Below are 140813 nucleotides of genomic sequence, written 5' to 3'. Positions count from 1 at the left end.
TTGAGATTTTCTCTTGTCGTAACTTCTTTACATACATAAAACATGATAATTTATTCTTCCATGCTTTTATTTTTTGACGCAGCTGCAAAGTTAAGTGGAGATGTTTCAGTGAATGATGGGCAGAAAATTGAACAGAAGAAGAAATCTTTCTTCACCGATTTGGGTCCATTAAAAGAAACAGAACGTCATGATCTTAACTGTGCTGTAAAGGAGTATTTGCTTTTAGCTGGTTACCGTCTTACTGCAATGACGTTTTATGAAGAGGTTGGTACTTCTGTATTAGCTTTTTTTTGTGTTCCTTCAAGATTTGTCCAACAATCATCCAACAGTTAATATTTCCTTCAAGGACTTAATGGCAAAGGAGAGGAGAGATTCTAATAATATAGGATAGATATTGTGTGTGTGTGTGGTATATCTACGAAGATCCTGTTGAATTTAGAGAGGGGAGAAGGTGAAAGAAAGAAGAGAATGTTTTAGAGTACTCAGAATGAGAATTTCTAATTATATGTTGTGGACATTATGTAAAGTGAGTATGCCACATTTTGTTTGCCTGTTAATTTCTTATGATTAACTTTAGCACTATTTTGATTTTCTATAACTGTTGCTGTAGGTTACAGACCAGGATTTGGATAATTGGCGCAACACACCAGCATCTGTACCTGATGCCTTACGTCATTATTATTATAACTATCTTTCATCAACATCAGAGGCTGCTGAGGTAATTTTTTTTATCTTGATTGTATCAGAATGTTTCTCATGGCATACTACCTAAACTAGTGCTGATATTTTAGTCAAGAAAGAACAGTGCTGAGAAATTGTCTGACATATTTATGGATTTGCTCTGCTTGACTTCTTAATCTTAGGTTTTGTGAGTTTTATATCATAAACCATGAATTTGTAGGTTTTATACGTGCCTTTTCCTTCTTCTATCATTATGTTAGTTTGTGCTGGTAATTGGTGTTTGAGTGATAGGGTTGGTATTATTAGTTTATGGTTAAAATTAGTATATGAGTTGGGGTTGTGTTTACAACTCATGTACTTATCTTGATGATCTGTCTGAGTTTTGAAACTATAATCCATCCTTCCAAACCTGTGGTTTCAAACATCACAGGGTTTTCTTTAATACATGAATTCTATATGTTATCTGTTATAAACCGACTATCCCAACCCAAATGCTGTTAGGTTTTCAAAGGTACATCAATGGTTGGAGTCACTTCTTAGCTAACTAGATGATTGATTTTCAAGTTGAATTGATCAGTCTATTTGGATTTTAAAATTATGGCCGAACATATTTGAAAATGTTGTATGCCATTATCTACAGATCTTTCTGTGATGTTGATAGGAACTGAGTTTACTGTGGATTAATAGAGAAATCCTCGGAACAGCACTCTGATTAAGAGGTCAATATGAAGAAGTGTAGCAATTGACGATGAAAACAAAAATCAGCAGGAAAACTTTTCTGTCCTGCTGCAAAAATAGCCAAGAAACATTTCCCCCTCTCCCATTTCTTCCTTCTTCCCTTATCACCCACAGCCATTAACTTTACCAAGGTGCTTTTTGTACCTGTTGCCACATCTGCAAGTTTGTTTTAGCTAAAGTAAATCAATTTTTGGCCCTTAACCATATAGGAATGTCTAACAGATTTGTTTTGATACTTATGACTTCTGAGGCTTGATAATCTGCTCTCCTTTTTTGTAGTCTCTTTTCTCGAAAAACTATTTCTGTAAAGACAAAAGTTTTTTATAGGAGGTATTTCCTTTGCAGTAGAATTTAATTTAAGAATTCCTTGTCTTAGTAAGTGAAATTTATTTTCTTTATATTTTGGAGGCATTGGTTGTTTTGAATTGATTTTTAGTTTCTCTTTTGAAGATTTAGGTAAATATTTTTACCAAATTAATCCTATAATGTTCATTGCAAGTCACTGTTTCTGCTGAATCAAACATGGATGCTAATGCAGGAAAAAATTTCCCTACTTAGAGAAAATGAAACATTGCTGAATGCAAATACGAGGCTAAATCAAGAAAAGGAGAACTTGTCGAAGAACAAAGATTTGGCAGATGCTCAAATAGTAACATTAACTAATTCCTTGGATACAATGCAGAAGGATCTTAAAGACAAAGAGAACCAGGTAAAACCTTCTTATATTTAAAAGCTTACAAACAATATCTATATTTTCAAATATAGATATTGATATACTAATTTAACTTTCAGGTGCAAGTTTTGAAGCAATCCTTGGAGCACCAAAGAAAGAAACTCAATGATTGCAGAGTTGAGATCACTTCCCTGAAAATGCATATTGAAGGGTCTCACTTGGGAAATAATCTAGTTGTCAATGACACTAATAATGTTCAATCTGAATCTCTGGAGAAGTATAAGGAAGAAATTAAGAAACTGCAGATGGAAAATGAATGGTTGAAGGAAAAAAATATAAAAGCTTCTGAATCTGGAAATTTTGTTGGTTCTGAAAATAGAAATTTGCAGACTGATGATAAAGTAATTGAGATTCATGAAGACCGAGGTGAAATCTCTAACACTTTTGACGTGGATTTGGGTGTTGAACACAATGGAGATGCTCAATCATCAGTTGTTGAGACTCTTAATCAGTATGCCGATAAACATGAGGATTCATTGCCTGAGCTATTTCATCCTGCAGATACAAATAGTGTTGTTGAAAATATAAAAAACGCCTCTGAACAAAATGTTGGGCTACAAGCAGAGGATAGCAGCTTACTTGTAAAATCAGACAGTGTGAATGATGAAGCAATATCTGAAAGGACAGTAAGTTCATTGTACTCTTGACTTGGGGAATTCCTTAAACATACTTAATTGGTTTCATATTGCTTACCTTTTTGAATTAGGGAGCCTGAAAAAAAGATTTCGAGTTTAAGTCAGGACATAGGATGTGTTCTTGTTAAAAAGGGTGAACTGGAAGTACTGTTGCTGGTTTCCATTCCAGTTTTATAGTGCCTCTGAATCTCTCTGAAATTATTATATAACACATCTCTCCCTATATACAAAAAAAAGGCGAGGAAGAGTCAGGATGACTAAATTTTTATTGTAAGAGGACCTTTTCTATGTTATTATGTAATTTCATTATTTTATTCTTATATATGTTTGTATTTTAACAGGGGTTAGGAACCGTTCAGATACTTGCAGATGCTTTGCCTAAAATTGTTCCTTATGTCTTGATCAACCATCGAGAGGTTTGCTTCTCCACACCTTTATTTCATTTGTTCACTGTCCTATATTGGCTGCATCAGTTTTCTTTGGTTGTAGGAGCTCCTTCCCCTGATAATGTGTGCAATCGAGCGTCACCCAGATAGCAGCACTCGAGATTCTTTGACCCACACATTGTTTAATTTAATAAAGCGTCCTGATGAACAACAGAGACGAATAATAATGGATGTATGTTGTGATTTTTGCTTAACTTGTTCCAATGAATGATTTCGATTGCAACTTTGAATTTCCATGTTGTTGTTTCAGGCATGTGTCAGCCTTGCAAAGAATGTTGGAGAGATGAGAACAGAAACAGAATTGCTTCCGCAGTGTTGGGAACAAGTATATTGTAGCCTCAATTTTCAACCTCCTCTTTACCATTCTAATTTTGGAGCAAGGTTTTCAATTTGTTAAATGTTATTATGACTTTTAGATCAGTCACACGTACGAGGAGCGTAGACTGCTTGTTGCTCAATCATGTGGAGAGCTTGCAGATTTTGTACGGCCAGAGATCCGAGATTCTCTTATTTTATCCATTGTACAGCAACTAATAGAAGATTCTGCCAGTGTAGTTCGCGAGGCTGCTGCTCATAATCTGGCCATGCTTCTTCCACTATTCCCAAACATGGATAAATTTTTCAAGGTCAGCCTCACTATATTTGCTTCGAGGCAATCATGGAGAAGGTTTCTGACTTGAGACTTGGCTACAATGTAAGCTCTAGAACAAGTTGAGAAGACATGGTCTAGGGAATGGAGCCTTTTACTATTACCATAATATGACAGTATTTTTTTTTTAAAAAAGAATAATAATTGTAATAAAGATTAAAAAGTTGCTCCAAGTCTTTATTTTTTCTGTTGACAGGTGGAGGATATGATGTTTCAATTGGTGTGCGACCCATCAGGAGTGGTGGTGGAAGTGGCTCTCAAGGAATTGGTTCCTGCAGTTTTGAAGTGGGGAAACAAATTAGATCATGTTTTGAGAGTTTTGCTTTCTCATATTATAAACTCTGCCCTGGTATTTGTTTGACTTTAGTATTGCTCCTTTGTTACTTAGAATTTCATTCTTGATGAATACTATTTTTCTTAAGTAGAAATCATTGCCCCAATCTGCAGCGTTGCCCACCTCTTTCTGGGGTTGAAGGATCTGTTGAGTCAAATCTTCTTGTCTTGGGTGAAAGAGAACGTTGGAATATAGATGTTCTATTGAGAATGTTGACAGAATTACTTGCTTTGGTGCACAAGAAAGTAATTGAGACATGCCCCTTTTCATCCTCTCCAGAAACGACCCAACCTGTGCTATCTACTGCTTTGCTTGAATTGTATGCTAGGTAAGCTTAGCAAGAATGGTTTATGCCAATGACCTATAGTCTTTATGTCACATCCTACCATCTGAGTGATTCATGTTGAAACCTATATGCTTCTATGCATTCTGCAGGACATGGCTAGCCCATTTCCATACACTACTCAGAATAAACTTTGTATGACTGCACTAAACTGTTACTGATCCTGAATGATTTCCATTTTTGTAGGGGGCAAGTTGAATGGGATGCCTTTGAATGGATTCATGTTGAGTGCTTTCCTAATTTGATACAGCTGGCTTGCCTGTTACCTCAGAAAGAAGATAATTTAAGAAGTCGAATTTCAAAGGTCACTTGCCTAACTTTTGAAGTTTTATAATTAATTATTTTATTAGACATCTGATAAAAGTTTATTATAGTTATTTCTGATATTTTACTTACATAACTCATTTGAATGCAGTTTCTGTTACTTGTTTCTGAAAGTTTTGGAGAGTCCTATGTGACATGCATAATGCTGCCAGTATTTTTAATAGCAGTTGGAAATGATGCCGATTTGACATTTTTACCTACTTCCATCCATTCAAAAATTAAAGGTAATCGATAATTCAATATTTCTATAATTTTTTGACATAATTACTTTGTATTTGACTTTTCACTTGTAGGTTTGAGACCAAGATCTGCTGTTGCCGCTAGGCTCTCTACAATGTGTGTCCTTCCGCTTCTACTGGCTGGGGTTTTGGGTGCTCCTGGAAAACATGAACAATTAGCTGAATATTTGAGGAAGCTGCTACTTGAAGATAATTCCGTACAGAATCCATCCAGCAAGCACATTCCTGAGATTATTAATGCTATCCGCTTCATTTGGTATGATTTTAGCACCGTAAACATTCTTAAAATTTATTTTATTGTTCACCAATACTCATAATGAGCATTCTCTGTAATGCAGCATATATGAAGAAAACCATGGTATGATAGTTAATATACTATGGGAGATGGTTGTCAGCACAAATGCGAGCATGAAAATAAATGCTGCTAAGCTACTGAAAGTTATTGTAAGCTTATTGCTTCCCTAATTCCTGGTTGCATCTCATACAAATGCCAAAACTAACACAGTGGTATTCATTCGTAGGTGCCATACATTGATGCAAAGGTTGCTTCAACACATGTTTTGCCCGCCCTAGTTACTCTTGGATCTGACCAAAACCTGAATGTTAAGTATGCTAGCATAGATGCATTTGGTGCTGTGGCTCAACACTTCAAAAATGAGATGGTAACCGTTACTAACATTTCTCCCTGGTTTCCGATTAAATTATGATCTATGCTCATCATTTCAAATTGCTGATCAAATAAAATATCTTCCAGATTGTTGACAAGATACGCGTTCAAATGGATGCTTTTCTTGAAGATGGTTCCCATGAAGCTACTATTGCTGTTATTCGCGCGTTGGTGGTTGCAGTGCCACATACAACTGAAAGACTTAGAGATTATATCCTTACCTTGTTTCTAAATAAATTATGTTTGGAAAAAGTGCTTGATGTCAACCATTGTTTCTAAATAAATTATTTTTGTTGGCTTTCAAGATCTCTGAATTTTTGCTGTTTCTCTTTAACTTGACATACATCTTTTGTCCAAGATTTTCCAACTTACAGCTATGCCAAATTCAGCCAGTGATTTGATGCGTCGACGGGACCGAGCCAATGCATTTTGTGAGGCAATCCGAGCTCTGGATGCTACAGGTTCCATTTAAAAATTATTCTAATCTTGCGTCCACAAACACTATTTAGCTATTTTTTATTGTTGAAATAATAGTGTTTTAGGTATAAAGATGATCTTAAGAGATAATCTCCAGCATTCTCTAAATTATTTCAAGATTACAAGATATTTTTCATATATTCCCTTTGTCTTGTTTTGTTTGACAACTTGTAAAAAGAAAAATTATCCTATTTTGATTGTCATTTTACAAAATCAATGAATTATTAATTATTTCTTCTTTTATGTCTAAGAAGTGAATTTTAAGTTTAGGATCGAAACTTGATTTGAACTTTAAGTCGAACTCAATCTTATAAAAGTATGAGATTTACACTCACTTATATACTAATCAATGAACTCCAACAATATCCTTACACATTGACTTGTTTAAGTAAATTAATCGAGTTTAAGCAACTTTGTTTTCTACAAGTCAAACCTAAACTCCTTAGTAGCACTCATTTAATTTTCCATGGAGAAATTGTTTTGCTGATTCTTTACATTTCATTGCTTCTCTTCTCTTGTAGATCTTCCTGCAAACGGTGTTCGAGATTACTTCCTGCCTGCTATACAGAATCTCTTGAAAGACCCAGATGCACTGGATCCAGCACACAAAGAAGCCCTTGAAATTATTATGAAGGAAAGATCAGGAGGAACTTTTGAGACTATAAGTAAGGTGATGGGGGCTCATATTGGTCTTCCATCATCAGTCACCAGCTTCTTTGGTGAGGGTGGGTTGTTAGGGAGGAAAGAAACCGCAGAGCAATCATCAGAAGCTACCGTGTCTCCCAAAGCAGCTTCACCATCGCCAATAGAAGACACTAGATTCAAGCGGATCATGATGGGAAATTTCAGCGAGATGCTTCGTGGCAAGGCAAAAGTCCCAGAGGAAGGTCACAATCAATAAGATGTATTTCTTCTGCATGGTCTTTCAGATACATCCGGTGAAGGTCACTGTTGTTTCCCATATTTACAAACAACAACAAAGATTTGCCCCAATAGGTAAGATTGACCACTGTTGTTTCCTAAAGATTATAGTCATTTTTATATAAAAAGCTAAATCTTTTCAAATCTTTACAGTGATTTTTCTTTAGATAGAAGAGGAAAATATAAACAAATATTTTACTGCAGGTTTGCCTTGTTTTTGCTGTGTAATGATATATTATGAATTTATTAGGCCATGTGTCGCTGACAGGAGAGGAGAGATTTGAATGAGGAGAACTGTAGATTTGTGAATTATATAATGAATTATTATGTTTGATTTTGTGCTGATGTTTTATAGATTGGGAGACAACTCTTAAATTTAAATGGTATAAAAATGTAACTAAAATGTTAATTAAGCCTGTAAATTAAGATAATTATTTTTTTAGATTGAAAATATTTGCAAGGATTTATAGTATATTTAAGTCAAACATTTCATATTAGTTTTAAACTGTGTAAGGATAAAAAGAAAAAGTAGTATTTTTTATATTATATTAATTCATAAAGTTAAGTCATGTTTTATTTTGTTATCTTTAGAGATAAAATCTTTGTTTATGATATATTAAAGATTAAATTTATAATTATTGAATATTATAATATCAAATTAAGATATAACAAAATAAAGTGAAATAGAGTTTAGTTAATAAAACTATAATATTAAAAGCAAATGATTGAATGAAAGATTAAAAATATATATAATCACCTTATTTATATTAAATAAAATATATATCAATTAAATTATGTGTTTAAAAAATATAATCACTTTTACTTTAATTATATTAATTAGTATTTGTCCTTTTTAGCTTTAATCTAACCATAGTTAGTAATAAAAATTAAAAAAAAAACTGTTTGAAAATAATAGAAATAAAATTAAAAAAAAAAACACTTTTATCATATCTGTATTTTTAATGATTAAAGCATATTTAAATATAGAAGTTATTTAAAATTGAGTTAAGTAAAATTCATATTAAATTTAATTTTAAAAAACAGGTGGTTTTTACAGTAAAGTGTGAGGTATACTAAACAACTTATATTTTTTCTTCTCTAGATCATACTCACACTTCACCGACAACCACAACATATTGTTATTTTCCTATTTTTTTTCTTATTTCCTTTATTGTGTTTTGGAAACCATTAAAAGTTAAGGAGGAAAGTAAGAAACTAAGAGGTAAGAGAAGATGAAAAAATTGAATGAACAATAAAAAAATATTACTCACTTATTTATCTATACCAACTTGAAAAATAATTATCTAATATATAACCTATGTTATAAAAAATTTATTATTATGTTAGAAAATTTCAGGTTGACCATGGCATGGCACACATATTCATGCATACATTATTATGATTTATTAAAAATAAAATTGAATACCTTTGTAGGAAGCACAGTGTATCTTGTCACTAATCCTCACAGCAAGGACTAACTGCTAACAACTCCCCTGTCTTCTTCATAAATACACTTATATTTATTAAACTATAATATCTTCTTTTAAATTTAAACTTTTGAGAAAGGAAATATTTTAATTTTGTTAAATCTAAGTATAAAAAGTATTAATATCACGATATTTTAAAAAATTGAAGGACTGAATAGATCAATTTAAAAGTGTTTTATTGTATTTAAAATATTATCTCTACTCATAAATATACACAAATATAAAATTTTATATATATGTCAATAGTAGTTTAATTTTTTATATACCGAAGTTGAAGTTTTGTTAGCTTCACTAATTGGATAAGTGAAGAATTGAAATTGTTGTTAAAAGAATTAAAACATTTGTTTCTCTTTTCTCATACATCACTTTATCTTTTTCAACAAATTTTAACTAGTGACTATAAATTAAAAAAAAAAACACTAAATGACTAAATGAAAAAGTATATATAACAAAGGAAAAACTAAAAAAGTTTTTATCAGTTTTATTAGTTCACTGTGGATATTTAAGTTGAGGTAACAATTATAGATCGTTATAGTGTTGAAGTAAGCTTTCTTTTTACTTACCCATAAATACTCTTCTATAGTTTTTTCATATAGTTTTTAATAAGTGAATTAAAACCTTCTTCAACACTTTATTTACTACAAGAAAAATATTAAAGAAAAATATTAAATAGTAACCAAATTTAGAGATAAAAAAAAATTAATCACTATATTGACTAAATTAAATACTAATTTAAACACTAAAAAATTATTAGTATCTAATGTAATTTTTATTATTAATAAAATATTATAAAATGGTTTCTAAATTGACATCTAAATTATTTATTAATATTTTACATTCTAAATTAGTCTCTTAAAAACTAGTAAAAACTAATCTAGAACATAAGTAGTTAGTGGCTAAAACCTTAGTAATTAATAGTTAATACAAATTTAGGAATTACTTTATAAATTTTTATTAATAACAGATTCTACTTCAGGTACCAATAAATTTTTAGTTTATAAAATAGTCTCTAATTTAGTCAATATAGTAACTAACTATTTTGGTATCTAAAATTAGTTTCTATTTAATGATTTTCTTATAATGATTATATAGTTTTCCTAAATAATAAGTATTCCTTAACTCCCACAAGGTTTTGTTTTGTAGAATCTGACCCATTTCATCATCGAGCCAAAAGTACAAAAAAAAAAAATTAGATCGATTTTTTGATCAAAAGTACTATGTGAAATCCTCGATCTTTTCATCTTTCTCTATCCATATCTTGTAGTAGAGCGTTTGAATTAATAGAAAAATCTTTCTTTTATATCCGAATGAACCGATATGATTACATTCTAATTTCTTTTCGATACCTTAGAACCGAATTGAATTCTAAATTAACAGGTTAATTTGAGCTTATCCATGCAATTATGCACCCTTCGAATATGAATCTATTTTCTGAAAGATCTCAACTTTAGTGTGTTGGTGGATTTTCGAGTGTGATTTTCTTATAGAATTAGAATATAAGGTTTAGGGTTTAATAGATGATAAAATGACCCTTACCAAACATGTAGGGTCCATTGGATTGAAATTAAGGTGATATTAGTCCTATCATTACACAGATACCACTATTTAAATGCCACGAAATTTTGGGTGGCGGTGGTGTTAATGCAAAATAATTGTGAGTATAGTATCACCCCAACAAACCTCCCATTAATATTGTGGGGACATTTTCCATTACTTCCCACCCATAGACCCCATTATCATTAATTCAAACCAAACCACTAACCACACTCACTCACTCTTCTCTTCTTATATAAACCTTCCACTCCCACATTCTTTTCACTGTCTCTTCCACTCAGTTAACCTTAACAAATTAACCTTGTTTCTTGTCTTCTTTCTTGTGTTTGTTGTGTTGGTAACTTATGATGATGATGAAGATGAAGAACTGTGTTGTGTGTGCAGTGGTTCTCATGGCCCTAGTTCTGAGCGATGTGGGACCTGTGGCTGAGGCAGCAACTTGTTCCCCAACACAGTTGACCCCATGTCTTTCAGCAATCACTGGCGGCAGTGCACCTTCACAAGCTTGCTGTCAGAAGCTGAAGGAGCAAAAGCCATGCCTATGTAGTTACATCAACAACCCTGCCCTTAAGCAGTATGTCAACTCTCCCCGTGCCAAAGCCGTTCTTAAAACTTGTGGGGTACCCTACCCTACTTGCTGAGTACACAAACCAACAACACACCTTAATTTATACACACTTTCAGTCCTATAAACCATCTTCACACGGACACTGTTCACCACTTTTTTCTCACATCATTTTAATATGATGTGTCAATTCGTGATGAACTTTTGTCTGAGTGAACATGTTTTATATATACTCATGCTTTGTGTGTATGAATTAAGCTTATATATATATATACTGTGTCACTCTACCTTTGTGTCTTATCATATTATACCGGTTCAGTATACTTTGGTGCCTTTTAAGAGTTCTGCAGTTGAATATGATATACATGTTGTATTCACCAGGAATCATCTATGTCTATCTTCAGAGTTATATATAAAGAAATAATGATGTTCAGAGTGGCATATATACTCTCTTCTCTTCTTCCCTTCTTCACCAATTTCCTTGTTAAAGATTTTTCTGATATTGTGGAAATGAAGAAAAAATATATATAACAGAAAATTATATTGATACCTCCTAATGTTTTCACAAATTACACTTACACTATAAACAGGTTCCTTATTAATTGAAAATGTTTAAATAACTTGTTTTAATTGGATATTTGATCTTATCAGTTTTTTTAATCAAGTCTCTAGATATAAAACTGTTATAAAGAATTACTTTTGAGTAATTTTAAGCCTTCAAAAACTAATACTTGAAATATAATTTTTTTGGTTTAAAATATCTAAAAAATTAAAAAATGTTATAGAAAACAATTTATATAATTATGTTAGTCTTTAGGACACAAATATGAAATGGTCTGGGTGGTGTAGTTGGTTATCACGCTAGTCTCACACACTAGAGGTCCCCGGTTCGAACCCGGGCTCAGACATTTAATTGTTTTTTTTATCATTATATCAAAATATGATATGATAATATATAATAAAACTTTGAAATATTAATAAATAATGTAAAATGTGATGATTGTTATAGAAAGCAGCATGATGGTGAGGCCTTCGATCGTGAGAGAGACTATCCCACTTAATTTTATTTTTAATTTTTTTATCCTAAATAATAAAATACAGTCTATGAAAAAATAAAATAAACATTCTCGTGATTCATTATAATAAGATATTCATGTATGGTGAAAAATTAATAGAGATAAACCTTGAGTTTTCATTTATTAATATGCCTAAATGTGCAGGAAAAATTACAAAGTGAAATTGTTATGAGAAAAATATGTTTTTATTCTTATATTTTTCGTTAAACTTTGTTTTGATTTCTACAAAATTGTCAGTTTTATTAACTTGTGTTTAAGGTTCAGATTATGAGATAATGGACTGAACCAATTATGTGCCAAAATGATCTTAATCTCGATGTCTAAAATTAATGAAAAATATTGATTTTATTTACTTTTTCATAAGATGGAGAGAGTGTTAATTATAAAGATTGACTGAATATATATAATTGTAATTAATTTTAAAATATATATAATTGTAATTAATTTTAAAATATAGCTTTAAGACTATAAACAAATAGAATGGAAAGAAAACATTAGTGTATATAAGAAAAAAAAATGATATGATCAACACAGATAAGAAAATAAATGTTGCAAAATATTTTCTTTACTATAACAGTTATATAAATATTTTGAGTATCTAAAATTATTATTTATGATTGTCGACAGATACAAATAAGTGTTTATATAGGAATTTTTTGATGTGAAATGACTTAGTAATTGGTGAAGTTATTACGTAGGCAGTGACGAAGCAATTCGTAGTTGCACTTTGCTTATCTTTTTCTCTCTTAATTACGTCACGCTCAATATTGTTACACTCAAACCATTACTCAAAATGCATATAATAAAGCAAAGACTACAAAAGAGCATTTTATTCCAACGTGGCAAAACTGGATAAGCTCTGCAAATTCTCAATATTTAATATTAATATAAATAATCACCTCGTGTTATTGTAATTACTTAATTATTTCCAATTATCCAAATCCTACTTTGACACACCTAAGTGCCACCTTCTTCTCTGTTAGTCAAATACTAATTCTATCTAACCAGAAATATTTTAAGTCGGCTAAACTCTTTTCCACTTGTTTTAAATAAATATAATATTATAAATTATTAACGTGGACTAATATTTTATATTTTATATAATACATTCACAATATAAGGGTTTTGCAAATAATAACATAAGGAGAATCATTCAGAAGAATATCAATCCATACACCACACCAATGTAACCATTTATAGTTAATAAAAATATCATTCAAAATATTGAGTATAAACCCTAACATACAGACATACATTTTAATTTTTTTTTTAATTTTTGAATTAACTTAAAACGCATTCTTATATATTAATCATTAAAAAAAACTATGTCTAAATCGGACGGCTTGTTTGTCTGTGTCGAACACATATATCGGATATCGACACTCGTACCACACTTGTAAAACACGTATCGATGTTCAATTCAAAAAATATTTATTAAATTTTTGACAATTTTAACACAGTTCTACACAAAAAATTTAAATTTATTGTATAAATTTTTATTATAATTATAAAAATAAAAAATATTTTTTTTAATTAACTATGAGAAATATCCTTTTATTATAAAAAAAACTAAAATATATTTATTAGAGATCCCATAACAACTAGAGATTAGAGTCTTCACTATATATAAATGAGTGCAAACTTCAATCTCATGAGTGGTTTTATGAGGTTTAGTTAGGTTTAAACTCCACTTTATAATAATATTTATAAACTTAAATCTTTATTATCAATTTATAATTATATAATATATATATATATATATTATCATATTATATTATGTATGATCATCCTATTAGTTATATATGCTAAGTCTAAAATGTAACAGTTGTGAATATAATAAAAAATTGGGGTTTATATAGGCGCCGCCTCCAAAATTGAAGCAAGGAGAATAAAAGTTTTATTTAAAAGAAAAACGTGGGCAAAAACTAACCTATTAAAAAACATTATAAGAACAAAACGAAATTGAAAGCTCTGAAATCGTTGATCATACGCGGAAGCACGAAAAAGTTTCCTTATTTTTCTGTGCCTCCAACGTTGTTTCTCCCTGTATATATCCCTTCCAACCCGTCACCCATAACTCACAAAATCCACTTTTTCATTAATAATCAATTTCAATCCCTAATCCTAATCCTCATCCTTATCCACATCATATACCATCTCTATATAGTGTCTCATCTTATCGTACACATTATACGCATCATAGCCGTTACCAAATCTCCATCGCCACAACAATGTCCACCGATCTCTCCGTTATTCTCCCTCGTGTTCTCATTGTCTCTAGACGAACCGTTCGCAAGAACAAGTTCGTTGATTTCGTCGGTATGTTATGTTTTCTCCTTTTTCTTTCGTGTTTCATCCAACATGGTCAGAAAAATATTATCGTATGAATAACGTTTCTGAAAATTTAGTATGCAAGCCTTAATCATTTTTCAATCATGTGAGAGAAGTTATGACATGACCCTTTTTGATGAAAACGTGTTATTATATGATTTAGTATGCAATTGCAAATACATGCAATTTTTCAATCATGTGGGAGAAATTATGGCATGACCCTTTTGATAAAAACGTGATTTTTTATGATTTTTGTTCAGGGGAATATCACCTGGATCTTATAGTAGGGTATGGTGCTGTGCCGGTGATAGTTCCTCGTGTTTCTGGGTTGCACACGTTGTTGGAGAGCTTCGAGCCAATCCATGGCGTGCTTCTGTGTGAAGGGGAGGACATTGATCCCTCTTGGTATGAAGAAGATACCTCGGGTCTTTCACAGGAGGAGTTGGAAGAGATTAGAAGGCTCCATGCGAGTGACACGGCCATTGATAAAGAGAAAGACTCGATTGAGTTGAGCCTCGCGAAGCTATGCCTGGAGAGGAACATTCCCTATTTGGGAATCTGCAGGGGGTCACAGATTCTTAATGTGGCATGTGGGGGTACCCTTTATCAGGACATTGGGAAGGAGATTTCGGTGAAGTGCCCTGAGAGTAAAAGGGTGATGCACATAAACTATGACGATTATGATGGGCACAGGCATGATGTGGAAGTGGTTGAGGACACCCCTTTGCATCATTGGTTTAAGGATTCTTTAGAAGATGGAAAAATGGATATTTGGGTTAATAGCTATCATCATCAAGGGGTCAAGAGATTGGCACAACGTTTTGTTCCAATGGCCTTTGCACCTGATGGTTTGATTGAAGGGTTTTATGACCCTGATGCTTATAATCCAGAAGAGGGTAAGTTCATTATGGGATTGCAATTTCACCCTGAGCGTATGAGGAAGCCTGATTCGGATGAGTTTGATTACCCAGGATGCCCCTTTGCTTACAAGGTTTGAAAATATATATGAATTTTTTTCATGATCCATTTTAATGTTGTTCATGTATTGGCATTGGCTATAGTTGAGTTCACATTTGCAATTTCATGGAAACTGCAGGAATTTGTAAAAGCAGTTGTTGCTTATCAGAAGAAGTTGAACACACCAGTACAAAAGCCTATTAAGCTTAATAAAGAAATGGAAAACAAAAGGAAGATTATAGTGCGTAGTTTCTCACTTGCCAAAAACCTCTACAACGCTGGTCGTGGAACCAATTCCACCAAAGACTCTGAACTTGAAGTTGGTGCAGAGTTTCTTGAGGTACTAACTTGCACAGCAGTTTATGACAGAAACCTTTATTATTAGAGTAAAATTCTAATGACATTGAAAACACTCAAATAACTATATCAAAGGACAAGCCACAACAGAATAACATGTTACTATGATTATTATAGGATATAAAACCTCAAGAACAAACATTTGTTTATATCTTTCTCACAGTCACATTATGCAGTACCTATGTTTTGTTTTGTGTTGTGTGTATTGATTTGATGATAAATTTGCAGTCGAACACAGCCTTGAGTGTGCAGCAAGAGAACAGGTTAAAGCAAATGGGTGCAACAGTTAGGAATGCAGGATCATACATAGAGAGACTGAAGCTGAATGAGGAAAGAGAAAAGATGGCAAGAGGTGTGATGGGGAAAATGACAGTGGAACAGTTGTCAGAGCTCTTGTCTTTCTATCACACTATGGGACAAATTTGTTCAGAAGTATTGGACATAAAGATTAATGGCTTTGTGAGTCAATGAGTTCTTCACTTCACAATTTTGTTCCTTTCTTAACTCAACCAACTTTTGTCTCTTTCCTTCTTGCTTCTCAATTCACCCAATGATTCTTTGGGGAAATCAAAGCTTCTCTTTTCATTCTTTTCATTCAATCTCATATCAATTTCCTTACCCACTCTTTAGAATTGTATTTGTATTTTAATTTTTGGTGTGATAGAGTTTATGAATTAATATATATAATAAAAGATAAATTTAGAATTAAATAATATAAAAATATATATATATATATTAAAATAATAATATTAAAAATTATAATATGATTGTATAAAAAATTGGATTCTCAATCTAATCATTTTCATCTGTAAAGAAGAGATAGTCACTAACTTACGAAAAAAAGGTTTCTAAGAGCAAGATTAAGGAAATAAAAGATTAATTTTTATTTAAAAAACTACTACTATTGTATCTTATTTTAATTTCAACTTATTTTACTGTAATTTCTGATTAAGAAAATATATCCTAAGAATATTGGTCAGTATAACTTAATGTATCTTTTATTTTTTGCATTTGCAACCTTATTCAAATTAATTTGAATTTCTAATTATTAGGCTAAAATTATTATAGTCATAATTTCAAGCAACATAACCATATTCAAAATAATATAATTACTATTACTTTATTAATTTTCTTTTGTTTTTAGGAGTGAATTCGGAAGTGTTAAATATACTTATACATCTTTTGTGTTTAAATAAGTTAATCAAACTAACCCTATTCAAACTCGTTTAATTAATAATCTAAACTTTAGTACAATATTATAAAGTTTTTGAAATTTTTTATTCGAATAAAACTCTTAATGAAACTTGAACAACTCTATCAAGTGATCACCAAACCTAATCCTTTTCATGCTTTTAACTCACATTCAGCAACTTACAATATATCAGTAACTAACTAATCATGCTTTGAAATGTTAATTTAATTTTTGTGAATTAATTACACTATGTTATATTATTTTTAAGATTTTATAATAATTTTAACTTTTATTTAAAAGTTTATAAAATCCTTAATAATATTTGTCTCAAAGATTTATTAAACGAATAGTTAATTTTATATTATGTCATCACATTTTATATAATCTAAGTATTAAACTAATCAAGTATAGCTTAAAAAATGGCTAAACAATATTTATGGAATTAGGTGCAGAACAAGTGTCTTGTTTTTTAGAAAAGACACCTTGCGTGTACTTGAATGAGTCGCAAAATTAATTTGGACTATAGTGGATACTAAATAAATTATTTATGCTTATTATAAAAATAATAATAATAATATTAAGTATATCATTTTTATTTTAACTTTAATCTATAATAAATTTTAATTAGTCAGTCTTTTGATAAACATAATGAAATTAAGTAACTATAAAGGATTTATTGTTTATTGCATGGAAATGATTTTCGAGATAACGAAGAAAAGAATTATTTTTCTTTACATTGTTTTGATTTTTGATTTTTTTTTGTTTTATTTGGATGTAAAGAATTTATAAGTTGGCAATTGATTCCCGCACCCAATCAATTTTGACTCGCATCCAACGAAAATTTTAAAACTCCACTCTGCCATTTTCACACATTTGCTTACGGATTTCAATATTTGGAAGTCATTTTTATACATTATGAATTTTGAAATTCAGAAGGTCATTTTCATATTTCATTTAAATTTTTGGATTTTCATATCTGGAATGGTGTGTGGTAAATGGTGTTGGGGATTGAGATCCGGAACTCATTTATGTTTGCTTACGGATCTTGATATCTGGAATGTCATTTATGCTGTCCAAATAAGCTTCCAAATGATAAAATCCGAAAGTGACATATTAGTTTCGAATTTATATATCCAGAACTTTATAATTTGACTTACGGATATAAATATCCAAAAAGCAAAAATTTAAAATCATTAAAAATAAAATAGACATTTCACGTGAGTGTGTGGTGCTAGGTTTATGTTTTTTTTCGGATTTGTAGTTTCTCTACTTTCCATAAAATTATCGCATTATTAGGTTTGGAACTTAAAAGATATTGAATTGCACTAGTTGTTAGTTATTCTTATGTTACTAATGTAAGTGGACCTTAAATATATTATAAAAGAGTTAGAACACTCCTATCAAATGTTATATTTTATTTTATTTATTTATTAATAAAAAAAAAACAAGGCAATTTTTCTTTGATTGTAGAATAAGGGCATAAAAAAAATAGATCAATGAAAGGTTGTTGAAATTATTTTAATTTTCATACTAAAAATTTGCAAAGTCAACTCAACAATCCAAACTTTTTCCTTAAGTCACAGTCACTGCAGTTCAGAATTCAGATTCCTCTGCAGACTATGTCTTAGAAAGCAATGTCGTGATTTTTATTTAGGATCTGAAATTATCATTTTCCATCTTAAATTATCTCCTTCAACATTGTTGCTGACTTTTTCTTTCAACTCTCCAATGGCTTCTCACAGTGTTCACCTCCCTCTCATCACTACACTTCATCACTCAGTTATCTTCCTCATACTCATCAACATACACTCATGTTTATGCTCCAACGATGGTTACAGAAACTGTGGTAATCTCATAAGCTGTGGAAAAACAACAAACATCGGTTTTCCATTCTGGGGTAAGAACCGACCAAAAGAGTGTGGCCACCCTCTGATGCAACTCACATGTGAAAAAGAGACCAGCTACATAACCATTAAGGATGTTCAGTACCAGGTTTTGGAAGCCAACCCAGAAAGCCATACTTTGAAAATCACTAGAAAAGATTACTTAGAAGACTTGTGCAAACCAAATCATGTCAGCACCACCCTTGATACTCAGCTCTACGTTTATGAGACACCCTATAAAAATCTCACCCTTTCTTATGGTTGTAGTCCTTTATCAAAGTCTTTGCCTCCCACCTTTGTTCCTTGTAATGAAGCTTTGGGGGAAAACGTTTATGCTCAGATTGGGTCAGTTCCACTTATGTCTTGCAAAACTAGTGTGGTTGTTCCGGTTCCTCTGTCATTGGTGGAGATTGATGATTTCATCAAAGTGCATGAGGCAATCGCAGAAGGGTTTGTGGTGAGATGGGTGGTGGGTGTTGGAGAATGTGAGAAGTGTGAAAGATCTGGTGGAGTATGCGGTGTTGAAGGGTCTTCACAGCAAACAGCATGTTTCTGCAGAGATGGACCTTGTCCTGGTTTCTCACCAGATATCAAAACATCTTCAGGTACGTACGTCTAAGTTCTTTCACACTTTCTGATTTGTGTTTGACGAGGAGTTAAAATGGTCATTTAATGTGAACATGTCACGTAATTTGTCTTGATCCATCATTTGAAGTTTGAAGTGTGATTTAGTTCCAGTAGAATCCTCAGCCTGATATGAAGGTTGTTTATGATGTGGGTCAAAGTATATGTTTGGTCTAATTCCTTGTCCCTTAGTCGTAGGTAGATCTGAAATCTTCAGCCAATGACAGTTTCATGTATTGTTTCACACGATACCTTGGGGACTTTAGGGAATAGAGTTCCATATTAAGATTGTTTGGAAAGCAAAGAGAGATTGAAACTAAACAAGAAGAAGAAGGAAACTTTAATTATAACTCAATTTTATAAAACTGATTTATAAGATGAAGTGGAATGAAAGAGTTTTTAATAATCTTATGCTAATTTGGCGTGATGAGAATTTAGAAATTCTAATTGGTAAAATCTCTGTCTGGCCCGAGGAAAGCCTCCGTTACCTTTGGAGAGGCCTACGTCCCATAGAAACTGTTTACCTGAGACTATCCTCCGGCCCGTAAGTTCTGGCAAAAGGTTAGAATTACCTAATTCAATCTTATAAAACTGATTTACAAGATTAGGTTTGCACATACTTATATATTATAAAATATTATAATATTAAATAACTGATTAGGTTTGCACCTAGTTATATATTATAAAATATCATAATATCTAATAACTGGGTTTGCACCTATTTAGAAATTGTGATTGGTGAAGCTATTAGATATTCAATTCTAACTTGGAGCCTCAATTTTTCTCTATCAAACATGAAAAATGAATTATATGACACTAATTCTAGGGTTGATTTTTACTATTCTATTTCTAATAGTAATAGTATAATACATTTCCTCAAAATCTGATAAGTTATGAAGATAACTTTCATAATTCATGTCATTTTTTTAAAGTATGCATCTTGACTAATTATGCTACCAGGAAGTCTGAAATTGAATGATTGAAAAAAAACTAAATCATAGTTAGGCTTACTTTTTAAAAAAAAAATAATAATTAAAATTTCTATAAAATTATTATTTTTAAATTCCAGTACCACATTAATTACTATTTCTTATTTATATCCTTATTAATTCTTAATTAATATGTAGTATTTTATTAAATTTATATATATAAATGAAAATAATAAAATAAATTTTTGATTAAAATCAAGAAAATTTGTTACATTTCTTAATTTATTTGTGGATATTAGAAGTTTTTTTCATCCTTGTTTTGTACTTATGGGTTGTATTCAGAGGAATGTTCTTTGTTAAAGATAAGAAGATCATAAATATTAGAAAGATATTTATCAATGAGTTAAAAGTCAATCATGTATCAACTACTCAAAATTGAACATTTTACTTAAAATCTTAAAACATTAAGTTTTTATAATATGTTCTAAGTATGTTTATGCACCATTGTTAGACTTTTAGAGTTTATCCATATTTTCTAATATGATTGTTATTAATGAGTCACACCATTCAACCTTTACATATTTTGAAATACTTTCAATTTAAGGAGTTTTTATATTTGAATTCAAAGAATTATAATAATATAAATGATCTATTATACTAAAATATTAAGATATATCAAATTATTTAGTTGTTCGAGATTTTCTATTCATATTTGCACTGTCAACATTCTTCTCTCTATAATATATAATATAAAGAGTAAATAACATATATTTTATATGTTCCTTTCTAAAGTCACATTTTGAGATATTTTTATTTCTATTTGACTCATATTTTCAAAGTTTAAGACAACATTAATTATTTTTTTTATCATTCATATCTTTATCATTCACGTAACATGTAATTAATTTACATATATGTATTTACTGTGACGTAGAAATAAAAATAATAAAATACAAAATTTTATAGATATTTTATTAAATTCAAGAAAAGTTAATCTATTTTTTGGCTATTCCAAAACAACCTTAAAAGACACTTATAAAAAGATGAAGAGAGCATTTTTGCTGTTGTTTACCATGCAGACTTTTATTCTTATAATAGTGATTATTACAATGAAAATATATTACATAATTTTTTAATTAAAGGTTATATTTTCAATCTTGCATAATTATGACTCATGTATGGAAGATTTAAGATATATTGGGTAAATTAAGAAAATTAATTCATTTCATTTATGAAAAAAATAAAATTAATGACTTTTATTAATTAATAAACTATATATTAAAGTAAAATGTGCATAAGGAATACAAATATATATATTAGTCATGCAATGGGAAACGAAATTAAAATTAAAATTAAAAAGTTGTTATCCATATAAATATATTTTTCTTCAAAGACGGATATGAGAACAAGTACTATAATATTAATATCTATTCAAATTCTACACATTCTTATCCCTAATTATACCTATTTTTTTTTCTCTTAACAACTCCTTCATATGTATGAATTAAAACATTCTTTATGATTTATTTTCAGCGTCAAAGCAGCGTCGAAGGCTGAGTTTTGGCTTTAGTCAGTCAAATTAATATATATATATATATATATATATATATATATATTAGCAAAATCATTTATTTTTGTTACAAAATTAAAAGAGAAAATTTACTTTTACTTTTTTTCCCATAAAGTTTATGAATTACGTTTTTAATCTCATTAATTGCATCTGGAGTGTGATTAACAAAATGATAGTTCTCACATAAAAATAAAATATAAAGCATAATTAAGTACTATAAGTTATGTATAACTATTGGTGAGATCTAGAAGTATAAGAATACATTCATCTTTAAAGATGGAGTGATAGATCATTCTGACATTTTTTTTATCCAATTAAAGGTATGGTTTTGGATTACATCAAAGTTGCACACGCTTGTTTTTCCTAATTAGATTGATGTTTAGACCTGTTAACATGCTTGTTTATGATTAAAAGTTTTGAACGGTGTCTTAGTTTGAACAAGACACTTATGTGGTGTTACTAGCTTAAGTTTAATTGAGTGAAATATGTGTTTGTTTTCAGTTTAATTTGTACATTAGATTTATATTTATTTATTATTTTTTATTAATAAAAAAAACTAGAAACTAAACAATTTACAAATATAAAAACCAATGTTAAATTAAAGGTAGAAAAAAAATGAAGTCGATGACGTGAAATATTGTTTAAATTTTTATTAGTGCGGTCTATTATTCTAGAAGCAGAGTTGGGAAAGTTTGAATGAGACAAAAGCGGAACATAAAATATAGTGTCTGTAACAACAACGTTATTCCACAACTGCATCTAACATAAGCTAAGGTCACGTAATATGTTTACATGCTAATTTTCTGGACGCCGTTTTGCTCGGGTTTCTTACAAACATCAAGCTTTGAAATTTGCATGCATTGAAAACGAAACACCAAATATACTAAGAGTTCCCAATATAACAATCTACGCGCTACTTTACTCATTCAATCCTCCTCTTCCTTTTCCTCTCTCTGCATGCACCCTTCCTTCATCCTGCAACAATGAAACCTAAGCTTATTCTTCACCCTTCCTTCATCTTTGTCTTCTTCCTCGTCTCAACCAATACTCCAACGTATCTTTGTGAGGATGATGCTCACTACACCAACTGTGGTAGCGCTTTTACATGCGGAAATACCAACCTAGACCTCAGGTACCCCTTCTCGGGAGGAAACAGAGATAGTTATTGTGGAACAGAGAAGCTGACATGCGAAGCAGGAGTCCCCAAGATAACCATCAATGGCATCAAGTACCGTATTCTTGATTGGAAAAATACAACACAGACACTTACAATGGCCAGGGATGATTATTGGGATGGTATCTGTGTGAGTGACTACAAGAACAACACGTTTGGTAACACTCTGTTTCAATATGATCATCAAGATAATGACCTTGGTGACGTCAATCTGTTTTACTGCCCTTCCAATTCACCTTCCCTTACACTACCGACGGCGGAGTTTGGTATTGATATATGTCAGGCTCAACATGTGTACTCCACCCTCGTACCTGTACCTTCGTACACGGGGAATTGCAAGGTTGTGGTGATTCCGATATTTCTAACCAGAGCTTCCCTTGTAAGTGAGAACAAAACGAGCGAAGCGTTACGGTTTGGTTTTGATTTGAAATGGATGGGAGATTACGGGGAGTGCCAGAAATGCAGTGATTCTGGTGGAGAGTGTGGGGTTGATGTTGGAGATGGAGAATTCCAATGTTTCTGTGTTGATGGACCACGTTCTGCTTCATGCACAGGTATGTATGCATTTCCATTTCTAGTTTAGTAGGTAAACAAGAAACATACATGGCTTCTTTCTGATTGAAGAAGCATGTTATTATATTTTAACAACAAAACAACACTTTTCCTAACATAGGCATGAGAAAAGGGTCTTTGATCCTAAAATTTCTTGTGCCAAACCAACAAGAAGTTCATATTAGAGGTCCATTATGGATTCCACATCGATCAGAGAGATTGATTAGATATTTCATAATATATATCTAACTACAAACTTCACTTTATAACTTAGTTTTATGAAATTGAGTTAAAATTAAAGTTTATTTCATAATATGTTATCAGACTCATTTTCAACCTATCTTTATGGATCACTTAACCTTTTTCACCTAAACAAGGAATGAGAGAAGAGCAGTTTATATGGAACAAAAGTGGGGTGTTGGGTATTTTACTTCAGAACATTTAGCATGTGAATGATCGCGATTAACTTATGTTGATTCTTCCACAAAACACCACAGCATTGGAAGAACTGGTCAGCAATTGCTTGCTTGCTGGCGGTACAAAGAGCATCACAATGTTTGACTTTTGGGATATATATATATACACAACAAATCAAACTCCTGATATATTCTTCTGTTGACCATTTCACAAGTAGTTTTTCACCTAATCATCAGGTTTTAATATTATTGGATTAAAGGTGTGAAAGCTCTTTTGATTTGTAATGTATTGTATACATGATAAACGAGTGTGCTGGAGTTGTTTGTTTGGAGTAGTTAGGCATGAAGTTTGGTCATAACTGGCCTGAGCGGTTAGACACACAGCACCAACCCATAAACTTTCTTTAATGTTTAACCACAGTTAGGTAACACCAATTTGACTATTTTTAACTCAACATAAGAATATTTGGTGCTGTGTCAAAGGTTAACAGATCACCTAAATTTGCGTTTGCATCAATAGTACTGAAGGTGTGAATGCACTTCAAAACTCACCAATCACTTCTAATATCCTCTTCTCTATTTATCAATTATAGTGTCAAATCCTCTTTCTCTCTTCTCTACCAAGCTGTTTTTGAAGATGCAACTTCTTCAATGCAGCTTTTTCTCATTTTTGGTCATAACCATCACCCTAAGCCAAATTCCAACCTCTTGTGCTGATGATGTGCATTATCTGAAATGCAGTTCTCCATTTCATTGTGCAAATCTCAAAAATCTAAGTTATCCTTTCTGGGGATATGGTAGACCCCCATATTGTGGCCACCCTGCTTTTAACCTACAATGCACAGGTGAAGTAGCAACACTTAGCTTTATGTCAGAGAGTTACAGAGTTCTTGAAGTCAATGATTCGGATCATAGACTCAAACTTGTAAGAACTGACTACTGGAACAACATCTGTCCTACTGTGCTCAGGAACATCACTATGGATTGCACCTTCTTTAACTATGGTTCAGATTCTCAGAACCTGACTCTCTACTATGATTGTCCTTCATTTCCTCAATCAGATAGCGTTTCCCCTTGGTTTAACTGTAGTGTAAATGGAACTCAAATGATTAACTATTTTGTGACTGAGAGCATGCTTGAAAATTCTGAATCTGGTGAAGTACTTGGAGCATGCAAATCTAGAGTAGTTGTTCCGATTTTGGAGTCAGAAGCTGAAGTTCTAGAAACAAACTCAACAGTGGAAAATCTTAAGTCCGTTCTTGATAATGGTTTTGGCGCGGAGTGGGATGCAAACAATAGTTTGTGTGATGAATGCCAAAACTCTGGTGGGCATTGTGGTTATAGCTCAAGTGAATTTGCTTGCTATTGCAGGGATGGATCTTTTCCATCCACATGTAAAAAATCAGGTGAGTAAAAACATCTCAAGTTTTCTTGTAAGTAAAAAAACCAGAAAAAGTGTATCTATAGTCACATAAGCCTTTTAAACACTTAACCTCCATCATCATGATTCATACGAACTCAATTTTCTGCTATTGGTGGGGTAGTGAATAGGATCAGCAGTAAGAATAATAATGAAAGTTTTGTTAGGAACATCATTTGTATGGTTTTCACCCTCTTTTATTCATCTTGTCAATGACTTCCTTTTGGAACATTATTGCATCACCTTTCTTTGAAAATATTGCAGATAGAATGGTAGATATCAGGTAGGTGTAAGCAGCATTCAACAACTAGAGTTCACACATTCACCTCCCTCTTAACATATCTGTTGCCTTCTTTGACTGCAATTAAACTATCTTTCATTTTATGGGACCCAGTAACTCTGTTATCTCTTGTCTGCTAAAATTTCTTGAGTCGTCATTTTATGTTCAAATCTATGGATAATTGACCTGATTTGGAGTTGTAGATGGTACTTAGATTTAGACCCAATACCACCAGGATCAAACAAACCAATTTCCAGATTTTTGCAGTTCTTCATCAAGTATCTACAAATAATTATCACTTCCTGACTTTGTATCTGTATCTTTGTTTGCTCATGCAAAATATATATAAATTCCCTTTTGTGGGTTCAAACCTCAAATTATCCAATGTGACAAGATGTTGAAGGATTTAAAAGCAGGATATTTTCAATGTTATAAGAAAAGTCATGCATATAAGGGTGGTAAAGAAGGTTGAAATCGCTTACCAAAACCTCTTGTTCTTAGGAACATTACTTGCTCAGTAAGGCAAAACTGTTTATTACCTTTTCAATGCATGTAATAGTGTTTTAAGAAAAAAGTGATTCATGGGTGGGAACTGACTTGCTTGAAAAATATGAGACGGATGAAAATCTTGACTAATTCATAGGTGATCATCACTGCTGAAATGGTCTTGGTCATGAAACTCAAACGTAAACCATTCATGCTGCTGTTCTTCATGTTCCCTGTTATCTCTTCTCTAAATTTCTGGACAAAATATGAGTAATCATAGTCTTCTACAATCCATTTTCTTCTACTGAAACATTGGGATTGAAGACAGATACATAAACATATTTTTAAAACATTGGCACCTAAACTAGCCGCCATTTGAATTAAATATATGTGTTGTGACATCATCATGTTATTATGTGTCTTTTCTCCTTAACTAACATATTCCAATGTAGTTCCTCGTCTGAACCAACCAGCCAAAACGTCCAAAAACCATGTGTAACACTGATTGAGACCCTTCTGTCATACTTCTAGATTTTGAACAGCCACCATTTTTTGAACCATACCATAAGAGTATAATTTCTGTATTGACTTAACTCAATACCCTCTCACAAAATAATTTTAAAGTGTACGAAACATGAAAAGAAAATTGACAGTATTCATTCATTCGGCTGCTACTGCTAAAGCTTACAAATCTCAGATTATAATTTTATTTTTCAAACCTTGTCAAAGTCCAAGTCAAACAAATCCATCTTCATATTTTTTTTTTTCTTTTCTCTTCTTCTCACTTCGTTTAAAGTTCAAAATCACAGCACCATAGTTCATAGGACTGCCACCACAGAAGAACAATAAACCATGTTGTCCCTGTCGTCGACCACCATCACCACCACCATTGTAGCCATCACTCTCATCTTCTCTCTCCACCCCACGACGTCGTTGCCGCCCCATGCACCACTCTCCACCTGCCACGTCACCTCCTTCAACTGCGGCACCATCACCAACCTTTCCTACCCTTTCACCGGCGGCGACCGCCCCTCCTTCTGTGGGCCCCCACAGTTCCATTTGAACTGCCAAAACGGTGTCGTTCCCGAGTTGAACATCTCATCAGTTAGCTACCGAGTCATTAGTATCGACTCGGTGGCTCAAACTCTCACCTTGGCAAGATTAGACCTTTGGAACGAGACATGCACCCATCTGTACGTGAACTCAACTTTCGATGACCCCATCTTCAGCTACGGTTCGGGGAACCAAAATCTGACCTTGTTTTATGAATGCAAACCCACTTCAGCGTTCACCAAAACACCAGAAAATTTGTTTCACTGTTATAGTAAAGGGGCTTTGAATGAGTCTTATGCTTTGGTTGGTTCTTTACCTTCGGATCCTGTTCTTGGGATTGTTGAATGCGTAGAACATATTGCAGTGCCAATTCTCAAAGAGCAGGCTGATAGGCTGGTTGAAAACCGGTCATTGCTTGGGGAGATTCTGATGAAGGGGTTCAATGTGAAGTATTGGAATCCTTATGACAGTGTGTGTCTTGAGTGTGTTGGTTCTGGTGGCCACTGTGGCTTTGATTCTGATAAGAACCAACCTATTTGTATTTGTGGGGATAAATTGTGTTCAACTCCAGGTATTTCAGCTTTTCTTTTGGTTCGTTCTCTTTTTAACTACTCTTTATTTCACTTTTCTCTTCTTCTCTTGATTCCCTTTTTGTCTCCTATGTTCAGGGTGTTTGGTTCCACATCAAACACACATCTCAGATGTCATTTTCTACTTCAACATGAATTTTAAGAACCTATATAAACTATACTTCGACAACCTGCTGTATAAAACGTGTGATGTTACAGTTTAAAAAAATATTATATATAAATTTGTAAATAAATGATATGAAAATTATTAAAATTATAGTATTGATAACATAAAAAAAATGTTTGTGAATATATCACATTCTTTTAATAGATTTTTGAACATGTTTGTTATCAGGAGTTTGAAGTAGAACTTATTTTGGCAAAGCCTTTTGAAAATTGATTTTAAAGCAAAGAACATCTAATCTAAGCAATAAATAGTAAACTCTTTAAACCAACACTAAAACCTTACAATTAATTATGAACTTTGCAAAGATGTTCAAACCTATAAATATTTACTTAGATTATTTAACTATAGTATTTTAGAGTACTTTTAGATGTCTGAAACCACACTCAATCAGTATGAATCAGGTGACCACTGAAGAGTGTAAAACTCTCAATTTTCATTCTTTTTTGGTGAAAATTCTGCCTATGATTCTTAGAATTTTAAGGATAATTAGTTTGTATTGTATGAGTAAAAGGGAAGAGGCTATGGTGTAGACTGATACCAGTGGCTGCCATTTTGTTTGGAAAGGCTCCTAGGTTCATACATTTTTTTTCTCCATTTCTTCTAGAGGTGTCACTTTTCCTGCAACTTAATTTGCATTTATAATTACAAGCTTCCACTGTTCACCCTATCGTTTAGAGAGAAAATGAGGCTTTATTAGTTTCATCTGTTGACTACCTTTCCTTTTCATCCCTCTGATCCTTTGTTTTGACATCTTATTTGTTTGGAATATTGCAGGCAAAAGCAACAATGTAGGTTTAATAATAGGTAACTTCCATTTCCTTAATTTTTTTATACATACTTAAATGCTTCCATTTTGTTAATAGAACTGTACTAATGTCTACTATTGATATTGTTATCAGGCGCTACTGTAGGAGGAGTTGCAGTCCTTGTTGTCATTCTTGGATGTGGGTACTTTATGGTACAAAGAAGAAGAAAAATTTATAATAAATCAAGAAGTATGGAGCTCTTCATAGCTCCAACTTCAAGTGGAGACACTTTTGCATCCACCACCAATACGTCTCAGAGTCTATCTTCTTACCAATCTTCCAAGTCTGATCCAGTAGCCAGGAGTTACTACTTTGGTGTCCAGGTCTTCACCTATGAGGAACTGGAGGAAGCTACCAAAAACTTTGATGCTTCTAGAGAACTTGGTGAGGGAGGTTTTGGCACTGTTTACAAAGGTAACAAAATAACTTCATGTCCATGATGCACAGATACAATTCATCTATCATATACCATATGTTTCTGATACAATGATATAATTATTCTACTAAAGATATATAGTTTAGGATATGATATCTGGAAAAATACATATCTAGATTCTGCCAATTGCTCATGTAATTGCTACTGGGAAAATCTTTTTTCTTGAACAATCTTCTATTTGTTAAACAGGTAAACTCAAAGATGGACGTATAGTTGCAGTGAAACGTCATTATGAAATAAACTCTAGGCGTATTACGCTGTTCTTGAATGAAGTTCAGATTCTAGCACGCTTAAGGCACAAGAACCTTGTGACACTCTTTGGATGCACCTCTAAACATAGCAGAGAGCTTCTCCTTGTTTATGAATTCATACCTAATGGAACAGTATCTTATCATCTTCAAGGAAGAAGCTCAAAATCAACTTTACTCCCTTGGCCTATAAGATTGAACATTGCTCTTGAAACAGCTGAGGCTCTAGCCTACCTACATGCAAATGATGTCGTACACCGTGATGTTAAAACCAACAACCTTCTCTTGGATGATCAATTTCTCGTCAAGGTTGCTGATTTTGGTCTCTCAAAGGAATTCCCAGATAATTTAATGACTCATGTGTCAACAGTTCCACAGGGAACACCTGGTTATGTTGACCCTGAGTATCATCAGTGCTACCAACTCACTTACAAAAGTGATGTTTACAGCTTTGGAGTGGTTTTGGTTGAGCTCATATCATCATTGCAAGCTGTGGACATCAACAGGAACCGCAGTGATGTGAACTTGGCAAACATGTTTGTCAAGAGAATTCAAAACCAGGAGCTGCATGAGTTGATTGATCCTTGTCTTGGGTTTGAGAAGGATGATGCTACAAGGAGGATGATAACAGCAGTGGCAGAATTGGCCTTTAGGTGTCTGCAACAGGAAAGAGATATGAGACCATCCATGAATGAGGTGGTGGAGATCTTAAGAGGAATCAAGAGAGGTGGGGTTGGTGCAGGGGAAGAGACAGAAATATTGGATATTAGGACTGATGAAGTTATACTTTTGAAGAAGGCTCATTCCCCGGTTTCACCAGATTCAGTTGTTGAAAATTGGGTTAGTGGCTCCTCTGTATCTAACTCCTCATAGCTTCAAGCTTTCATTTTCTCTTGGTGAGGATCTAGATTAGACAGTGAAACTTCTGTACTGTGTCAAATATCAGTGAGCTAGTTTAGAAGTCATAGCCTTCACATGTATTTTCTCTAAAAGCTTCTGATTTGATCTTTTATTTGGGGCTTGTATGCTATGATGATGATGATAGAAGTTCTGTGACTTCACTGTTGATTCAAAAAAAAATGTAATATGCATAGGGGACAGAGAAATATATAGATATAGATATAGCATGTGTTGCATACAGTAATTGGTTTGTGTCTTATATCATTTCAGAGAGAAAACATGAGGGCCTTTATGTTCCCTTCCACAACTGCAGAGAAAAATGAGAAAACAAAATGAGTATTTTAAACAAATAAGTTTTAATTCTTTTATATATTATAAAATGTTTTAATTTTTAATTAATGTAAAATTTCTAACATAAATTCAATATCAATAAAGAATATTGGTTAAACAAGTAAAAAGAATAATCAAATCATACTGACAAAATAGAAACCAAATCAGCCATAGATTGTTCTATTGAAATTGGTGACTCCATGTCAAACTTGCACTTAAATGAATTGGACTTTTTTCTTCTGTTTTGAATGCATTAATTGATTAATGGCTATATTTCTTGGGAGGTTGCATGTCCAATGTAATTCAATCTTTTCTGGTCTTCCTTACTACACTAATTCTCATAAACACATCTCAATCTCATAAATGAAAATCAAAGATAATTCATCAAACATATACAAACATGAGAGATATTAACTGAGAAAGTCATTTGGCACAAGTTCTTAAATTTGTATTGTGACTTTACTTTGACTTTGATGTTCCTTATGTAAAAATAATGATTTTTTATTAACAAAATCCCTTATATATGTTTTGAAAAGTGTATTTCTACATAAATGAAATTCACAACCCTCAAAACCTCATAAGATGATTATGATGGATTTAAAACATTTTGAATTGGACTTAGGAAAATGAAAAGAAGAATAAAAAAATAAAAGTTGAATAGTAATATAAAAAGGAAGGAAAAAGGAAAAAAGACAAGAAAATAGCATTGTGAAGTAGTAGAATTTGGGTGAAGAAAAAAAGGCAGCTTTTTTATTCCCCGATAAAGCCCTCTTCCCTTCCCTTTCCTTTCTCAGTCCAATCAATCTCTCTCTTCTTCTTCTTCTCTCAGATCTCACTCTCTCTCTTTCTCTCTCCTCACTTCTCAATGCACAAATTCAAGTTTCTCGCCACCCAATGCGCCGTCGCCGGCAGCCCCACCCGCAGTCCAACAACCAGTCCTGTCATCCACCTGCGCCGTCGCAAGACCCTCCGCATGTTCCTCGCCCGACGCCGCTTCCACGCCCCACCGCAGGATCCCCCGCCCCTCCCCGAGTCCCGCGTCCGCCACAAGCTCAAGGACCTCTTCGTCTCCTCGCCGCCGCCGCCCCTTAACGAAGACAGAACAATCTTCCATCATCAACAACAACAGCAGCAGCAACGAAAAGAAGAAGAGAAAGAGGATCAGCCCGACGAACTCATCCTCCGCGCCGGATCTCCCTTCCGGCGCTCCGCCGCCGCTCTCCGCCCGGTATCCTCCGTGTTCCGCTACCGGTTGCTGAGAAGAGCGTGGCGGCCGGTTCTCGTCACCATCCCTGAATAGTACTACTCACACGTTCTCTCCACTGTGTCATAACTGTACGGACTAATTCAATTCCCCAATTTTATTTATTTTTACCTATTCCATTCTTTTCAATTCTTCCCCAAGTAATATCAGAAAAAAAATAATCTTTATACTAATGTCAGTTGCTAACTTGCGCCCAGTGCGCTTCTGGTAAAAATAGCCATGAAGGTAGTAAGTAATTAATGGAGCCAACACTTTGCTGGTTGCCCCATCAGCGAAATTTCTATCTCCTACTTTTTCACCAATATTTTATTCTTACCACACTCCATTTGATTTCGGATTATTAACTACAAAATTTGTTAACGTGTTTTGGACGTTAGTTAACTGTTATATTTAATGTGAATTTTCAAATTCAATTTTGGAGTTAGTATTTTCGGTGTCCTTGCGGTGTCTGTATTAGTGTTTGTGTATGTGTCTGGATGTGTCCGTATCAGTGTCCGTATTAGTGTTTTTATTAGTATTGTATTAGTGTCGATGTTCGTATTAGTGTTTGTGTTTGTATTAGTGTTTGTATTAGTATCGTATTAGTGTCGATGTTCGTATTAGTGTTTGTGTTTGTATTCGTTGTGTTTGTATAAGTGTATGTGTTCGTATTAGTGTCTAGTATTAGTGTCTGTGTTCGTAATGAGTGTCTGTATTAGTGTTTCAGTTGGTAAGTGTTTGTATTAGTGTTTGTATTTTTTGAGTTCGTATTAGTGTGTGTTAAATAGGTTAGTAATTATAAAGTGTGAAGTTATTAATTATCGATTTGACATGATTTGTAAACAGGTATTAGTATGGTACTTATTTTTGTGTTTATTAGAATGGATCTAGATGAAGAGGGATGAGAGTTAAGTGGTTGTGAGAAAGAGACTGCGATACTTTCCTACAACTCTGTCTCTATTCGCAGAGCCATGTGATTTTGCTCAAAGCTGGATTCTTTTTATCCACAGTCTTCTGTGTTTGTCCTGCCCCCACTGGATCCAAAGAGGTTTATTTTGTAGTAATCCTTAAGCAATGCTTTATTCGGGGTGGAGTTGTTAGAGAATGTAAAAAATATTGATATTTTCCCTGTTGGTTTTATTTTTTTAATGAAATACATCTTTTGGTTCTTCTCTTTAGTATGCTTAAAAGGGTAGTAATAATAATACATTACACTGGTATCAAATGGTGTCCCAACTAAATTATGCAAGGATAATGCAGATTCCCTTGTACTTCTGTATGGTTTATACTCTTTATAAGGTAGGCCCTATGTACGTGTGTTGATTTATTGCGTAACGTGTGTGCTGTAACATGTGTACTTTTTTAATCCTTAGTTATAGGGTTCTAAAATAATGATGTTGAGCACAATGTGGGGAAGTACTTGAGATCGATCTAAGAAGAAGCATTAAGGGCTTAATGGGATGCCATAGAATAGATGTGTGCCTGTTATCCGTGAGTTTATATTTAATTGGTGGCTCATCATTTGTCTCTGTTGCATAGGGACTAGAGACCCAGTGACTGACAAAGAGTTTTGTTTTTGTTGAAACCTTCAAGGAATCTTGGTGTTTGAAAGACCATTTGTTCAGCCATTTTGTTTGTATTATCTTGTTGAAGTCACCTATAAAAGGTGAATTGCTGTGCTCCCTAATATCCCATTTAGTATCTAAACAGCCCCACCATGGCATTATTGAGGGCATCTTGTCTCTAGTACCCTTTCTTAAGGGCATGTCAGATAATTCTGAACTTCTTAAAGAGGATACTTATCAGGGTATAATCATTTTCTGTGCTGCATTGCATAATAAATACATAAAAGTACTTGAGTTGATAAAACAAACTAAAGGTGGATACAGAATGGAAAGTGAGTAATTATTTCCAGATAATGAAAACTAAAATACTAATTACAGTGTTGTTAGTTGGTGATTTTGCTATTTGCAGAAAGAGATGTGTGTGTGAATTGGGTTATTGCTTTGGCTTGAAGTATAGTGGTGGTGTGAAATTGTTTTGGACACGTTAGGAGGAATCTTTCCCTTCTCCACTACCTCATCACAACAAAAGCAAATGACAACCAAAATAACACTTCTGCTGCTAAATACGTTTCACTCAGTTCTTTCTTTCGTAACAATTTTCATTTTTAAGTTTTTTCTTTTATATAGTCTGAATAAAAACACGTGGCAGAAAAATATCACCATATATCTATCTAACACAAGCATGGACACTTATATGATACAAACACGAAGATACGTATAATCTCTAAACAGTAAGATGTAGAGACACAGATCTATATATTATATAATTATGAATCATATAAATTGATAATAAAGATTTATGTGTGTAAATATGTTTCTGTTTTTTCTTTAGCAGACAGATGTTTCTTATGTTGATTCAAAAGGATTTGTTCCTTATTTTTATAATTGTAATAAAAATTTATATAATAAATTTGATTTTTTTTTTAAAATAATGTATTTTTTCTTTTTAAAATTATATTAGAACCGTGTTAGAATTATCAGAAATTAAACAAATATTTTTTAAATTGAATTCTTACAAATATCATACAAATGGTGGTGTCCGATACCGTGTCTGATACATGTGTCTAATACAAACACATCATTTAAGAGGAGTGTCCAAACCTTCGCTATACATTGCTTTAACTCATTGTTAATTGCTACCGTCCCTCATATGCGAATTTGATCGAAAAGTGATGACATTTACACATGAATTTAATTAGTATTTAAAAAAATTATTCATTGAATAAATAATCTATCACACAAATTTCTTAGATTGTTAATCAATTATAATTGTCACGTTTAGTAATTATTTTTTACATTTACATGAATTACTTTACTTAAATTTATCATAATTTCTAACTGGTCGACGTGTAATTTTCTTATGTACATTTTTAATACCAAATGAAGAAGATGAAAGCAACTCTTAACGGAAAGCAAATGGTGATCACATGGAATGCTTGTACTTTTGCTTTGTTGGGTTGCATTGGATGACACACGTGCCTTTTAGATGATACTGGAACAAATATTTACTGAATAATTCAAACCATTTTTATATTAATATACCGTTTGAAAAAATATACATAAAAAATAATGTTTAATCAGTGTAATTCTAATGTACCAAAAAAAAGTGTTGGTATCACTAAACTGAAAAAGTGTATGGTAGAGTAATTGATTGGTATTATTGAAGGTATAACTTTGTTTTACTCATGATATTCAACTTTAGTTGAATTAATCTCTTTCTTTCTTTATGGTTGTTACAACTCATAATTACCTTTTACCTAATGCTTTGACCAAACTCATCACACTTGAAGAATATGTATACCTGTGACTCTCTTATTCGTTGCTCCTTAGCACCACCTTTCACCAATGCTTGTGGCCAAAGGTTTCTTTTTTGTATTTTTTTCTTCATGTTTTCTATAGCCAAAGGTGTAGAGGTTTATTCATGGCATTACAAAAAGTTAATATTCACCTTTTTATTTAGGGGTAGTGGATCTTGTTAAGGAAGATAAAATAAATTAGGATTTCTTATTTTAAATTGGCATTGTACAAATAAGGTAATGATATATGTCTTTTAGGTTAGTCACGCTTTATGGTATATTAAAATCGAAATCTTAATTAGGATGGTTTTATTTTCGATTTAGGAATAATCGAGATGGAGTACTCATGCTTAACCAATGACTGTTCATGTGTTGATGACTTGAAAGATTGCACCATGTCCAGTATCAAGATCTGAATATATAAAATATCTTGTACTCAATTTATGATTGAGACTTGTTATCTCAAAAGGATAATAGCCTCTCAAGATCAAGCCTTTCAAGACAAAGAGCTTAAGCACACTCATGTGTTGGGAGAGTTAAGCATCGAGGGTGATGAGGCTAAAGTTTGTTAAGTCTTGAACACATCAAACAACAATCAAATTGTAGCGTTGTAACTGACTAATTCATGAGAAAGACGTAGATAAAATTATTTTAAAAGGAAATGGCATGATGTTTCGAAACAACATGTTGAAAAAATCAAATATCACTTCTCTACTTAAGGATTACATGATACATAAGCTTCTCATAGGGTACATAGGCTCTTTAGGACATAGATTTATGAAGAACACTCACTCATACATTCTAGCACATAGATAAATAAATAAGAGCAAAAATTCATTAATACATGGGTTAATAGGGTTAAATTGGAGTGTATGTTCATTAGTGTTAAGCTAATAATATATTAATTTTGAAACCCATTAGATCTTAGGCTAATAAATTGAGATCGAGACTCATTAGCTCTTTAGGCTAATAATAAATCGAAATCAAGATCCATTAACCCTTGAGGTAGAATAAAAATCCATTGTCTCTTTATTAATAATAAATTGGGATCAAAATCCATTGACTCTTTAAACTAATGATAAATCGTAGTTGAGACTCATTAGCTGTTTACACTAATAATAAACTAGAGTCGATATCCATTAGCTTTTTACACTAAAAAGAATTTAGAGTCAAGACTCATACTAATAATAAATTATAATTGAGGTTCATTAGTTATTTAGACTAATAATAAACCGGGGATTGAAATTCATTAATTATTTTTTGGCCTAATCATAAGATTGAGGTCTACTACCATTTACGTTAATAATAAATTAAGATTGAGATTTATTAAGTCTTTGTACTAATAATAAATAGAAATCAAAATTGATTAACTATTTAAGTTAATAATAAATCAGAGTTGAAATCCATTAACATTTTAAGTTAATAATAAATCAACAGATGCCGACAAATTAGAGAAATTAGGCAGCAAGAATGAAAGTCGCGTCATCAAGGGTTAACCTCAATTCAACCAAATATTTTTCTTTAAAAAACAAACATTTCAGCAACACATTCAAAAACACTTTCATAAAATTACACATTCACAAAATCAAAGGTTGAGAAGAATTCAATTCAACCTTTTTTTTTTCTTTAAAATACAGCATGTGCACACAATTTCAAAACCACTTAGAATATTTGTGATCCTCGTTCCCATTGATCAAAGAAAATAGCAGGGCATTATTATTATTTATTTTATTATTCTAAGGATTAAATTTTGATATAAACATTTAAGGTGTGTTTGGTGATGTTATCTCAATAATATACATGAATATATAATATAAGTTTTTATTAGATAAATTAGATATAAAAATTTGATTTTGATTAAAAAATAATACTAAAAACATCCAAACATGTATTTAAACTGCTCTTTACAAAATTAAAAAAATTACAAGCAAAATAATACTTCAATTTATAAAGAAAAATTAATTTGGTGACTTATTCGTTACACTAATGATATATATAGAAGTATATTTATAAAACTAAAAATAGTTCATATTCATCCTTTTATTTGGGGATAGTGGTATTGACAAGATGAAATTTAGGACTTTTTTTTTTATCTTAAATTGACTTGCATATAATAGAAGGTGCCGTTATAAAATCATTATAGTTTTAACTGGGGTATACAAATATTTAATTTTTATTTAACTTTACATTCATCATCATATATTTTTCTTTACACATTTAAGTGATTAGAATTTTTTAGAGCATGCTTGAATAGAAATATTTCTCAGTGTAGAAAAGGAATTTTTGAAGATACAAATTGTTCTAATTTGACTCTTGGATTTTTCACCATTCCACAAGATTTGTTTTTTGTTAATTTGGTCTTTTGTGTGTTATCAGAAACAAAAAAAAAATCTGGCTTCTTCTTCCTGCACCCCTACATTTTTCTTCCTGCACCCCCACAATTTTCTAAATCCCGAAATTGGCCTTAATATTTTATTTGAAAAGGGACACCGTGGTTACTGGAAATAGGAATCTGGGAGTGTGCTACGGATTCAGCAATCCGGAACTGAATATTTTTTTTTCCGGATGAGGGAGTGTTCCGGAAACAATTTTTGCATAAATTATTGATTTTCCGGATTGCTGAATCTGGAAGTCTAATTCTATTACGGATTCATGGATCTGGAATGCTTTTTTTTTTTAATTACGGATTTTTGAATCCAGAATGCATATTTTTGTTACGGATTGGTGAATCCAGAATGCATATTTTTGTTACGGATTGGTGAATCCGGAATGTTTTTTTTAATGATGCATATTTTGAATTACGGATTGATGGATCCGAAATTTTTCTGGATTCCATAATTCATAATGCAAAAAATAAATACAGTTCAAGTGCATTTTAGGATTTTTAAAGAATAATAGGGACAATTTGGTCTTTGCATAACATTGTGGGGGTTCAGGAAGAAAAATGTAGGGGTGCAGGAAGAAACTGCCAAAAAACCTATTATAAGAAAGCCCACGAAAATAGACCTCGGATTGTGGCCTCTAACCAGCAAGCCCAAGTCCATAAAGGTTAATGATAAATTCTTCCTGCACCTCCGCCTCTTCTTCCAGCACCTACATAGAAGAAGGGAAATGACAATTTTACCCTCTTCTTTATTTTTTCATTGGACAACCATGTTTGGCCATATACGACTTCTTATGGCCCATGTTTTCCTTCATCTATAAATTTCCTTTTTTTTTTCATTTCCAAATCTAAGTTTATTATTTACTATAAACAAGAATATAATTTCAATATACTATCATTATGTAGATTTTAAACTTTAATTTAGTTGGAAATCATTCTAAATTTGACTTCTAAATTAGAAAAATACTAGTACATTTTTTTTACATCTTTCACTATTGATTACAATTAATTAAATAAAATTATTTCACATCTTATTTTATGTTGTAAATTTACTAATTATAAAAGTGTGTTAAAAGAAGTATCCTTAAATTTTATTTTATGAGTAAAAATGAAGCAACATTAGCCTTTTAAATTAACATATGATTCAACATGCCGGTGCAATAATAATCTTCAAGATTCAATATTGTTTTGAAAGTTCTGAAAAACGATTTGAAGAACTTGTGAGTCTGCCATTTGAATTATTATTTGTAAGGTTCTAACAGGATAATTCATTTCAGAAGTATTAGTTCAAAATCACCTTAAGGATTAGTCTAATTTAACTTTATTTTTTTGTTGGGATTCATTATAACATGTATAAAGAATGTATGCTATTTTACAACCTTGTACAAGTATTTTTGAGCTTCCACATGAAAGCTATGCCTCTTCAAAGGATTCAGCTTCAACTTACAGAAAGTTGACAGTGGTTGAACATGAGTCAAAAGCACTTCACTCTCATTAACATCTGATTTCTGCAAGAGGTAAAAAAATGAATTGAATCCCACAATCTACCCTGCTAAAACTTCCAGGATCTACATTAGTGCATGTGATTTCCTCCATGCAGATTTGCTGTTTCAATGATTTCCAGATGAATACAGCAGCAACGGTGATGCTTTGGTTCTCTGGAGAGGAAGTTCACATATAACCAATTAATTAAACAAGGAACTGTTTGGACAACTGAATTCAAATGAAAAAAATTCACAACAGTTTAGTGGAAAAAGCTATGTTGCTATTCTTACTCATGCCTTTTGAATTTCTCATATGTCTCATCCAGCACCAATGAACAGGCAACTAGAGAGAAGTTGCAGCATGATATATCATATATGTATTGTACACATGCATGTATTAATTTTCAGATTCTCTCAGCTCAATTTCCTTTCTCTGATGCAGGTCTGCCTAAAATTGCAAAAAACAATCCCAGTTATACAGCTTTTATATAAATTTTTTTATGTTAGGCATCATTATGCAACTTGACATCTCAGTTAAGCTGACATCTCAACAAATAAAGAAATTTATTTAGAGATACTTGCTATACATGAATGCCAGTTTCAAGCACAGATTGTTGGTATTTACCAGTTTCTGCTCTAACTCGGAGACTGACTGCTCTCTCTGACGAGCAAAAAACTTAAGGGACTGAAACAATATTAAGAAAAACAGTGTTGAATGGCAAATGAAGCTTAATGAATGGAAAGTACAAATAAAAGAACTGCGTATGAGTTTCCAACAATGGATGCAAAAGAAATCAGTCACTTACTCCAAATCTTTGCAATTCAAGAGATCTACGCAATGCTTTTCTTTTAGTTAGAAGATTTTTTGCTAACTTTACTGAAGGCCGAGTATAGTTTTTTCCACGGTATATAATGATAGCATGACCCCGTTTTAGGTTGTCAACTGAAACTAAAATTCCACCACTTTCTGTTTCCAGCAATTTTGCAGTGTTTATGACCTGACTGAATAGTTTCTGCATTGTAATGACCTTCACCACTTCTCTGTGTTTCCAATGCTGATGTAGGCCTTCCAATACACCATCAAATATTCCACGTCTTCCTGCATTCACTTATACATTAGCAATGCTGAATTTAAATAATATTGCGATATATATGAAATCCATATGGAATATTCATAGATACGTGTGCTCGGTACAATCAATTGCTAAGAGAAATTCTGAATGAAAAAGCTTTCCACAGTAGAATGTTATGCCAAACATCCACATATATAGTCTTTCTTAATAGACTGTGCAGGGACTCTTTGGCTATGGGGTGCAACTTCTTTGATACATGCATGTACATGAATATGCAATTCCCTAAGTACATAAATCTACTATTTTCCAAGTACATTAAGGATTGTTACCTATTTCTAACAATTATATCCAAAGAAACCATCTAACAAAATTTCTTCAATGTATATGCTCTCTAACAAAATTTAATCCATGTATGGTATTTGAATGAACTAGGTATAAGTCAACCTCAAAAAGCTATATCATGGGGAGAGGATTGCCTCACCCAAGACTAAATGTTGAGAATTTAGAGCTTAAGTTTACAAGATTGAACATTTTCCAATAGCCTAACATCAATAGTAGATAGGCATATATTTTGGTCAGCAAAAAATAAATTGAATAAAAAAGGGATACTTCAGGGGTATCACAACCCGTATACAAGAACCAAGAGGTCTTCACCATCTATAGTCTTAGATAGGCATTAATATGAAATGTAGCAAAGGCTAATAAACCCCAAAAGCTACCATATGGGGAGGGGTATAAGGAGTACTTTGAGTAACTGATGTGGAACATCTTAACAATTGGTTTACTCAGCAATAAGGAATTAAAAGATAGCTAAAAACAAAGGTAAAAAAAGCAAGTCATATGTAGACACAGGAATGCTGGGAAAAAAAATGTAGAAACAAGAATGGAGAGTCTGTAAATGTGTATATCCAATTTAAATTGTCGAAGTGGAATTTCCATACCAAGCAATAAGAAACTTTGCATCTTCAATCCTATCTTTCGAAAACATTCTCGCTCTTCATCTGTCATCATTTCCAAATCAGTATCCTGCTCACTGGGTGTCCATGCAGCATTTAACTTTGATAATTCCTTCCCTGATTTCTCCATTTTCTTGTTAAGCTGCAGAATCCACTCAATTAATTAAAGAGTATCAACATATAATAAATGCAAAAGGAAAACTTTAATTAACTACATCTTACAATTAATGCTCTGTGTTGTTCCTCTTTCAATTCCTTCTCCAGTCTACATATTTCTGCTTCTAGTTGAAGGTTTAACTCTATGTCTCCTTTTTTTGCATCCTCAAACTTTGTTTGAATTTCCTTGAATTCTGTTAAAGTTCCACTTGTACTAGTGTCTTGTGGCACTTCATCAATAGGAGAAAGGGCTTCCAGTGCTTTCATTCGCGCAACTTCTTCATGAAGTTCGAAACTTTTAAGCTCCAATTCTCTGTTTTCTACCAAAGTTGCAACTCTTTTTGGAAGGAAATCATTTCCCCTATAGAGTATTATGTAAAATTTGTTGCGCAATAACAAAACTCCTCCAGTGAGATACTGCATTAAATACATAAAATATTTAGACCTGTTTCTGGATACATAAACCAAAACCATTAAAAGAACTAATATACAAGCTACAAAAGACAGCCCAAGCGACCAACTCCACCAGTATTGCATGACTATTAGGCATAGAGCATATATGCAAGCTAATCTGGAAAAATATGGTTGGTGCAACAAGTGATTTTTTCTTCCAGTAGACATTGTGAAAATTCATTCTAAATTTAATAATCATAGGCCCTTGCATCGTAGTGACTTACACAGCCATTCTTGTATCAGGCTACATTTCAAGCTAGGACAACCAATACAACAAGTTTTTCCCCAACAAGTGAGTTAGGACAATCATTTAACTGTCTCCATCACAACACAACATGAAAAAGTCCCGCTCAGATGCATAATATTGTTAATGAAACCTACACCTAACGTTTAGGACTGCATCTCATATACATGGGACAGTTAAATTTCTATCAAACTTGCCTTTAGTTCATTGGCCATCATTTCATTGTCAGTGTTTGGAATTCCGTACTTGATAGAAATTTTTGCTATAAGACTCTTCTCCCACAACTTTAAGATAGCAGCAGCTAAGCCCTTGAGTCTTTTGTTCCTTCCTTCATAAAAAAAGAGACAAAAATATTTAATTAACTTCATGCACAAAACTTCCACAAAAATAGCTATGCTGGGCAATTGCTTATTGAAGCTAATGTTAATTTACAAGTAATTAATTAAGATTTTCCTTATTGAAGTTATTGATTAGCTTCATCATTCTTGAAGAAATTACTTCTTGATATGGATACCGCTTGACCATGTATATCCAGTGGATAAATATTGCATCAAGAACTCAGCCCCATTCAAGTATGCTATTGCTTTCTAAATTGATACCATTGAGGTCAAAAGATTAAGACATAAGAACTATCACCAATTGTGGCAACTGACACTGAATTGTATATCTAGTTATTTCCAAGAATCGGCCAACAGACTCTTTGAATCGAGTCTCTATCTACAAGTATAAAATCAGTCATGAAAACAAACATGGATGCTCATGCTTGTAAAGATGAGTTTATGTCTTATGCACAACAAAAATAAGTTATTGGCTATAACCTACTTATAAGCTAGTATGTACAAAACTATGTTATTCAATTCATTATATCTGAGGAAAGAAGGATGACAGAATTCATAACCTGATGAAATAAACAGCATTGTTCAATTAAGGATAGGCAAAAAATTCACTGAGTCAGCCATAACAGCAAATTAATGATAAGAAGATTGCTAGCAACACACTCTTTCCACGAATTTGACAGTTGAAGTGTATTAAAAACTATGATATCATGATTGAGACTGATTATACAATGTGAAAGTCACACAATATTGTGATTTTCAATAAATTTCGATCAATAATGAAGAGTGTTAGAAAGTGTGTTGCTAGCATTTCTCATAATGATACAAAGAGCTGGAGAGTGAAGATATCTCGAGATAATGTTGATGATGATGATGATAACGATGACCAAATGGTCAAATATGAAATCAAAGCAAATAAAAATTATAAATATATATTTTGTTAAGCTGAATTATCCTGGTAATTATTTTATATAAATTGTACACCTATTAAGGAAAGTCTTCAAAATAAATTGAAGGATCACAAGAAGCAGGAGGGTACCAAGGACAAAATGAGTCGGTAAAAGTTGAGCAAGCTTCCTGAAGTATGTTAGTTCATAATCACTTAGTTTAGCACAAGAATGAGGTGGACAGATCCTTAATGGAGGCTGAAATCCAGGAACATCTTCAGGAAGTAAGTCAGCATCTACTGGCAATGGCTTGGCCATCCACCAATCAATGAAGCGAGGTCCTAGGTCATCCAATAATCTATCAGTTTCCCTCTCATACAGTGAGCCATTGGCCGTTTGAAAATTCATATTTTGTTCACTAGTTGCTATAGAATCCTTATCCTCAGCAATGAAGTTCAGCATCTCACTCAAACTGTGGTTGGAATCAACTGAGCATATATCACCAGTGGTAGCTAATTCCGCCCCACTCATTTCGGAATGATTTGTTCTTAGACTGGGATAACCTGTAGTTGTCAACTGATGATTGCCTCCATGGTAAACCACAAGAAAATCCTTCTTACTCAAAACAACCAAGCCTCCAGTCTTTGTCTATTCAAATGGAAAATGAGAACTAATGTAGTCATAAGATAGTGTGGAAGGATAACATGAAACATGTATAAAACATAACAGAAATAATTATGTACAAATCAGAACAGTTTGATTAATATTACATCATTGACAAAACTAATTCATGGAAAATTATTATTTGACAACTGCTTTTTAAGCTGCACCAGATTACAACACATTTAAAAGTTATTTTTACCCTTCAACAAATCTACCTACTTCATCAATCAAAGTTTTATTGAAGGTGTTTTTGGCGCAAGCTGTCAAACTATCATGACCCCTAATTCATATATAGCAGCACATCTGCACTATATAGCAGTAACAAGACACTCCATATTATATATCAATAATTAGTCAAAGTCAAACCAGCTTATATCAAATTTCAATATTGAACACCTATAAACATACTTGCATATTTGAATCCTTATCTTAGCTCTAAAAGTTGGAAATTCTATCAAACCAAAACAAATGCTTAACTAGCAAAAACACAATGCACAAAGTATGAATTGCATCAACAAATACAACTAGATTGTCAGCAGGCAAAAAATAACTATACACACAGCACAACATGGCCTTATACAGCCCATCCTTCAGTCATGCACAGGTGCAAAACATTAACAGTCTAACTTAATGATCCATGCTTTCAGTAATATAATGATGGCAAGCAGTTTAACAAAAGTCTACTGGTGGAATAAGAAGAAACAAAAACCTCAACAATTTCTCGAGCTCTACTCATATTCCTGCATAAAGGGATATCAAATTTAACCATGGCAAGCTCATTTCTCCTCCAAGTCCATTTAATTTGATCCACAACATCTTGTGTAACACCAGCTTTCTTAACCTTGATCCAGGTTCTCATCGTTGCAGCTTCATTCCTCAACCTTCGAAATAGTACCTTATCAAGAGTCAACTCTGCAGCAGTGACAGTCCTTTTCCTTTTAATTTTCTCGTAAACAAACTTCCAATCGTTCTCCCATGGCATTCTCCCCTTAGTTCTTCTAACTTCCTCATTTTCCTTCAAACTATCCAAAACTCCTCCAATGTTTTCAACATTGGGAGAACCAATAAGAGCCCCAGCAGAATTGTGAGTGCCGTGAAGCTTTTCAACCTTCTCCACAATTTTCTTCATGGTCTTCTTCCCCCTGGCCTCTTTGCCCATCAAATCTTTATCAGAAAGTTCTTGTCTTTCCAACTTGAACTTCTTGGATTTGGGGTTGGACAGGTCAAGGAGCTCATTGGGTTGGAGAAGAAGAGGACCCTTCATCCATGGAGGAGTGGGGCCTTTGATGGGAAGTTGAGAAGGGGTGTTGTTGGAATTGGGAAGCATTGAAGAGGAAATGTGAATGTAAGAATATGAATATGCATTTGGAGAGAAACGAGGAGAAAGAGAAAGAAACAGCATCATTGATTCTACCCACAAACACCATACGACGAATGATGAAGCTTAGCTACTCAACTCAATCTTCTTCACCATTTCTTCATTCTTCTCATTTTCATTTGAGAAAAGCTTTTATGAACAGTATAAACTATTTATAATAATATAATAATATTTTTAAATTAAAAAAAAATATATTAATTTATTGGTCTGAAGTGTATGTTTATACTCTTCATGGTGATATTGTTTTTCTTTAAAATTATTTCAAATTGAAATTAAGAAAATGACATTATTTAAGTTTCATGCAAGAAAAAGTTCAGTAAATCAATTTTTAAAATAATTTTGAAATTGGTCATTTTCTTTATATTTAAAATTACCTTATAAATATGTTTCTTATATTAAAATTAATTTCTGTATATATATATATATATATTAGAAATAAAAATTTAGAAAAAATGTATGAAAAAATTTAATAAATTAATTTGCATAAACTAATTTTATCTTTATAAGAGATGTATAAAAAATGTAAGACGAGAATAAGATAGAAGATGGGTGACTACAGAAGGAGACAGGGAAGGGTATTTTTGTCTTTTAAACCCTATGGAAGTACAGGGAGAAATCATGAAAGTGCGTGAAGAAATAACCCATTTCACATGGATATGATCCAAAGCAAAGCCCAAGATTTTTATAAACAAAAAAAATATAAAATAAAGCCAATCATTGAACTATCAATAATAATATAACAATTACTTCACTCACTAAATGCACCCCCACACAAGATTTCATTTATTTTTTTTCTGTATTTGTTATTCCACTTTGATTAATAATATATATATATATATAGTTAAATATGGTAGGTAAATGTATAAACGTTTACTGTAAAAAAAAATATTTATTTCATATTTTCTTAATTTATCGAAAACCACGTTAGGTAAGAAATGATTGCGATTTCAATATCCTAAACGTGTGAAAATATTATTTGAAAATTTAAATAATAATAAAGATATTAAAATAATAACTAGAATTTAAAAACTCTAATCACAAATCCATAACAAGATCCTATGGACTTGATTAAAAGTTACGTGTAGAAAATTAGCAATAAAGCTGTTGAGTAGTTTATAAAGAAATAGTAAAATGAGATTTATGATGTTAATTGTTACTTAAGCGTCTAAGTTACGATTGAGAGGTGAATTGTGACTCTCAATAAAAAGTAACTATATGGTTTAGGAAAATAAGAAAGAAAGTGAGAAAAAAAAGTATTTGATAGTAATATTAAGTAATAGACTTTAAACTTATTAAACTTAACCCAACCTTTAATCAAACATGCGATCACGCGATAGTGGGTGATCAAATTCTTGTTATAATATATTCTAGATGATTCTGATACGATATTAACAAGTGTATATATTTTCATTTTTTTAAATATAATCTGTATGTAATTATTCTCGTTTCATAACACCAAAATTACATATAAATTAGGTCTGTATGTAACTTTTGGTTTACATCCAGAAAAAATCCGTATATAACATGTATTTATATATTAAATTAAATTTATATTAAATATTCATATATAACGCTCAATTTACATAGAGATTCATGTAAATAAATAATTTTGATAAAATAAGGTTTCTACCGATTTATATATCGTAAAAGTCAAAAGAAACTAAACTTTAAATAACTTCAATAATAAAATATTAATAGTTTAACTTATAAAATGAGATATTTGTATAAAGATGATGAAAGTGTAGAATGAATGATGAGGAATGGGTGAAGATTGAGCCAAAACGAAAGAAGAGAGTTGGAAATGGCGTAAAGCTGCGAGCACTCGAACAGCGCAATGTAAAAACCAGAAACGCAAAGATGAAGTACTTTTTTAGTGTTTGGATAATTGAATAGGTGGCTTTATTGGGTGAATGGATTCTGACAGTTTTGCGTGAAACCGTAGAAGAAGGGTTAAAAGAAAGTTATCAGAAAGTAAGAAGAAAGTGGTGGTGGTGACATGTTCGGTAGCAGCACGAGTGATGTTCATGTCCACCACCTTATAATGCGTATGCTTTGTCACGTCAAAGGTTTATCAATTATCATCTGCATGTGGTCGTTCTTTCATGCTTTTCTTTCTGTCTCTCCTCCATCTTCGTAAAACGATAATGTTCCTCGGTTTTCTTCCACCAAACCAAATCATCAAATCGTTTCTCCCATTTTCCACTCTCTTCTTGCCACGTGCTTCATCATTTCATATTTGGGTCTTTTGTTAACCACCATCTGCATCAAAATAAAACCTTCACTTTATCGTGGAAACAAAACAACACTACTTTACACAGTACAAATCTCATGTGCCAATTTGCTTCAACATTCATTCACATTCTTCAATGTTGTTTAATTAATCATTTAATAAAAAATAATTTTAAAAATAAAAAAAATTAGTTATTATATTGACTAAATTAAAAATCATTTTATAAATTAAAAATTTAGTGATATTTAAAGTAATTTTTGTTATTAATCAAAATTTATAAAATAATTTCTAAATTAATATCTAATTATTAATTAGTTACTTAGTAATTAAATTTTAAATTAGTTTTTATTAATTTTGTAGATAGTAATTTAGAATCTAAAATATTAATATCTAAAATTTGTGTAGCTAAATTATATATCAATTTATAAATCATTTTATAATATTTTATTAATAACAGAAGTCACATTAGATATTAATAATTTTTTAGTTTTTAAATTAATGTTTAATTTAGTTTTGATTAATTATTTTTGTTTTTCTATGATTACTACTTAATAATTTTTTTAATGGTTATTTAACCTCTTAATTTTAATAAAAATCGGGGAAGAGGAAATGCACACAATTTTTTTTTCTCTCACTTTGATAGAGAGTGGAGGATAAAAAAAATAACCCTCATAAAATTTATTGTTTTTTAATTGAGATTTCTAATAATATTAGCATATAAAAAACTCTTTTCGAAAGTTACACGTTCAATGAAATGGTAAATGTATTGTCATGTCACATTTTTTGCTTGTCAAGGAGAATGAATTTGTATTTGTTTTTCCTTTTTCTTCTCAAACAAAAAAATAATAACTTTTTTTACTTGTTTTACTATTTATATAGTCAAACGTATAATACATAATATTTTTTTGAAATGTTTAAGGAATTTATTCAAACTTACGAAAATAATTATGACTTCTCTTTAAACCCATTTAACTTATATTAATAAGTTTTTACTAAAAAAATCATTACATATAAACTAAGTTTAGTAACTAAAATAATTAATTATTATTTAATTAAATAAGTGATCATTTTATAAACCAAACAAAATATTAATATATAAAATAGTTTTTATTACTAATAAAAATTTATAAAATGATTTTTAAATTGGTATTTAACTTTAGTTAGTTACTTATTATTTTATATTTAAAATTAATATCTATTAGTTTTTTGAAACTAATTTAGAATTTAAAATATAATGATTAATTACTTTTTGTCTTTAAATTTGATTACTATTTAATGATATTTTTAGTGGTTTTCTTGTAATAGTATTCTTCAATTTTTTTTTTTTTGGTAACTTTTATACGCTTCACTAATTAATCAAAAATATTATTGACTTGATAATTGAAATGAAAGATAGTTTAGAATCAACATGGTTTCTTAATACATGGAAAGATAATTTTTTTATTCTTTCAACTTATTATACTTGCTAGGGTATTATTTCCAGCCAAAATTGTACAGAGAAGTATATATTTTTATATATAAGTTTTATAAAAAAAAAGAAAAATGAAAAATATGTTGACACAACATGATGAAGGGAAGTGAAACCTAAACTAAAGTGAGGAAATAATTGTTTGGTAGTGCTATAAATAGGCAAACAGTTGGGAACGCCCTAAGAACAAAGCCAATCTATTTATTAGCCAAACTTTTTTTCTTAGATCTCAAACTCAACCAACAAACCTAACTCATTATCAATTCAGTTAAAATGGATTAGTCTCATCATTTTACTTTAAGTTGTAGGCTCATTCACTTAATCATATCATCTTTTCATTGTTTACCAATTAATCTGGAGCTCTTTTAATATGTAAATTCATGGATTTAAATTTGTATTCATACCATAGTTTTGATGTTTTTTTATCTGGAAATTATTAACGTTTGACAGAACGAAGGCCTTTGTGGTGGAAACTTTAACGTCTCGTCATGTCCCCTGTTTGGCATACCATCTTGGACTTTAATTTGCAACATATGTTACAACTTGGTTTTTGCACATAAATGGTTCAATTATGCATAATTTATTATGGATACAGGTTAAAGAAAATTATTAAGTATTTGGGTAAATCGTGTCTGGTTCGCATGAAGTTATAAATGTTTAAGACGATTTTAAGATAAAAGTAATATACTGAAGTGGTAACACGATTTTAATTTATCATTCATGTACTAAAGTCGTTTTAACATGAGATGATTATGATTTTAATTGAATGTAATACAAGATTTAACCAAAGTCGTATAAGTTTCACAAAATTTATGAACAACATCTGCAACACGATTTCAATATTGATTATTCTCTATAGGGAAGTTGTGTGACTCATACACGACTCCTTTATATAAAATTGTGGCAACAAATCGACTTATATAATGCATAATATTTTTTTTTACCTGTAATAAATTATATAAATTACACCATTTACTTGCAAAAAGGTATAATTCCGCTAGTAAAAAAAAACAACAATAAATAGGATTACAATCCCTCAAAACCCTTAAGCCTTCTCACAACTACAATTTAAGCACGTATACAAAACCTAATGATTAATAACACACTACAAGTAATAGAAACTTTGTAATGTTAGATTAATTGATGTACTAGAAAAAATCACTAAATAAAAACTAATTTTAGAGATAAAAAATAATCAGTCACTATGTTAATTAAATTAAATATTATTTTAGAAATTAAAAAAAATATTGGTATTTAAATTAGTTTCTAAATTAATATATAATTAACTACTAATTACTAAAATCGGTTGCTAAAATCTCATTATCTAATTAAATATCAATTTAGAAACTAATTTATAAATTTTATTAACAATAGAAACTAATTTAAATACTAATAATTTTTTTAGTTTCTAAAATAATATCTAATTTAATTAATATAGTAAGTAATTATTTTTGTTTTCTAAAATTGATTTTTATTTAGTATTAAATATTATGAAAGACAAATCCAGGGCAAGAAAATTACGTAATTTCTTTTGCTATAAAAAAATATGATATCATAAAGAAAAATATAACTTTACAGGAGATATGATAATTAAAAAAAAAAGTAGATTTCATATACATTTAACTGTGTAACTACTGATAGGAAAAAACAGAGGAATAGACTTTCATAATACAAGTTCATTGTATCCCTACAATTTGTTCCAGTTGCAGGAGTCTCTTTACCTTTTCTGTATTTCAATTGCTATTGGAATAATCATTTTCAAATATAAATGTTGGTTCAGGTGGTGGTTTTGTTTGTTTTTTTGGGCTCAGGAACCAAAATTTTAAACAGAAAGAAGAACAAGGTAGATGCATTATTGGAGCTAATAACTAGGCACAAAAGTAGAAGCACTATTAGGGCTATTTTATCACTATGTGGAGCACTGCATTAAAACCACAAATTAATTTGCCCCTCCCATTTAGAGGTAAAAGACTACTTAATACATATTGTATTCAGTTATTGCATGAAAACTGTGCCGCAAAGTGGACAAAGATACAACACGTAACTGCATCATGTCATAATCTTTAACTATTATCAATCATGTAACAGTTATGAATGTTGTGTGTATAATAAAGAGTAATGTTTTCACATTGCACAGAAGTTAGTTAATACTTAAGCCTCCATTTCTGGTTAATTAACCTCCAAAACTACAATGATGTGGCTGAAAATTTATCAGGGGTGTTGAAATTACAAGTTTGAGAAGAGAAAAAACTAGGCACGATGTTAGAAGTTGCCAAACTGATATTTGGTTGCATTTTTTATTGAAAAAATGTTAGTGCTCTTAAAAGGGATTGTTACACGTGTCGGACATTGTAACAAGTTATTCTGTATATAAATAGAAGGTGGCAAAGCTTGTTGAAGGGCACATTGTCCTACTCATACAGCACAAAAGGCAAAGCTAGTTTTTCCAACACTTTAGCAAACGCCTCAACATCTAAAAATGGTTTCATTTTCTGATCATGAGATGGTTTTGATCTTTGGTCTCCTAGGTATTAATTTGACTCACTAGTACTATTCTCATTCCAACAACATATGACTACACCATTTTCAACTTCGATGTCATCATCAAATATTTATATTTAGCTAGTCTTTTATTCCAAAGGGTCTAGCAAAAAAGATAGCTAGCCATCTTTGTTTTGTAACTTTTTTTTACAATCTCATTAAGGTTTTCAGTTTTCATCACTCGATCATGAGTGTAGAAATGCATCTAATAACAGTAACTTACAAATCTACCTGCTGATATTCTATTTTTGTATTGATCCTTCACTGATGTTCTCTGTTTTCTTCCCCACTATAGGTAACATTGTCTCATTCCTGGTGTTCTTGGCACCCTTGTAAGTCCTGTTTTAAACAAAAATAGAATCATGATTTTCCATTACCCCACTTACCCTTGAAATACTGATTTTTATTTTATCATATTTCTGTCTCTCACAGGCCAACCTTCTATAAAATTTACAAGAACAAATCATCTGAGGGGTTTCAATCAATTCCATATGTTGTTGCTCTTCTTAGTGCATTGTTGCTTCTGTACTATGGCTTCATAAAGACCAATGCTCTTTTGATTGTCACCATTAACTGTATTGGATGTGTTATAGAAGTTACATATCTAGCAATGTACATCATATATGCCCACAAGAAGCAGAAGGTGAAACCAAAATATTCTCTACACTTTTCCATTTTGTTCTACATAGCATATTTAAAATATGAAAAATATATATTGACAACCTTCTTCCGATATACAAATCCTGTTTTTTTTCTGAAATTTCAATTTTTATATGATATAATAAAAATACCCTTTTTTTTATATCATCAATTAGAGGTTTTTCTCGATATATCATTTCTATTTGCATAGACTTATTCATTTTGGAACCAGCTTTATTACTATCAACAGTGTTCAAAGGTGTAACTTGGTAAGCTTATTTACCTAATAAGCGTTTTGATGGATATTGCAGATTTCCACTTTGGTAATGATACTCATTGCTGATGTTGGAGGTTTTGGCTTAACCATGTTAATCAGCACCTTCGCTGTGAAGGGAATTGCCCGTGTTCATGCTGTTGGATGGATTTGTGCCATTTTTAACATTGCAGTGTTTGCTGCTCCCTTAAGTATTATGGTACATTCTATATTCAATTATTCATATAACACATATTTTGCAAAGTTATGCATCTGAAAATATGTAAAATGTGTACATTAATTGCAGAGGAAGGTCATAAAAACCAAAAGTGTAGAGTACATGCCATTTTCATTGTCCTTGTTCCTCACCCTCTGCGCCACCATGTGGTTTTTCTATGGGCTCTTTGACAAGGATGAGTTCATTATGGTGAGGAATAACATTCTATATCTATTACAACATCCTACTAATTTTCTCTTGAAATAAAACTGATGAATCTGTTGTTTTGGGGTATCATCAGCTGCCAAATGTGCTAGGATTTCTCTTTGGCATCTCCCAGATGATCTTATACATTATATACAAGAATGTTGGGAAGAACACGAAAACCAACTGTGCAGAGCAGCAAGAAAGTGAGGGCACAAAACAGCACAGCTGTGGTGACAATAAACTTGATTTCCCTTCAGTGGTGGAAATGAAAGAGAATCAACTGAATCAAGTTTGAAGTTGTGTTGTTGATAAATATCTAAGGTCTACCGTTGATGGAAGACTATATATAGGCTTAGGTTGAATGCTGAATAACTAATATATCGTATCTAATTACACTGTTGTAATAACAACTGTTGCCACTTGGCATGCATTGACTATGTAATAGGCTAATGATTATAATTCTGGTTGAAGTATATGGATTGGTTCTGATTGAAATCCCAAAAGTTCTACTTCTACATGTTTAAAGCAACACTAAAGGCTCAATTAATTTGAAGTATGTAACATTTATCTCAACCATGATATATAAAAACAAACTCAAAACAGTGAAAATAATGGCAGAAAATATTTGTCTACAGTATAGTAACTTACTTAATGTATAGTATGTATCCTTAATTAATATATTCCAGATCTATTCATTGGAAATCAATGAGGACATGAAAGTAAGGTTTTGCTGACAAATTTCCAGTTTCCATCGTGTTGACTATTACAAGATCCTTTTAATAATGTTATTGAGTAAGATTTTACCAGCATTATAATTAAGTATGAATGTCAAGCAACAAGGGAGACAATGGCAATAATAAAGGCTTCAATGCGTTTGGAAGAAACTTTCTTGAAAAAAGGAAGCACATGTTGGTGGGGTAGCCATCATAAACACATGTTGATCCAAAACGAATGTAATTCAGAAACTCATCTGTAATATCTTTCGACCCAAATGTTCTAGGCCTTGACCAATCCACGTGAGGCCACGATTGTAGCTTAATTGAGGGTACATTATATGTACAAAAGATCATGGTGCAAAAGAGTAGTGCCAAACTATACGTATTTGGTGTCAGAAACAATGTGAATGGCAAGCTCACGATGGACTTCAAACCATTGAGACCCTTTCTTCAATCGTTAATGTTAATAATGGGCCACATTTTGGGGTTGTATCTTCCTCAGCCATCTCTTTCTGGGTCATAATAGGAGCCTGGGAAGCTCATGATATAGTTATATATAGTTCTGAAGCCAAACAAAGGGATGCAGGATCTGAAAGCCACAGAATTTCTATGGAGCAATTCCAGTATAAGTACAATGTCCCCAAGCACGACCAATCAAGCCTCATGATGCACTAAAGTAATTACAGAGTCTGCACTAGAATCTGTTTTAATTAGTATGTCTATTTCCATGCGATTTCAATGTGCAGTTATAGTAAGTATGAGTTTTGAAGTATTTACTTTATAAAGTCCATTAACTCAGAAAACCATGATTGTGACTCACTGTAGGCACTTTATTCATGTGGGGGTGAAGAGAGATGAAACTAAGCAATAGCAAGCTAACCTGGCCAGGAACATTTTTCCATAGAAACAGAATCTTCAAGCACGGTTCCATTGAAAGAAGGATGTTGGTGCAGGTAAATGGAGTAAAAATCATGGCTTTAGAAGAATTTTTCCAACAAGGGTGCCTGCCAGGGGTATGACCCTTTAGCCAAGAACATGAAGGACACTTTTGGATCGGCTTGCTTACTGAAATCTTGAATTCCTGAAACCAAGGATGCTTGAGAAACAACTCTTGGTCGGTCATGTTGTGCATGAGAGAGATGTGCCTTTGATTCAGCACTAGTTGAGTTGAACTTTGTGTTCTGTGATGAAGAAAATGCTTTCAATGGTGGTGGAAACAATATTATGATTGGAATAATCACAAAGTCCTGCAGACTGAAAGATGGGTTAATATTAAAGCATGAGACAGAAAATATTCCTAGTCATAGAACAATTATAAGAAGACCAAGTTACACACATTGTTTGTGTTCCTATACAATGGACAAAAGATTGGCTAGAAACTGGGTGAGATGGTTTATGCTCCATGTGCCAAATATCAATAGAGGCACAAAATGACTGCAAGAGAGAACAAAAAGCTTCTTCTTTCTATTCTCTCTAGTGAGTTGTGAAGTCTTTGAAGTTGGTGCACTTAGCTACTACAGCTTTCATGTTCAGATTAAGTCATATTATGCACTTTTCAACTGTTCACGAATCAAAACCATAAAGCAGTATATCGTAGCAAGGCTTCTAAATGTATCTTAACACATTATGTTGTTAGTTTATTTTGAATGAAATTAATAATAATTGAATATAAATATAGGTTTTTAATAGTAAGTTGTAAGAATGTACTGTGCCAAACTCTTTTGAATATTATATTATTTTTTATATTTTAAATTTTAATTGAGAATCATAAAATTTTATAGGTTTTATACAATTTATGCTCTTGTATCCTCCAATGCACATGTGATACAAATATTCAATTATATAACGTTGACTAGTCAAATATTTATTTTTTTTACATTTTGTTTTTAAAAAATTGTCAAATTAAACCTATATATTTGTTATTATCAAACCTTTTTTTTTTCTTCCTTTTCAAATATAGTCAAACATCAAAACATTAAACATTAAGATAAATATTAAATATCACTATTCTTCCACTACCAAAACATTAAAAATACCTAATTTCAAAACATTAAAAATACCAAATTCCAAAATATTAAACATAAACATTAATTCAAAAACATTAAACATAAACATTAATTCAAAACATTAATTCCTAACGTGGCGCGATTTGGCTGAAATTTTTATTTGTGTTGCATTCTATGACGTTCCCACTTTCCATTGCTAGGTGCGGGTTAGCGGGTTGAAAAGGTCAGCTCGTCCCGCGTTTTTTACCAGCATGCCGCGGGCTGGCCCGTACAGCCCGCCCCGCTTTGTCGTTGTAAGAATGTACTGTGCCAAACTCTTTTGAATATTATATTATTTTTTATATTTTAAATTTTAATTGAGAATCATAAAATTTTATAGGTTTTATACAATTTATGCTCTTGTATCCTCCACTCCAATGCACATGTGATACAAATATTCAATTATATAACGTTGACTAGGGTTGGCAAAGCGGGCCAGCCCGCCCCGCGCTTGGCCCGCAAAGATGGGGTTGGCCCGCCCCGCAAAGTTATTGCGGGCTAGAATTCCCGACCCGCTCCGCATAAGAGCTGGCCCGCGAATTTGCGGGACAGCCCACGTTCTTTTTTTTATAATTAAATATTTATTTTTTTTACATTTTGTTCTTAAAAAATTGTCAAATTAAACCTATATATTTGTTATTATCAAACCTAATTTTTTTTTCTTCCTTTTCAAATATAGTCAAACATCAAAACATTAAACATTAAGATAAATATTAAATATCACTATTCTTCCTTTTCCAAAACATTAAAAATACCTAATTCCAAAACATTAAAAATACCAAATTTCAAAATATTAAACATAAACATTAATTCAAAAACATTAAACATAAACATTATTGACATTCTTCCATTTCAATAACATTGGATGCCACCTAGAAGAACTTTCATCCATTTTTTCATAATTATAATCTTCCCCGTCATCTGCATATATTAAAACAATGACAATTAATTAATTAATTTTTCATAAAAATAATACAATAAAAATAAGATAACTTTTGGCTCAATTGAAATCGATTTAATTGGCATGACCCAATTTAGGGTGATAGGTATCTATTTCGATGGTTGTTGGTTTTTGTGGGATGTTGGGTTGGTGGATAAGAGTTGTTGTTCTTTTTGCCCCTTGTTATGGTTGCAGTGAGTTTTTATTGGGTTTGTTTTGAGTTTGTACGGGTTTGTTTTGAGTTTGTACGAGTTTTTTAGTGGTAGATTTTTTTGTATGTTGCCCTGCTGCTACCAATTTTTTTTTCTTGCGGGTTAGCGGGTCAGCCCGCCCCGCCCCGCGTTTTTTACCAGCGGGCCGTGGGCCGGCCCGTACAGCCCGCCCCGCTTTGCCATCCTAACGTTGACATATGAAAATGAGAAAAAAAAAATTTCAAAATGGTAGAAGTGAAATCAAAACCTATCAAATTCTTTTTGTTTTTTCATAAAAAAACCTCTCAAACTCTAATAATAATACTTAACCACTAAATTAATAAATTTTTTTAACATGTACATAAAAATTATAATATATGCACATGTACTTCCAATAAAAACTAAAATTACAAATATATTTACTATTATTAAAAAATAATTTATATATATATATATATGTATAGTATTAAAATTTTGTAAGTTTGTTAATATATTATTACTATTTTCATAGTATTTTAAAATTATATACTTATTGTTCTTCTTAATTTATTTATACTTTTCAATTTTGTATATAAAGCATATATTTACTACTAGTATTAATAGTATCATTGATAAATTAATACCAATAATATTAATTATATTATTAGATAAAGTAATAATGTAATAAGTATAATTTATTGCATTTTAATACTTTTACAAGTGTAGAAAGGAACAAAAATTGTAAGAGCAGCATTAAGATCAAATGCATTTTGAAGTGGTGTTTTAGGTTGAAGGGCTAAGAGCAAGTTCTATTTCTTCCAAGGATCGACCCTTTGTTTCCACAACGTTACGAGCTATGTACAAGACAGTAACAAGACACACTGATGCAAAGCCCAAGTACACAGTGCTGATTCCAAACTTGTCTACTACACTCAAGAAATACAGTCCAATCACAAAGTTGGAGATCTGGTATCATAAACACAAATGAAGAGTTAGTTCTAAATATAAACAAAACCAATGCATGTTATGAATCCAAGAAACTTCATTGCAGTAGTATTTGGACATGATAATTTGGTATAGATTGTACTTATACGCTTATTGTGTGATTATCACAAGATTATATGCTATGAGGCTTGGACTCGCCTCTTAAATGGTGTGTTTGTACACACGTATAGGACACCGACACTCATAGGATCGTAGGACATGTATTGATGAAGTGACCAATTCAAAAAATATTTGTTGAATTTTTGACAATTCTAGCACGGTTCTATTACAAAAAAAGACTGAAACATACCTGTGCACATAAATCTTTATTGTCAATTTATACAATTCATAATTATATAATATATAAATCCGTATCCTCGTCTCCTACATTTTAAGAATTATACGTATCTCTATATTGTATCAGTGTCCGTGTGTATGCTTGATATTCTCCTAGTTACCTCTCTTATTTAAGAAGTAGAAATTTAGAGTTTCAAAAGATACAGATATATTGGATTCCACAGTGAAGTCCCTTACCCAATGTGTGCCTAATGACAAAGAAATTGCTTTTGCTCTGATTCTGGATGCAAATATTTCTGGTAGAAGAAGAGCAGGCACAGGACCAGCACCAAGAGAGAAGGATAAGACATAGCTGTTTCAAATTCATATGTCAGAGAGTGTCAAATCTAGCCCTGTGGAATTACTTTCACTGACAAAATTAAATGACTTACAGAACAGTCCCAAGGACTGCAAGGGTTCCAGAATATGGTGCAAGAACCTTCCAAGTAAATGACACAGAAAGAAGCAACATAGAAGCACCCTAGGAAGGCACAAAAAACAGGGAATATTAAAACCAACAAACTTCAGTTAAGATTACAAGCTTAACAGTAACTGATGTTTGCAAACAATCAACACAGAGAAATACAAATTAAAATCACATTTCTTAGACATTATTAAAATAATACAAAAACTATAAATTATTGTCATCATAAAAGTATTCATGTTTCATAAATTGGATACTTCATCAATTAGGATCGGTTATGTGACACAGATTGTAGCATAGGTACATTAGAGTGCACAATGCATTGAAGCTAAAGATATAGAGAAAACAAACTTTTGAGACCCCTGTAGAATACTAATAAAAAAGCTCAAACATTTTGGTTTTGGCCTAAGACAAAAGTTACCATCCCACTGAAACTTATAATAAGGAGACTTTTCCTTCCTTTTTTGTCCATCAAGGATGAAGCAACCATTGTGCCTGCAATGAAATCAAACATCATCCAGAAACAATATCCCGTTTGTGCAAATAGCATGATGTCAAAATTCTGGAATGAAAGATACTGACCTAAAACATTTGATGCACCAACCAGTGCACTTGCTGCAACATCAGAAGAAATTCCAGCACTGCGGAAAACAGCAGTTGAATAATAGACCACAGCATTTATTCCAGATAACTGCTGTAGCAAGAAAAGTGTTGCTCCTACACTGACAACTGCAACAAGGAATGTTTTATAAGTGCTACACCAACTCATTAAGCATTAATCAAATCCAGAGCAAACTAAAGAGTTGACAGTAGATCAGCAAAAGCCTTAACATAAACTGCAATGAGATAATTAAGATATATATCATCATAACATATCAAGGGAAAAGGAAACAAAAAAATACACTGACAAATTCAAAAGGTAAAAGAAAGTCTCAGGCTAAGTTTGAAACAAGCAAATTGACTTCCACAGTTCAATGAATATTCACGTTGATTGAGTTACGGTCCTCGAGTTACAAGTTTTCAGATCCTTTCCGATCTACCTCCGAGTTACGAGTTTGACAACATTGGATCTTCCTATACATAAACACTCTCAAATTAACATGATTATAACCAACCTTCAAAAGCTGCTGGGAAGCACCAATGGTAACAAAATTAACTGATGAAATAGCAGTTCTTTGCTATAAAATTCTGACTTAAAACCCTAGAAACCTTAGCCCTTGTTAATCAAACCTGGAATTAAACTAAACTAAAGTTTTGAATACCTTTCCAATATCGACTGCTGAACAGATCAAACCATCCAGCTTCCTGTTCATCAGAAGAACCTTCACTTGCTGCTCTCAAGTCCTGCATAACCACAGCCACTCTTTCTTTTCCATATAGTGTTTTAACAGCCTTTTCAGCTTCCAATATTTTTCCTTGCTATAAGGTAGCAGATGTAAATTTGTAAGAAAATATACAAGAAAATCACTGCAATTTCACAAAACTATTAATGATAAACTTGGCAAGAAACTAGATATCATCTGTGGTATTAAGATTATACATAACGACCCTAACTGTAAGATTTAACCCATTTAAAAGCTTCAAGGATGCCAATAGTGTCTTTAGAGATTTAAAACATAAGTTCTTTCCTTTGAACATGTTCATAGTTAGTTGTAAAGTTGTCACCTATAATCCAATGTATAGGTTTGAAAACAAATAGTTATCAGAAAGTTATATTTTTTTTATAAAAGTTTTCATGTTAGGCATCACTATGCAACTTGACATCTCAGCTAGGCTGACACCTCAAGTAACAAACAAAAAGTTATTGATGTGTCTAAAAGTAGTAATCTTTTATAAGAAAAGAAACTTAGAGTAACAATTCAAACTGCTTGTCTTGTAAATGTATTGTTCTGTGATAAGAGACTGTATAATATTGCCCCACAACCTGAAAAAGCCACCTAGGACTTTCTGGAGAAATAGCCATCCCAAGCGCTAACAGAAAAGATGGAACAACAGTAATTCCAAACATTGTCCGCCACCTGATAAAATTAAATGAGGGAGAAGAAGGGTGCAAATGAATGAACATACAAGAAACCAGTTCAGAATGCAAAACAAATTTCAGATCAAATTAATAACTAACCAACAAAGAAATTATTCCAGATCCTCCAAGTAAAAACCATGATAATCGATAATGGCCATGCATAACAAAAAGAATTATTTTGCAAAATTATCTTCTAGGATAAAGTTTTCTTTTGCTTCTTCATTAATTTCTCATTCGAGAAAGACACAAATCTCAACTTTCTTTTTCATGGGATGTTAATGATAGAGGGGTTTCAGTTCTAAAATTTTCACACTGAATATAGTCATTTACATCACTAATATATATGCATGCTCTGTGGAAAATAACCTCAAGAAGTAACAGCTGACAACTGACAAACAAGATGGTAAAATGAAACAATTCAACAGTGAATACCATATAGGATTTCCCTCCAGAGGCAAACCAGCCAGTAGTGCTGCAAGAATCCCAATACATATAAAAAGTTGATTAACAGATCCAAGTGCACCCCGAATATCGGTTGGAGAAATCTGTGAAATAGTAGGAATCACCACGTGATCCATAGAAAACATGTACATATGGTCACAGTTTAAAATCATTTATAAGGGTATCACCTCAGATATGTAAAGTGGTACAATTGCAGATGCTACACCAATTCCTATACCAGATAGCAAGCGACCAATGATCATTGTTTGAACAGTCTGAGCAGTAGCACTGTAAATGTAATGCAATTAACCCATCAATCTCAAAAATACCTTAAAGATCAAACCTTATACCAAGGGCAATTAACTGACCAAAGAAATCCTCCAATTGCCAGAGGGATTGCATCCAACTGAAAAGTCCTAGTCCGGCCAAATTTGTCAGCCAATGTTCCACCAGTAAATGAACCGACAGTAGCACCAGCAAGCAGTGTACTCACAATCCATCCTGCTCATAGATTAGTTCCAGTGAAAATTATGAGAAAATAATTGATGTTCATATTCAAGTCAAATTAGAATTTTGGGATACAAAGTGAAAAACTTCTCACAAACAAAAAGACATTGTTGTTACTTGTCAGTCTTGCTGAGTCTTGCTGAGATGTCAAGTTGTATAATGATGTCAAACATGAAAACTTTTATAACAGAAATCATGTTTGAATATATGCGGAAAATATGCCTAACAAGTTAACAAGCTAAAGAACAAGAAAGGGTATATACTTTAAAATCTATAGTTTCTTTTTCTGATAATATCAATCCAACAATGTAAACTAATTTGCAACAACAACTAAGGAAAAAAAGATGTACCTTGTAGAACCGTGTTTTGGATGATTCCAAGATCCTTGGCAAGGTACTCAAGAGAACCATTCACCACCCTATACCAAAAAGAGTGTTGTCAGATTTTCCTAATTAAGAATAATAATCAATGACAAATAGTACTATAACACGGAAAATTCAACATAGAACTCCAGCGAACTGTTTGGATGTTATCTATAAACACTTTCCAGAGAAGAAAATAAGAAGGAAAAAGTTAATTAAACTTCTCGATGGGCTAAACCTGGTTTATGCATAAGTTAAAAATCATGTTTTAAAGAGACCAATAATACAGAACTCTACAAATTAGCTTATCCTTGTTAAAAATAATCTTTAAGATGCTAACACAGAATATGATATGCTGCAGTATGAGTTCATTGATCTTTATATCAAATGAAAATGAAATTCATACCCAAGATGATACCCAAATAACATAGCTCCAAGGCAAGCAACACCAACATAGGGCAGAACAGTTCCAGAAGGTTTGCCCGAAATATTATTGGGGAGAAGATCCTCAACATCTTCGTCTGCAACATGATCTTACTGAGTAATATTCGAGGAACTTAAGCACATTCATATCATTCACATTATGGATGTGATATAAAGAGCCATCAGCAATTGAAAAGGATAATGCAATAAAAGAACAAAACTTAGATACAAATCGTTAGATGTTTCTTGTGTTAGATTGGAATTTCACATAACAAGGTTTGTATCAAAGGTCAAAGTAGAATACCAAGGTAAAACCTCAATTCTAAATAGATGCATGCTACCTGTAAGGTCATGGGCCAATTTTGAGGCCGTGGATCGGGATCATGTTCGTTTTATGTCTTTTTAACCTCATTGGCTTATGCCTGAAGCTGAAGGGCTGTGAGATTATGGACCGATCCCTTTAATTGGGAGAAACGGCTCGATAACCAATCTATGGAGTTAATGGCAGAGATCTCTTTTTATGGCTTAAGGAAGACGTTAACTAGGGTGATTTATAAGAGAGAAGGAAGACGAGTGAAGACACACAAACAATTAGGACTAGAAACCATTGTTGCTAGTTAAACTTGATGGCTTATCTCTTGGATAGAACACTACCAATGGCAAACTCTAATTCTGAAAGGAGAACAACAGCAACACCTATGCATCTAAGTATCGTCCTACAATAAACTATAGCCGAGGAAATCCCAAAACATTTGGATGAAATTTCGTGTTAGTGTATTAGCAGACAACCATTTAACAAGTCAACGAATCGACCACAATGAGAAGCATGTTCTTGGTATGCATTAAAAAGAGATCATGAGAATGAATAGCAACATGAAAAGCCATCAACAACAACAGAAGAGAAACAAACCAGAAGGCTGAACCCTGAGTGATCTAGGCTTAGCAGAGGAGCCAAAAATGCCACCAAAAGTATTTCCTCTGATAGAAAACTCGGTTTCCATGTCGAAGGAAGAAGGCATCAAACCGCACCACCAGCTTCTTCCACTACTCATGCTCTTGCACACTCTTCTTCCTCTCTCTTCTCAATTCACAAAAACTCACAAACACCCTTTGCTTCTGAATCAACAAAGTGGTTCCGTTGCACATTATCTGATTCAGAACAGTCAAAACACGTACAATAGTACGAACCAAACCAGTAAGCGAATCTAGGACACTCCAAATCCAATTGCCTTTGTGTCAGGAAATTACCTAACAATTAACGAAAATAAGATACTCGTTGGGATCAATATTTGTGAGAATTATTTCAGAATTATATAATTACAAAAAAATATTAAAAAAAATTGCATGAAAATTAAACTCAAACAAAATCTTTTATATTTAGAAAAATAAAAGTCAATGATGAAAATAAAGTTCTTTCACTCGGTCAAGAAACCATAGCATACAAAAACGTAACACGCCGCCACTTCTAAGAAAACTAACCGAATGTATTATGTTTATGTTTTTTAGTTTTATCGCTTAAAAATTTATCCATAAAATATGTAATTATAAGTATAGGATAAAAATAAATCAAGTTAGATATATGAGTGTCTGTGTGTTTTAATATATTTATATTATTAAATTTATTTTTGTATATATAACATAAATATTTTCATGTAAAATAATTATATTTTTAAATCTCTTTTTCATTAATATATTGCCAAAATTATTTTTCATCATAAAAATAAATAAATTTTCATTCATAATATTTTTTTTTATCGAGATCGAAACCAAATGAATCACGTCAATCGATATCGAAAGTCGACTGACCAGATAAATTCAACATATTAAGATAAAATAAAGAGATACGTAATATGCGATAGATCTAATAATGTTATCTTATAAAAATATATTAAGTATGATCCTTAAATAAAATAGTTCACTATAAACACTATATAAATAAACATGACTATACAAAAGTAAAAACTAAGATAAATTTTTATCAGTGTATTATATATTATTTACTATAATACATAATATTTATTTATTTGTTGGATAACCTTTCTAATCAAATATGAGAAAAAAAATACAAAGATGAAGACGAAGAAGAAGTGACGAACGAAAAACAATATATTTTATTTAATCCTAAAAGTAATATCTAAATCATTTTATTTCATTATTCAAAATATCATATAGACAAATATAAGATTATTAGATACGAAAGTTTAAAAAAAAATAGAAATCAACAAAAGTTTGTTAATTTATCAATGTCCAAAATATTTAAATTTGTATGTATTTTAATTTATTATATTAAAGAAAAATACTAACCGTACATTTTCTACGTATAATTATGAATACTGCAATTTATGGAAACTTGCAAATTTCGATGCATCTTCACTCTTATTTAATGACTATTTAATTTTAATCTCGTAACGTTTAATGCCTTAAATGACTATTTCTACGTGTAATTACAAATGTTTATTAAATTGACTTTCAATATTTGTTTTTTTCCGTTTGTTTTTAGATGTAGTTTGAGGTTTATTTTTGGGAAATTAAAAAATGTAATGATATTTTTTAATTTAATAAAATAGTTATATTTATTTTTACTTAACTCTTTCATTTCTAATTAAAAGTAAGGTGAAAGATAAAACTATAAGTAATAATAAAGAAGTAATCCATGTTATCTCAAACCTTGAAAATAACAATTAAATAGAATAATTTTTAAAAATGAGTTAAAAAATAAATAAATAAATATTAATTATTTCAACGTATAATTTACAGAGACTAAAAATGACATATTCGAAATTGTAAGATTGAGAAGATAATTTTTAATTTCAAAAAATATCTTTCGAATTCTATAATCTAAAATATTTATTTAAAAATATATTTTAGATTATAAAATTTAGAAACTAGATCTAGAATTATTTTAATTTTTAATTAAAGATATAATGATTATTATGCAGACTCTACGGAAGACTCTATGGGAGTGTAGGAAAAAATAAGGAGGTGTAGGAAGAATTAGCCTTATCCAATCCTTCCTCATAGGCCCATTTACATTCTAAGGTCTAAGTGGGTTTTTTAGCCTCTAGGGCCAAATTCATGTAAAGTAAAAGAAAAAGGTAGCAAAAATTACAGACACTAATTTACATTTATTTAGCATTGATAATAAGTTGTGATGAAAATCGTATAAAAATATATTAAAATAAGAAATACATACGTAGTGTAATTCAATAGAAATGTTTCTTTATGATGGGATAATTTTACTCTTATTTATTTCAAATGTAATTATAATGTGTGTTAAATATTTATTTCTAATCAAACATGTTATTTTAGAAATTCTTTTGAAGTCTTTATTGCAATGTCGAAAAAAATAAAACAATTAATCGTCTTATCTAAACTAGATATAAAGCACTTCAAATTTTTTTAAAAAAATGTGTTTTTCATTTATTAATTTTTTTCAATTAGAACATAAAAAGTTAAGTGAATGTATGATTCACTACAAGAAAATAAATAAAAACTAATTTTAGAGAAAAAATAATTAATTACAACTAAATTAGAGACCAGAAACTAAAAAAACTTTGGTTTTTAAATTAATTTTTATTTTAAATTTGACATGTTCTAGATGAAAATGGCTACACTCACAACTTCAAATATTGTAGGTGTGCCAACCTACCACTTCTAGAGCTTCCATTTTTTTAATCTAACTTCAAAGATAAATATTCTAATTTTGAGAACAAGGTTTTAATCAAATTTGTATGTATTTATATAATCCAGATCGAAACTTGTAGAATGAGGTTTTAATTTGCAATATTTTTTATCCATGTGAAATATATATTTCCATTTGAAATGAATGTGATTTTCTTTGTCTGTTAAATTAAACTAAGATATTTGATCATGTTACTTGTCTTTTTGCATGCTAAAATCTCCAAAACCATTCATTTATGATTGAGTAAAATAAAAGCTAGTAATTTGTATATATAATATAGTCTGAGGATTTTAACTTGCACACTTATCTAAAGTAAGTGTCTAACCTACTCAAATGAACCCTCTTTTAAGCATTTATGCATCTTAATTAATCTTGACCTTCTAGATCAAGCTTAATAATATAGGATTAGCGTCACAAAATTATCCATTTTTAAAATGAAAAATTAAGACAAACAATTTTTAAATAATTATATATGTATATAATAATAATAATAATAATAATAATAATAAGCATTTTTTAAAGCTAGGGCTACTAGAAGACCATCCCTTAAAAATAAGTGTTTTATTAAAGCTCAATTATTATTATTTTGTTCTCGCAGACATGTTTATAATATTAAGATGTTTATTTTACGATAATTATCTTAGCATAAGCACACTTTTTACAATGGTTATACTAAGAATTAATGTGAAAAATATTTTCTAGATTAATTATAAGATAATTGATGTAACATGTTTATATTGTCTAATTTTGAATTCCTCACTATTTTTTTACATCAATGCAATACGAAGAGCCGATCTAAAATGTTTAAGTCACTAGTTTCTATATTTTTGTTATTACTATAACAATTTAAAAAAAAATTATAACAATATAAAATATTATTAATACGCTATGATTTGTTGTTAATTTTTATAATTGTAGTATGATTATTTTATGGCACCTTCCAATTTTACAAAGAAGGTTTTAAAAGTTTTTTAAAAACACATTTTAATTTCCATTTTATATTTTTATGAATATATATATAAGATCAAATTATACCGATAAACTTTTACTAATTTACATAATTTATTATCTTTCAACTAGATCAAAATCTTTTTCAAAATTAAACATTAATTTAAAAGTTCTATTCAGATAATTTATATATACAAGTTTTATATTAATCTAAAGTTATTTAATATATTAAAATCAACTTATAATTTTTAAAATATACTTAAATATGAATAATTTCATCACCTTATTACTGTTCAACTTTAATAAAATTTGTGATAAACTATCATGATGATATGGAATTATAATATAACGATTGAATTAATAAATTACTTTTTGTATAAAAATTCCATAATTAATTTGATATTATAATATATATATATATATAATAATAATAATAATAATAAAAGATTGTCTCGTGGGTTTGCATTATATAAGAAATGAATTTACTTTACCAAAAAGATTGTCTGTTTGTGATAATGTGATATATATTATTGATTAGTACTGTTTTTTTTTATCAGCATTGATTAGTACTGTAGATTGATCTATAGTGATTGCATTATTAATTTATTTTCTGCTTATCATAAAGTTAAACTTCAAAGTATTACAGTGTAAATTTTGTAGTATATAAATACACTGTATTGACAAATTAACAGCTATCAACTTCAATCAATTAATAATTAATAATCAATAGTTAGGTTTAGGTTTAGGGTTTCATTTCCTGGGCAAGAAGAAGTGGGCACCTACAAAAACCTCTAATCAGCATCACTTACTCTTAACTTTTGATGATTACTGCTTTCAGAAAATTAGAAACAAGTGAGCCCTTATGATGAGTTGAGTTGGTGGGAACTATTATAAACTATAATGAATCATTAAGATGGATTGAAAGAGAGAGGGGCCATTTTTGTTTCCTATTCTTTTCACTTCAGTTTTCATGCATAATTAACAATCATCATTGCCATGTGCTTTTCACTAATGTACTTTCTCCACCTAACCGTCTTTCACATGAAAATTTCGTTAACCACTTTTATGAACTGGTTTAACTGGTACCATCTGCAGAATGAGTGGTTTGATTGGCATGGTGTATTTCTATGAGCATAGGGACAAGTTTGGTGATTCCATGCAAGTGTGAATATATAAATAGGTTATCACTCTTTTGGCAAGAGAAGTTTATATGTTTGCTTTTTTGTTATGACTATTATGTATTTTTATTAGCAATAAAATATATAATAAATTTGTTCTATTTTAGGGGTGATTCAACCATTCGACAAAATAAAACTTACACCTTAAGAAATTTAAAGATCAATCCCGACATCCTTTCAACAACTATTAATTGAGTACATGTGCACTACAAGAAAATCATGAAATAGAAACCAATTTTTAGAAACCAAAATAATTAGTTGCAATAGTAATTAAATTAGAGACCATTTTATAAACTAAAAAAAAAATTGGTTTCTAAATTAGTTTCTATTATTGTTAAATAGTTTCTAAATTGGTATTTAATTAGCAACCAAAGTTTTAGAGACCAAATTTAGAAACTAAATAATTGGTAGTTAAAACCTTAGTTGCTAATTAGATACCAATTTAGAAACTATTTAACAATAATATAAATTAATTTAGAAAACAATTTTTCTTTTAGTTTCTAAAATGGTCTCTAATTTAGTTACTATTGCAACTAATTATTTTGGTCTCTAAAAATTGGTTTCTATTCCATGATTTTCTTGTAGTGGTGTATTAGGTTTATAGACATCAATCAGATAATGAGAAACTCGTTGAAGATATCTTTGACAAGATCTTGGACTAAACCTTAACCTATGTCAAAGAGAAGACTTCAAAATAATCTACCACTCCTCAGTTGAATAAAAAATTATTCATATGCCTCTAAATCTCGCTTACCAATGCAATATTGGTTGTATATTTGTTTTGTATGCAGTTGGAAGGATGTTAGGACCTTCTGAAAGAATATGTTTTGTGTGTTGTTTTTATAAACGCTACAAGAAAATCATAAAATAGAAACCAATATTTAGATACCAAAATAATTAGTTGCAATAGTAACTAAATTAGAGACCATTTTAGAAACTAAAAATATTGTTGTGAAATAGTTTTTAAATTGGTATCTACATACCAAGATTTTAACTACCAATTATTTATATTCTAAATTTGGTAGCAAAACCTTAATTGCTAATTAGATACCAATTTAGAAACCATTTAACAATAATATAAACTAATTTAGAAACCAAACATTTATTTAGTCCCTAAAATAGTTTCTAATTTAGTCACTTAACAACTAATTATTTTTTGTCTCTAAAATTGGTTTTTATTTCATGATTTGCTTGTAGTGAGAGTTTGACGAAATCTTTGTTGGTTAGATGTTGAATAGATTGACCTTTGATCAATTTTTGTATAAGGGTTGAGACACCCCTAAAGTATTTACTTTTATTTTATTTATTTTTTCCTCATAAAAAAATCACCCTTATTTCTTTAATATAAATCTATAAACTTTTGGATGATCTTATAACTTACTGATATAGGTTTTTCAGTTTCAACCTTTTTTTTTTAAGCATGCAGAAATTGAGTTGCATAGATAGTTTTGAGAGTTCAATTTATATAAAAATGTAAATGGTTGGATGAAAAAACACACATATTGATGATATAATGAATCATGAAGGGACTGCACTTATATTTGGTTGAACAAAGTCTAGAGGGAAGGGTAAGCTCACACTGTGCTAGCTAATTTGTTGTCATTATTGACTATTAAAGTACGACAATGAAAGTGAGTTGAGTCTGACTAATAATATTAATATGCAGAATGTTTATACAATAAATCAGAAAATGTTATCTCATTAAATTCTTTTGGTTAGAAATGAAATCTTCTCAACATAATTAAAGTTCAAAAGTTTAAAAAAATTTGAAAAAGCCATTTTTATAAGTAATTCTTAATCATAAATGAGTTAAATATGTTTTTAATTCGTATACTATATTTTTGTCAATGGTCCAAACTTTAAATCTTTCATGTATGTATTTGTAGTATGAAAATGATTAAAATAAATTCTTCTGTATTTAAAATGATTGCTAGTTTTTTTCAAAGATTGTTAATTTTTTTCGAAATTGATTGTTGTTTTGATTGGTCATTGACTCATGTAATTACTTTCAATAAATTGATAGAGCAGGATTCATTAAAATTATTTCCACACTACAAACACAATATCATCTAAAGTTTGGACCATAAATGAAAAAAAAATTTGTATACACGAAGAACATATCTAATCCTAAGAAAATTCAATTTTCATCAAAAGGATTTTTTTTATCAGCAAAATGTAATAAAAATAAATAAGCACAGGGGATGGTCAAACCCTTATACAGAATAAGAGAGTTTAAAAAGTACATTTTCTTATACTCATCATAATCAAAATGAAACACTTTACTGACTACCTCAACACTATCAACTAAAGAAAAAACAGAAAGATCAAGGATCAACCATTTTAATAACATTAAATCATTGAATGCATTATAGACACAGCAAGAGAAGGAAACGAGAAGTTATAACATATTATTTTATTTCTAAAAAAGTTATTTTGAGTTAATTGCTTAAAAGAGCTAACCCTTAGCCTGATGTTATGTTAAGTTTAAATGTAGCAATTAATTTATAGGAATAATCACGTGCATCATGGATGAATTTTGAGTCTGTTTTGAACCATTGAAATGTAGTAACATGTGGAGTGATGAAATCATCATAATACATTGAACCCAAGTGATGGAAGTTAGTAAGATTCTTACAGATTTTGTCCCACTAATTAATGACTAACTCAACGTCAATCACGCAAACATGCTTCACATACCTACCATTTTCCTTACGTCAATCCACTTGGATCATTCATTTCAATAATCTCTTTCTATCTTTGACTTCCTCACCAATTAACCTATTCTTGATCTGCTCTATGTTTTTTCCTTTTTTTTTTCCTTTTTGGATACTGCTTTTTTCATAACATGTCAAATAATTTCATCAGAATATTACAATAACACCTTAATTAAAGAAGAAAAGTATCACTTTAGATCTTAATTATGGCACCAATGATGTGAAGTTGTTAATATTGAGCTAATATCTTCCTGGTTTTTGCAAGCCATGCCAAAAGTGGCCTAACACATAGTGTAGTGATTATATATATGCTTGAGCTAGATTGATAACGTATCTAGGGTTCACAGCCAAAACCTAGATACCCTTTTGTTTTATTTGCCTAAACCACTCTCACTTGTTAGGTTTTTTTCTTTATCTGATAGGACTCTCGTGTCTACTATCAATTATTTCTCAGGAAGATTAGTTTATATACATTTGAAATGTTTAACATTTATTAACAATGCATAGGTGGAATGAGGTCTGCTATTTTTATTTTTATATTTCGTAGCCTAAAAATATAAAATACAAATTGTTTCTTGCCTTTGATGATGAAGATCAATCTTCCTTCAAGGATGGTTGAGCTTTTATCATTAAAAGTCAAGCATTGTTTGTTTTGAAATTCGCAATGTTAGTCACAATTTGACCTTTTTTTTATCAACAAGAAAAAATGAATAAATATGAGTCAGTTCAGAATGGTCTAATCCTTATACATCCCGAACACCAAACAATCAGTTCAACAAAACAAAAACGATATCTCCTCTCAAGCAGCAAAATAAGCACCTGATCAACTTAAAACAAATCACTTGTTTTTAATCGAAAACATACGTACCAGGAGAGTCTAGACACCAATCTGAAAAAGGAAAAACAGGCTGAAGGAACTTTTGAAGTAACCCAAGATCAAACCTTCAATTGAACCATGAAAATATGTTTCGATGGTGGATTAAGAAGAAAAATGTATATAAACTAACATTAACCTCAATTACTAACTGATATGAGACTATTTGACATATTAAAACACAAATTACTAAAAGAATTAAAATTGAGATTACTTGTGTAGTGTGTAAACATATCATATGATGCGTGTAGCATCACCCATTTTTTTTGTCTATATTATGGCCACAACCCAACCCTAATATAATAGCTACTTCAAAAAATGATAAAATACTAAAAATGGTATACGTAAAGCTGCTTTGGTTTTCATCTCATCTGTTGAAACTTTCCCAACAAACACTCACTTGTTTCTTTTTTATTCTAAACAAATGTTTCTGCTTTCTTCAAGCATCAACTTGAACCCTTTTATAAAAGCCTCTCATACTTTGTAGTTCACACACATATCCCTGCCCACAGTTAGTGCTTAACCACATACTTTTCTGCATCATCATCTTCTTAATCACTTTTCTTAACTTCCCTCACATGGCTGAAGTTGAATACCTTGCAAAATCCACTACCCTAAAGCTCTTTGGCATCAACATTAACAAGTCCCCAGAAAATCAAACGCATCACCAACCAGCTTCCGATTCTGAGTCTTTCATGGCAAGAAAATACGAGTGTCAGTACTGCTTCAGGGAATTCGCAAATTCACAAGCACTTGGAGGGCACCAAAACGCGCACAAGAAAGAGAGACAGCTCTTGAAACGCGCTCAAATGCAAGCCGCTCGCGGCTTTGTCGCTTCGCACGTTCACAACACCATCATGTCAACCTTCTCACCACAATCTCAGCCACCTTTACCGTGGCTATGCGCACCACATGCATGGTCAAGCGACTCAGGAGTCGCTTTTGTGACTCCTGGAAGACGAGTCTATGCCACGGCCGGTGCCTCCGTCACCGATGGCCGCGGCCACCGCAATACTCCGGCAGAGATCGGTGGCTTCAACGGCGGCAATGGCAGAGGGAACGGTGGTGGTGAACGAGGGTTCGGTTTGGATTTGCATCTTAGCCTGTGAGTTATCACGAGGTGGATTCATTTTTCATCCTTTTTATTCTGAGATGTAACCAATGTAAATTTTTTATAATGTTAAAAATTATTTTTATTTGAATTGAGTAAAAGAGGAAACGGCAATCATGTCTTGTTTTCACTAGTACATATTATTTATACTTTTAAAATTCTAACTTTGCAAATATATTATTATAGACATTTTTATTTGTGAATAGTTAAGTAAAAAAGGACAAAAGGTTATTGTTAGATAATGCGTCTAGTCTGATAGTTGGTTATTTATGATTTTTTTTACCTATGTATTTAACATTATAAGAGAGCATAAGTTAAGAGATCTCAATCAATTAGTCTTAATCACTCAATTAAGACATAATCATGACTAAAGGTGCTGAGGTTACAATTTGGTCTATATATACCAAATTACGCTTTATAGAAAATATCATCTAATACACAATAAAGGAAGTACTCTCAACTCATATTTCTATACTCATTATATTTTGTTTTCTTACTCACTTGAGCTTTGCAGTGTCATCGCAGGAATAATCCCTCATTTCTCGAAGATTGAATCACTATAGTTCGAACAGATTTCGACCAACGTTGAGCTCGCAAACAGTTATCTATAAAGAAAAATGTATCAAATTATGGTGATGACTAATAGCGAATAAATTAAATAAACTTTTATTATGATAGGTTCAAAATACTATAATATCATATCAAGGATTTAACTTTAATTTAATTCAACCTTATAAAATCAGGTTGTATTCATTTATTATAAAATGTCTTAATCGATGAGATTTTCAACCTAATAAAATGTTTGTCATATAAATCAAATAATTACATAGAGTAGTGCTTATACTTTTTATTAATTGATCCATAAGAGTATTATTCCAATAAATAACTATTCTATATAATTGATTAATATTTAAACTCATTAATTTATCCCATCTTGAATAATCGATCTCAATTTGGGAGGAAGAACTAGTAAGAGACATAAAACTATCCACTGAAATATAGCACCGTTCTTTGACGGAATTCTATTAAGCGTTTATCACGTTTCTAAGAACATGCGTTGACTTTCACGCATAATTTTTTTACCTTTATATTACTCTCTCTTATGCTTGAAAATACACTAACTTTAACTTTCTAGGCCCTTCATTAACTTTATTTATTTATTTATTTATCTAGATTTTAAGAATATTAATTTCAATATTTTTAATCATTTTATATTATTAACGACTTACATTTATATATATAATAACATTCAAACTCAAAAAAAAAAAAGCTTTCATAATAATTTCTTTGTAAATTGAACCAATTATAGACCCATATATTTGATTAATTACATTAAATCGCTTCGGTCATGTTATACATCAATCTTTTTAGTATTTTTTTTTTCTTTCTATTTTTAACAGTTATAACATGAAGCAATTCAACGTTAAGTGTAAACATAGCATGTAACTCTTTTTTTGGATTTCATATGTGCACAAATTTATTTATACATATATCCTCTTTTTTTTTTATTTAAATTCCTCTCTACATTTTGGTCATCTCATATACTAATGCATCACGTTTAAATAATATTTATATAGCATTTTAGGACTTGTCACGGTAAATAATTACATATGTATATAAAATAGTAATAAAATAACACTATAAATAATCAAAGCCGTAAAACATAATAATTATTATTTTATAAATATAGATATACTCTATTTTCCTGATCTTTTACATATAGAAATTTGTATATTTAATTTCTTTTTTTATGATTTTAAGTATATACTCTACTAAATTTTATATCAAACACAATACGTACGATTAGAACATCAGTTCTATCAGCGATCTTCAAATTACGTAATTATTCAATTTGTTAATTATGAATTTAGGAATTATATTACATACTAAAAAGAATTTTCAGCACGTTGAGTTGTAGTTGTAGTCTATGTACACATATATGGATACAGACACGGACACAGAAATACATACACGTGGACACAGATTTATATATTATATAATTTTTAATTATATAAATTGAAAGTAAATATTTATTTGTAAAAGTATGTTTGAGATTCTTTTGGGAGTATAAAGATATTTTTTATGATGGGTTTAAAAGAATTTGTTTTTTATTTTTATAATCATAATAAAAATTTATACAATAAATTTAAATTTTTAAAAAATTATTGTATTTATACTTTTTAAAATTGTGTTAGAACTGTGTTAGAATTTTCAAAAATACAACAAATATTTCTTGAATTGAACACTTCATTAATAAGTGTCTTACGAGTATTAACATCATAGTTATATTTCATATAAAAGAGAGGGCTTTGATTAGGACTTGATATTTGGGAACTAGATCCAACGGCTGGGAAGGAGGGTTTATCACAGAGCGTAGGATCAGAGGAAGGGGAAAGAGAGAAGAACAACATAAGATATCCGCTAACTATTGTTTGTGTTTTGTTTTCTGATTTTGTTTTCCTTGCAATTGCAGTGGCAACTGCTACACTATCTATCCGGTGAGCACTGTCTCTGTTCACTTCCTCATTTATTTCTTTACACAGTCTTTTCATTTCCCTCAGTTTCTCCTCTTTTTTCCTGTTACTTTTTTTCATTAAATTCTGTTCTTCCGTTTCGCTCATTATTTATGGTCTTCTTACTACTTATTCGGACACATATTGCAGATACAATAATTTGTTTTCAGCAATTTTTTCTTAATGGGTCACCCTATACACCTAATTTTGTGATGATGATTTTGTAATCTTCTTTTGGTTGTAGTACAGTCTCAAACTTTAGCTCTGTTGGAAAACCTTAAGAAAGCGTTTTATGGAAGACTCCACTTTGTATAATAGGTTTTCTTCGCGGACACTGATACCGACTGTAGGGGTTTTTCCTTCTGTTCTTGCTGCCGTTTTGATTGGGAGTGCTTTGTCATGTTCATAATTTGTATTTACCAATTATGAATTTATTAGTTACTTTATGACTTCTGAAACTAGTGGTGTTGTGTATTCCACTATAGATTATACTATAAGTTCTTTTTACATACTTAAAATTTACTTCTTAATATGATACCAAAATATTTAAAACTTATCCTAACAAGAGTGTTTGTTAGGTTTATAAGCTATTTGATCATCCATAAATATATAATACTACACATGAGTTGTCTTGAGGAGGTGTTGGAGATCCTACATTCATTAGGAATTAGGACATTTCATAGTATAAAAGTGGATGTAAAACTTATCTTATTAATCGATTTTGTAAGGTTGAAATGGATTTAAAGTCCACTTCTTAATAATCTTAATATTTATGATTTATCATGAGTTGTTTATCTTGTCTATATTATCTTTAATTTACATTCATGTCGTTTTGGGTATGCATCTCTTATGAGTTCCTCGAGTTTGACAACATTGGTCCAAACAGAAGTATATAATGTTGAGGTTCTAAGTAGCTTTACTGAAAGTTGGGTTTGCTGACACCCTAGTTGTTATTGTCAATTATATGATGAGATGTTTTTTCATACTCACTGTAGATACCCTTTTTCATTTTTGGACAGATCAATGTTGCATGCAACATCTGCCCCAGGCATTTGTTTAAGCTATCCCAGGAACATTCGTCATCCTCGTTATTTGAAAACACCTTCTGTTAAAACAAGACATTCTGTGCGCTGTTCGGTATCACAGAGAAGAAATGAAGCTAGAGTGGAGTATACTCCTTGGCTCATTGTTGGCTTGGGTAATCCTGGAAACAAATACCATGGGACTAGGCACAATGTAATTTATTCAGTTCTTTGTGAAATTGCTTGAAATTGAATACACTTCTATTTGTAGTGAATCTTATGGTTTGTCCTCTGTTAGATTGGATTTGAAATAATTGATAGCCTCTCTCAAGCAGAAGGGATTAAGATGAACACAATACAGTCAAAGGCCTTGATTGGCATAGGTGCATCATCCTCAAAGCATTGATTTTATTTTTGTTCTTTCCCTCCTAGTTACAGATTTCATGGAAATTCTAACACTAACTTGTATTTTCTTCCGTGATCTGTACAGGTTCCATTGGAGAAGTACCAATTTTGTTGGCAAAGCCTCAAACATACATGAATTTCAGTGGGGAGTCGGTTAGTTTTCACCGTAAACATTGGATAGATTTTTTATACGACACACACATACTTTAGTTTTCATCACATGATAGCTTGAGAATAGACAGATACTTGTTGAAACTGATTGTGGATCAACTATCTGATTCAGTTCTTATTTGGGCATGTTGATATTCAATTAGCTATTTCCTTAAAAAATTATGGCCTTTGATCTGTTGATTTTTGTGTTTCTTTTTTGTTTCTAATTTTATCTTATTTCTAATATTCTTGAAGGTTGGGCCACTTGCTGCATATTATCAAGTACCCTTGCGCCATATTCTACTAGTATGTATTTCTTACCTTCTGTTTAATAGCAGTTAACCACAATTTTCATGTGTTTTGCAATTTTCTTATAGCCGTAAGTTTTTGGGAAATTTAACGTAGGTTTATGATGAAACAAGCCTGCCAAATGGTGTTTTAAGGCTTCAACCAAAAGGTGGTCATGGGCATCACAATGGGTAATGCTTGTTCTATTCATTTTAAGATTTTTTATATATGAGAACAGAACATGATTTCAGAAATTGGAATCATGAGTTTAGCAAATATTCTTTATGAATAGAGACTTTCTATAAACTTCTTGACATAAGATAGAAATTGAAATATCAAAACTTAAGATTACAGTGGATGCAGTAATGATGGCACATAAGGTGGGCAGAAAGCCCATTGAAATTTCTTACTGAGGAGGTGGTTTGTGAGCACAGCTTTATCACATTTTGTGTATACTCTAAGTAGAATTCTTTTGTTTGAATTCTAACTGATTGACACTTGTTATGTTCTAACGTTAATTCTCCATTTTCTTTAAACGAAAATAATTATTTGAATCTTATCACTCTAAACATAGAAAACTTGTACTTCAATGCAGTTTAATGGTGAAGGTCTGATGTAATTATCTCATATGAGTTGGATATTTTCATAGATAACAGACCAAGAACATCATCCTAATAGAAACCATTTTTGTTTTAAGAAAATGTATTTGCGAACTGACATAGCTGGTTTTGCATTGCAACAGATTGAAAAATGTGATGGGCCATTTGGATGGTTGCAGTGCTTTTCCTCGACTTGCAGTCGGTTAGTTCCTTGCCTCGGTCACCGTATAAGTTGACAATGTTTCTTCAGTTGTCTCAGCAGTATTGTATTTCAAATTTGTCTTTGTAGGAATTGGAAATCCTCCTGGAACCATGGACTTGAGAGCATTTCTTCTACAAAAGTTCAGTTCTGCGGAACGAATGCAGGTTACATCTAGTCTTCTACCAAGTGTGAATTGGTTTAGTTCTTTTTGTGATAGCATACACCTTTTGTGCTTATACTATTTGCATAATACTCTAGAATGGCGTGTTATGTCTTATAATTTATTTTGACTGGAACTTGATTTTAGAAGAGCAATCAATTCTTTTATTGTTCTAGTCAAGAAGGATGTCTCCCAACTAGATCATTCAATTTAGCTAGAAACAGTGGTTTCCAACCGAGTTGTTTTGCCTTTTTTTCGATCATATGTGTCCTTTTTATGCTTTGTCTGTTCTCTCTACCCTTCTATATCCGGTCCTGTATTCATCTTTTTCAATATTAAATTTAGCTAGAAATAGTGGTTTCCAACAGAGTTGTTCTGACTTTTTCCAATCATATGTGTCATTTTTATGCTTTACATGTTCTATCTACCTTTTGTATCCATACTGGTTTCAATCTTTTTCAATATTAAATGTTAATTTCTGGTTTAAGGCCAATTTCTGTTATTACAGCTATTATAATAATATGAAGGGAAAATAATGAGATTACTATATTGAATTTTATTATTATTTAAGATAGTTTTTGTATCGACTTTATTCCTATTAGCATCTAAAAACTACTTGACCCGATACAGGATACCACAATTATAATTGCACTGCACTTTATACTGATAAGTCTGTCAAATACTGTTTTATAACTTATGATAATTACATAACTAGAAAATGTATGAAAGGAAGTGGAAGTTGATTTTTGTGTCACTATTTTATGCTACAAATAATGTGCATTTTTTTTGTCTAATTTGAGATTTGATTAGGAATTCCTTTTTCAAATGACAGATTGATGCTTCATTGGAGCAAGGAGTTGTAGCTGTAAGAACCGTTGTGCTCAAAGGCTTTGACCAGCATGTCAATAGATTCAATTTAGGGCAAAAGTACAAGTACCATAAAGTGTAAATTCACTCCAATGGAGGAGCAAATTTAGGCTTAGATTAATCTGATGTGTATGTTAGCAGATAGCAATTATATACCTCACAAACTTATAAAAATCACCAAAAGTTTCTTTCAGATTTTACAGTTTCGAATTATAATTCAGGATATAATTATAAAATATTTTCAAATCTAAAAATATTTTGGATAATCTAATTCTGAATATAGTTTTAAAAAGTACTTTTTTATTATCTAATTTGTAGTCGTCTTAAATCAAATGAGGTTCGTGGGCTGAGACTCAATAAATTGCTATTAACATAATGGAGGATGAAACCATATCTATTGTCAATTTTAACAAAATGAGTGTAAATGTAAAAAATAAATTTATATTTAATGTAATTACTACAATAAAATTATGAAACAGAAATTAATTTTAAAGACAAAAAATAATTAATAGATATATTAATAAAATTAAATACTATTTTAAAGACTAAAAAAATTATAAATATCTAAATTAATTTCTATTATTAATAAATAATTTTTAAATTGGTATATTAAGGTTTTAGATATAAATTTTATAATTTAAATAATTAGTAGTTAAAACTTACATAGTTAATCAGATACCAATAATAGAAACCAATTTAGATATTAACAATTTTTTTTAATTTTTAAAATAATATCTAATTTAGTTAATATAGAAATTAATAATTTTTTTCTCTAAAATTAGTTTTTAAGTAATATTTTTTTAGTAAATAAAAATATTCGATTAATAATGATTCACATGTTTTAATACTAACTTAATACCTTGATCGCCTCACTTTTACAACATATAATTAAACATCAATTTTTAATATTGTTAGTGTTTTATGTTAGTAAGTTTTATTTATTATTTTATTACTTTTAGTAAATTTCAATTAACAGCTAATTCTCACTACCTTTAACACATTTCAGTATCATTGATGAAACTGTTAAAGTTGTTGGAGACACATTCATTTTTTTGCTGATAATATCTTTTTCCAGCAGTTGTTGTTATTATTATTATTATTAATTTTGTCGGACAAAAATTGGTGAAACATTATTGATTTTATCAATAATTCATCAAACAGTAAATTCTTTTTGTACCCTCTACCTTTTTTTAACTTTTTGTTGTATGTTGATTTATCCACTTTCCGTACAGAGCACGGGTTTTTTATATACCAAAAAGTGGATTATTAAATAAATAAATAAATAAAATTTCCTAATTGTCTAAGTAATAAATGTTTAATCATTTTTATATTTTTAATATAAATAAATATTTCCTATTTCCAACAAAAACGTTTATTGTGGCAATTAATAGTAATAAAAAAAGAACCTTGTATTCTCCAAGATGTGGGACCCAGCTTATTTAGAACGTTGGAGTTAGATTTATTAGACCGTTGTGAACTCAAATATTTTACTCTAACAAAGCACTGAAAAGTTCGATAAGAGCAACAAAAAGGAAATGACCCTCTTAACGAATCAACAACACAACATGGCAAAATCAGAGCTTTTCAACGTCTCTCTGCAGAAACTCACAAACCCCACAGTTGACACCATCACTCTCATGAGTCTCACCTCTGCGCAAATGCAAGGCTTCCTCATGATGGAGTTGGAGAGAGGGCCAAGATACCAAGCATACGCTGAGCTGAGGGAGAAAAAGCTTCGCATGAAGTACATGAGACAGCAAGAATATGAAGAAGAGGAAGAGGGTGTGGAAGTGGGGGTGGAAGCAAAGGTTTTGACCCCACCAAGGAAGAAGCAGGTGAAGTTTCAAGGTGGGGTGGTTTCTGGTAGAAAAGGGTCTTCTCTTGTGGCACAGTCTGTTCCTGACTTTTCTGCTGCTTTGAGGAAGGAGAATAGGAAGCCGGTGAATAGCAACATGTTACCTACTTTGATGGAGTTGACACCTCCTTTGAAGAGTTCGTGTGGTGTTTTGTCGAGTGCAAGAGGGAGTAAGTCAGCGAATGCAGGGGAGAAGAAAAGGGGTGGTGGGGTTCTCATGCCGAGGAAGAGCTATGCCAGCATTGATGAACTCAAGAGTTTGTCTTCTGCTACTGCTAATGCCATCAATGGTGAGAGTAGAGGTGGAGGAAGGAGTAGCAGGATGATCACAAGAAAGACTCTTTTAGGATACAGACAGCATGTTTGAGGAGTGTGGAAACTGCAGTGCAATGAGCTTCCTTGATTGAATCTTTGATTTTTTTCTTGATTCTTTTTTTGTAGGTTTGGTGATATATTTCTTCACTGCTCATTTCTTACTTTCATTCTTTTTGTAAGTTTCAGTTTGCATTTTTTTTTTAAATTGGTTTTGGGATACATTATGATTTGTGAGTATCCAACTGTTCATCACCATGACACTATTATAGAGAGAATAATAGTTTTAAATTCCCCTGTTTAAGGGTTTTGCTTCTTGTGTTTTGGATTATAAAAGAGTTTTTCTTTCATCAAAATAGGCTACATCTTCCAAATCATCGCTTACTGAATAATTTGGCTATAAACTGTTTATCAGACTACCAGAAATGGAGCATTCATAAACTGTTTAATCAACTCTTATTGAATCCTTATTTGGTACTTGTTGTAAATTTCATCAAGTGACTTGAAGATTTGATTGAATGTGTTAAAAACAGTGAAGGATATTGAATAAGCAAATTTCATATGATATTCAAGTGTTTATTATATCACTACCAAAAATGAAGCATTCATAAACAAACTGTTTAATCAACTCTTACTGAATTCTTATCTGGTACTTGCAAATTGTATAAAAATTGTAAATTTCATCAAGTGACTTGAAGATTGATTGAATATGTTAAAAACAGTGAAGGATATTGAATAAGCAAATTTCATATGATAGTCTTTATTATATAAGAGGGCAAACTTAAATAGATTGCAAGTAAGATTCAAACACACTCCTTGTCCAATTCACTTCAACCACTAATGTCTTATTGTCATAAAAGGCATCATTATTAACTAATATTTGGTTTGACTATCAAGGCATTGAATAATAATTTAGTGGCTAATTTACGCAAATCACAGCCATATATAACTGGAAAAAATAAAAACTTGGTCACTGGACATTATTTTGTCCACTAATTCAGAGAGCCCAAAAAAAGCCTCCATTAGAAACACCATAATCCCATTTGTACAAAAATAGGCCTTGTTAGATTACATCTCACTGAGATGTTGCATGATCAGCTAATGGAATTTTGAGTGCAGCCCACAAGATCTTCAACAACTTCATCGACCAAAATTTGAAGTATATCCCCATCTATATCAACACCAGACTCAAATGCTTCAATATCAAAGTCTAACCATTTCCCCAAGGAGTGACTCATTTCCCATTCTATTATTTCATCAGGTACCATCCCAACCATAGATAACCACTTATTGATCTCCCTCTTCACCTCTTTAGCCAACATCTCAGCTCTCATGCATAAAGGTAACTTTGTCCATGTCCTGAATCCAGAATTAAAATAAAGACTGCAGTTTGATTCTAGATATTCCACAACACAATCAAGGAGAAAACCCTTTACTTCCTTTCTCTGTTTTGAATCCTCACACCCCACATCGTTCCACGTAGCACCACTCGTCATACTCTCGAGATCATCAACGAGAAACCGATGAATTATAAGTTGTGGCCCTTCATCCTGTCTGCGATCAGTTGTAATTCCAAGCACCAATTCAGCATGCAAGAGAATATCCTTCATATGGTTCAGCTTGCTTATTGTTAATTCTGACCCAAAAGTGTGCAAACTTTCCAATGCCTTGGGAATTTGGCTGACAAGATCACTCAGTATCTCAACTATCCTCCCTTTGGTAAAGGATGTTGCAGAATCTGAAAGTTCAGTGTCATGTTCTAGTTGACCATAACAAGAGTGATTCATTGAGTCAGGGTGAAAACCATGCCCTGGAATTAAATCAAAGACCACACACATCAAATCAACATGAGAAACTTGGCCCAAAGAACAGGAATTAAATAAACTTATATACTCATCAGTTATTTTTTGACATAAATCACGTTTATTTAAACTACAGTTCACCTGAGCTTTCATCCAGACTACTGGAAGAAAAGGAAGCTTCCAAAACAGATCCAGGACTGAGATGATTACCATTGCAAGAGGTTCCTAATAACCTTTCTTGTTTTTCCCCATACTGAAAATAAAAGAAAGGAAAGATCGTGTCAGAATTCCAATTTTCCACCAATCACAGTAGAACTTAATACAATGGACCAAAAGAATATGAGAATTACAGCACAAAGTTTAGTACAGCTGATATCAGCAAAAGTACATTTTATTAGGTACAGCTGATAGCATCCATTAGTATGCTTCACTATACTACAAAAACCATGCTCCTTTTACGCACGCCACAAAGTGGTACCACCCTACTGTAGTATCAGCGTTTATCTTTTGATATGGTAAAACGAATAAAACAAAAATGATAAGCAATTTAGACTGGTAATTGGTCTAATATTTGCAGTTTATTGTACTACAATATTTGAAAGTTAGATTGGTAAACATAACACGCTCATCAATGGATTTAACATGCATGGGGTGTAAAATACAACCAGATTACGGACAGAATGTCTTGAGATAACCTACTCTGACACCGATCACCGGAACATGTACCTTTTCTAGAAATATGATTGCTTGATGTCAAAAACAAGATCCGTTGGACTAAAAATCCTTTTAATAGAACAACAGGACGAAGTCTAAACAATGATAATAAACAATATAGTAAGATACCAGACGATCATTTGATGCAAGTATAAAATAAATGTGACACCCCCTCCCCCATTGCTGCAGTCTGTCATTTATACTGACAGATAAATAGCCACAAATGCAGAATACTCGTAAACAAAAGCAAAATAATATAGAGAGACGCATTTCAAGCTGGAGTCCATCCAAATACATTTTCTTGCTCAGACTCAAGTCTGTGGATAACATTGACTACAAATTTTGCAATGAGATATTATCGACAGATAATTGATAACAAAAGCAAAATGACAAGACAATATAAATTTTGAAGCAGTGAGACAATATAAACAGAGAAGACTTACATGCAAACCGACATTATCATTAAACACATGATGGCCATCATGACAGATCAAATGCTCTGAACTTAATGCAGATATGAGTTCTTGAAGAATCATGGCACTTGATTTTTTAGGAGGAAAACCTGTAGCTAATTCTTCGTCTCTTTGAGAGGTTAATTCCTTCAATTTTTGTTCTAGAAAGGCACCTAAAGCATCAACTCTCAAGGGTTTGGGCCTTTTAATACTCTCATTGTCACTGCTTGTCTCTTCCCTCTCAACAGTTATTCCTAACTTTTGCTTCAGGGGGGAATTAAATGTAAATGACACTACACCATTGATCTTGTTGTCATTAACCTTAATAACTCTTTCTCCTTGAGCAACTTGCTTATTTTTTCCGATAGAATTGTTCAAGGAGGAAGCATTGGAGTCCCTCCTTTTGCCACACAATCCATTAGAGTGGAGATTTCTCTGTTTTGCACCAACTGAATAAACAGAACCTGTGCCTTCTAGTTGAGTGGCATTTGGGATCCTTCTTTTTCTCTCTAATGTTCTTACGTGTGACAAAGAATTATGCTGTCGATTATACGGTTTTCTCTCTAAGTCAAATTTAGAACTATCAGCTTTGGTAGGTGATCTTGTTCTTGTTCGACCACTAAGACTTCTATTCATAGATACAAAGTCTTTAGCCCCATTCATTGTACTCGTAGATGATGATACCCTTTTTACTTGCATATCGCTCATTGTAGATCCAGATGAATATCTTTCACTGCTTATCATCTGCTCTTGTGATTGAGTTTTGTGTTTTGAGGGAAAAGAAGTTGGATCATCCTCAAGGGTCCTTGATGATTGGCAAGATGAATTCCATTTAGGTAGACAATCACGGGGCATTGACATTCTTCTAACAGTGGGTTCACTCCATGATATATGTGCATTATTTTTCCCCTTCTCTTCAGAATCAAGAGATATGAGCTTTTCCTGACTTCTGAGAAGAACTACATCTCTCTCATGTCCAAGGGAACTGAATGACTTTCCCTTCTTCTCTGATGATACCATAGAAGTAGCTGTGATCACATCTGAAACAACGGGTGGATGATCCAATGGCTGTCCTCCAACCTCAAGCTTGCAGTCAACAACATCTAGCAAATTACCACAGTTTTTACAAGAGCTCTGCTCCATCAATTGCTTGCATGAGCCAGCTTCATAACAAGACTGATTTTGCACATCATTTGTCACAATGCCAGTCTTGGAAGGATACATGGAAGCAGGGTATGCTAGAGAAACTTTGGCCCTACTTCTGCTTTGCAGTCCAGGTTCCAAAATTTTAGTAGCTGCTCCTATCAACCTAGAGCTTCGAGAAGCACTCTTTCCCGAAGGAATTCTCGGGCTCTTCAAAGAAGAAGCAAACTTCGGATGATGATGATGGTGATGATACTTTCTTCCTCGCGATAATACACTCTTGATTTGGAAAGCCTCAGCTCCAAATCTAGTCACTGCCCTTCTCTCATAGGACCCGGTTTTCTGAAGCTTCTGAGGTCTTGAATCATGCTTCACAACTCCCACTTCCAAATCCATGCCTTGCCTTTCCAACTCACAATGATCACCACCCAAAGACTCATTCTTCCCATCAGCACACAAGGCTTTCTTGGATTTATCTCGCTGAGCAGTAGGAATAGATTCTAGACCCATCAATCTGGCTACTAGACTCGGAACTCGCATTTCACTCTTCTGGTCTACGTCGAAGCCATGATTTCCACCTTTCTTATTAGCACTTGGGAAACCTCCACTGTTCTCGTTAGCAATCTACATATAAAACATAGCCACAATACCCAAACGAAACAATAGTAAGCTCTAAACACTAAACAAAATATATAAAAAAAAAAAATCAATGCAATGCAATCACTCAAGCATAAAATCTTACCAAATGAATCTTGGAATTTGACATCTTTTCATCCCCCTTGAACTTTTTCGCACGAGCTGATAAACACTCAACAACAAAACCATACATCAGTCTCCACAAAGCAAGAACAATCTCTCATGTGTATGTGTGACATTTCAGGCCAAATTCATATAATACTGAATAGTATCATTACATTGTATGAACATAGATTTAAAAGGAAACTGACCAGGAGGAAGAAGCTTCTTGGAGAAGAGCTTCTTCTTGGAGAGTTTCCTCTTCCAATCGATGAGCTGAAAGAAAATGCCAACACAACCACCAGGCTTCTGCTGCACCTTCCTCTCCGTGATAGCCAAATTCTTCACCGTGGAATCATTCATTTCTGCAACACTCCCCCGGAACCACCGACACTCTAATGGAAGCAAAAAATCAAAACCACCTTCCTCAGCAAAGGGTGTGTGTGTGTATGTTCTTCTCTACTCTACATTGTTAAAACCAAAAAACGCATTCAGTTCTAAGCAAAGTCTCTCTCAGTGGTGACAAAACAAGTTCTTCACATTCCCTAGCCAAGAAAGCAAAACAAAAAAAGAGGAAAAAAAGAGAGCAGCTTTCTCTTCCCTTTAGGTACCCAGTTGCAAAAACTGACTCTCACTTATGGAAACAAAGGTACAATAATGTTATCCACAAAAGACATGGGAACAACTCTGCGCAAGCTCTGTGACAGCCACGAGAAGACTGAGGCAGAAAGCAACTGTTGGTGCAAAAAACGACACCGTCACAAGGCACACAGAAAAAGAAAAAAAGAAGAAGCAAATACCCTTCCAGGAACAACAATACAATCTACATAGCAACGTTAAATCAGAAGCAGCAACAATGCTACTGCAAAGCAAAGGTAGTGAATGAAAGGTTGTTGTTGTTATGGCTGTGAGGCGCGTGGAGATAAGAGAGTGTGTCAGGGGTGCATAGGATAAGGCGAATGAGACAACTGGGGCACCCATGCGTATGCAAGTATCGGTCAACACACCCAAAAATATTAATATTTGCATTATCGGGACAACAAACGGGGAACAGAGGTTTGGTTTGTTGGGTAACGTTGGGTCTACGTCTTTCTGCTATTCTGCGCTATGGGGGCGTCAATTCATCCCTTTTCATGCCTCTCCTTCACGCGCCCTCATTGCACTCGCCCTCTTACCTGTCATCACATATTTTCTATATTACATATAAAACCTATACATATATCCGTGAAGTGTCCAATTCAAAAAATATTTGTTGGATTCTGAAAATTTCAGTATGGTTCTAACATAATTTTTAAAAAAATACATTCATCTTTTAAAAGCTCAAACTTATTTTATAAATATTTATTATGATTATAAAAAAAAAACAAATTATTTTAAATTCGTCGTGAAAAACATCTTTTTACTCCAAAAAATAATCTGAAACATACTTGTGCACATAAATCTTTATTGTCAATTTATATAATTTATAATTATATAATATATAGATTTGTGTCTCTGTGTCCTACATTTTAAATATTATACATACTTCGTGTGCGTATCCGTGTCAGTGTCTGTGCTACATAGCATACAACTATACAGACTCGAACTCAGAGATACATATAATTTTTAAGATGTATGATACAGATTCAAGATGTAGGACACAAATCTAAATATTATATAATTATGAATTATATAAATTAATAATAAAGATTTATGTACAAAAGTATATTTCAAATTTTTTTTTTAAAAATATATTTTTTCATGACTGGTTCAAAAGTATTTATTTTTTATTTTTACAATCATAATAAAAAATTATACAATAAACTTAAATTTTTTAAAAATTAATATATATATTTTTTTAAATTGTGTTATAATTATTAAGAATCCTACTAATATCTTACTAGTATCGTACAAGTATCGATGTTTGAAATGATATATGTATCTGATACATTCGTTTCACACGAATATACCTTTTAGTAGGGTGTTTGAGTCTCCTAACATATAACATATATGATTATTACATATTTAAAATAAAAAAATTTGAGCACATATAAATTTTTATGAGTAACGATGACTATTTATGTTTTGTAGAAGTAACTATTATGAAGTAAAAGGTTGAGATGAAAAAGAAAGAAAGATGGAGAAAGGACACGTGAGTTTTGGTGGAGCCATGTTGAAAGAAGGGCAAAACAGTAACAGAGGTAAATATTGTGTGTGGTAGTGAATAAAGTAGTGTGGTCACAAGAAGCGTGCGTGAAAGTGAAGTTCTATGGAGTGACCAATCATATCATCGTTGTTCTTACCACTGTTCTTATATACTAATTGGATTCCACCATTTATCTTTTACGATGTTAGATTTAGACTGTACACAAATCTACAATAGATTCACATTAGATTTTGTTTCAATCCATAATCCAATTACAACACCCCATAGACCAAACATCTTTTACTAGTTAAGATTATCAACAGTTTATATATATTTTTTTAAAATATTGTCATTGATATTTCAGAATGTTTATTCTTATTCGGTTGAATGTTTGATCTGGTCGTAAATTACCTTATATTCTGACTAGTGTATTGATCATTTGATTTGTATAAAATTTATTAAATGATGTTTTTGCACAATTTTATTATTATTAGGAGGTCAAATTTTTCTTTTTCGATTGCATAAGAGGTTCACACTTATTTTGTTTGTCTTGTTGATAAAAAAAAATTATCAATTTGTATATTTTTTTTTTCCTTAACTCACTAAAATACTTTTTAAGAATATAATCGTCATGAATTTTTAAATTTTAAAAAAGAAAAATCTAATTAAAGTCTATTCAAAGAAAAATTTGTTGAAGTTATTTTCATATAAATATTTATATATATAAGTAGATTTTTTTAATAAGAATATATTATAAATAATGTTTCATATAAGTCATGTTACAAATCTAGTTCACCGTATCTATGTAGGTCAACCACTAAAAGATATAGAAAAGCGTAGTATCATTAAAGCAAATATAGCTTTCGGAGAAAAGTAAATATTTCAAACTCTTTCATGCAATAATAGCTTCCAAATTTTTTATTTTATCACATTAATCTCTTACACTTATAAAATTTCTAATTTATTTTTTATTTATTTATTTTCTTTGATTCAAACGTTTTTTAGTTCTTTATTTTTCTTAGTTTCCCATCCAAACAAAATTGATTACACTTATTTCAATCTCGAATTTCAAATAGTATCAAATAAAATATGATTAGGATGTAAACATATAAAAAAATAATTACAATCATATAGTAAGAATAACTAAAAGAAATGAAAAAAAATGACATGCAATATATTATTCATTTGTTTACTAATAGTAAAGATGAAAGATGGACTGAGAACATTTGTACACTTTATAGTAAAAATTTCCTTTATATAAGAACACAAAAGAGATTTGTAATGACTTCCATAAATTTTAAGTTACTTTAAAATGATTAGTTCATTAATTTATTAAGGATTTGTTAAGTGATATTTTTTTAAAAGAAAACATTTTTTATATCTTCTTTTATAAAACTTATTTAACCCATTTGTCATTTTTTATGGATAGTTATATTTTCAACTCATTTATTAAAAAATGTATTATATTTTCATAAATTGTTTTCCTTATTTATCTATTTATAAAAAAATCTACAATTTCTCTCGCTAATTTTATTGTGCTTATTGCTTTAAAAGACCCAATTAAGGTCTTACCTATTGCATTATGCTCATATAGCATAATCTTTTATGCTCCATTGATATTCTGTTTACACATATAACATATAGATAATGCAAGCGAGTGATTTGAACAATTTGAAATTTCTCAATTGAGATTGAAAGAAGTTTTTATATCATATTTAAAAAAGCTTAGTTCTGGATATTACAATTTATGTAAATCTTTCTTTTAATTTTTGAATTAGGTAAAAAACACAATTTAGACATGTATAACTCCCATTTTATATACCAGCCATGATAAAGAAATAACAGAAGAGTTTAATTTTTTTCCTTCAAAAGTTTTTCATTATTTTTTCTTTTCTATGTTTTCGATCAGAGTTGAAATCAATAGATCGATTGTCTTCATTCTCGATCAGTCGGTCTACATTTTTCTCTTTCTTCTTGAAATTGTCTTCCTGTTCTCCTTTCACTTTTCTACTCCTCGTCTTCGTAAACTTCAAGCTCAGATGGTATCTGTAAAAAAAATCCGACATTCAAGTGAGATTTCGATGTTTGACACTCGATGATTTTAGTACTGAATGATGATGACATACATAATTTTTGAAATTTGTGCCTATCATGGGTCTTCTGTTATTCAGCCTTATTAGGATTTTAGGTCATGATTAAGAATGTATTATCTGATGTTTGACCACTGATAAGTCTTGTTAATCTTTTGTTTAGGTATAATGATTTTAGTCATGTTGGTCGACCTTAACCGGATGTTGGGTCTCCAGATGTCATATGATCCAACCGATTCCCCCCATATATATATATATATATTATTGTCATGTTGGTCGACCTTAACCGGATGTTGGGTCTCCAGATGTCATATGATCCAACCGATTCCCCCCATATATATATATATATATTATTTTTTTGTATTTAAAGATGTTCTTATCAAACGTCATGTCATCTAATTCTGATGAATGAAACTAAGAGTAGTTATTGATTGAGAATATGAGTTAGTTTTTGTGAGTGGTGGCTGTTATAATCGTTATTAACTTGACATTCATGCTTAGATTCTGAGTAATATGGAGACAGAAGAGGTGTAGTACTGTGTCTGTTGTACTAACATATGAATAAGATATCACATGGTGTTGGTCTTCAACTTGGGTGACAAGACTTTATGACCTGTTTGCATCAAAAATTGGATTGAAGAAGATACATACACACATTGTTTCTCATTCTGCAACCATGTCTTCTTCTTATTTCTTTCAACCAATATTCTACTATCAAACACTATTTTTTGTTACTCATATACTTACTCAAAAACTATTTTTGTTTCTACTTTTATGACTGTATAATCATTTCAATAATTTCAGATATTATTATTCCATTTTCTACCACCATTTCAGGATATTGTTATATTAAAAAAAATATTTTATAGTATATAAATTTTATATTAGTTAATTGATGTACTTAAAAAAAAAGCATTTTCAATCTCTTATTAATATTCTCCTATTTAAATTCTGAATATATAAGCATACTAAATATTTTTAAAAGGGGTTTTTTGTTGTTAAAGATAATTCCATCAACATTGCTTTGATAAAGAATATATATGGTTTATACAGAAAAATTAATATATGCACATGCAAAAACATTGAAACGTGTAACTTAAAATTACACATCTTTGTCTTCTCAACAATAAATGATTTTTCTGTATTTTTTTATTAATAATATTTTTTTCATGGCAGATGATTGTTGTTACTTGAGGTGTCAGTCTAATTGAGATGTCAAGTTGCATAGTGATGTCTAACATGAAAACTTTTATAAAAAAAATATCTTGCACCCGATACTATATAAATGGATTTTTTTATTAATAAAAAAAAAATTAATATAATAAAAGATTTATATGAACATCTTTTGCTTAGAGCATAATAATAATAATTTGATCTAGGAGAAATATTTTAGAGCATTTTGTAAGAAACTAAACTGTAAAATAAGAAAATATATATATATTAACCTTTGAGTTTTTTATTTATTTTAAACTTAATCTAATTATATGCTATAAAATGCTTCATATTAAATAACTTTTTCCAATATTTTGACTTACATGATTTTAAAGTCATTAAAGTTTTGGACTATAAAATCACACCAGTCCAAGGTACAGAAAAACAAAAAAGTTTCATTTAAAAACGTTGAATACCATCTTATTGTATTTTCTTCCACGTACATACAAACTGTTATATATATATATATATATATATATATATGTGTATTTTAATTTATCATATAAATTTTGTAGTTCATTTTAAAATAATAATAAATTTAAATAGATTTTTCGGTCTCAATATGTAATTTCAATATTTTTAAAGTTATCAATTTAGTGTCATTTGTTAATATAAATCTAATAAAAGATTAACTTATTTTATCTAAAGTATGATCTGAATTGAAAACTTTAAAAACATTAAAATAAGATAGAAAAAAGACCAAATATTGAAATTAGAAAACTTATTTAACCTAATAATACATTAGAAAATATTATATCTAAATAAATTTATATGTTATAAAATTAATGACATTTATATTTATTAAATTTTACAAAAAAAGAATAAATTCACAAAAAGAAATTCTCTTAATATATATTACAGTACAAAAAATATACAAAAAAATAAAGTAAATTTGTTTTATTTGAATTCAAAATGTAGCGTAACGGTGCAAATATAAAAACTAAACCTGAAAGAGAATATAACTAAGTTCTATTTTAATTTACATTGCTTTTGGATAAATGTAAATATGTATCAAGTTTATATTTTTTTAAATATTAAAAGTGTAAATCCTTAATTATATATTTGTACATGATGATTTATATATGTAGTTTTTGGTTAACTGAGAATGTTAGAACTTTGTATAAAATGTAAAACAATAGAGATGATTTTTTTTTTTTAGAGTTTGATGTTAAATTAAGTTAAGCCTGAATTTATGATTTATTTTTAATTGAAAATTGATTATGATTTTTTGAAAAATAAATCATTTTTCATATTTGAAACTTCAAATATCAGATTAATATACACACTTAAAATACATTTCATTGTTTTCTTTACTTTTGAATATATTTTATAAAAGCATAAGAAACAGGTTTTTATATGTAAAAATAGAAAAAGGTTAACAATCGAAGAAAACTGTAAGTAAAGCAAAATAAAAAAATAAGTTAGAGATACTTTAATTTCTTCATTTTATAATTTAAAAATAATTTTGAAATTATTTAAAAATTCTCTATCTAAAAAGTTTTTTTGAAAGAGGTCTTTATGTAAGATGTGATTTCCACCGTCTATGTTTTGTCATTGCATTCTTCATCTCAACATCTTACATCATTCATCGGTTGTTGGCGTGTAATCAAATCAATAGTATTTATTATTAAACTTAGGACTCAAATTAACTATCTTTATATTAAAATAAATCATCTAATTTTTTATTAATTTTCTTTTCAAATAATGTTAATTTAATTTTATATTTTTCATACTCTACTAAAAAAACTAAGTAAAGAAAACGTGAAGCTAAACTACTAACAAATTATTAAATAAAAATCAATTTTAAAAACTAAAAATAATTAATTACGATTAAATTAGATACTATTTTAAAGAATACAAAAATTATGGTTTTTAAATTAGTTTTTATTATTTATAAATAATTTTTAAGTTGGTATCTAATTAGCTACCAAAGTTTTAACTACCAATTTATTTAGATTCTAAATTTGGCCGAAAAATCCTGGTAGCTAATTAGATACTAATTTAAAAACTATTTATCAATAATAAAAACTAATTTAGAAACTAATAACTAGTCTCTAAAATATTATTTTATTTAGTCAATATGCCAACTAATTATTTTCTGTCTCTAAAATTAATTTTTATTTAATAATTTTTTTTATAATGTTATGTTGAAAAAAAAAATTACTTTAATAACTACACACTAAAAAAAGCACTAATTTACAACTATAATTTTGGACAATATAATTTTAAAATTCTCTATTTCAAACAAAAAAAAATACTTTTAACTAGTTATAATATGATGCATAATTTTCAATATATGATTACTATATTTAAGTAAATTTAAGTATGGATAGAAGAAAAAGGAAGGTTGTTTTAAAAGAGTAGGTGATGGGTTTGTTTGATGAAGTATGGTGATATGAAGTGAGTTGTAAAAGAAAAAGAATGTAGGTGGTTGATTGAAAGCACATGGTTTGAGTAGTGGAGATGTAGGTCATGCAAATTGTCCTTGCAAACAAAGGATAAAAATGATGGCCATTCACATCTTTTCTCTTTCTCCATTTTCATGGTTGCTTATTCCATTTCCAATGCATTCATCTTTCAACTTTTCTCAACAACTATGTGTCTATGTGTCAAGGGTTTTCTTACCTTTTCCCACTTCTCCCTCAACAAAATGAATCAAAATTTACTCAATTACACTTACAATTCCTCTCCTTAGGGTTAACTTTTTTTTTCTCATTTCTTCATAAAATTAGTATCTTCAAAAAAATATTAGGTCATTACTATTTTACATGAACATCATTTTCCTTTTAACTATTTATTTTTTCCCTCAAAATCCAAAGTTGAAGATTTCTTTTGAAGAATGTTTGTTTAGTTGGTTCCTTCAAGTTCAAGTTAGTACTTTTTTGTAGATGAAGTAATCCCTTGATTTGTTGGGAATTGAAGTTCAATTTGACTTATTTGAACCACCCCAAAAAGAATCCAATAGGGAATGATCTTTTCATAAGCACTAAAGTTTAAGCTATGGGAATGGTGCTACACCTTAGACCTAGCCTCCATGCTAAAATTTACTTACCCCCCACACTTTCTACTTCTACAATGGAGAATTCACATACTTGTACAATTTCCAACCCTAGACTTTCTTCTTTACTTTTTTTATATACATTTTAAATCAATTTTACAATTAGATATGTTTTTGAAGATTGAACATCATTAAAAAAATATTATTTTATATAATAGTATATAAATGAATACAAACTTCATCATTTAATAAATTAATTTAAAATTAAATTAAATTTAAAGTTTATTAATTAATATAGGTATATATATAATTTAGTCTTACTTTTTATAATTTTATTTATTTATTTTAACAACTTAAAATTGTTTACATTTATTATATATTTATTATATTTGTAATATCTTACATATTATATTTGTGCAAATGTTCTTATTTAGAATTTACTTATGCCAATTAGATTTCTTTTTTATTCTTTTGTAAGCCTTTTCTCAAATATTTAATAATTTTTTTAAATAATGATGCGATATTTAATGAATTGTATTGGTAGGGATTATTTAGTGATGGATATTTAACATATAAATTAACATAACTTAATAATATTTTTCTCTCTTTCTAATATCACAATGAGATATTTAAAGTGCAATTAAATTATGTCACCATAGATTATAAAAATTACAATACATTAATTATCACTAAAAAAATTACTAAATTAAAACCAATTTATAATTTTTAAACTGATATAAAATAGAAACTATTTTAGATATCAATAATTTTTTAAGTTTTTAAAATAGTATCTATTTTAGTTAGTATAATGTTTAATTATTTTTTATTTCTAAAATTAATTTTTATTTAATGATTTTATTGTAGTAGTGTATGTACTCTACAAGCCATATGTGAAATTGGAACATCACAAAATGATCGCATCTTGATTAACCATAATCAATGATTTATGTGATTTCTTTAAATTGTGAAATACTCTGAATTTTTGTATTTACAGAAGTGCTAGCTTTGAGAGAATCATAATTCTTGACCAACTTATGCAGAAGCAGACCAAAACAGCTTTACAGAGCACCAAATTAATGTGGTGTGGTGTGCAATGATCTGCTCTGTTAAACTGCTATTCTTATGCGAACAAAGTACTTTATTTCTGCGTGTAGAAGGAACTATCAAAATGAGTCAGAAAGCATTATTATTCAAAATGAATCCATGCAACAACAACAACTCAATGCACAACACAAATACGTCAACCTCTTCTTGCAAACCCCTGTGTTTATTTGAGTAAACATTTTGAAAAAATTATTGATTTTGATTATGAAGAAACTTAATTTTCATATTTTTACCTTCGTTGAAATTGTATCATTAGAATCAATTAATACATAAACCAGAGATAACATCATTAAAATCACATTGAAATTGTATTACTAGAATCAATCATCATATTTACTAAAATAAGATAACATCATTAGAATCACTTTGAAATAGTGTAATTACCACGTCAACTCAATTACGTTAACATCGTTAGAATCAATTACGAGCACGTTTATTAATATAGCAACATCATTAGATCAATCAGTGTATATCCAAACAACTTAGATTTACTTTCCTAAGTAGATAAGATAGGTTGAAATAGTATTATTAGAATTAATTACCATATTAAGTCAATTGAGATAACATTATTAGAATCAATTACGTTCAGATAATATAGTTAAAATCAATTTCGTTAAGATAATATGATTAGAATCAATTACAAAGATGTTAAGATGATAGATTGAGATTGTTTATTAATATAGCATCATCATTAGATCAATCAAAGATTTACTTTCTTAACATAAATTTTATAAAATCTAACATGAATCATACAGGCAATGTATGCATGATTAGTATTTTCCATTTAGACTCTTATTGATGTAGAGTAAGAGAGATGCAGAGTAACAGAGGAAGAAGAGATACTAAAATGAAAGTCAATGTATTTACACATAGTCCAAAGAACAAAAGTAGAGGAACAACAACAGGCAAGGGACAGCCATGAAAACAACAGTTACCTGTCATTTTGTGCCCCAAAACATGTGCTTGCATTATATCATTCTTGTCCATCACCTTCACACGCATCTCTTTGTACCACTTTGTCTTCATGATGCAAACCATTCACCTTTCAAAATTTTACCTATACCTAATTTTTCTAGTTCACATGGTAATTGGTAAACCTAAGAAGTACATGGAAAAAGAAGATAGACCCCACTAAAGCTGCCTCTTGCTCTTGTCTCTATTGCTGGAGAAGATTGAAGCCAAACCAAATAGGTTTGCAGGAGGAACATTCAGCACAGGGTTTACTCTAACACTGCTACCATAGGATCCATGACTCTTGTAATTCAATGGAGGCTTTTGATAATAGCCATTTGGCAACCTTGTGGAAGAATGTTTCTGTGAATTTGGCCTAACATTAACACCCTCCTTTGAAAGTGGATTCCTTTTAACACTTGGTGTTGATGACCCAGTTGAATTGCTTCTAGATAGAAGTGGCAAAGGACAAAAGCTCCTTCTATGTCCATTTCCACAACTGCTACTTCTCTTGAAGATCCAAAAGGACTTAGAACTTTGCTTCTCATACACTTCATCATTCAAACACTTGCCTTCTTTGGGGTTCTCTTTCTTTGAGTTTTTAAGAGTAGAGAGAATGTTAGGTGGAGCAGCATAAGGAGGAGGCAATGGAGTGTTGTTCTTTGGTAGTGATTGCCCCGTTTGCTTTAAAGGGACATTCTTTTTCTTGACCTCGGTGGGAAGGATCCTCCCATGTGAGAAAAGCTCATCAGCTGAAGATGACTCAAGCTCAAAGCTTTCACTCACACAAAAATCAAAATCAATGGTGGAGTTCAGACCAGAAGAGTTTGATCTAAAGGGGAGCTGCTCAACAGGAATGACATCGGATTGGGAAAAGTCATGTGAGAATGAGATTCTTGGACTCACAGAAGAGGAAGAAATTCCACAGTTTTCTGAGCAAAGATCAACTGCCATTTCCTTCAAAACCTTCAAAGTATGGAACTTGAAGCCTCAAACGAGAAAAGAAAAAGAAAATGCAAATGGGGTTTGATAAGAGAAGAAAAAGGTACAGCAGAGGATTTAAATGGCGCCTAAGGGTAGCAGAGGGGTGAATTTGATTGATTCAAACCTAACAAGGAATGCAATAAAAGAAGCATCCAAGAGTGAAATGAAAAAGAATGCCATAAAGAGGGGTTTGAATTATTAATAAAGGTAGAAAGATGTTGAGTTTGCAACTTTTGTGAGTGGTCCAAAGTGGACAAAAGGGGATCAGAGGGATGGCTAAAAGAGGATATGCTTCTGGTTTTTGTTTGAAGTGAAGCAAAAAAGAGTGAGACTTTGGAAACCAAAAGGTGACTTTGTGGTGAGGGCAATGAAGGGACGTGCAGAGAGTGTTGTGAGCTAAAAGCCGGCATGAATTGAAACTTCAAAGTGGTTAACCACTTTTAAATGTAAAATCAACTACCGAGTCCAAAGATAGAGTGAATAAATTATGCAGAAGAATTGTAAAATTATGCAGAAAAAATAATAAAATTATGCAGAATAACATAGCTATTGCCGCATCTATAAACAAACAAACAAAACCAGAAAGATGCCAACGCATGAGTTTGTACTCCATTTGGTACTCAATCATAGACACACCAGTTTTATTATGCACCCAATTATGCAGTTTATTCAATACACAACTTTAGGGTCTCATCACTCTAATCTAAAACCAAATCCATAAAGTACTTTTAAAGAGTGTCCTTGTCATCTGTTAAATCCATTCTATTCTTAATACACACTTACATAATCTAATTTTAAATGAGTTTAATTCATAATTCTGATTATATTAGATGAATAAGAGGTTAATTTCTAAAGATTTAGATATGTTAGAAAATAATTAGAATTTATTATTGAAATTAAGAGTTTAATTTTCAATGGGAAATTTACACTATTGTAATCTTCAAAGTAGTTGTTACAAAGTTAGCATATTTATCATAAACGACAATACATGATGGGTACATACTGTAAAAATAAATTTATATTATTAGCACATTCTAATTAAATTCTTAATGAATATTATGGATAAAGTTGTAAAGATAAGCACAGTGTGAGATTTTAAATAAATAGTTTAATGTAAATACATTAATAAGGCAAAATATTACAATATCATATAATTATAAATTGTAAAAATAGAAAACGTTTTAAAAATATTATCTATCGACGAACAAGTCAATTGATTTCGATAATTGACGTGTCAACCTATTTCAAGAAACTTAATAAATAACAACAACGATAACTAGAAAGTTTATTACGAGTAATTTATTAAGTATTTTAAAGTGTATTTTAACACGGACGGTCAGTCAGTAAGACCGAGTGTCTGACTCATACAGTATCGATCCGTACAAGATAATATTATAAAAAAATTATTAAAAAAATTTTAAAATAAAAAGATAAACTTTGTATCTTTAAGTAATTATATCAAACTGCAATCATAAACACCATAATTATTTTATGTTTAAGTTTAAAAACAAATAAGGTATTTTTTAAACTTTCAATTAAAATATTAATTGACAGTAATATATTATTAAGAAAATTGACATCTAAACAGCCTACTCTATAGGTTCAAATGCTGAGATATTTAAATTAGAAAGGAGTTGAATTGCATTTAATGAAATAAAATAATAGGATTATTTTTTTTAATATTTTATTCCATTCATCATTAGAATATGTGCAGTTAAGCACCATAAAAGTGATTGACAAGTGTTTTTGGTTAGTTGAAATTGTAATTGCAATTCAATGAAATGGTAACCTCTTATAGGTGTTGTTAGATATTATATAGGTGGAACTAGACATTCTACAAGTAATCTTTTCGTATCTTCTAAGAAACCTAAACCCAATTATAAGAAAAAAGATAAAATATGGACACTCACAAATTTTATTTCTTAATTTAATAATTAAGATATCACTACTTAACCTTCCATTTTTTTTAACATTTTTTTAAAAAAAATGTCAAATGATTTACCATATTATGAAAATAAGGAATCATGGTTGCATTTCAACAATATGAAATGTATTGTTTAAGAAATTTTTAGACTCTTAATATCTTTTATAATTCATGAGCTAAAGTCTCATCTCATACATAATGATAAACAAATTTGATTTATTTGTTGTGTAATAACGAAAATAGTTATTATTTATTTATTTATTTTTGTTAGTTTAACACCTGTTTTTTAATAAAATTATACAAGTTTTTTAAAATAACAAATTTTTCGTGTGATATTTTAACATTGAATAATTGATAGAATCCAATTTGATTATGATTCCAATACCATCGTCATGTTGTTAATCTCTTACATAGGTTTGATTCAAGTCTCATTGTTGTGAAATTTCTCTGATAATTACTGTCAAAATGTTTGTTAGTGATTTCAAAGTCTATAATTCGTTTTGATTATCAACTCATACAAGTACGATGTAGGAATATTGTTGAAAATTTAAGCGTAAATCTAAGTTGTGAATCTAAGTTGTGAAATAAGAAAGTTGTTGAACCTATATAAAAATAATAAATATGTGAGTGTGTAACCATTTAAATTCCATCACATTAAATTTAGAATAAATTCCATAATCATTTAAAGGAAAAAACTAAACATCTTAATCTTAATACACTTTCAACTTAGTTACAAACACTAAAAGTTATAGACTGTAAATAGTAAAATTACCATATGTAGAATAGATGGAGTTTTACAACCGTCATATCCTTCTTTCACAGTTTTCCAATTTCCCAGGAGAAATTCATACTATTATAAATATCTAAATAAAAATAAATCACATTTAATATAAATATATCTAAAACCTTGTTATGTTTTTATTTATACTTTGAAGTTTTTTTAAACATTTTAATTAATCATAACATTTGAGAAATTAGTCATTGTTATTGTTTTTATTCTCCTTTATATAATTTCTCTATATTTTCCATACATTAGTTTAGAAGTTGAGGTGTACATGTAGATAAGTTTTTCAACAAAATATAAAACTTGTTACATATTTTGAACAAACTTTTTTTAGTGAAGTGACATCAAAACCTAACTCATTTGAAATCATTTTAAAACCCAATTATGAATTTAAAAAATTACTTGTCAAAAAATAGTAATAATTTATATCTTAACTCACTTAGGTTGTGTTTGGATTGAGGAGAGGATTTTAGATAGTGGATTTAGAGTGATTTGAGAAGAAAGTGTAAAGAAAATGAGTTGTTTGGATTATGATATATTATAACGGATTTGTAAGGAAAGTTTATTGAAGTTTGTGAGTGATAGGATGATTATAAGAAGATTTTTATTTTTTTAATATTATTATTGTTATTAAGTATTAAATAAAAATAAAATTTAATTTTTATTATTGTTAATATTATTATTTAATGAATTTATTTTAATTATTATTAAGTATGTAATTTATATTTTTTTATTGTTTATTATAATATATATATATATATTGTTATTTTATATGTATAAAAGGTGAAGGGTAATTTTGCCTTTCTCGTAATATTATGTAAAAAAAAATTGGTTTCTTTGCTTTTCTTCCCTGTAGATTAAATATTGTCTTTACTACTTTTCTGCAAATCATTTTCTTTCTCTCATCGCAAATGAACATATACAAATGCAAACAAAGCATTAGAAACATTATCAACATCGCACTTATCTAATATAAACGTTCACACTACATCAAAGTGATATATCGCCATCCAACAATCATTGAATCATAACAAAATTACTTAAACTTTTTTATATATTGTTTAGAATTTTATTTTAATTACTTTACACCTTTTTATTTATTGATATTATATTTCACTAATTAACTTAAGGTAGGTAGACTAAATAATGATAAATATTAAGGTAGGTAAAGTAAATAATGATAAATATTAAGATAGGTAAACTAAATAGTGATAAATATTAAGAAACAAACTTTTAAGTTTAACCCAATCCTATAAAATAAGTTTATAAGATGTGATTTGTAATCACTTATATACTATAAAATATCTTGATTTTTAGTTGATATGAGATTTCCAACACACCCATTATGTCAAAACCTTCAAACTCGTGCGTGACACTATATATTTATAGGTAGTCCGATAGCAAGTGACACAATAGTAGGTGATTTGGTGAGTCAATAAACTATCGTTAGATAAATTTTAAATGACTTTGATGACATATTAAGAAATTAACTTTAAGTGTAACTTAACCTTATAAAATCAGTTCAAAATGTGAAGTTTGCTTCCAATTATATATTATGAGATTTTTTTTTTATCTTTAATATATATATATATATATATATATATATATATATATATATGATTTAAAACGATAAATACAATAAGTACTTGATAGGGACTGAAATAGATTTACAAGTGATGAATGAAGTAATGCAGATTTGGTAAGTAGCCAATATTAAAAACTATGATTATTAATTGGTATGAAGAACTTGGTTAATGTAGTTGCTCCTCCTCAATCTCCAACTAAAAGCCCTTCTTCCTTTTACTCTTCTGACTGGGTAGTTGCCCACAGTATTATGTAATGTCACTTTCATCCACTCTACTACTTTATTTGGTGAGTCTTCTTTTTTTGTACAATTTAGATCATGATTAGGTTATTTTCTATAACATCCATCACTCTCTATTCTTTTATCATAAAATCCAAATTAAGCATAACTAATTGGAGTTTTACTCCTACTCTAATGGTTTTGGTAACTTCATTAATTAGTGTGGTTGTGAAGGCTAAGCTACCCTTATAACTCTGCAGTGGTAGTAGATATTATTTCAAATGTTTTTGGACCATTGCAAATCTGTTTCCAATGCTGCCACACACGCCAATGATCTTTCCACCACTTGCATGTCCAAGAAATTTTCTTGCACCTAATTCAATTTGATTTCAATTTGACGGAAATGTTTTTTTTTTTTTTTAATTTCGAAAATATTTTAAGAAGTGGGTTTTAAGCCTAACTCAACCCCATAAAATCGGTTCAATGAGATGAGGTTTGCACCAATTTATATATCATGAAAGATTCTAATCTGTGAGATCTCCAACACACCCCTCACGCCAAGGCTACCTACTCGTGCGTTGAGATATATGTTATGGGTGGTCCGATAACGGCCCGATAGCGGGTGACCTTCTAAACCCAACAAATATTCGCTAGGATAGATTCGAAATAGCTCTGATACCATGTTAAAAAGTGGGTTTTAAGCCTAACTCAACCTCATAAAACTGACTCAATGAGATGAGATTTGCACCCATCTAAATCTTCAACAAATATAATTAAATATAATTGAAAAGATATAAATAATCTTGGTTTCTATTTTACTGTAATGAAAAATAAAGATTTTTTTCTCTGGGGATGTGTATAAATGAGTGATTACACAGAGAGATTTGGTTGGTGACGTATTTTGGCAGTGTGAAGCAAAAGTGGTGTGATGAAGGATCAGAGAAAAGCTGAGAAGCATGCATGCATGCAATGTTTGAAACTTGATGCACACACAAAAGCCATGAAATTGAAAGGTTTATAGTGTTGTCGAGGTTGTTGGTGAAGAAGAAACAGTGCTTGAGTTGATGCGGTAATTGATTGAGGTGAATCGAAGTTGTGACATGACATGCTCATATCAAGAACAGTGTGTGTCAGTGTGATATCATACTATGATTTATATTATGTATTGCCTACTATTCTATACTATACTGTACTCCTATGTTAGATTCCTTTTCGATTGCAGAAGTTGGATTGGATACAGAGAATGCAGAAGTTTTCATTCAATAAAAGATATATAAACATTACTTCATGTTGTTACAAAACTAAGATCAGAAGAATTCAGTAACATAAATCTGGTAAAGATTTTCATATTAGGTTATCTGAAAGCTAATTAAGTCTGAAAAAAATAGACTTATTGATTATGGACGTCTTAACATTAAGTTAGAATTAACATTCCATTAGAAATCGATTGATATAATCAGATTCATTAAGTCTGATAAAAGATTAACAAAAATTAAACATTATGTAATATAATTTTAATTATGAATCCAATAACAAATGACGTATAATAATCATATAAATAATTATGTATTTTAAAAAAATACATTATTACATACTAATTACGCTCAACAAATTATATATTCCAAAATATAAATTACACTATAATTTTTTATCGAAGGATACTTTTGGAATATAAAAATTTATGGGATGACATAGTAAGTAGTGGAGATGGGAAAGAAGCAGTCATTTACTGGCAATTTCTTCCTGCACCTCCACAAATTTCTTCCTGCACCCCTCACTTTCGCGAAAGACTGTTTTACCCCTCTAAAATTGACTTCTGAATTGTTCTTTCTGAAATATTTTCGGAATGTCTTTTTTCGAAATATGTTTTATGAATTTCGGACTTATAAATCCAAAAATAAAAAAAAATGTGTCCAAAAAAATGTTCCATAATGATTTTTTTTATTCCGAAAATATCTTTTGTTTATGGAACTACTATTCCGGAAACACTTAAAACTGTAAAAGGTAATTTCGGTATTTTTCAAGAATGTAGAGGTGCAGAAAGAAAAGTGTAGAGGTGCAGGATGAAACACCCTCATTTAATTGTAGCACCTTTTTCTAATTGGGCCATGCGATCGGCAGCCCAAAAAAACCTAAAAGTAAAATTGGACATCTGAGAAACCTTAAAGTAAAATTGGGAACGTGAGAGTGAGAGAAGAGGGTGGTGACTGACACTGCATGTACCACGACGCCTCTAGAAGCGTCACCGTGCCGCCGCGCCACCGCAACACCGTCAGAAGCGCCGGGACGCTGTGAGGAACGCCGGTGAGATACGCCGCGACGAGAACCGCTGCCGCCGCCAGAACTACCAGTTCCAACATCGAAGCTCGCCGCTTCAGTACTACTCAAAACCAAGTGACTCCTACGTAAAACAACCATATTAGTAAGATAATTATATTTAAATGTTCATTGTTGTTGAATTTTTGGCCGATTTAAATGATTGGAACTTGGAAGTACATAAAAATTTGGTTAGGTAAATGGCTGTAGGTACGTTACGTAGCATCTGTAAACGCAAGTCTGAACTAACACCAACCTATATTAACTTTTTTTAGTGCTTAAGTAATATTTTTTTAGTGTTTAAGTAATGCTGTTTTCAATTGTGCCATATCTGTTCCAGTTTTCATATGACTTATTGTATGAACTATCATAGACAAAGAAGAACCTAATTTTGTTTTGCTCCTAAAGCTTAAAAATGTAATCAGTACACAAAAGAATTAAGTTCTTAATAATGTCTTTTGTGGTATATCTATGCTCTGTGTATTTCCTTAAGGAAAATCTGATTTAATGAAGTTAGCTGATTTTTCTGATTTCTAGACGAGCTTTCACCTGTTTATCCAATAGCACTGAGTACTCTGATTTTTCCTTTACCATGCTACTATTATCAAATAAAGTTGAAAACACCAAATTCATGTTTTCATGATGTGTAAGCAGTACAAGAGTATACAAGTTCTTTTGTTAGCGAGTGTATTTTGTCCCCTTTTCACATTCCGGTTTGACTTCACCATGTGTTTACTCTATTCTGTACTCTTTACTCTAATTCTACTCTGGTTTTTGTGTCCTCAATACAAAACTTTGATTATTATCCCTTTATTTAGTTATAAACAATTGTTGAGTGCTTCGTGAATTATGATTGTAGAATTTGGCATAATAAGATCTTATGTAATTCTTTTATTGACTTATTCATCTTCTGTCAGTCTTCTCAATTCCTACCTAAACGAATATGACTCGCGGCATAAAACATCGTAAGAAAGCCAAGAACAAGGTAAAATCTCCTGCTCTATTCAATACTTAATTTTTATTATTCTCACATCACTATGATCTTTTTGTTGCAATTTTCATTGATTTTTGGTTTAAATTTTTTGGAAAAAAAATCAGGGCTCAAAGAAAGAGGGTGGACCTTCTTCATCTTTGGCTCCACAAATTCCAGTGAAGGTGTGGCAACCTGGGGTGGATAAGTTAGAGGAAGGTGAAGAGCTTCAGTGTGATCCTTCTGCGTACAATTCTCTCCATGCCTTTCACATTGGATGGCCCTGTTTGAGGTCTCTCTCCTGGCTTTTTATTTTTTTGTTCAGTCAGTTGTGTGTTCGTTTTTCTGTTTGAATCAGAAGTGAAGAAAAAACTTTAGTTTTTTTTTTTATAAACTAACCTGTTTGCTTTTGCTTGTATTGTTGTTTTTAATAATTATAAGATCATAAGTTATGTATAGTTCCTTTTTGCATTGACATTGCAATTCAGTTGAGAATATTGGCCGACTTTATTAGGCATTTGCTTTACTTTCTGCTTAGTATCGGTAATCTTCTGCTATTTTTGGTTGTCATTAGTAAGTAAGTTTCTACTTATACATATGTTTTGGGACTTTTGACAGCTTTGATATTCTACATGACTCTTTGGGCTTGGTTCGAACAGAATTCCCACACACAGTCTATTTCATGGCAGGGACTCAGGTCAGTGTTGTTTCATTAATCAAATTGAAGGTGGTTACTATTCATGAGCAATATCACATGGGGTAGCATATATTAGGCTGTGTGGATATGAGAGAATTTCCCTTTAAAGGACTTTTGAGTTTTGAAAACATTTTTTTGCTTCTTTATTATAACTGGTAATTATTTCAAGAAGAGTTACACGTAGCAGCTAGTTGTTATGTGGTCCACTTGCTTTGCTTCCTTTGTCTTTTGATTAAGAAACTCATGTTATGGCAATGCACGAGCCACAGGCAGAGAAACCTTCTTGGAATTCTATTGGAATTTTTAAAGTATCAAATATTTCTGGAAAGAGACGGGAGCTGGTGTCTAAAGTTGAAACTGATGACTCTGGAATGGATGGTGAGGATAGTGACAGTGATGATGATAGTGAGGATGAAGATGAAGATGCTGCTAAGGGTCCCATTTTGCAGGTATATTTCTCTTCATTTTAGTACTTATTGTTTCACTTGTTGACTGCTTTAAATTTGATTATTCTAACTCTTTCATGCTTTTGATAACTGCAGTTACGGAAGGTTGCACACCAAGGATGTATCAACCGTATACGCTCCATGCCACAAAATCCCCATATATGTGCAGCTTGGGCTGATACTGGTCATGTACAGGTGACACTTTTAAACCCTTCAGTTGGTTTTCTAATTTGTCATAAATTTCAAGAATATATTTCCTTGTGTTTTTGGAATTAAAAATTAGGGCAAATTCATGTGATTTGGCAATGTTCATTATGTTATGTGATAAAATAAATGAAAGTAAACCTGGAATATAGTGGAAAAGTATTGTTTCATAGTCATACTGACTTTGTTTTAATAAAGACAGTGTAACGCTAAATGTTCATGAGGTCACTTGTGGCTAGGGCTAACATTGATTAGCATCTTAAGTCCTAGTCTTTTATGGTTTTGAATGCATATTCAAAGTTACATTTCACTATAAATTCTGTTTTAAGTTTTCTGAGATGTATGGATTGGTACGGAAACTGGTTTACCCCTCAAATACAAGACTTGATCTTTCTTTTGCCATTGGAGTTGTTAGCCAATTCATGTACGATCTTTGCATTGATCACTAGAACACTGTTACACATATTCTTAGGTATATCAAAATTCTCTAGACTAGGGTTGTTATATGCACGAGGATAAGGGAAATAGTTAGGTTTTTGGGTATTGTAATGTTGATTGGGCAGGTTGTCCTATAGACAAATTCTCTACTATTTGGTATTGTGTATCCATTGGTGGAAATCTTATTTCTTGGAGAAGCAATAAACAAAATGTTGTTGACCAAGGAGTGTAGAAGCGAAATATTGAGCTATGCTTTAGTTACATGTAAAGTTGTGGGGATCAAGCAACTTGAAGAGTTGAAATTTGTTGTGAAGTTCAACAATTGATGTTATATTGTGCTAATCAAACTGCCCTAAACATTGCTTTCACTCAAGAACTAAGTTTATTGAGATTGATTGTCATCTTATTCGAGAAAAGTTGCTATCCAAGGAGATTAGTATTGAATTTATCAATTCTAGTGATCAACTTTTGGATATTTTGACTAAATCCTTGAGAGGATCTCAAATTTAGTTTGTATGTTTCATGCTTGTTGCATACAATTATATGCTCCAGCTTGATGGGAGTGTTAAAAAATGATTATCTTCTGTTGTACAACATTTTTAATGCTGCTTTTTTTTTATAATTGATAGTACAAGTGAAGAGCAAGATAACTTACCGAGTTTGCAAAACCTAAAATTCTCAATTGAAGTTGGGACTAATATACTCACGTCGGATTTAGTTTGGTAAATAGAGAATTATAAAGGGATTAATGACAGATTATACTTATTTGGCTAATTAAAAATTTGTAGATCACTGTCCATAGATTCTCTAGAAACTTTGAGCTTGGTAGTTATGAAGTTAGATTCTGTTATGGTGTAAGAATAGACCAATTCATTTTATTGAGTTTTGACATTACATTTGACACGATATAGGAATGCGAGATAACATCAAAATTTGAAAAAAATAATCTTGTAATCTTTTAAATTGATCAAATATCTTCTTACATTGGAGGGCAGACCTCTAGGATTAGGTCATAATGTGAGATCGGAAGTGTTCAAAAAATGGTTTGGAAAATATTTAATTACATTATTGTTGCTAGCCTTTAGTGTGTTAGTTATTATTATGCTTTTACACACCTTAAATTTGAAACGAATGGAATCATAAAACTTTTGCTTTTCTTCACACACACACACACACACACACACATATATATATATATTTCAAATAAGGTCTTAAGTTTGTTTAATTATTTGTTGCACTTTTTGTGACTATAATTTGGGTTGTAATACATGATATTCTAGCTCCAGGTATAGTTTACTACTGGTTCTAAGTATTGTTTGTAGCATATTTAAATTTCTGAAATTCTTAAATTATTAGCAGCAGCTATGGTTAAACATTGTGGAGTGTATTTTCTGTCTTCTCTTGTAATCAGAAAATTTAAGTATCGTTCCAAGCCACACCTTCTTTTTAGTATATAGTTTGATACTTGAGAACAATTTGTAGGTCTGGGACCTAAAATCTCATCTAAATGCTCTAGCTGAGACCGAAACAGAAGGTGTTCAGGGAGTTGCAGCAGTTTTTAATCAGGACCCTTTGTATAAATTTAAACACAAAGACGAAGGTTATGCTATAGACTGGAGTCTTCTTGTTCCTGGAAGGCTTGTATCTGGTAATCTTTAGTTCTACATTTTTCAGTTTATCTATATTTTTTTTTCTGTCTTCATATTTTGTAATCACAGATATATGAAGCTTGACAATGATCTTTATTTTTAAGGGGATTGCGATAATAGCATTTATCTCTGGGAGCCTACATCTGCTGGAGCATGGAATGTTGATAATGCTCCATTTACTGGACATAGTGCTAGTGTTGAAGACCTGCAAGTACGTGTACTATTATGCAAAGGAATAGTTGCTCTTGTAGTTTTAGTATAATATATTTGTGACTACACTCTCTAACATCACTAGTTTATCTTTTTTTATAAATGTGAGAGCTGTAATGTTCAATTAATCCCTGCAGTGGAGCCCTACAGAACCTCACGTTTTTGCTTCTTGTTCTGTGGATGGAAACATTGCTATTTGGGATATCCGTTTGGGGAAGTCACCAGCTGCATCTTTTAAGGCACATAATGCCGATGTGAATGTCATGTCATGGAACAGGTATAAATTAGTACATTAATTCTATGGTGTTCCATCAACTTCCATTCCAGATCGCTCTTCAATACTTTATATTGTACTGAGCAGGTTGGCTAGTTGTATGTTGGCCTCGGGGAGTGATGATGGGACTATTTCTATTCGTGATCTCAGACTTCTCAAGGTATAGGTAGCCATCATAATGTTTAAAAAGATGTTAAGCATGCCTCATTTATAACAGGAAGGTTATTGTGTGCATGTGATGTTCTCTTATGTCGATGGTGTTTCATGTTATGTTATCTCCAGCTTCCTTGTGTTCCAGTGGGCATATTACATCATTAGATTTAAAGCTGTCATTTGACTTTCTTTTCCCTTGTTTCATTATCACATCCATCTTTTGCCTTTCATTATTATCACATCAAACATCTCAATGAAGGATTGTAGATGCATTATGGTGAAGAAATATTATGGGACTATGTTTAGAAAGTAACTTTCACGATGTTTGATTTGTTTCAGCTTGATTGATTTACTTTTGGTTGTTATTAAAGCTGACATGAAAAGAGCATTAATTTATGGGCAGGAAGGAGATTCTGTGGTAGCACATTTTGAATACCACAAGCACCCAATCACATCCATTGAGTGGAGTCCACATGAAGCCTCTTCATTGGCTGTTTCATCTGCTGATAATCAGCTTACGTAAGTACAACTTTTAAATTTTAATACTATTCAGAGAGATTTAGTGGTAAATAATAAATATCTTCACACGTGTAATACCTGACACGGAACCCACTTGGTGGTAAAATGCTTAGTTGTTTTTTTTTCCTTTGGGTTTGACCCTTACCCCAGAACCCACACGTGTGAGCTTCATGGCACCATCCTGCTCTTTTTTTTGCTATTTTATTATGATGTGGGATTTAAGAGTTTTTATTATATTTCACACAGAATATGGGACCTTTCGTTAGAAAAGGATGAAGAAGAGGAAGCTGAATTTAAAGCTAAAACAAAAGAACTAGTTAATGCTCCTGAAGATCTACCTCCCCAACTATTATTCATTCATCAGGTAAGTCCAAATGCTCTCCTCTGTTTATCTGAATGATAGAATAAACTCTCGGATTAACTGTTCATCTTTATTTTGTCTTGAATTAAAACAGGGACAGAAAGACCTGAAGGAATTACATTGGCACGCACAGATTCCCGGAATGATTGTTTCTACAGCAGCAGATGGATTCAACATACTTATGCCTTCAAATATTCAGAGCACACTGCCATCAGATGGTGCTTTATAAAACACACTCGCCAAGTTTTCAAGCAAACCGGTTACGAGTTGGATAAGCTACTTCTGGGTGCAATCACCGTGAATCTACTTGAATATTGGCGAAAGTTTCTTTGTACTCTTTTTTTTGCTTTTGTTTCTCATTGTTTCCTTCTTGGCTCATTCTCCAAGTTTTGTGGATTATCTGGTTTGGGTTGGTATCTTCACTTGATTTTGATGCAATTTTTGTGTATGCTGTCTAAACTGATGCTGATAGTAAGGTTAGAAAGGAAACAGGCAGAATAATTTAGCGGAATATTTATTTATATACTCGTCTTAATTGTGTAATTCTAAATTTTAATGTTAAATTTGTTATTATACCCGTTTAGTTGAATATTAACATTGATTTATTAAATGAATTGGATACAGAGAATACAGAAGTGAGGGGCAATAATGAAATTGCCTATCAATATCACCTTCTATGCTGTCAATGCCTAAGAGTTTGATTCACAATCTTTTTACACTATGCTTCAATTTTAACTATTCTTTGGTGCAGAAATAAATGGATAAAAACAAGATAAATAAAATAAAATACTAATGAATTCTATCATTTTTTCAACCCATCGTCTTGTTTTCATTTTACTAAATAAAACATTACACTTATTGTTGTTTTTGTATTAAGATATATATTTCTCGCGATTTCAACAAAGAAAAAATGCACACTTTAATGTACATTTATAATTGACATTATAAAGATTATAAAGAATAATAGAAGAGACTTACGTTTGTATGAAATAGACAAGGAAAAAGTATATATATATATATATATATATATTTATTTAATTCTTTTCATGCAAGTTTATGAATAAGAAATAAAATTTCGATGAACGTAGTTATGTGGACTTTTAAAATATTTTTAGTGATTATAGAGGTACTGTACATAAGTCATGATATGTATGGTGGCACTGCATAATAATTATTCATCTTTTTTATCTATCCTTTTTCGAGCATCTTGAAAAAACGGAAGAATTCACGGACCTCCAAACATAAAACACCCCCTTTTTCCATAATTGTAACATCAAGAAAGTCTAAAATAATAACAACATAATCTTCCTTTAAATCATAATCATCTCTACCAGACAAAAGTTAAACTGAAAACAAACAAATTCAAGTGAACAAAATGAATCAAGAAGCACAGTAGATAACTGATTTGTTCAAAGTTTTAGCATATTGAATTTGCATGTAAATAATAATCTAAACAAACATTGTGAAACTTAACAATGTTGCCAAAAAACCAAAATGCAGTCGAAGTAAAGGGTCGCATTCCCACCACTGCAATGTCATGTAACTCGAAATAAAATAACCATTACCTACATTAATGTACAAATACTTTCGGCAAAATTGTAATGATAAATGAACCTTTTTTTTTTTTTTAATTTGAGAGCTATAGGATAATTGAACTTCAAGACTTCATAACTACCCCAGATCCCCCATAAAAACTACTGTGAACCTTGTACTATGCTAAAACATTGGTTAATAGGGCCTAAATTTCCTGGCAGCTCTCATCTGCTGCAGACGTTTTTTATCATCCTCAAATTTGCTCTGCAGTGTCATGATCTCTGCAAACAAAAACAAAAAGGGTTTATCTCAGTCTGACTACCAATAATAACAAAAATCTATTTGAGAGTTACTAAGTTTTGATTTCCATCAACTAGAGCTAAGAAACAAAATGAGGTATAATTCCTAAATTTTGATTCCCATCAACTAGAGCATGATACATTCATTTACATAAAATCATATAATTCCTCAAGCAGTTCCAACCAATAGCAACATGAGATCCATTTCATGAATGTCCAGAAATATTCTTTCCTGACAGTCATTTGTGAATAAAATCTTAACTTGGCAGAAAATGGGTTTAAAATCTCGAACAAAACAGCAGCTATGAATGATACAATGTATGGTATAAAGCATGGGACCTCAACATAAAATCATATAATTCCTTAAGTGAGTCCAACCCACAGCAACAAGACATCCATTCATGAACCATCCAGGATTTGCTAGTGTTTTCATGCATAAACTTTAGGTTACTGACAAGATAAGTTGTAAAAAAAAGAAATAATACCATTTCTCTGGGCTTCTCTTTTTTGAAATCGGTAGAAATCTAGACCAACTTCTTTACGTTTCTTCTTGGTCATTTTATTCTCCACAGCTGCTTGAGCAACCGAACCCACTGCAATTCCAGTTTCGGAATCAGTAGTTTTCTTTCTACCTTTATGGTGTACAACAACTGTCCACCCCCCTTCTCCAACAAGGGCCTCTTTTTCTTTTCTTTCCTGCAATAATAAATAGATCTTTACATCTAAAACAAAAATAAAGACAAAAAATAAGGGATCATTCATGCCACATCAATATGCTATCATTTCAATTGTGAATTAATTTCTTTCTTTGTTCATGAATTGCATCTTTCTCTCCTCAAAAATAATATTGCACACATGTACGCAGAAAGCCAATACCACTTATGCAGCCAATGCTAGAAAAAAGTAACCTCAAAAGTTGCAAAGGACAAGAGACAAAGAAAGAAATCATCCAAATGGTACACTCCAAAAAGTCAACATCAAAACAAAACGAAAATGAACTTCTAATCCTTCATATGCCTTTGAATTTGCAAGTTCAGAGAACTACATAAATTAATCTAGGACACTATTGTAATATCCTTCTAGGACCAAATACCATTCTCAGAATATACAAGCTTCATCAAGTGGAAGCATCACCTAATGCGCAACACTTGTAGGGGTAACACAACTCTAAAAATGAGACAACTATAACTGGGATTCATGTATTAAAGCCCACTTTTGGTAATGAAGGACTTATTAGTTATTTTTCAAAGCCATGGAAATGAAGCTCCAATTGGATAAGATATCAGCCAACATCAATAATATACTATATAAACAAAATCATGCCAAGATAACTATGCCCAAAGGAAAAGGTTCACTGGCACTTCCATTTTGCCATAAACAGTATAAATTAAACTAAATTTGAAGTAATGGTGTTATGTAACATGAGCATCCAAATTGCTACGTGCCAATAATAATTTGGCTGAAGAAAAAGGTCCATCTTATGAACCAGTGACAAGTGCGTCTAATCAACTGTTATCATTTCATGCATGTTTGTCAAAACATTTACCTCTTCCAGTTTTTCTTCATGAGCAGTTATAAAGTCATCAATTTGACGTTGCAATACTTCCAATCCTGGTCTGCTTTGATGGTATTCCATGATCCATTCTGTAGTTTCAGAAGTCCCCAGTAAGAAACTATACTAGGTATAATCATTAATAGTAATTGGTAACAAATATGGACAACATACACGGTGCATCACAATCAATTCCGTCAACAGATTGAAAGAATAAAGTTAAAAGATATCTCTAAACATAGAAGGTAGTACTGGTGGATGATGGCAAATGATGAGAGATGTACATGAAAATTAGCATAAAATTCCTTAAATATGGCAATCAATTACTATTGTAAATAGAGCCAAAATACATTTAAATAGACTTGCAACGTAACAGTAACTATGACACAATTTTTGGTATTACAAAATATATGCCCATCATCCTATATGTATATAACATAAATAAAAGTTATGGATGTCTACTGTTTGGAGTTCTAAATCAAACAAAAAGAAATGCGCTTAATACTAACAATTCATACTTTTCATTCCTTTTGAGCAGTCATCATCTGCAGAGGAAATAATATAAACTTCCTTCTGATTGTTGTACCCTTCTCCCTTTTCCAGGGGATTTTGAACCTCCTTTTTCCTTTTTTTCTTATCTTTCTTTGACCTACCTACAAGATAAAAAAAATCATGAGGGTAAACTAATGCACAAATTCAAACATTACATTACATTCCAAAGTAAAAAAAAAAACGACTTAAACTAGAAAATGTATTTTCTTACATGATTTAACAACTGCCCCAGTATCCAAATCTCTATGACCACCGAAGTCTTGGATCTTCTCAGCACTAGAATGACAATTGTCTACTACTCCATCTGTTACATTTGAACAAATATGTTGAACATGGCCATATTTAACTTAGTTTTTATGAAAAGATATCTATACTAAATGCCAGAACAGGGAGAAACAATGCCAGCAAATGAAAATCGACATAATATAATATCAGAGAAGTATGAGCAACAGTTCTATAACAATTGAAAATAAAATATATTCTAGTTCACATTATGGCACACCACATACATAACTTCCAACTCACCACTTTGCTCTTCCAAATCAACTTCTTCACCCTTTGGTTTTCGTTTCCTAACTAGGCTTTTGTCCTTGTTCTTCCTTTTTTTAATGATAGAAGCCTTCTCCTTCTTTGAGTCACTAACATGTATTTCATTATTCACTGAAACAAACACTTTACATCAGAAACAGCCAAACGAAAGGGTGATGATTATGAAAACAAAGCACAGTTACCTTCAACGCCCTCCACAGTAGCATGTATCTCAACTTCAGCATTTTGTTCCCTGTTTCTTTTCTTCTTTTTTTCCCCAGTATGCGCCTCTCTTTTGGTCTTCTTCACCTTCATTGTTCCAAATACTCACCCTGTGAATCAACAGAGAAGAGAAGCGGAAGGTTGACCGGTAGAAGAGCAGCGGAAGGTTGATCGGTGGAAGAGCGGCGGAAGGTTGACCGGTGGAAGAGCGGCGGAAGGTTGACCGGTAGAAGAGCGGCGGAAGCTTGACCGGTAGAAGAGCGGCGTTGGAAAGAGGTGCAGGATTTAAGGTGGTGTTAGGTTATCACAGAGAAAATAACGAACCCTAGAATTTAATTTTAGATTTTTTTATTATTTTATTATATAAATGTTTTTCATTGCAGGTAAATATTTGAAAAAATAGTTAATTAAAAGATAAGATAATAAGAATTGATATATATTGAAAAGATAGTGAAGAGAAAAAAAATACTTTTATTAATATTATAAATTGTAAATATTGTAGGTAATGTATTTTTTTACTGTATAGATGATTTTTTTATTGGAGATAATTATTCGGATTTTAGAAATCATATATAAAATGGTAAAAACTTGCTTAGATAAAAAAAAAGTCGAATCTTTGTTAGTGTGATATATTAGTTGATCATATTATATATATTATCATATCTCATAATAGGAAGAATGAGATACGATACCCATGCAAAAACTAATTCGAATAGATTTTTATTAAATAAACAACTATATATCTTCAACAAATCATAATAAACTGTTATATATTATCATGACATGTTATTTATTTTACAACTATATATATTATTAACATAATTTAATTCCTTAACTAAATTAACAAAAAAAATATAGAAGTATGAAATAAAATATATTTAAATGTGTGGCTACATTTCTCAATATAGTAATAAAAATTGTAATAAAATAATATTAGATAATATTATTAATGGGTAAATTAAGAAAAAAATGTTTGTTTAAAGCGTCTTTGATATTAACTTTTAAATAATATAAAAATTAAATTAGCTTTAAAGTATCAATAACTTATTAAGTAAAATTATTTTAAAAATATCAAAACAAAATATAATATATGTATATATATATATATATTTTTTTTTTTTTATTGGTTAGGTTTATATGACATCTGATGGTTAACTAATACGATAAAAAATATTATACCTAAATAGAATATTAACAATTAATCAGTGATCAAACATTAGGTAATATATTTTTAATTATGTTAAAATCCTAATATGATCCAACAATATAAAGTTTATGATAGTGATATAAATATGCATAGATTACAAGAATAAAGGACATCATCATTCAATACTAATAACACATAATATTTGAGTCGAAATGTCTTTTATATATATCATTCGAACTAAAAATTTAAAAAGATGAGAAATAAAATATACACACAAAAACTATTTAATGTAGAAGAAAGAAAAGACAGACCACTTGAGAAAAAACACAATCTTTGTCTTAGTTCCAACCTATTCGAAAAAAATGTTTATATATATTAAATTCTAATTTGTACTCTTAATTTTACATTATATCCAAACTAGTAAAACCCTAATGACCCAATTGGGATCTGTTGGTGGCACAGAAGAGCGCAACATGTAGAATCAAAACGGACAAAAAGTTGCAACAGATAAGCAGTGAGCCAGGTGCGTTTTCATAAATCGCTTTTTGCTTATTTTTCTTTTCTAAAGTTGCGATTTTACAAGAGTTTGAGCGAGTGTGGTCGAAGTGGTTAACTGGGTTGGAGAGTGTGAAATCCTAAATGATTCATCTGCAGTTTTTCCAACCTGAAACTGAATCCATCCGAGGAAAAAAAGAAGAAACGCAGAACCCATAATTTTGTCTTTCAAACTGTAATGCTTTGCAGAACACAACATGCCGCTGTTTTCTCTGTTCACGTCTTCAACGCCTCTTCACGATTTCTCCATTCCTCTTCTACCCAAACTAACCGTAATTTCCCAATCCCACGCAACAACTCACCCCCTTCTCATCATGTCTTTAACCCTTCTTCTCTGTTCTCCTACCTCGTATCTTGTGCCAACGACAGAGACATGGCTCGCGTATTGGCTCATCACAAGCGAGAATTAACCTCCAACCTCGTGCTTCGCGTTTTGAGGGGCTATAAGCAACTGGGTAGGGCCAAGACCTTGAAATTCTTCTCCTTGGCCGGGACCCACATGGGGTTTCACTTTGACGACTCTGTCGTCGAGTACATGGCTGATTTTTTGGGTAGGAGGAAGCTTTTTGACGACATGAAATGCTTGTTGACCACAGTGTCCTTTCACAAGGGTCGAGTGTCGTCTAAGGCATTGTCCATTTGCATCAGGTTTTTGGGTAGACAAGGAAGAATTAAGGAAGCACTGTCACTGTTTGAGGAAATGGAGACTGTGTTCAAATGTGAGCCTGATAACCTTGTGTGTAATAACATGCTTTATGTGCTTTGCAAGAGGGAATCATCTTTGGAGATGATTCAGCTTGCACTCTCAATCTTTCACAAGATTGAAGCTCCTGACACGTATTCCTGCAGTAACATGATTGTTGGTTTTTGTAAGTTTGGTAGAGTAGAGTCAGCCCTTGAGATTTTTAATCAAATGGACAAGATTGGAGTGCTCCCTACTCGTTCTGCTATTAACATGCTTATCGGGGAGCTGTGTTTGATGAGTGCAAAAGAAGGATCTGTAGAGAAGGTGAGAGTGAGGAACACTCGGAGACCATATACTATATTAGTTCCTAACATGGGAGGAAATAGTGATGTAATGCAGCCTGCAGTTCAAGTGTTTTGGGCAGTTTGTAAGGCTGGCTTGTTACCTAGTGCTTTTGTTGTGGTTAAGCTTATGTGTGAGCTTTGTCGCTTGGGTAATACAGAAGAAGCTGTTAGAGTTTTGAGGATTGTTGAGGAAAGGAAGCTGAGGTGTGTTCATGAGGGTTACTCTGTTGTTATAAAGGCATTGTGCGATTGTCACCGAGTGGAGGAAGCTAGTGATTTGTTTGGGAGGATGTTGACCTGTGGCTTAAAGCCAAAGTTGGTTGTTTATAATTCTGTTATACCTATGTTGTGTAAATTGGGGAAGTTAAAGGATGCTACCAGGGTCTTTGAAATCATGAACAAGAACCGATGCCTTCCTGATGGTTTAACCTACAGTGCTCTGATCCATGGTCATGGTGAGAGTAAGAACTGGAAAGTTGCTTATGACTTGTTGATTGAAATGTTGGGTTTGGGATTGCTTCCAAATTTGGACTCTTACAATTTAGTAGAGAGCCTTTTGAGAGAACATGATCGGTTGGATTTGTGTGTTAAATTGGAAAGAAAATTGGAGAACCAGAAGTTGCAGAAGTTGTGTAGAGTAGGTCAACTAGATGCTGCTTATGAGAAAGCAAAATCAATGCTTGAAAATGGTATTCCTTTATCAGCTTATGCTAGAGACATTTTTGAACAGGTGTTTCAGAAGTGTGGCAAGTTAAAAATAGCCCGTCAGTTACTGGAGAATACTGTAAGAGTTCAGGAGGCTGAGGAGATTGACAAAACATAAATGTTTAGAGTAACAAAAGTTAAATCCTTTGCTGTTGGAAGTTGGAACAATTTTGGGTTTTTTATAGTTGATACTTATATTTTACCATAATTTCCCCCCTCAACCTTAGTGTCAGTTTGTATTGTATCCTTTAAAAGTCTTGCATTGTCCCCTAAAATCTTCAAAGTTTATCACTGTAAATTGAATAAAAGAAAAGAAAGGTATTTGATTTTCATAAGCTTTGTAAAAACCAGTTTATCAAACAACTCCACCTCAAGTATAAGTGGCTCAATCCAGGTCCACAGTGTTGCATATCTCCATTCCTCCACATGGACATTTAAAAAGTGGTGAAAAGTATTCTTTAAATTTAGTGAATTTTAAGAATAACAGTATTTAATACAATTCAAATTTGTGATATTTTATGTAGAAAATAAGAATTTAAATTTCAAATTATTTTTTGTAAAACTAAACCAAATTTATTTAATTTTATAAACAAACTAGTCTAGTTAGTTCGAGAAGTATTAAAAAAATCACAAACTAAAAATATAATTATTTTGTAAAGTTCAGCTAAGCTAATCCTAAACATGTTAAAAATGTAATAGTACACTTTTCAAAGAAAAATTAATTTGCGATGCATAAAAACTTAAAACGATGAAAACAAAAATCAAGCAGAAGTTGCACATTTTATATAGAACAATCCTCAAGATCAAGGTGCATTGCTATTACTCAGAAGAGATTCATCATCATTCAACAAGCAAAAAAAGCAACATAATACTTTTAAAATTCTTTTAAATTCAAACTAAATAGCTCCATAAATGAGATATTTTGGTCCATTAACTTTAATTTATCCATGATCATAAACAAAAACAGGTGAATTGGAGCATATTGCATTGACCTAAAATCCTTTAGTGGGGAAGAAGAATGAGTGTTCGGTCCAAAAACTTGAGCTCAGTATTCTATGCAGATTCGTACCATCCGATTCAAGCTGGCAGCATCGACGGCACCGATGTTGTTCCTCACGACAATGCCGTTTATCGTGCTCAACTCTGTTCCTCCATTGGCCTCTGTCTGTCTTTCTTTTTCCTTCATTTTTTAATAAATTATTTCAATTTTGGTTCCCATCTGTTCTTAAAAATTGAATTTTGCAGATGACCCACATGGTGATCCTAAGGCCACGGGAGACCCTTATTGCACTCTCTTCGTTGCTCGTCTCTCTCGCCTCACCACACAAGATACTCTCCACAAAGTACAATTTTTTTCTTTTCTTTTCTATGGGGGTGCTAATAGGATATGTTCAAGTTATATTGCCTTCAATACGTGATAAATACAAATATCTAGAAAATTGTTTCCCATGTCTTAACTTTGTTAATGTAGACTTTTTTTTTCTGAAGAAGGGAGATAAGAAATAAAGTATACATGGTTAGGGTTCTATTCTAACCCTTACTAACCCCATAAACAATGGATCAACAATAATATGAATAGAACATATAGCTTTTAAGTTTGGAACTCAATTATGTTCCTTGAAGCTCATGAGATACTTCCCAGAAGGACATGGGTTGATTACAATTTTGTCAAAACAATAGAGCATATTGTCTTTTCTTCTTTTGCTGCCTCATTTTTAAAGCATAATTAACTTCTGGGGTAGCTTAATCCGAGTGCTTTTGGAATGTGTTCTCAACTTTCAGGTTATGAGTAAGTATGGCCAGGTGAAGAACTTGCGCTTGGTCAGGGACATTGGTATCATTCTTTGATCTACCTTACTTCTTAACCTTTCTTTGTGATTGTCAGTTTTTTTCCCCTCCCTGCTCTACGAAAACCTATTTTACATCTTCAAATTGTGTGGTTTTGAAAAACATCGGAGTGGTGCTTCTATTGAGCATGCAGGTCAATATGATTGAGTCTTTCTTTCTTGATTTTTTGCTTGTATAATGCTCTGCATCTGACTATGTTTTATTGTATTTTAGCCATTCTAAGAACTACGACTAGTCTCGCAGGAATCTGGATACTGTTCTTTTCAGATTGTTTTTCCACAACCATTTGTTTTCTATGTTATGCAAATAATATAGTTCTCATAGTACACGATTGAGAACAATGTTTTTCTTTTATGAAGTTGTTTTTGTTAGAATTATCAACAGATTTGGGTATGACTTGTCGGTCTGTTGATAATATGCCTCAACTACTGGAAAAGTATTCTTATTGAGTCTCTCTAAATGTTCATTTGCATATAGCATTTCCAGTTGGGCTATTTGTACCACATTTTGTATAGCCACATTTTTGTGTTGAATTACTGCCATTGATTTGGCAATGTTATGAGTTCATTCCCTTGAATGATATGTATGTAGTTATCTTTTAGCCATATTATTGTCAAGCTGTGGGATTTAAGTTTTTACATTGGATTTATTTATTTTTGGTTGCAGTGACAGGAGATTCTCGTGGTTATGCTTTTGTTGAATATGAAACTGAAAGGGAGATGCGACGAGCATATATGGTGTGGTAACATATTAAAACTGTTTAATTTTTAGCTTATGAAAGCAAAGTTTTATGACTAACAAAAAATTAGAACATACCATTCATGTTTTGAATTTTTTAACAAAAGTGTTATGATTTTACATCCCCGGCCAAGTAGCAGATTAAATCATCAGACTTGAAAAACTGCTTTTTATTAAACGTTACTGTTATGGAAAATTATTGAAATTTCTCATTTTGCAGGATGCTCATCATTTGATTGTTGATGATTGTGAAATCATAGTTGATTACAACAGACAGCAATTGATGCCTGGATGGATTCCTAGAAGGTTAGGTCAGTTAAAGTGACTCATTCTTGAAGTTGCATTTCTACCTAATGAGCCAAATCCATCTGATTACTTTTTCTGTTCTACAGGTGGTGGTCTTAGTGGTAAGAAGGAATCAGGGCAACTTCGTTTTGGGGGAAGAGAAAAACCATTTCGTGCGCCCTTGTAAGTTTCAGTTCTCTTGTTCTAAGTCATATCTGAAAACATTTTTCTGAATTGTTATAACCTAGTTTTGAAAGATTTCTGATAATCTGTGTTATCTGACTCTATTACTTGACCAGGAAATCAATCCCATATGAGGAGTTGAAGAAGCTTGGCATACCCCCTCCACCTGAAGGAAGATACATGTCACGCTTTCAGGTGGTGGTGTTTTACCATTTGGAAAAGATGTTTTTATTTATAATGATCTGATCTTTATATTTCAAGATATTAAAATGACAATTAAACTATGAGGCTCGAACACGCCTCGTGTAAATGGTGTGTCCGTATCGGACACAGGTATCGGACACCGATACTCGTAAGACATGTATCGATGAAGTGACCAATTCAAAAAATATTTGTTGGATTTTTGACAATTCTAACACAGTTCTAACACGATTTTAAAAGTTAAAAAGACATTAATTTTTTAAAATTTCAAACTTATTGTCTAAATTTTCATTACAATTATAAAAATAAGAGACAAATCCTTTTGAACCAGCCATGTAAAACAATTATAAAAATAAGAGACAAATCCTTTTGAACCAGCCATGTAAAACATCTGCTACAAAAAAAATTGAAACATACTTGTGTATATAAATCTTTATTGTTAATTTATATAATTCATAATTATATAATATATAGATTCGTGTCCCCGTGTCCTACATTGTAGATATTATATGTATGTTCGTGTCGTATCAGTATGAGTGTCTATGCTACATAGCAACTAAATGACTTTGTCCAGGATTGTTCATTGTGTCTCATAACTCATGCATGATATCTATTTGCTTGTTAATTTTTGTTTTGTTTTTGTCCATGTAAAGGTTCCATCGCCTCCTAGAAGAGAAAGGAGCCTTTCAGACAGGGAAGAAGACTCTCATAGACATAGAAGGGGATCCGAGGACAGATACAGGAAGGAAAATGCCCTCAGAAGTTCAGTGGACATCAAGGAAGAGCACTACAGAAGGAGTTCAAGACACCGAGATGATGATCACTCCCGTGGAAGGAGCTCATCAGAGAGGAGTGGTCGTTACCATGAGAGGAGTTCATCCGAGAAAGAACATCTTCACCGGAGATATACAGACAAAGACAACAGAAGTTCATCTGAGAAAGGACATAGACACAGAAGTTCTACTGACAAAGACAAACATTCTCGGAAGAGAAAAGAAAGAGATGAACGGTCTCAAACGCAGGGAAAATACAGTCGCCATTCCCCTCACGAGGACTAACTCTACTCTGCAGCTTATTATTAACCTTCTGCATGGCTTTGTGCTGTGTTTGTTATATGCATGGGAGAAATGGGAATGCAAAGTTTCAAGAAGATGCTGTAGTGCTGTAACATTATCCATTTTACTGTTATATAATGCTTAATACAATACTAAAGTTCTGTTAAAATTAACCAATAATGCTTTTCAGAATATTATTTTATTTGTTTTATTCTTATTAGCTAAACTAATATTGTTATTGGCTTTTAATTTTATTCATGTTTTAATTCAGCATAATAATTTAAATTTTTTTAAAGATGTCAATAAAAATATGATTTTTAGCAAATCAGAAAATGAAACATTTTGTGAAATATATTGATTCTACTTTCAGAAAAACAAATCTTCGAAATTTAATCAATTAATTTTTCTAAAATTGTGAAACGGATAACAATAAAAAAAAAATTTGGAAAAAGAATAAGAGTATAGTTTATTACTTACGTCAATCATAAACAGAGGAAAATAAGAATGCACATTTATATAAGTAATTGCTATTTTAACTTATTGATCAATTTTGTTATCTTTAAGTGTTATTCTTACAATTTTATTAGTGAAGAAAATATTTGAATGTTATTTACTAAAGCTTTATTTTTTTTAATCAATAGTATATTTTGATAAATACACAGTATTTTATACTTTCAATTTTATCTTTTATAGTATTTTTTCAAAATTTGTAAAACAAGAAACATGTAAAGTGTAGTTATTCTTAGTAATTCATAAAAACATATTTTGTTACATATTTTTTAAATTGGAAGTAGTACATGATACGGAAGTTCGTTGAATTAAGAAACAAATTTAAATTTGAAATGAACAGAAAATCTGAAATCCTGAACGGTTCACCTAAGAAACAAATTAAATAAAACAAAAATGGTTGACTTTGTTTACGCGTTGAACACATCAAATTAAACGCTCTTTCTTTCTTCTTTCTTGTATATAAAATTAAGTTTCAAAAATAAATAAAAAAATAAAAAATAAATAGAATGGTGTTTGTTTGATTTATACCTTCACTCCCTCTCTCTTCATTGCGATTCCCACCCCACCAAACCAACCAAACCAAACGCTTCCTTAATCCTAGGATTGATTCAACACAAAACCCATCACCACCTTCCTTCAAAGTTCAATCCTTTCACTTCGATTCTTCATTTTTCGTTTGAGCACATCAGCTATGCCCAACTGGGAGCTCAAGAACTGTTGTGACCATGACCAGAAGGTCTTCATTGCTTGTGTTGCTGCCTTCACCGTTGTAATCCTCGTGGTACACTACTGCTTCTCTTTCTCACCCTCTTTCTCTGCATTCAACACGCCCTCAAACAATCTTTGTTTGCTCCTTCTCACCTGGGAAAACATACCCTGTTAAGGAATTAGATTTAGAGGAAACAAATTGAGTTTGAAATTTAAATTCTAGAGAAATTGGAGGTAATGATCTCAGAGTTAGAGGCTTTAGATTGTGCAGTAAGTTTTTTTGTGATGTTTAATTATCACCACTCGCTCTCTCTCTTTATGATCTAGTTACTAATTTATAACTGCACATGTTTGTAGTTGTAGTAGGTAATTGTGTTATTGTAATGCAGCCTATATCTTGCTTTATTTGATTTCAATGAGTATATTATGCATTCAAATGATTACAATCCTACTACATAGTGGTAGCATAGGGATGTTGAGAGAAATACAATTGCATTCAATTATTGTTGAGTTGTGAATGGGGTTGTAAATTGGAGTACGCAAATGATGTTACCGTGTCAAAATTTTCTGCTTCAAGTTTTTCTTTTTGGATAGAGAATCACGTGGGTGGATAGAGATAAGATTAACGTTTATTTGCCATTTCCGCGTGACTTTTTCCCAAATTAGTTGTGACTTGAGACTGGATCAAAGTTTGGTAGCTCTTTTGGATGGGTTAATCGGTAAAAACAAACCATGGTTGCGTAAGCTGAACAACTTGGTGGACTTGGCATTAGACAAAAGACCTTTCAAAAGGAGGTCCTTAGTTTGTTCTAGTATGCTACATCATATTTAAATAGTTAGTGGTTAATCAGGGAAGTTTGCAGATATTTGTTTTGATTTAGTAACCATACATATTTATGCTACCCCACATTTCATGTAGATTTATTTAGGGTACAATGTCATGTATATATTTATTTTGGTCTCACTGGCTGTATAACTGATCTTCTTGTTACTTTGTTGTGGTGGTTATAGCTATGGAGGACCTTTCTACTTACACCTTTTAAGCTCATCACTGTGTTTCTGCATGAAGCGAGTCATGCCATTGCTTGCTGGCTCACTTGTGGCAAGGTAAAAACTGTAAATGTTGTAGCTTAATGCCCTTTGATGTTGAAGATCAATGTGTTAGATTAGAAGTTCCAGTTTGTATTCTATACCCTCAATAATATGAATCCAAGATCTTCAGGGGCGAATAGGGGCCCTTTTTTGTCTATATCACCAAATTTTTAGATTATGGCTGCTATCAACTTATTTTGAATGTAGAATAAGTTAGCTCCGAAAGTTCATCTTGTGTAATGGTCTACTTTGATTTGTTGCATTTCCAATCTGGAAGAGCTTTTATTTCACCAACTAAAACGGAGTTAGTAGGCTGATTTAAGATGGTAAATTTAGTTCAAATGAGCCGCTTATCGAAGACGAGCTAGTGTTTCAGTTTAATGTTCTTAGGTAGACAATATTTAACGTAAATTTGTTATAGCGCTCATTGTGATTTGTCTTTGTCTTTAAGGTTGTTATGTTAATGGCTAGAATAGGCATTGAAATGGCAACAAACTATAAGTTTGTCCGCTAATTGTTTATGTTATGTAAGAGTCAAACAGTTCTGGATTTAAAAGGCATAGGTCACAGCAGTAACTTATAATATTCTTAACTTACAAAATGATGTTCTGTTTGATTTGTGAAAGTTTTGAATTGACAATCAAGGGTAGAAGGGCATACATCTGATTTTCTTAAAGGCTAGGCCTTCTTGAATCATAGTGAATTAAAAAGAAGAAACCCACTTGTATTTTATGGCAAGATGCTAATGCTACAAGGCCTCTGAGATTGTTTTGCCTTCCTATACTTTGGGTAGCCATGGCTTGCAATCAACCAGGGAGCATTTTTTCAATCTTATTTTTTTTAATTATTTTTATGGATATCACAGTTACAGAAGCACAGAGAATTTCGCTATTGTGAATCATGGACTCAATGAATTTAGAGTATGTCTAGTAAGGCCACTAAGCTAGCTACTAGCTTATAAGCTAGTTTGACCAACACAAAAAGTGTTTGGTAAGATATATCAAAGTAGCTTATTTTAAGAACTTCTAACTTATAAGAAGCAAGCTACTTCAGTTAGCTTGTAGCTTATTTAATTTTCTTCTATTACTATCCTTTATATTTTAGTACATTTCATTATTATTCTTAATATATTTTAATACATTGTATTGGGTGTTTCAAATAAGAATGTTTGAGAGTGGTTCCAACATTTAAGATATTGAATATTAAATATTTATTGAGTTAATTTTAATTTTTACCGAGTTCAAATTAAAAAAGATTTATTATTACAATTTAAAGTAACTAATGTTTCATTAGTTAAAAAAACATATATAACTTTTACCAAAAATAGAAGCACTAAAAAGTTTAAGCCAAATTTAATTATTTTAAAAAAATATAAAATTATAATTACATAATTATATATTTTTGTTTAGAAAATATAAATTTTATTTATATAATAAAATTTATGTAGTTATGTCTTTTTATGCCATTTTACATTTAATAACTAGGTTATTTGCTAATCTACCAAATATTTTTAATCCAATAAGCTAATTTATCAGCTCGAAACTTATAAGCTATGAGTTTATCAGCTAGCAGCTAGCTTATCAATTAGAAACTAGTTATTTTAGCTGCTAGTTAGCTTATAAACTAATTTTGCCAAAAACACGCGTAAGGTTTTTAAGAAATTGTCACTTTTGTTGATTTGTAATTCATTCATATACAGTGATTTTTTTTGAATTTCTGATGCAGTGATGCTGCATGTTTCAGTGAAATGAAGTATATATCTTGTTGTTACTAATATATTCAATGTGGGTTATTAGCATTATGGTGGTCTTATTGTATTGAGTCTGAGTCATTTCAAAAGTTTGACTCTGCTGTCAGGTTCTTTATATTTGTATCATCTGATGTATACTGAATCATTGTTAGTCTGATCTCAATAGGTGGAGGGAATTCAGGTTCACGCCAATGAGGGTGGGGTAACTCAGACACGTGGTGGCATATACTGGGTTATCTTGCCCGCTGGATGTAATGCACTTTTCTCCCCTAATTTTCAGTTAACACATCAATTTTTACATTCATCCCACATGATATTTCTTATTATATGATGTATAAAAAGTTAATGCAATGAGGTATATATTTTTAAGTTAATTTAGAATCAGGGTCTTGTGGATAACAATCTTATAAACTAACATCACCACATGTGCTATGGGTTTGATGTCAAATTGTGACACAGCAAATCATGAGATTCATAAATATGTGGATATTCTATATTTTGAATAGATAGACTTCTTAACCTTTTTATGCATATGTTTTGAAATTGATAAGAGCCCTTCTCAGTTGCATTTACCATTATTCTGATTGATTTTTCTTCTAGATCTTGGTTCATCATTTTGGGGAATGGTTTTGATACTTGCTTCCACAAATCTTCTCACCGCAAAAATTGCTGCTGGTTGCTTTATTGCTGCTCTGATTATTGTGCTTTTTCTTGCAAAAAATGTAAGATTGATTATAGATGCAGATGTTTTGTACCAAATATATCAAAGCTATTTTTGTCCTGACTTCTCTCCCTTTTCCTGTCTTGCTACACACTTTTATCAAAAAGTGGACACTTCGAGGACTCTGTATTGGTGAGTGGTTTTCTGATCTTCATCTTCTCACATAGAATGGGAAAAAATGGAAAGATGACATTGACATTATTTTACTTGATCAATTAATATCAGGATTTATTGTTTTTATTGCTGTTATTTGGGTTCTGCAAGAGAAAACAACAGTCCATGTCCTTCGCTATGTCATTCTCTTTATTGGTATGATCCTCTTCATCCATTTTCCATAAATTATTTGAATCATATAGACAACTAATTATGATTTACTTTTCAGGTGTGATGAACAGTTTGTTTTCAGTTTATGGTATACTTTCAAGCACTTTTTGTATGGTTTATTTTACTTTGGATAATAAAATTTCTGCTAGCACTTATATCACATGATCAAAATTTGTGTGATGTAGATATTTACGATGATTTAATATCTCGAAGAGTCCACTCTAGTGATGCTGAAAAGTTTGCCGAAGTTTGTCCATGCCCTTGTAATGGTTTTGGCTGGGGAGTTATTTGGTGAGTTTGCTATTCCAAAGCATGCTTGAATGCAAGATAATTCATTTATTTTGGACCAATATTTGTTGGTTTTATTAGGATTGAAATTTGGAGTTTTTTTTTTGTCATAACTAGAACTCTAGTAAATAGTAGTTCTTTGCTTATAATGATTAAGATGGTCATATAATAGCAGTGTAGCAATAGGGGAAAGTACATGAATTTGCAGCTGAATGACAATCATAATATATGCTTTATCACTGGGGAATAAACTGAACTTATTTCATATATTTGTATTAGTTACTAGGCATTAATGTTCCTTTCTGCATTCCACTTTCAGGGGGATGATATCATTTGCATTTCTTTGCGGATCTTTGTACCTTGGCTTGGTCATATTATCATGAGGTAAATATAGAGGAGTTTAATTTAGTACATTTTTATATGAAATTGAACATGAAAAATTAATCTGATCCAGTGTCAGCTGAGAAAACATTCTTTCACCACTAACGATTGAGGGACTTGTATAATTTCATTCATATGTCAACAATCTATTCAAACTTAGTAGGTGTTAAGATTTTAAAAGCTTTCAAGAAGTTTTCTGAACTGAAACATACGGATACACATACACTGACACAAGACAGCTACATGTTTTATGAAAATAATATATTTATGCATGTCTCTTATGCTTTTTGTTTACAGGTTGAGAAAGCTGTATCCAAGAGGTTTGTTAGTGCAGTGAGCTTGACCAATTTCTGTTAATGCTTTGTATTCTGATTATTTGTTTTTTTCTTCTTATGGGAGTTTACTCTATGTTACTCCCATGCCTTCATTCTTTGCAGCCTATTTGGGGTGCTTGATAATACATGATTGCTTTTGTATAGGAAGTTAGAAACTAATACAGGTGAGTACTTCAATAGATATAAGTGCCTTGGACATTTGCAGCTATTTTTCATCCCCTTTTTTTTCTCTAAATTTGTTTTCTCTGTTTAAAACATACAACTGGGTTGGTTTGAGTTGGTTTAGGGATATAAAATATTTGGCCTCAGAATTAATGTACCTTAATGAGGGAACATAGTTGTCCTTTCTTGTGAATCACAAACGAATATCTCTCTCGATCATGAGAACACTCTCTCTATGGATTCACCAACAATAGTCATGGAGGGACTTTACACACATACCAAGAGACGTATATGGAAAATATATCACTCAAGTGTTCTGGATAAACGATCTCTTGCAGAAAAGACCTTTTCCAGAACAATTGTTGTCAAAGCAAAAAAGATGAAATGAGTGATACATGTTTAAGAAAGAAGAATTTAATTACTCAGTTTGGACAATAAGTGTGCTTTTGCTTAAAAAATGTTTGAGATAGGTTTTTTGCTGAGCCATTATTCAGTTCCTTTCAACTTCATTTAATTGCTCAAGTAGAAGATCTTCTAAGAAAACGGTAATTTTGTTGCAAGTGAAGAGTGTTGCATATAGATCATATTTGTAGAAGTAAGTTTCAAATTCCTTCAAAAACTTCCAGCATTCAAGTAACTTAGCTTACTGAATACTGGAAGCCTTTGAGGGAACACGAAGAGTTCTTCTGTTAACCTCAGTTTCGATATTAGAGAAAGACATCAAGGTTGGTATTTATAGACAACAATGGTTGGCCCTTGGTCTCAGAAAGAGGTTAATTAACTCGAATACATTCCAAAGTCATGTCAAACTTTCTTCATTATTCTGTTCTCCATGTTTCGGCTTTGCTTTTATTTTCCATATATCTTTGTGATACGACAACTAAGTTTATCGTTTATGTCACTATTATAGTTTATTAAGATTGTATTTCGTATAATTCAAGTGCTAAAACCAAACACCAAGAAAAAAATATACATGATAGGTTCATAAATTGAAAGAACTGAGAAAAAGTATCAGCTTGGAGGAATATAATATGTGCAGTTAGCTTGTGACAGATAACTTATTCTGCATGTAAAGAGTCACAACCAAAGCAGTATCTTATCTGTTTCTGGATACTGTTACTGCATATATATCAGAATGTCAACGCACTTTGATGATTGAAATTCATGGCCACAATTACAGCATGATTAGATAGACATGAAATATCTGCATAATCTATGTCAACTCAATACAGAATCTTAGTAGTTTTTGCCTGATGCATTTTAAGACATTTCTATGGAGAAAAATACACAATTTGGGTGAGAAAGATATTCAAAGTGTGTTATATGCATGCAGAGATTTTCTTTTCATTTGTCAAAAGCAAAGAAAACCACTAACAGCCATGGTTGTTTAGGAACAAATTCTAGCCATTTGTGATCAATAAAGTAACCTTATCTAAAATACGGTGAATCAAAATCATTTTGTGAGGGAATGAAAGTAGCATCTGATTATAAATAGGTGTTTCTTGTTTGTTTTATCATGAATTGCCTGTGTGAAGGATTTGAAAGGAGAAAGCATTCAGTAACCCTCAAAGGCTTCCGCTACTTCACGTTAATTACCTTCAAAATCAATCATTGATTAGGAATAATTAAGGAGAAGCGGAAGTTGTTTGGGGGTTCACTGAAAGCTTTAAACCTGTGAAAGCTTTAAACCTGTCTTCTCAAGCTTTCTTTATACTGAATTCAGTGAGTTTTTTTTTTTTTTTAATAAAAATTTTTATGTTAGGCATTACTATACAACTTAAGATCTCACTTAGGCTTTGTTTGGATTAGAAGGTATGGGGGAGTGGAAAGTTGAGAGCGTGGGGGAGTGGAATTGTGAAGAAAGTTGAGGTTGTTTGGATTGGGATGTTAGAATGGATATGTGAAGAAAATTTATTAAAATATGTGAGTGATGTGATAATTGTAAGGATATTTTGAATTATTTTGAATTGTGTAAATTGTAAGATTACAAATTTACTCTTATGTAAATTAATGTATTTAGTTAATTTTAATATTATTTATGATTCTTTAAATTATATATATATTTACAAATTTACTCTTATCTTTAAAATATTTAAATAATAAAATATGAAATATTTTATAAAATTTAATTTAACTAAATTTTTATACTCTATTTATTAATATATAGGCATTTTTATTTTATTAGAAATATATTTAATATTTTTATTTTTATTATAAATGATTAATTTTTTTGGGTGTGTACCGTTTATTTGAAATAAAATTAAAATAACTGAAATGATATTAATTAATATTTATTATTATTATTTTAAAAATTTATTAAATATTATTGTTATTTTAATATTTATATTATTAATATAGTTAATTTTTTTATTAATATATAAACTTTTTTACAATTTTAGTTATTTTTTTTATGATTTATTATATGTGCATGGAATAGTTAAAAAAATAGATACAAAATTAGATGTGATTAATTCATAGCAGATTTTATAAAACTATGGGACACATACGTAATTGCAGACATCCTTGGTTTTCTCTCTTCTCTCACTTATTTCTCTGCACTTGAGAGAAGAAGCTTGAACCTTCCATCCACCCACTCCTCCGCTATCTCATCCTTCTTCCTCCTTCATCCCCAGATCCAAACAGGTGCACCTTCATTTCCGTCCACAGGAACAGTACACCCCTGATCGAAACAGATTGACACCTTAAGTACAGTGAGTTCAACACTTAAGTGGCTCAATATTTGAGCTTATTCATTATCAAAATTAATGTGAGTATTTAGCAACAAACTACAAATTATCATTGCAATGAACACAGAAAAATCAAGTGCTTGGTCATACCTGCTGAGAAATTCTACTGATAAAATCAAGCTTTTATTAATCATTTTGATAGTTAAATTACAATTTTTTACCATTACATGCATTATTCTTAGGAGAAAAAAATAGTTATGATTATTTAAGATGGTAGCATACATTAGTTCATTATTTTATTTTGTTTTATAAAATAGGTTAAATATATATTCTTTTATTAAATTTTATTTTACTAAAGGTCATATTTAAATCATTCAAAAAAATTATTTCAAGTCTAAAAATCCAATCTATTTAAGTAAACATGAATAATGTTTTTTTAATATCATGAATATATTACATTTATTATAATATATTAAAATCATATACTGATTTATTCTTCTTAATTATTATGCACATCTTATTGAGACAAAAGATGATTTATAATTTTAATAGTCTTGATAAAAAAATAATTAAAATTTAAGGAGATAAAGTGCTTTCTTTTATATAAAAGACTAATTGAATCCTCTCACCATCATGATAGGATAAATAATATTTGTATGAGTTATTGGATTATAGTAAATACTTATACAAAGTTGGTTTCTAAATCCTTGTGATATATCATTTTAATCTTAATAAAAATTTATTTATTCATTTCCTATGATAAAAATATTATAATACTTACAGAGATTATTGTTAAGTCTTATTAACATAAATATAAATAAGTAACTGATATTATTATTTCTAAGGTAGAGTAATAAGGGAGCAAAACTGTCAAAAACATCGTATCCTCGCGTCCAGAGGTGTAACGAGAAAAAAAACTCAGGTATATAAGGAACACTTAACAGATTTTTGAGGTACGCTTATCAGAACGCATTTCCTACACTGAGATTCACTACGCACGGTTCCTTGAGTTGATATATTTTCTCTGAGTTTTTTGGTGATTTTCTCTGAGTTTTTTGGGCGTCAGAGCGCGATCGGCCGCAGTAGCGCCACTTTGTTTTCTTCAGTTCTTGTGAGGAATTAAGACGTGAAGAGCAAAGGCTAACGTGGTGCGAAGCTGATCCAGAGAAAAGATCTTTGACGTGACAAGACTTTTGCACTCAAGTCAAGCGGCAGGATCATCAAGTCAACAGAAAAAATAAAGACTTTGAGCAATTATTATTATTTTTTTTTAAAATACTGTCATATTATGTAATAGTAAAAGGCTCCATTCCTAAATCATGTCTCGTCAGTTCTAGAGTTTACATTGTATTTTTAAAAAAAAAAATTATATATGAAACATGAAAATTGTCATAAATTTAATAAATATATTTTGAATTGAACATCTATACCTATACTATCCGTATTGGTGTTATCTTTTAATATTTTGTTAATAGTTTTTTTTATATATCTGAGTATTATTGTGAAAATATAACGTAAATAAGTCAAATTAACATTTATTTTTTTCACAAACCAAACTCTTATGCGTTTAAAATGCTCTTCATATATTGTAGAAGAATATATGTGCAAATTTTATAAATACAGTATTAGAATGATAAAAAGTTAAAAATTAAGTATAAATAATAAATTTTGTATATTATTGAAAATCATTGTATATTTTTCAAAAAACATGTTTTTTAAAATGTATAGAACCAATAGAAAACAAAATAGAGTTTTCTTTAACAACTGAAGAGTATTTTTTTGTCACCTACAATTTAAACATAAAAACAACATTTTCAACTACTTTTTTTTCTCATGCATTTCACCATTTTCAACTTACTTTTTTTGTCATGCATTTCACCATTTTATTTTCACAACAATATTATATTTGATTCTAGAATTTCTTTTATATATTTGATTTCTTTTTATTCTTTTGATACTATTTGTTTCTATTTATTACAATATATTAACTCATATTGATAGAAAAAAACTATATATTAACTCATCCGATTTAGAAATGCAAACACCTATTGCATGGTGATCCTTTCTTTAGTCTCTAATCAATTGTCTGACTTCAATATAGTGAAAGAATTAAGGATTATAAATCATGAATTACTAATTAAAGCTAATAAACTATTTATAATTGAGTTTGAAAATTCCCTAGTTATGCAAACAACTCAGACATCTATCTTTTATAATATATATATATATATATATATATATATATATATAAATTTTTAAGTCTTGGACTATCTTTGAGATCTTATGAGAGTATATTATAAAATTAAAACATATACTAACCTATATAGGACAGACACTACATATATAACACAAACACGGACACGAACATAAAGATACGTAAAATCTCTAAAATGTAGGACACATGGACACAGATCTATATATTATATAATTATGAATTATATAAATTGACAATAAAGATTTATGTGCACAAGTATGTTTTAGATTATTTTTTGGAGCAGAAAGATATTTTTCATGACAGATTCACAATTATTTGTTTCTTATTTTTATAATCATAATAACAATTTATACAATAAAGTTTGAATTTTTAAAAAATTAATGTATTTTTTCTTTTTAAAATTGTATTAGAACCGTACTACAATTGTCATAAATCGAACAAATACTTTTTTAATTGGACACTTCACGGATACATGTTCTACAGGTGTCATACGAGTGTCGGTGTCTGACGCCATTTAAGAGGAATGTCCGAGCTTCATAAATACTAACTCATAGATTTTAATGTTGTAAATTTTAATAGATTAATCATTTATATTAAATCGTTTTTATTTTTATGGAATTTATTTATTTTTTATACTTGAATGACTAAACAAGATATTATTATATGTAATATTCTTTCGTATATGACTAGGAAATTTAAAATTAAAATAATACTTGTTAATCATATCTTGGAATTTAATTTTTCATTTTAAATGTAATTAAAATAAATTTAACAATATTTTGAAAAATAATAATAATCTTGTTAATTTTTTATACTTCAGTATAAAAATCATTAGATGAATAATAACATTTTATTTCAATTATTTAAATAACCATTTTAATTTAATATCATATATTATATTATTAATTTAAAAACATTGCAGAAAATATATTATAAAACCATAATTATTAATATTTTAGTGAAATACAATAAGAATTTACGTCAAAATTATATCAGTTATCGAGTTTTAAACTCACCTTAAAACACTTATTTAAAACTTAGATAAAATATTTGAGTATTACTTCTACACGTGAATGCCATATTTAAAAGTATGGAGAAATAATTTGAGAAATTGAAACTACAAAACGAAAATTAGTAATATATAGCAATAAAATAAGATTTAAGCCTGATATTTATATAAAAAAAAGAATAAAAAGTATCCAAAATGAATAACACTTTCTACGTAATTATAGTTTAACATGTAAGATCACAAGTACTAATAATGGATATTATTTGATTAAACTTTAATATTATTTTGGAAATACAAGTGAGAGAACCTTTCATATTATAGTATGGTACAATTTTTTTTCCCTTTCAATCAGCACACATATTTTTCTTGTCAGCTGAAAGCACCCATTCTCTACTTAGCATCTTGCAACTTCTCTACTAAATAGTAGAAATGGTCCAAAGAATTAGTCATTCATTTTTTTTTCTTAGAAATGAATAAGTAAAATAAAATAATTTAGTGATTTTCCAACTTTTATACAAGATGTTCAAGCTTCACCTACATTAATAAGTCAAGAACAAAGAAACTATTACAATACAATATCTTTCAAGCTCCAATCTTAACAACGTCCGTAATCTTACGCAAAGGAACAGAAACTACAAGTTCCAAAAAACATATACGACCAATTCAACATAACCACAAACACACCTAATAAAAAAACATATAAATTCCTTACACCCAAATAAAACTAAAGAAAAACCAAAACAATAGAATGTTAATAACAAAACTTTTTTCCTTCATTAACTTTAGATCATCTCCAAAACCTGTAATAAATAGTTAATCGCTTATTGGCCTAAGACTAAGATTAGTAGTCATTTAATAATCATTTGTTTATCAACTGTACTATCGGATTGGCGAAAAGCTCTTAGTTTCTCGGAACTTATAAAAGACCTAAAAAGTCATTAATAGTATTATATCAAATTATTTGTAAAGTATGATTAAAGTGTAATTGGATCCTTTCTGAATTCTATGTGTGAATTCATAACGCTAAAGATACAACAAGAGAGACATTCAAGATACAAAGATAATAATCAATTAAACTTAAAATTTATAGATTGTATTCAGATTGACTTAACATTCAAAATATTTTTACAGATAATACTGATAAGAACTAAAGAACGCAAGGACTCTGAAATAAAGAGAAGTCGAGAAAGCCTAGAGAACGAGGGAGGAGGAGAAGAAGCACTCGTGGAGAGTAATCCAGCCTTGTATTATGATGTTATACCCTATCAAAAAAAATTCTGATGTTATATATGCTCAAATTAAGATCACAGTGTGTCAGCCATCAGAGTTATTTTTGTGACTCTTAAGAACTCGAATATTATATATATATATATATATATATATATATATATTATGCCCCAAAATATATGTTAAAAAGTTCAGAGTTTGACACTGATATGAGGACTGAGAGTGTAAACAAGCCAAGTAGCCCTCAGGAAGAAAAAGCAGGAAAAGAAAGTGAGTAGGATGCCTCAAATAGAAATTTTCACATTACTCTCTATAGTCTAATAGATCATAGAATGAAAAATCTTACCCAAAAAGAAAGAAGGAAAATAGAAAGAAAACCTGCTATATTTTGAAGTACATGCATGCAACTAGAGGGCAACACATATGGATTGTGTTTGATGATTCAGAGAGAACCAAATGCTTGATTATGATGATTTGAATTTGAATTTGCATTATAGCAGGTGCAACAGTGATAAAGGCTTCAGCAGGCCTCAAAAGTCCACTCCTCCATACTCCATATTTGATGACTGAAATATAGAGTAGTGGAAGCCTTTGAGGGTGCTAAAGACTTTCTCCTCTCAAAACATCTCATCTTCAACACTCAATTGCTACCTAATGAACCACAATAACCCATATATATAGCTATAGATGATGAACAGTGAACAGCACAATCTTCTCAAATGGACAATGGTTTCAGAATAAGACTTAATATTCTCTTTGTAACTTTTTTTATTACTGCTATATTGAATTCTAACTTCAAGTCTGTGTTAAAGGGGTTTCTTTAAAAGGGTAAGACTATTTTAATGTTTATTTTCTTATAAATGTTAATTCTCAGTGCAGGCTTGCAATATACTGTTTTAGATAAGATTATTTTTTTTACTGATGGAAAAGAATAAGAATTTTATGCATAATAGTCTAAAAGGAATTTTTATAACTGTGTTGGTGCTGGTTTTCAAAACAAGTTGTTTTATTTTATACTTCAATTATGAAAGCTTGAAAAAAAAGTAAAGGTGGTTAAGTAATAGAAATATGCCTCACTTTTATTAGAATGAAATATTATTAACACCAAAATGAACCTGCTGATCCATTTTCCAATATTCATCTATCTCATACGTGAACACTACAAGAAAATCATGAAATAAAAATCAATTTTTAGAGACAAAAAATAATTAGTTGATATAGTGATATTAGAGACCATTTTAGAGACTACAAATATTTTTGTTTCTAAATTAGTTTCTATTATTGTTAAATGGTTTCTAAATTGGTATCTAATTAGCTACCAAGATTTTTGCTACCAAATTTAGAATCTAAATATTTGGTAGTTAAATCAATTTACAAACTATTTAACAATAATAAAACTATAGAAATCAATTTTTTTTGTTTAGTTTCTAAAATTATATCTAATTTGGTCACTATATCAATTAATTATTTTTTGTCTCTAAAATTGATTTCTATTTCATGTTTTTCTTCTAGTGGAATTAGATTTAATTTTAATCATTAAAAGATTATTCTATTTTTATATTTTTATGATGATTGAAATAAAAATATTCAAAGATAACTCTATTGTTGTATATTAAAAAGATTATGAACCCAAATGTCATGCACTATTATCGTTTTGTTAAAAACCATTATTAAGAGAAACAAAGAAAAAAAATATAAGACTCTTTTTGTGAAGAAAAGACGTGTATAGCTGAAAGCTCACAAATTCTTGGTCATCATGAGTATACGTAGGTTTTCATTCTATTTATTAGTCATCAACGTGATTCATTCTATTTGTTAATAATGAAATAATATACGATTTGGTAAAGTTTTTATAACATATTTTAAACCACAAACACTTATAAACCCTAAATATAAATTTACGGAGAAAAGTTTGAGACATAAAAAATAATTGTGATTCTAATAGTACACGTGCCACAAATTATCCACAATATTCCATATTTTTGCATCTATAAATAATTATGTTCTATATCTTCCAAAGTATCTTGAACATTGATTATATTAATATTTAGAATTTAGAATCTTAAACATAGAAAGGTGGCTTATTCTTGGTGTGAAGAGCCAAAGCCAAATTACCCTAAAAAAAGTGAGATGCCAAAATTCACTCACATTTGGTTGACCCCTATTCAATTGGAATGTCAAATGCCTAAATTATTAGTGTAACCTTTTTCCCTTTAAATTAATATGCATGCATGCATTCAAAGACATTCCTTTTGCCTTTGCACTATCTTTAATTCTTCTAAAAGTGGAAACATAATATTTCACATCTTCTCCCTTAAAATGAATGGCTCAATTTGGCTACCTAAAACTCTAATATTCTTCTATCACTTTCTCTAAGATGTTTATTAATTATTTGGTGAATTATCATCAACAAGTGCACCAAAAAGCAACAACGTGAAAAACCTTTGTTTTTGTATACTTAAAGGAAATATCTCTTTCTATCTTTTCAAAACACTTAATCTCACAAATAATTTAAAATATTAAAAGAATTTTTTTATCTATAAAGAATGAATAAAATAAATCTTACAAAATCTATAAGGACACAAAATATCACATAGATCTTACAAGAGATCCCCCAAAACATTAATTAGTTGTACTATTAATAACATTCGCAAGCCAAACAATGGGAATGAACCAAGATCGTAAAGGTTATTTTCGTTGCAATGTACCACGCTATGACACCATAGAATTGGACTTGTTTTTTTCTCTATTTGTTGGCTTAGTTCACGATTCTCTGTATCAACAAAGTGGTAAAAATAGCAATGCAGGATACTGATAGAGAAGGAGTAAAGTGTTAGGTTTATGCCAAAAAAATCATGTCTTGTAGATGTTTATGTTTGTAATATTTTTCTAATGGATCAATTCAAGGGTTGCTTACAGTCTACAAGATTATATGAGAATATTGGTCTGGGTCTATCTATTTTGCAAATTGTCTTTGGTATTAATGATGGAAGGTTCTTGCTGTTTTTTCTCTTGAAAATTTTCTTTTTGCTACTACAAGAGCTCTCCTATTAGGATTATCTCATTTTATTGTGAGGTTTTTGTGCAGTAAGTTTTATAGAAGGGTTGATGTATCCCTGAAACATATTTTTTTATTTTTTATGTACGGATAAAAAAAATAACATCAGCAAATCTTTAAAATCTCTATACCAAACAATAGCTGAAAGAATCTATTGAAAGTTGACAGAAATAATTTTCTTTTAGTAGGGAATGAAATGAAAGTGGACTTTGGCTTGCACTATAGGATAAGTTAATCTCTATCCAACTACATTTTGCACTAAAAATACTTATTTAAACTCAAATATAACTCGACTAAAGCATTATTGCTTGAGATAATAGTAGTTTAATTTTAATTTGTTAACATTATATGTTAATTTGTACATTATGTATAAATATCAAAATATAAAAATATATAAAATTAAGGTTATGGTATGTATTTTAAAATAAATGGCATCAATATAAATAAATAAAAATTATAGCTATTTAATTAAGTAGGAGTCTTACTATTAGCACATATATATACTTATTTGAAAAAATATTGTGTCAAAACGATTTAAATTATAATTTAAATTCGTCTTTAAAATATAATAGTTGTAATTGATTTTTAAAATTTGAATTTCTCAAAATCATCTTCAAATCAATTAAGGTAATGTATGTTATGGTTGTTTTTGTGGAAGAGTGAACCTACATTTTCTCCCTCTTTTTCATATTCCTTTAAATCCTTTGATGTGGATTAGTTTTTATTCTTTTTTTATCTTTGATACACTTGTTTTATGTTATTATTAAATTAAAAGGAGGGTGTATATATGTATAATTATAAAGGAATCAAAGTGAAAAGGAAATTAATGTAAAGCATGTTTATCGCATATTGGTTTAAGAATCAAGAGATAGAGAGCATAACAGATTTTTTTTGTATCGACAAGAAACAATAAATAAATAAGAATCACTTTAGGGATGATTCAATCATTATATATAACTCCAAACAAAAGGAATACCTCAAAACTCACTAAAAAACTACTATAAGAAATACCACGAAACCACCTACTCAAACTAACAATTGTTCTTGATAATAAACAAGCAAATCCTCGGATCAAGACACCAATTAGAAAAATAAAATAAAAAAATAGAATCACACTTGGAAGTTAACCAAGACCAAACCTTTAGTTGAACCAAGGAAAAAATCTCATAATGATCAATCACTCCTTCTTTAAAGATATACTTATTCCTATATCTTCAGATCTCTCCAATAACTATTATATTATAACTGATTATACATAATATCTAGAATATCTGAAAATTAAATAATTATATTTTATTCTATTATAGGTACATTATTCTTTTTGTGAAAATCACTTATACTTTAATAGAAAGATTATTAGTTTTATTTAAAATCAATAATAGAAACCTAGAAAATAAGGAAAAAAGTTAGCTAGGATTTGATTCCATGCTAACAAATGAATTTGAATAAATCCAAAGTCAGTTGGAACCAGCACACAGTTAAGAAAATAATAGTTTGGCTGCTTATCTTGATTCTATTTTCCATTAATATTAATTGTAGTTTTTCATCGGTCCTTTAAGAGAGTGAAAAAACATTAAATAGTAAATGCATTACCCTATAGCGTCCAATAATTAATATTTAAACTCATTCTGAAATCAACATCTTCCCATAACAACCATTCATGAATAATGTTTTCAAACTGTTAAAAATATTACCATTTTTATATACAGAGAGAGAGAGAGTATATGTACGTACACACACTATATGAAGAAAGGATGTGAAAGCACTAATGGCAATAAATTTAAGTTTTCATTGTTATTAATTAACCACTCTATAACCTTTGTTGTCATTTTTAAATGTTTTCTATTTCTTTTTAATTGTTAGAGCC

At 30.9% G+C, this 140813-nt stretch overlaps 19 protein-coding genes, 1 long non-coding RNA gene, 1 other non-coding gene and 1 pseudogene across 31 annotated transcripts in view; 16 read left to right on the top strand and 6 right to left on the bottom strand.

Annotated features, from left to right (window-relative positions):
* Positions 1-7524, top strand: part of LOC137824369 (HEAT repeat-containing protein) — a 9209-nt gene extending 1685 nt beyond the window's left edge. The window contains exons 3-20 of one of the 3 annotated variants that reach the window (XM_090294216.1): positions 83-264; positions 611-718; positions 1958-2128; positions 2212-2778; positions 3129-3203; positions 3277-3405; positions 3484-3558; positions 3650-3859; positions 4079-4231; positions 4330-4544; positions 4746-4863; positions 4975-5107; positions 5177-5378; positions 5461-5566; positions 5644-5784; positions 5877-6002; positions 6136-6250; positions 6788-7524. In XM_090294216.1, the coding sequence (XP_090150342.1) occupies positions 83-264; positions 611-718; positions 1958-2128; positions 2212-2778; positions 3129-3203; positions 3277-3405; positions 3484-3558; positions 3650-3859; positions 4079-4231; positions 4330-4544; positions 4746-4863; positions 4975-5107; positions 5177-5378; positions 5461-5566; positions 5644-5784; positions 5877-6002; positions 6136-6250; positions 6788-7167 (3206 nt within the window). In that variant the 3' untranslated portion in view covers positions 7168-7524. Of the gene's footprint in view, positions 1-82; positions 265-610; positions 719-1957; positions 2129-2211; positions 2779-3128; positions 3204-3276; positions 3406-3483; positions 3559-3649; positions 3928-4078; positions 4232-4329; positions 4545-4745; positions 4864-4974; positions 5108-5176; positions 5379-5460; positions 5567-5643; positions 5785-5876; positions 6094-6135; positions 6251-6787 lie in introns of those variants that run through there. The other 2 variants (XM_090294217.1, XR_016514964.1) reach the window with 2 other exon arrangements.
* Positions 7525-10484: 2960 nt separating this feature from the next.
* Positions 10485-11234, top strand: LOC137824370 (putative non-specific lipid-transfer protein AKCS9). Its single transcript, XM_068630002.2, has one exon. The coding sequence runs from the start codon at positions 10573-10575 to the stop codon at positions 10867-10869; it is 297 nt and encodes a 98-aa protein (XP_068486103.1). The 5' UTR covers positions 10485-10572; the 3' UTR covers positions 10870-11234.
* Positions 11235-11627: 393 nt separating this feature from the next.
* On the top strand, positions 11628-11701 carry TRNAV-CAC (transfer RNA valine (anticodon CAC)). The gene has a single exon. It is a non-coding gene; the product is annotated as a tRNA-Val (tRNA).
* Positions 11702-13805: 2104 nt separating this feature from the next.
* Positions 13806-16108, top strand: LOC137824367 (putative glutamine amidotransferase GAT1_2.1). Its single transcript, XM_068629999.2, has 4 exons — positions 13806-14188; positions 14461-15191; positions 15297-15497; positions 15743-16108. The coding sequence occupies exons 1-4, from the start codon at positions 14101-14103 to the stop codon at positions 15983-15985; spliced, it is 1263 nt and encodes a 420-aa protein (XP_068486100.1). The 5' UTR covers positions 13806-14100; the 3' UTR covers positions 15986-16108.
* A 2223-nt stretch (positions 16109-18331) lies between these two features.
* Positions 18332-19208, top strand: LOC137823446 (LEAF RUST 10 DISEASE-RESISTANCE LOCUS RECEPTOR-LIKE PROTEIN KINASE-like 2.1). Its single transcript, XM_068628584.2, has one exon. The coding sequence runs from the start codon at positions 18435-18437 to the stop codon at positions 19206-19208; it is 774 nt and encodes a 257-aa protein (XP_068484685.1). The 5' UTR covers positions 18332-18434.
* A 3487-nt stretch (positions 19209-22695) lies between these two features.
* LOC150025328 (LEAF RUST 10 DISEASE-RESISTANCE LOCUS RECEPTOR-LIKE PROTEIN KINASE-like 2.5) lies at positions 22696-23469 on the top strand. The gene has a single exon (XM_090293555.1). It carries the CDS (start codon positions 22696-22698, stop codon positions 23467-23469), a length of 774 nt encoding a protein of 257 aa, XP_090149681.1.
* Positions 23470-24341: 872 nt separating this feature from the next.
* Positions 24342-30483, top strand: LOC137824368 (LEAF RUST 10 DISEASE-RESISTANCE LOCUS RECEPTOR-LIKE PROTEIN KINASE-like 1.4; annotated as a pseudogene). Its single transcript, XR_016514963.1, has 4 exons — positions 24342-25260; positions 28624-28653; positions 28749-29069; positions 29281-30483. The product of XR_016514963.1 is annotated as an LEAF RUST 10 DISEASE-RESISTANCE LOCUS RECEPTOR-LIKE PROTEIN KINASE-like 1.4 (transcript).
* A 730-nt stretch (positions 30484-31213) lies between these two features.
* Positions 31214-31962, top strand: LOC150025327 (uncharacterized). Its single transcript, XM_090294215.1, has one exon. The coding sequence runs from the start codon at positions 31435-31437 to the stop codon at positions 31867-31869; it is 435 nt and encodes a 144-aa protein (XP_090150341.1). The 5' UTR covers positions 31214-31434; the 3' UTR covers positions 31870-31962.
* Positions 31963-38861: 6899 nt separating this feature from the next.
* Positions 38862-45307, bottom strand: CRS1 (maize chloroplast splicing factor-like protein). Of its 3 annotated transcripts, none has more exons than XM_068631767.1 (9): positions 44517-45307; positions 43297-43792; positions 42120-42250; positions 41292-41642; positions 41055-41211; positions 39847-40139; positions 39666-39725; positions 39332-39488; positions 38862-39214 (listed from the first exon to the last, which is right to left on the bottom strand). In XM_068631767.1, the coding sequence occupies exons 1-8, from the start codon at positions 45210-45212 to the stop codon at positions 39438-39440; spliced, it is 2235 nt and encodes a 744-aa protein (XP_068487868.1). In that variant the 5' UTR covers positions 45213-45307; the 3' UTR covers positions 38862-39214; positions 39332-39437. The 3 variants fall into 3 exon arrangements, with proteins under 3 accessions (XP_068487868.1, XP_090150640.1, XP_068487867.1); XM_090294514.1 differs by having other exon boundaries at positions 42120-42246; positions 44517-45306; XM_068631766.2 differs by having other exon boundaries at positions 39077-39214; positions 39338-39488; positions 44517-45306.
* Positions 45308-51279: 5972 nt separating this feature from the next.
* Positions 51280-53235, top strand: LOC137826931 (bidirectional sugar transporter SWEET9). Its single transcript, XM_068633086.1, has 6 exons — positions 51280-51411; positions 51720-51756; positions 51857-52067; positions 52375-52536; positions 52624-52743; positions 52835-53235. Exons 1-6 carry the CDS (start codon positions 51363-51365, stop codon positions 53033-53035), a joined length of 780 nt encoding a protein of 259 aa, XP_068489187.1. The 5' UTR covers positions 51280-51362; the 3' UTR covers positions 53036-53235.
* A 4013-nt stretch (positions 53236-57248) lies between these two features.
* LOC137824803 (plastidic glucose transporter 4) lies at positions 57249-63599 on the bottom strand. 2 transcript variants are annotated; one of them, XM_068630483.2, is made up of 14 exons: positions 63551-63599; positions 63019-63356; positions 62092-62206; positions 61674-61741; positions 61185-61317; positions 61005-61104; positions 60808-60920; positions 60280-60373; positions 59618-59774; positions 58938-59084; positions 58777-58850; positions 58324-58412; positions 58130-58244; positions 57249-57577 (listed from the first exon to the last, which is right to left on the bottom strand). In XM_068630483.2, exons 2-14 carry the CDS (start codon positions 63158-63160, stop codon positions 57395-57397), a joined length of 1530 nt encoding a protein of 509 aa, XP_068486584.1. In that variant the 5' UTR covers positions 63161-63356; positions 63551-63599; the 3' UTR covers positions 57249-57394. The 2 variants fall into 2 exon arrangements, with proteins under 2 accessions (XP_068486584.1, XP_090150340.1); XM_090294214.1 differs by lacking the exon at positions 63551-63599 and having other exon boundaries at positions 60808-60847; positions 63019-63525.
* An 8130-nt stretch (positions 63600-71729) lies between these two features.
* Positions 71730-73429, top strand: ZFP6 (zinc finger protein 6). 2 transcript variants are annotated; one of them, XM_068632950.2, is made up of 2 exons: positions 71730-72609; positions 73130-73429. In XM_068632950.2, exons 1-2 carry the CDS (start codon positions 72083-72085, stop codon positions 73176-73178), a joined length of 576 nt encoding a protein of 191 aa, XP_068489051.1. In that variant the 5' UTR covers positions 71730-72082; the 3' UTR covers positions 73179-73429. The 2 variants fall into 2 exon arrangements, with proteins under 2 accessions (XP_068489051.1, XP_068489052.1); XM_068632951.2 differs by having other exon boundaries at positions 71730-72624; positions 73130-73304.
* Positions 73430-74921: 1492 nt separating this feature from the next.
* On the top strand, positions 74922-79014 carry LOC137825638 (Peptidyl-tRNA hydrolase family protein). Its single transcript, XM_068631364.1, has 9 exons — positions 74922-75113; positions 76148-76364; positions 76449-76533; positions 76641-76708; positions 76961-77011; positions 77111-77184; positions 77736-77794; positions 77882-77958; positions 78787-79014. The coding sequence occupies exons 2-9, from the start codon at positions 76152-76154 to the stop codon at positions 78901-78903; spliced, it is 744 nt and encodes a 247-aa protein (XP_068487465.1). The 5' UTR covers positions 74922-75113; positions 76148-76151; the 3' UTR covers positions 78904-79014.
* A 1310-nt stretch (positions 79015-80324) lies between these two features.
* Positions 80325-81292, top strand: LOC137823795 (uncharacterized). The gene has a single exon (XM_068629069.2). It carries the CDS (start codon positions 80357-80359, stop codon positions 81041-81043), a length of 687 nt encoding a protein of 228 aa, XP_068485170.1. The 5' UTR covers positions 80325-80356; the 3' UTR covers positions 81044-81292.
* A 619-nt stretch (positions 81293-81911) lies between these two features.
* TRM22 (DnaA initiator-associating protein) lies at positions 81912-87021 on the bottom strand. Of its 2 annotated transcripts, XM_068629068.1 has the most exons (6): positions 86635-86791; positions 86047-86298; positions 85842-85897; positions 83948-85723; positions 82932-83043; positions 81912-82798 (listed from the first exon to the last, which is right to left on the bottom strand). In XM_068629068.1, the coding sequence occupies exons 2-6, from the start codon at positions 86195-86197 to the stop codon at positions 82083-82085; spliced, it is 2811 nt and encodes a 936-aa protein (XP_068485169.1). In that variant the 5' UTR covers positions 86198-86298; positions 86635-86791; the 3' UTR covers positions 81912-82082. The 2 variants fall into 2 exon arrangements, with proteins under 2 accessions (XP_068485169.1, XP_068485168.1); XM_068629067.1 differs by having other exon boundaries at positions 86047-87021.
* A 9164-nt stretch (positions 87022-96185) lies between these two features.
* On the bottom strand, positions 96186-97827 carry LOC137826777 (uncharacterized). The gene has a single exon (XM_068632915.2). The coding sequence runs from the start codon at positions 97266-97268 to the stop codon at positions 96495-96497; it is 774 nt and encodes a 257-aa protein (XP_068489016.1). The 5' UTR covers positions 97269-97827; the 3' UTR covers positions 96186-96494.
* Positions 97828-103964: 6137 nt separating this feature from the next.
* LOC137823948 (Transducin family protein / WD-40 repeat family protein) lies at positions 103965-110568 on the top strand. 2 transcript variants are annotated; one of them, XM_068629323.2, is made up of 13 exons: positions 103965-104215; positions 105044-105111; positions 105225-105388; positions 105715-105793; positions 106063-106242; positions 106336-106434; positions 108364-108529; positions 108635-108741; positions 108878-109017; positions 109102-109174; positions 109571-109686; positions 109933-110050; positions 110142-110568. In XM_068629323.2, exons 2-13 carry the CDS (start codon positions 105070-105072, stop codon positions 110274-110276), a joined length of 1419 nt encoding a protein of 472 aa, XP_068485424.1. In that variant the 5' UTR covers positions 103965-104215; positions 105044-105069; the 3' UTR covers positions 110277-110568. The 2 variants fall into 2 exon arrangements, with proteins under 2 accessions (XP_068485424.1, XP_068485423.1); XM_068629322.2 differs by having other exon boundaries at positions 103965-104232.
* An 883-nt stretch (positions 110569-111451) lies between these two features.
* LOC137826193 (uncharacterized) lies at positions 111452-115073 on the bottom strand. The gene is made up of 7 exons (XM_068632081.2): positions 114715-115073; positions 114509-114643; positions 114195-114287; positions 113950-114084; positions 113426-113523; positions 112365-112575; positions 111452-111861 (listed from the first exon to the last, which is right to left on the bottom strand). Exons 1-7 carry the CDS (start codon positions 114824-114826, stop codon positions 111776-111778), a joined length of 870 nt encoding a protein of 289 aa, XP_068488182.1. The 5' UTR covers positions 114827-115073; the 3' UTR covers positions 111452-111775.
* A 1193-nt stretch (positions 115074-116266) lies between these two features.
* Positions 116267-122648, top strand: LOC137824442 (RNA-binding (RRM/RBD/RNP motifs) family protein). 2 transcript variants are annotated; one of them, XM_068630090.2, is made up of 9 exons: positions 116267-116403; positions 119137-119332; positions 119415-119512; positions 119952-120003; positions 120684-120754; positions 120976-121066; positions 121148-121223; positions 121340-121418; positions 122078-122648. In XM_068630090.2, exons 2-9 carry the CDS (start codon positions 119188-119190, stop codon positions 122480-122482), a joined length of 1017 nt encoding a protein of 338 aa, XP_068486191.2. In that variant the 5' UTR covers positions 116267-116403; positions 119137-119187; the 3' UTR covers positions 122483-122648. The 2 variants fall into 2 exon arrangements, with proteins under 2 accessions (XP_068486191.2, XP_090149991.1); XM_090293865.1 differs by lacking the exons at positions 116267-116403; positions 119952-120003 and having other exon boundaries at positions 119231-119332.
* Positions 116330-118500, top strand: LOC137824441 (small ribosomal subunit protein mL104 (rPPR9)). The gene is made up of 2 exons (XM_068630089.2): positions 116330-116403; positions 116535-118500. The coding sequence occupies exon 2, from the start codon at positions 116614-116616 to the stop codon at positions 118285-118287; it is 1674 nt and encodes a 557-aa protein (XP_068486190.1). The 5' UTR covers positions 116330-116403; positions 116535-116613; the 3' UTR covers positions 118288-118500.
* An 828-nt stretch (positions 122649-123476) lies between the features above and the next one.
* On the top strand, positions 123477-128796 carry LOC137826045 (peptidase M50B-like protein). Its single transcript, XM_068631888.2, has 10 exons — positions 123477-123770; positions 124709-124804; positions 126706-126790; positions 127140-127261; positions 127368-127392; positions 127486-127569; positions 127643-127672; positions 127770-127875; positions 128192-128256; positions 128551-128796. The coding sequence occupies exons 1-9, from the start codon at positions 123681-123683 to the stop codon at positions 128253-128255; spliced, it is 702 nt and encodes a 233-aa protein (XP_068487989.1). The 5' UTR covers positions 123477-123680; the 3' UTR covers position 128256; positions 128551-128796.
* A 6926-nt stretch (positions 128797-135722) lies between these two features.
* On the bottom strand, positions 135723-136537 carry LOC137825790 (uncharacterized). Its single transcript, XR_011083350.2, has 2 exons — positions 136267-136537; positions 135723-135923 (listed from the first exon to the last, which is right to left on the bottom strand). It is a non-coding gene; the product is annotated as an uncharacterized LOC137825790 (long non-coding RNA).
* Between the last annotated feature and the right edge of the window lie 4276 nt (positions 136538-140813).

Source organism: Phaseolus vulgaris, chromosome 8, assembly GCF_051622355.1.
Source record: "Phaseolus vulgaris cultivar YP4 chromosome 8, ASM5162235v1, whole genome shotgun sequence".
In the NCBI taxonomy this organism is placed as follows: domain Eukaryota; kingdom Viridiplantae; phylum Streptophyta; class Magnoliopsida; order Fabales; family Fabaceae; genus Phaseolus; species Phaseolus vulgaris.
The sequence above is the reverse complement of the archived record's forward strand: the minus strand, read 5'-3'. Positions and strand labels throughout refer to the sequence as shown.

Bases quoted from the DNA above. Each gene is read 5' to 3' on its own strand.
- LOC137824370 (XM_068630002.2), top strand. From the start codon at position 10,573: ATGATGATGATGAAGATGAAGAACTGTGTTGTGTGTGCAGTGGTTCTC.
- LOC137824367 (XM_068629999.2), top strand. From the start codon at position 14,101: ATGTCCACCGATCTCTCCGTTATTCTCCCTCGTGTTCTCATTGTCTCT. The intron at 14,189-14,460 runs GTATGTTATGTT...ATTTTTGTTCAG, and splicing joins CAAGTTCGTTGATTTCGTCG to GGGAATATCACCTGGATCTT. The intron at 15,192-15,296 runs GTTTGAAAATAT...TGGAAACTGCAG, and splicing joins GATGCCCCTTTGCTTACAAG to GAATTTGTAAAAGCAGTTGT.
- LOC137823446 (XM_068628584.2), top strand. From the start codon at position 18,435: ATGGCTTCTCACAGTGTTCACCTCCCTCTCATCACTACACTTCATCAC.
- LOC150025328 (XM_090293555.1), top strand. From the start codon at position 22,696: ATGAAACCTAAGCTTATTCTTCACCCTTCCTTCATCTTTGTCTTCTTC.
- LOC150025327 (XM_090294215.1), top strand. From the start codon at position 31,435: ATGCACAAATTCAAGTTTCTCGCCACCCAATGCGCCGTCGCCGGCAGC.
- CRS1 (XM_068631767.1), bottom strand. From the start codon at position 45,212: ATGATGCTGTTTCTTTCTCTTTCTCCTCGTTTCTCTCCAAATGCATAT. The intron at 40,140-41,054 runs GTATGGAAATTC...AAGTGAATGCAG, and splicing joins GCAAAGTTTCTTATTGCTTG to GAAGACGTGGAATATTTGAT. The intron at 39,726-39,846 runs GTAAGTGACTGA...ATATTGTTTCAG, and splicing joins TTGAATTGCAAAGATTTGGA to TCCCTTAAGTTTTTTGCTCG.
- LOC137826931 (XM_068633086.1), top strand. From the start codon at position 51,363: ATGGTTTCATTTTCTGATCATGAGATGGTTTTGATCTTTGGTCTCCTA. The intron at 51,412-51,719 runs GTATTAATTTGA...TCCCCACTATAG, and splicing joins TTTGATCTTTGGTCTCCTAG to GTAACATTGTCTCATTCCTG. The intron at 52,537-52,623 runs GTACATTCTATA...CATTAATTGCAG, and splicing joins CTGCTCCCTTAAGTATTATG to AGGAAGGTCATAAAAACCAA.
- LOC137824803 (XM_068630483.2), bottom strand. From the start codon at position 63,160: ATGAGTAGTGGAAGAAGCTGGTGGTGCGGTTTGATGCCTTCTTCCTTC. The intron at 61,742-62,091 runs GTATGAATTTCA...TTTTTGGTATAG, and splicing joins TTATTTGGGTATCATCTTGG to GGTGGTGAATGGTTCTCTTG. The intron at 59,775-60,279 runs GTTGTGGGGCAA...GCTACCTTATAG, and splicing joins GTCCTAGGTGGCTTTTTCAG to CAAGGAAAAATATTGGAAGC.
- ZFP6 (XM_068632950.2), top strand. From the start codon at position 72,083: ATGGCTGAAGTTGAATACCTTGCAAAATCCACTACCCTAAAGCTCTTT. The intron at 72,610-73,129 runs GTGAGTTATCAC...TGAGCTTTGCAG, and splicing joins TTGGATTTGCATCTTAGCCT to TGTCATCGCAGGAATAATCC.
- LOC137825638 (XM_068631364.1), top strand. From the start codon at position 76,152: ATGTTGCATGCAACATCTGCCCCAGGCATTTGTTTAAGCTATCCCAGG. The intron at 77,012-77,110 runs GTATGTATTTCT...AATTTAACGTAG, and splicing joins CCTTGCGCCATATTCTACTA to GTTTATGATGAAACAAGCCT. The intron at 77,959-78,786 runs GTTACATCTAGT...TTCAAATGACAG, and splicing joins GTTCTGCGGAACGAATGCAG to ATTGATGCTTCATTGGAGCA.
- LOC137823795 (XM_068629069.2), top strand. From the start codon at position 80,357: ATGACCCTCTTAACGAATCAACAACACAACATGGCAAAATCAGAGCTT.
- TRM22 (XM_068629067.1), bottom strand. From the start codon at position 86,197: ATGAATGATTCCACGGTGAAGAATTTGGCTATCACGGAGAGGAAGGTG. The intron at 85,898-86,046 runs GTCAGTTTCCTT...AGTGTTTATCAG, and splicing joins CAAGAAGCTTCTTCCTCCTG to CTCGTGCGAAAAAGTTCAAG. The intron at 85,724-85,841 runs GTAAGATTTTAT...TTTTATATGTAG, and splicing joins CAAATTCCAAGATTCATTTG to ATTGCTAACGAGAACAGTGG.
- LOC137826777 (XM_068632915.2), bottom strand. From the start codon at position 97,268: ATGGCAGTTGATCTTTGCTCAGAAAACTGTGGAATTTCTTCCTCTTCT.
- LOC137823948 (XM_068629323.2), top strand. From the start codon at position 105,070: ATGACTCGCGGCATAAAACATCGTAAGAAAGCCAAGAACAAG. The intron at 105,794-106,062 runs GTCAGTGTTGTT...CACGAGCCACAG, and splicing joins ATTTCATGGCAGGGACTCAG to GCAGAGAAACCTTCTTGGAA. The intron at 106,435-108,363 runs GTGACACTTTTA...AACAATTTGTAG, and splicing joins CTGATACTGGTCATGTACAG to GTCTGGGACCTAAAATCTCA.
- LOC137826193 (XM_068632081.2), bottom strand. From the start codon at position 114,826: ATGAAGGTGAAGAAGACCAAAAGAGAGGCGCATACTGGGGAAAAAAAG. The intron at 113,524-113,949 runs GTATGAATTGTT...CTGAAACTACAG, and splicing joins CTGCTCAAAAGGAATGAAAA to AATGGATCATGGAATACCAT. The intron at 111,862-112,364 runs GTATTATTTCTT...TTTTGTTTGCAG, and splicing joins AAGAGAAGCCCAGAGAAATG to AGATCATGACACTGCAGAGC.
- LOC137824441 (XM_068630089.2), top strand. From the start codon at position 116,614: ATGCTTTGCAGAACACAACATGCCGCTGTTTTCTCTGTTCACGTCTTC.
- LOC137824442 (XM_068630090.2), top strand. From the start codon at position 119,188: ATGAGTGTTCGGTCCAAAAACTTGAGCTCAGTATTCTATGCAGATTCG. The intron at 121,067-121,147 runs GTCAGTTAAAGT...TCTGTTCTACAG, and splicing joins ATGGATTCCTAGAAGGTTAG to GTGGTGGTCTTAGTGGTAAG. The intron at 121,224-121,339 runs GTAAGTTTCAGT...TTACTTGACCAG, and splicing joins AAACCATTTCGTGCGCCCTT to GAAATCAATCCCATATGAGG.
- LOC137826045 (XM_068631888.2), top strand. From the start codon at position 123,681: ATGCCCAACTGGGAGCTCAAGAACTGTTGTGACCATGACCAGAAGGTC. The intron at 127,393-127,485 runs GTGAGTGGTTTT...AATTAATATCAG, and splicing joins ACTTCGAGGACTCTGTATTG to GATTTATTGTTTTTATTGCT. The intron at 127,673-127,769 runs GTATACTTTCAA...TGTGTGATGTAG, and splicing joins CAGTTTGTTTTCAGTTTATG to ATATTTACGATGATTTAATA.